Source organism: Pelophylax lessonae (assembly GCF_965119305.1).
Source record: "Pelophylax lessonae genome assembly, chromosome: 10".
Classification (NCBI taxonomy): domain Eukaryota; kingdom Metazoa; phylum Chordata; class Amphibia; order Anura; family Ranidae; genus Pelophylax; species Pelophylax lessonae.
In genome coordinates this window covers 175155399-175299577 of record NC_138777.1, presented here as the reverse complement: position 1 = coordinate 175299577, position 144179 = coordinate 175155399, and the positions used below count along the sequence as shown (strand labels likewise).

Sequence of the window (144179 nt, the reverse complement as noted above, 5' to 3'; positions counted from 1 at the left end):
GTATTTTAATTCTGACTTCCTCCATATAAATAGAAATTCCCATTTTAATTCTTGCTCGTCTTGTTTGCTTATATTAATATTTAATATCTCAGATTTTGCCGATTTAATTTTAACATTTGATAATTCTCCATATTCTTTCAACACTTTCATTAAATTTGCCAGGGATATCCTTGGATTGGATAAATAGTAGGGTTGAGCGAACACGGACCCGGACACGGACCCGAACATTTTACTTTATGTTCGGGATACAGTCCGTTGTTTGGTAATTTATTTCATGTTTTGGCATAGTTTTAACAGCTGCAGGGCAGCCAATCAACAGGTGTTTAACTAGTGTGCCCTTAGAAGCCTTCTAATGGCATGGCTGTGATTGGGCAGTGCAGCATGTGACCCAGCCTCTATATAACCTGGAGTCACGTAGCGCCGCATGTCACTCTAACTACTGTAGGGTCAGGTTTCTGCTGCTGCTGAGGGAAAGATAGGAGATTATTGTAGGGTCAGGCTGGAGATTGCTTTCAGGGAAAGAATAGGAAGAATCTTCTTTAATCAGACAGCGATCTACATCAATTTTATTGTGTGGGGATGCAGTGCACGATCTTTTTGCCCTCACCTGAGCCCAGTGAGGAGGAGGGAAGAAAAAAATAATTTTTATCAGTCTGTTAGGTGGGCGGCGTGTAGCGGCCATGTAATGCAAGCTCAGTGCATATGTGTCTGCTTACTCAGGATTTAAAAAAAAAAAAAAAAAAATTTCCTTCATATTTTACTGTGACTTACAGCGTTTAGACACTGCTGTTCTAATCTGCTATTCAAAAAGCACCAATTTAAGGGGAAAATTATTTTTCAGTTTTTCATTCATACTTTACTGTGACACTGACACACAGCGTTTAGACACTGCTGTTCTAATCTGTTATTCTAAAAGCACCAATTTAACCACTTTACCACCGGAGGATTTTCCTGCTAAAAGACCAGGGGTTATTTTGCGATTTTTTTACTGCGTGACTTTAACGGACAATCGCGCGGTCGTGCGACGCTGTACCTAAACGAATTTCACGTCCTTTTTTTCCCACAAACAGAGCTTTCTTTTGGTGGTATTTGATCACCTGTGCGATTTTTTGATCACGCGCTATAAACAAAAAAAGAGCGTAATTTTTGCAAAAACAACAATATTTTTCACTTTTTTTTATATGAAATTCCCCCAAAAAAAAATGTAAAAATCAAAATTTTTTAAAATTTTCGGCCAATTTGTTTTACGCTACCTATGTTTGGTAAAAAAAATCGCAAAAAGCGTATTTTGATTGGTTTGCGCAAAAGTTATCGCGTTTACTAACAAAGGGAAAGATTTTTGTCATTTTTGGTGTTTTTTTTTTTAACGAGTAATGGCGGCGATCTGCGATTTTTTTGCGGTACTGCGACATTGCGGCGGACAGATCGGACCCTTGACTGACATTTTTGACACTTTTGGGGGTACCAGTGACATTACTGCAGTAATCAGTGCTATATATATGCACTGTTACTGCAAAAATGACACTGGCAGGGAAGGGGTTAACAGTATTGGACAGGGAGGGGTTAAGTGTGTCCTAGGGGCGTGATTCTAACTGTGTAGGGACAGGTCTACTAGTGTAAAAACAAAGATCAACAGTTCTACATAGTAGAACTGTTTGATCTTCACTTTTACACAGGGAGAACTGACAGGTGGCTTGTTTACACAAGCCGCTCTGTCTTTCTCCCGCTGTAGCGGCGATCGTAGTGTGACCGGCGGACATCGGGTCCGCCAGTCACACTCCCGCACTCCTCCGTGAACGAGCCGAGGCGGGCGCGCGCCCGCCCGCTATTGGCTCTGGAAGGAGTGACAGGCGAGCGACGTAGACCTACGTCACTCTGCCTGGCCGGGGCCGACTGCCGCAGTAAATATACTGTGCGCAGTCGGCAAGCGGTTAAGGGGAAAATTATTTTTCCGTTTTTCATTCATACTTTACTGCGCTTAAGAAGATTTTGCTGCAGTTTGTAGCCCTCTAGCCCTTTCCATGTTTTTTTTTAGAGCAATTTTAGTGCTCAAAAGTTCGGGTCCCCATTGACTTCAATGGGGTTCGGGATCGGGGTTAAGTTTGGGTCACGAACCCGGACTTTTTTTCGAGTTCGGCTGAACCCATTCATCCAGGTGTTCGCTCACCTCTAATAAATAGAATAGGACATCATCCACGTAGGCCGCTATCTCTATGTTCCTCCTCACCAATCCTAATGCCTTTTACATCAACTAAGTTTTAAATTCTTGTTAACAGCGGCTCCAGGGTCAGAACAAATAACAGAGGCAAGAGGGGAAATCCCTGTCTTGTTCCATAAAGCATTTCGAAAGGTGCATATTAAGCTCCATTTCTCTATCGCTCATTGACAGACGTAGTCCTCGGTGATACAGCACCTTCGGGTTATGTTGCCTCCACAGGAGTAGGACTAGACAGGAAATTAAAATGCTCTGGCCACACCCTAGGGGCAGTCCCAGAGGGTATATCCTCTCTCTCTCTGCCTCAGCAAATCAGTTATTTTCTGTCTAGTTAGGAGTAAGGACCTAGATACCTTGCTGGGATCTTCGGTCCTGGCAAGATTTTTTTCTTAAAAGATTTTTTAGACAGCTTTTTTTCTCCAGTGTTCCTGTGAGATCTTCAAGCAAGAAAGCTGAACTGGGCGACGGGCTGGATGTCGAGATCCGGTGGTCACCCCAGTTCAGCCTACGAGCGCGTGCAGGCCATAGCTCCGCGCTGGGTCGGCCGCGACAAAGTCCCATTAAGGGACTGACCCCGCGAGTTAAACGTCTCGCTGAAACGCCAAAGACCATGAGTCACGGCGTCCATATCGGTCGACAGCCCTCCCGCCCCGTGGAGAGGGGTACTGTCAGGAGTTGGTGCCCGCCTGGTTCCGGTATGGTGATTAGTATGTTCCCCCTTTTCCCCTGACGGGTCTTGTGGTGAACGCGGGCCCCTCTCTGTATGGTAAGATAGAGTCCCCCTCTATCCTATAACATGACACAGATCCCCCTACTTTGAGTGTGATTTTATGTGCAAAGAGCCAGGAGGCTTGGTTTGGGAGCTAACAATCTAATTGTATACATGTTTAAAAGATTGTAATCAGTGGCATTCTGTGAATCTTACTGTGATAAGAATAAGGTACCTACCAGTCAGAAGCCACGGACATGTAGACTGCCTTCCTAAATCAGATCTCCAGCTATAAGCAGGCCTTCCGAACGGCCATGCGGTCCGCCAGGGCCGGTACCGCCAACCATGCCAAATCCCCATGCAGAGAGAGTGTTGTGTGCCCTGCAGCACACCGCTATTCAGTACAGGCCGCCGCCATTTTTTTTGCTGGATTGCACGAGCCGCCATTTTGGCGTAGCCTCGTGTCTCCAGCATGGGGGCGGCCATGTTTGAGGTGATCCAAACACCTCGTGGAGCTAGGGGAGGCGCCGGAAGGCGTGCAGAGGGGCGGAGCCGCCTCCTTTCTTCCTGGGCAGCCAGCCAAAAGACTTCCTGTTTGTCAAGACAGCGCTGTAACCTGTTGCAGTTAAACTCTGACCATCAAGTGGTGAGCCTGGGGGTCTATCTCTCTCTCTCTCGATCGATAGGGATCCCTAGCAGGTAACACTAAGGGGCTTTTGTGGCGCTGGGGGTCTGAAAAAAAAAAAAGTTTTTTATTTTTGAATTATATTATCCAGGAAGTGACTGGAATCATCATGGACCCGGCCACACATATTCCCCCACCTGTTTCCCTCGAGGGGGCCACGGGACCCGCCGGTGCACAGAGTGTAGAGGCATTTACAGCAATTTTGGAGTCTATGGTGGCTCGGGTGGAGGCAGCCTGTCAGGGACGGGGGTCAAGGAAGCGACCCCCGCCTACCCCTATACTATCTGACACCTCTGACTCAGATTCAGAGATGGTCACTGCAGTTGCAGGTCCCTCTGCAAGGGCTGTTACCTCAGGTAAAGCTCCCTCAGACAGTGAGGAGGATGTTTCTTCTCCTGCTATAATTCAGGAAGAAGCATTGGTGGACGCACTAGTTGTGGCAGTGCAGGAAACCTTAAAACTTGAGGTTTTACCGGCAGAGGCAACTGAAACAGAGATTCCTTTTGGTACTAACAAGCCCATCAAAACGGTGAAGGTTTTTCCTGTACCCAAGTGTTTTGGTAATAAGATTAAAGGAGAATGGGAGCATTCTAAACGTACCTATTTCCAAGCGTATTGCTAGACGCTATCCGTTTGAGGAATCCATCATTAAGAAATGGACGGTACCACCAGTGGTGGATCCACCTATTTCCAGGCTGAATAAAGCCACGGTTATCCCAGTGGAGGACACTTCGTCCTTTAAGGATCCGGTGGATCGAAAGATGGAAGCAGAGTCCGGCACCATCTTCTCTCTAATAGGGTCAGCATTTAGACCAGTAATTGTTATTGGTCTAGTTTCCCAGACACTTACGGAATGGGCGAGAATGGTACGCCAAGACCTTAGGGGAAAAGATATTCCCCAGGAGACATCTGATTTGATGAACAGATTATACAAGGGCTACAGTTTATCTGTGACGCAGCCTTGGACACTACTCCCCTATTAGGGCATGCATCTATGTCAGCGGTTATCCTCAGACGTGTGCTGTGGTTAAAATGCTGGTCAGCTGACCTAGGTTCCAAAAAGACCTTGACAAATCTCCCCTTTCAGGGGAATCTATTTGGGGCCACCCTAGATGAAATCATTAAGGATGCCACTGGGGGCAAGAGCACTTTTTTGCCACAGGCTGCTAAAGCTAAGGGACCTCGCAACAAGTGAGGACCTTTCTTTACCGCCCATAAAGGGCGCCCGGCTGGAACAAGCGGGAAAGGCAAGACTCCTCCAGGAGGGTTCAAGAAGGGCTGGTCGGACAAACAGAGGACCAACTCAGCCAAACCCGAAGCAAAGGAGTACACAGCCTGAAGGTGCGCCCCCACCCGGTTTCAGGGTGGGGGGACGTTTTCACCGGTATTCAGGACATTAGATCGAGCATCAACTACTACTACCGAGCGATTCTTCCCTTCCAACATTTAAGCACTACAGGAAGCGGTAGTTACCGTTCCCTGAATAGATCTTTTCCTTTACCTTTTCCTAAGATTAGTCCCAATGCCTCACAGGAATCGGATCTGGTTGACCAGACAGGCCAAGAAGCCTCTAGTCGGGTGACTTCAGTCCCTGAGGTTCAACCAGAAAAGATCACCCTTCCTGATAACAATCAGGTATCTGATAAATGTGTGGGAACAGAAAACGACCAGACTTTCTCGGATGGTCGGGGCCAGATACCTCTAGGGACGCCTGGTTCAGATCCAATCAGCGCCAGTGGTCCTAGAAATTCTAGGCTGGCCTCGTCAAGCCGGCCTGGCCAACTTGGACATGCTAGTCGCAGACGTTCCGTGGGAACTTCGTCTCAGGGAGTGTCTGTGGTCTCAAGGACCAATTTACCATCGTGCTTTACAGTCGCTGGTTTTAATGGCCTGGCCATTGAGACCCAAGTACTGAAGGACAGAGGTTTGTCTGCTTCAGTCATTCCTACCCTTATTAAAGCAAGGAAAGCGACTTCCAGCAAGGTCTATTATCACACATGGAAGACTTATATTGCGTGGTGCGAATCTTTAGGATTTCCTCCACGTACCTATTCGGTGACTCGAATATTGGCTTTTTTGCAACAAGGGGTTGAGCAGAAGCTAGCCTTGAGCACCATCAAGGGTCAAGTTTCAGCATTAGCAATTTTCTTTCAGAAACCTTTAGCTACCAAGTCCTTGGTGCGGAATTTCATCCAGGGGGTGCGGCACCTGGCTCCACCAGTCCGCGCGCCCTTACCGCCCTGGGATCTTAATTTAGTTTTGTCGGTTCTACAGAAACCTCCCTTTGAAAACATCAGGGAGATTCCCTTGCTTACTTTATCCCAGAAGGTGGCCTTCTTGGTGGCTATCACTTCTGCTCGCAGGGTGTCAGAACTGGCTGCATTATCATGCCAGTCCCCATACCTAGTGATTCATAGGGATAAGGTAGTACTTCATCCTAAGCCATCCTTTCTTCCTAAGGTGGTTTCAGATTTTCATCTGAATGAAGATATTGTACTACCTTCCTTGTGTCCTCAGCCCAAGCATCATCGGGAACATGCGTTGCATTCCTTAGATGTGGTTCGGGCAATCAGGGTATACCTGAAAGCTACGGAATCATTCCGTAAGACGGATTCACTTTTTGTGATCACGGATGGCCCCAGAAAGGGTTTGCCTGCATCTGCCGCGACCATTGCCAAATGGATTAGACAGACGGTGGTACAGGCTTATTCTATTAAGGGTCAGAGTCCTCTGTTCCCTGTTAGGGCGCACTCCACTCGAGCGCTCAGTACTTCCTGGGCCTTTCGCCATCAGGCGTCAGTGGTCCAGGTATGTAAGGCGGCCACCTGGTCGTCGGTACATACCTTTACAAAATTCTATAAAATTGATGTGATGGCATCGGCGGATGCCTCATTTGGCCGCAAGGTTTTGCAGGCCGCAATTTGAGGAGACCGGTGGTCTACCTCGAGGGTTTTTTTCTGTTTGAAAAAAAAAAAAAAAAAAATTTTTCTTTTTTGTTGAGTCTCATCATTAAGGATGAGCATTGTAAACTTCTAGTTGGCACCGGTTGGGCCTTCTAGATTGGGATTTGATTTTCATTTTCCCACCCCTCATTTGTGATTCTGCTCTGGGACGTCCCGAAGGAGCTGTATCACCGAGGACTACGTCTGTCAATGAGCGATAGAGAAAAATGGATTTTTGTAAAATCTTACCGTAAAATCCTTTTCTCTTAGCTCATTGACAGACGTAGTCCCCGCCCCTCTGTTTTTGAGTTGGGTTGGGTTAAAATCTCTAAAGACTGCTTTTTGACATAACTGATTTGCTGAGGCAGAGAGAGAGAGGATATACCCTCTGGGACTGCCCCTAGGGTGTGGCCAGAGCATTTTAATTTCCTGTCTAGTCCTACTCCTGTGGAGGCAACATAACCCGAAGGTGCTGTATCACCGAGGACTACGTCTGTCAATGAGCTAAGAGAAAAGGATTTTACGGTAAGATTTTACAAAAATCCATTTTTATCTTAACTGTCGCCGTTTGGTGTTTCTACAAGGATTGAATCCATTTGAGCATCCTGGGGCCAATTGCTGTTGTTTCTAGTGTATTCATCATGAACCCCCAATCTACCCTGTCAAATGCTTTTTCAGCATTTATAGACCGGAGTAGCGTTGGGAGTCCATTTGTGCTGTTCTTATTTAGTAGAAGAAGGGTTCTTACTCCTTTATCCCTCCCCTCTCTTACCGGGATAAACCCCACTTGGTCCGCATGCACCCCATTCTACCATTGTTTTCATCCTTGTTGCCAGAATTTTTGCAAATATTTTAGTGTCTGCATTTAATAATGCTATTGGTCTGTAGCTTGAGCAGAGGGTTGTGTCTTTCTGCTCTTTCGGTATATTCGTAATAGATGCTAATAGTGCTTCCTTTCTCATGTCAAAATTTAGTCCCAACCCATTCATATCTGCACCCATTTTTGTTGTTAACTGCTCTTTGAATTCGCTGTGTGTGAATCCTAAACATCCTAAGGAGTTTGCCTTGCATTCCTTGGATGTGGTCTGGGTGATCAGGGTGTACCTGTCGTCTACTGAATCCTTCAGAAAGTCGGATTCACTTTTTGTCCTTTCCGAGGGCCCTCGGAAGGGTATGGCTGCGTCTGCGGCAACCATTCCGAATTGGATCAGACAGACGATAGTACAGGCCTATTCAATTAGGGAACGGGTGCCGCCCTTCCCTGTCAAGGCGCACTCTACCAGAGCGGTGAATGCGTCCTGGGCCTTCCGACATCAAGCATCGGTGGCCCAGGTGTGCAAGGCAGCGGCTTGGTCGTCCGTGCACACTTTTTCCAAATTTTACAAACTTGATGTTTTGGCATCGGTAGATGCTTCCTTTGGCTGCAAAGTTTTGTGTGTGGCAGTGCCTTGAGGGGGACATGGCGTTAGCCTGTCCCCCGCCTGTTGGGGTTTGTTTCCCCTTTGTTGATTTGCTTTCCTGGGTTTGTTCGCTCCTGTTGAGCTTTCCTGTTACCCAGCCTTTTTTTTACCTTTCTGGTTCAGATAAGGTTCCTTTCTCTGACCTGGGAGCTGCGTTGCCTTTGTGACGGTTGCGCTTCCCACCCCTCATGTCTACACTGCTGTAATGAGTATGAGTGGGCGGCGACTGTCAGAGGACGTAATCGAAAACGGAATTTTTGTAAGAACTTGCCGTAAATTTCCTTTCTGTGAGTCCTCTGACAGTCGCCGCCCCCGCCCCTCTTTTTTGGGGTTCTTGGACTATTTACTGCTTGCTACCAAACTGATTTGGGAATGCTGCTAGCAGGGGGGTATTGGATCAGAGGGACAGCCCCCTATAGGTGTGTCTATGCAAAGTGTTTTGTGTTTTAACAAATCTTTTGCCTAGCTTGCTCATGTGGATAAGAGGGCAATACCCATAAGTGAAGACCTATATGAGTGGGTGGCGACTGTCAGAGGACTCAGAGAAAGGAATTTTACAGTAAGTTCTTACAAAAATTCAGTTTTCACTCAGCCTTGCTTTTCCCACTCCACCCCTCCCCTTCCTCCACATTAACACTCTTTCTTCCCAGCGGGCCTCTAGACCGGGAGATTTTCGGATGACGATGTTGAGATCAATCAATAACGTTTGAGGGGACTGTGAGGATGATTCTAACAGGGCGCCAGAGGTGGGTGAGTGATGCCTCGGCCCTGGAGCAGAAAAAGAGTGAGAAGAGGAGGAGACTAGCGCTGCGTTGACGGGCAGCTCACCTGGCTGAGCGTGGAGAGCTGGTGGTCACAGTCTGGTGGACGAGCCAGCGCTTAGAGGACTGCCGTGAGAGCCCATGATGTGGCTAGAGGAGAGTAGACACCACAGAGAAGCAGAGCTGCCCTATCTCCACCAGAGTCCACTTTTTTATTTATTTTTCCTTTATTTTCTTTTGCTTTTTCCATTTTGGGTCTGTTACTGACATAAAGAAAGTGGGACATATCGCAGGGGGAGGTCGACCCTTGAGTAATTGTCTACTGGACTAAAGTATGGATAAAGTGACAAACCTAACATATGAATTGTTAGAGGCTTAGGCACCACTGAGTAAAGGAGGGGAAGGACTAGGAATAAGGGAGTGCGGAAGTCTAAATGTACTTAAAACTGAGGCCGTGGATAATCAGTTGGACCAAGGGTCTTTAGCTATTAAATAGAAGATCTTGCTGAAACCACAAGGCTTATTCAATCAACAACCCCCCTAAAACCCCTATAATTACCCACTTCTGGACCGGAAGGACTTGTCCCCTTATGACCAGGCCATATTTTGCAATTCGGCACTGTGTTACTTTAACGGACAGTTGTGCGGTCCTGCGACACTGTACCTAAATAAAATTGATGTAATTTTTTCCCACAAATAGAGCTTTCTTTTGGTGGTATTTGATCACCTATGCAATGTTTATTTTTTGCGCTATATAAAAAAAGAGCGACACTTCTGGAAAAAAAAAAACAATATTTTTCACATTCTGCTATAGGTCATTCCCAAAAAAAAATTTAAAAATCCAAATTTTTTAACATTTTAGGCCAATTTGTTTTCTGCTACATTTTTTTTCACAATAGGCGTATTTTGATTGGTTTGCACCAAAAGTTATCGCGTCTACTAACTACGGGAAAGATTTGTCATTTTTATTTTTTTACTAGTAATGGCGGGGATCTGCGATTTTTTGCGAGATTGTGACATTGCAGCGAACAGATCGGACCCCTGACTGACATTTTTGACACTTTTTGGGGGACCAGTGACATTACTACAGTAATCCATTGCTAAAAATATGCACTGTTACTGTAATAATGACACTGGCAGGGAAGGGGGTTAACACAGCAAGTGATCAAGGGGTTAAATGTGTACTTAGGGGCGTGTTTCTAAGTGCGGGGGGCGTGGCTTGTGAAATGATCACAGAGACCTGTGATCCTATATAGCAGCATCACAGGGGCTCTGTGATCATTCCAGAGAGAAGAACAGTGAGCTGTGTTTACAACAGCTGACCGTTTTTCTCTCTCAGCGGGGAATGATCGCGGGTGTCAGGCGTCAATGAGCTGTCTGCCCTGTGCATTGGGATCACCACTGACGAGCGGGGGTGGGAGCGCGCCGATGTCTATGGTGGTTCTCGCAGGAGCGGCTGCCTGCCGCAGTATAACTACGGCGGGCGGTCATTAAGCGGTTAAAAGGACACACCATGGAGTAAAAGTGTTAAAGGGGTCTTAGAAAGTAATGATTTAAAGAGGTTGTAAACCCTTTTTTTTTTTTTCCTTTTTACCCTGAAAGACAAACACATAATGAGCTAGTATGCATCGCATACTACTAGCTCATTATGAAATACTTACCTTAGAACGAGCCCCCCCCCGTGCCGCCCGCTTACCTGTATGACGGGCGACATGTCCAGTCGCCCGTCTTCCGGGATCGCGGCATCCGGCCATCTGATTGGTTGGAGCCGCGGTGACGTCACTCCCGCGCACGCGCGCCGGAGCCGACGGTCACGGCACGGAGTTCTGAAGGAACGGCACGAGTGGCCGTTCCTTCAGAGCGCATGCGCCAGTGACGTCACTGGATGCATCGAAGGTAAATATCTCCTAAACGGTACATGTTTAGGAGATATTTACAGTACCTATAGGTAAGCTTTTATCATAGGCTTACCTATAGGTACAACTTGCCGAGGAGGGTTTACTTCCTCTTTAATTCTATAATGAGAGGCAAAGCATTAAAAGTAGCGGTGGCAGCCCAGGTACAATAAAAAAGATATATGACTATGGAAGGAAAATTAGCCCGTCACCAGAAAAACAAATGGGAACTCGTGGAAAACAACTGGCTGGAACCAATAAAAATGGACAGGAGAGGCTCTCAATGGGAGCTAACATTTTACATCTACCAAAGCGAGGAGGAACAAGGGGAAGGGGGGTGAGAGGGGTGAGATCCTCCTAACAAGTAACGTTGATTGATGAAATCCACTAACAAGCACCAACACTTAGCATCACTATGCTAAGTGTTGGTGCTTGTGGTTGATTTCATCAATCAATGTTATTTATACAATTTTTTTTACTTTATGTACACTGTTGTTTAATATTGAAAACTACTTTTTCTTTGAAAGGACTTTATGTTCACCTAACACTGGATTTTACACTTACTTTATTATATTACTTTCATATAATAGATTTTTTTTTTAACTATATATTTTGCTCATAATTTATTCACTGCATATTTAGTTGTTTTCATGCCACATTATTTACCATATGATTATTCATGATTACACTATTAGTATTTAGCGCTGCTTCTTGTTTTTATTGTATATATAAAATAGTATGTTTTTATTAAAGACGATTAAAACAGTGAAAACATTTTTCTCTTTCGTATATTGATGGACACAGCTCCTGTCATTCTTGACCATTGGGTAATACTGCCCCTACGAGAGTAGGACACTAGGCAGAAAAAAACTTCTGGCTACACCCATGGGCAGTCCCTTGGGGTATACTCCCTCTTCCTGCTATAGTAACACAGTTTTTTTCTACCTAGTCAGGAGTAAGGACCTAGTTCCTTGCTGGGATCTTTGGTCTTGGCAAAATTTTTTAGATAGAAAATGTTTTCTTCCTGGATTTTTCCTGTGACATATACTATCAACTGCCAGACTGGGCGACGGGCTGGATAATCTAGTTCCAGTTGTCACCCCAGTCTGGCCGGCTAGCGCGCGCAGACCTAAGCTCCACACTAGGTCGGCCGAAACATAGCCCCACTGGACAGGGGCTGGCCCTGCGAGTTAAATGTCTCGCAAGATCACATACGACAGCGTTCCTCCTGGCCTACAGCCCCCCATTTTGGTGGAAAGGAGGATCTGTTTGGAGCAGTGCCCACCTGGTTTCTGGTATGGTGAGTAGCTGCCCCCCCCCTCTGCCCCTGGAGGATTTTGGAGTGGACATTGGCCCCCCGGGTTCCCGTCCTTCCCTCAGGCACCCCCCCTGCTTTTGCCAAGTCCCTCAGCCTGCTCCCCCTCTACATACTGGCGATGGGGGCTGGGGGGGTCCGCCACTGGCGACCGGACAATCGACTGTGCGGGGTGGGGGGGTTTGTATCTGGTGGGGCTCCTGCTAGGGCCCCCGTCCTGCCTGTATCTGACCTTGAGGCCTGGCTCCCATTTCTAGGTCCCTGTATACCTCATGGCGCTGCCATTTTGTTGTAGCCTGTATATTTCTATACAATGCGGCCATGTTTGTGTAGTCCGTTGGCCATTTTCTTGTGGTTTGCATTGCAAATAGCAGTGGCCATGACAGCGGAGCCCTGTGGGTGACGTTTTCGGCGGTGGGAGCCCCTCCTTATCCCCTGGTGTTGAGTCCTGCATCGTTTCGCTTCCTGATTGCCGCACGTGTAGTGCAGACTCTCCTGGTGGTGGCAGGTTCCTGTGTCAGCAGGTGGTGAGTCTAGTGAGATCCTCTTCCTCTCTGCTGAGGATCGCTCTATGCCTTGTGCTTGGCGACCGGATGTTGCTGCAAGCACAGTGGGGGTCTTTCCTTAGCAGTGTGCAACAATTTTTTTTGTGGGGTCCCCCTGGTGCCTTATGGAGTCTTTGGAGGACATTTATCCACCTGATCACCTCTCTGAGGTTGCGGGACCCTCTGGGTCCCAACCAACCATCCATGCACTGACTGCAGTCCTGGAGTCCCTTGTGTCCCGAGTGGAGGCAGCTTGTGGTCGATGGACTAGCAAAAAGGTCCCCCCCGCTTTCCCTGCTTCATCTGTCTCATCATATCCTGAATCTGATTCTGCCACTGCGGACATGGGTCACCCTTCTGGGTCTGCGGCCACGCTCCTGGAATCCTCTGATAGTGAGGATGATTCCTCCACGTCTGTGACCGCGCATGATTGTATCTGTGTGTTAGACCCTGAAGATGGAGGATGCAGCTGAAGCTAGGACAGAGGCGCAGGTACCCTTTGGCACTCACAAGCCATCCAGAGCGGCAAAGGTGTTTCCTTTCCCTGCTTATTTTGACAGAATTGTCGCAAAGAGTGGGGATGACCAAAGCGTCCCGTGGGGTTCCTAAGCACTTTACTAGGTGTTATCCCTATGACGAGTCTCTTCTTAAGAAGGGGACTGTCCCACTGGTGGTGGACCCTCCAGTTTCCAGATTAAACAAGGCAACCATGATTCTGGTTGAGGAGTCCCTGGCCTTTAAAGACCCTGCTGACCGCAACGCGAAGGCTGTGGCCTGCACTATGTACACCTTAGCTGGTTCGGCACTGAGGCCGGTATTTACCATTGCCCTTGTGTCGCAAACACTGACTGAGTGGGCTAAGCTCCTACGCCATGACCTGGAGGGAGAACTGCTTCCCCCTGCCTTTGCTGAGCTGGCGGACCAGCTGGTCCAGGGACTGCAGTTTATCTGTGATGCCTCTTTGGATGGGGCTCCTTTGATGGCTTGCCTCTCTGTTTTAGCAGTGGTCGTTCAACGTGTCATTTGGCTTAAATGCTAATCTGCGGATCAGACTTCTAAAAAGGCCTTGACTGATCTTTCCTTTCAAGAGATTGCCTGTTTGGAGCTACCCTGGATGACATCACAGGTCTCACAGATGGGAAGAATACCTTTCTCCTGCAGGCTACTAAGGGCAAGGAACCTCGTCGTAGACATGAACCTTCCTTCTCGGCTCATAAGAAGTCTCTCAAGGGTGACTAACAAGGGCTCGAAGCCTTTCAGGACCTCCTCTGGCAGATCCAAACGAGCCTGGTCTGGCAAGCCAAGAGCGGGCTTCTCCAGATCCGTGGACAAGGCTCCTTCTGCATGAAGGTGCACGCTCACCCGTATCGTGGGTGGGGGGACGTCTTCACTAGTTTCTGGACCCGTGGACTTCCCTGGTACAATACAAGTGGGCCTACAAAGTCAATCGGTCCGGCTACAAGATCGAGTTTCGCTCTTGTCCCCCAGCAAGGTTTTTTCTTTCCAACCTGCCCCTATCCCCAGTCCAGTTACAGGATCTGTTTGGGGCGGTACAAGACCTGTTCCTTCAAGGGGTGATTGCTCCAGGTTCCGACTTCTGAACATTTTCAGGCTTTTTACTCAAACGTGTTCACAGTCCGCAAGAAGGAAGGCAAAATGTGTCCAATCCTGGACCTTAAGCCACTGAACTGCTTTGTGCTAGTACAGAAGTTCAGATTGGAGTACATTCGAATGGCGGTGGCATACCTGCATCAGGGGGATTTCCTCATCTCTATAGATATCAAGGATGCCTATATTCACATTCCAATATGTGCCAGTCACCAGCATTTTCTTTGCTTTGCTGTTGGAGAGGAGCATTATTAGGTTGTGGCGTTACCCTTTGGTCTCGCCTCCGCTCCTCGGGTCTTCACAAAAGTGTTTGCTCCGGTGATAGCCTTGCTACGCCAACGGGGGGATCACAGTACTGGGCTACTTTGATGATCTCCTTCTGTGAGCAGAGTCTTCTTCTGCTCTGGTGAAGAACCTGGAGATCACAATACGAACTCTGCGGTAATTTGGCTGGATTCTGCATTTTCAGAAGTCTGCCCTGGTTCCCTCCACAAAGCTGTACTATTTTGGCCTGCCTCTGGACTTGGCCATAGCCAGAGTGCTCCTTTCTCTGGACAAACTCAAAAAATTGCAGGCTGCTATTCGTCTCCTGCTGTCCAACAGATGGTCACCCCCCTGGACTTGCTTGCGGGTACTGGGCCTGATGGTATCTACCTTTTGAGGCGGTTCTGTTTGCACAGTTCCAGACAAGGTTCCTGCAAAGGGAGATTCTGACCAAGTGAGACAAGACTCCACAGTCTCTGGACAATGCGATCCGGCTGAGCAGGGGAACAAAGGAGTCCCTGATATGGTGGCTTTGCTCTGGCGCTTCGGCTGGGAAAATTCTTCCTCCCCTTGTTATGGACAATGGTCATCACGGATGCTAGCCTTTCCTGGCTGGAGAGGCGTCTTTGGCAAGCATTCTGTTCAGGGGATCTGGACGCTGGAGTCCAGACTGCCGATCAATGTCCTAGAACTCCGAGTGATCAGACTGTGTCTGGATCATTGGACGGTTTGTCTTCAGGGATGCCCAGTGCACATTCAATCGGACAATGGCTTATGTCAAGCACCAAGGGGGCACAAGAAGTGCCCTGGCGGCTCCGGAGGTAGCCGGCATTCTAAGATGGGTAGAACGGTTCATTTCCTGCCCTCTCCGCCATACACATTATCAAGGTGGCAAATTGGCTGGCGGACTACCTCAGTTGGCAGGCGTTGGACCACAGGGAGTGGTCCCTTCATTCAAAGGTGTTTTATCAGCTGTGTCTCCAGTGGGGCACTCCTGAGGTGGATCTGTTGGTGTTTCGGCTCAACAGAAAGGTGCAAAGATTTGTGGCTCAGTCAAGGGATCCACTGGCAAATGCCACAGATGCTCTGGTGGCCCCGTGGGGTCAGTATCGTCTGATATACGCCTTTCCTCCTCTCAAGCTTCTGCCCAGACTCCTACGCTGGATCGAGGCAGAAGGGATTCCAGTCATCTTAGTGGCCCCCAGAATGGGCTTGGTACGCCGATCTGGAGCGGCTGGTCGCCAAAGTTCCTTGGAAGCTTCCTCTCAGGGAGAATCTGCTGTCCCAAGGACCAATCTTCCATCCTGCTATACAGTCGCTGGCTTCGAAAACTTTAAATGACTGAAAAATAAAAGAAAGCATAAAGTCAGTAATGTATATAGTAGTACCTGACTAGTATGGGTAAATATATAGTTAATCAAAGGTGTACCAGAGCTATGTCAAAAATATGTCTCGCCATCAAAGCGTGGTAGGCTGAAAATATAAGTCCCTCTTGGGTCAAGGCTAAGGCAGCTGTATCGCTGATTTATTGACAAGTGCACTGTGTTTAATATGCTCTTCTGAAACCTTGTTTGGCTAGTGTACATATTCAGTTGTACCTATACTGTGTATGAATATTCACTAATTCAATGTCTTTTTTTAATCTCTAGTAATTTCTATGCAGTAAAATCCCCTGAAGAAGTCATAGTCTGCCAAAACATGTAGAGATCAAGTCACTGCATCATCACTGTATAAGCTGTATGGATATTTCATGTTGGTTCTATGAAAATATTTTTTCACTGTTTTATTTGTCTTTATTAAAAATATAATATTTTATATATACAGTTGTGTTTTTGGCACCTTTAAAATCCCATCTTCTACTCCTTCTATACAGTTCCAGCTTCAAGGATGTGGTGCCTGAGACTCTTAGACACCAGATAACTCTATTTTTTCAATGAACTTCTTTTATTTGCCTTCTTTTGGTTGTTAAATATGCTGCTAAAAGCTTTTTGTTATATCCATTCAATAACTGCGAACAAATATGCTTATTGATTCTAGCAGAAATTATCTTGTGAGCTGTTATCAATTGGCATTGTTCCCAGTACTCCAGCCCCCCCCAATGTTATGGAGATAAGGAAAGTAGGAGGTGTTCTGTAGTTCTAACATTTACTGGCCTGGAGTGACAACACTGCTCCTGCATAAATGAAATACAGGGAATGATCATTGTCACCGTAGGACAAAAAGAAAGTTACTGGCAGGATCATCAGGTGAAAATAATGGGGGGAAAAGCCTGAAGAAGGAAAACTAATGTAACCACAACATCTGGGGAGTAATGCCCCATACACACCTGCAGATTATCTGCAGACTTTTGTCTGCAGACTTACCTTTTCTATGTAGTGCAAGGGCCTGCCGGATTGCATACAAATTGAAAGTGTTTAGGTTTGACCTCATATTATATGGTTTTGGTAAGTCTGCAGACAAAAGTCTGCAGATAATCTGCACGTGTGTATGGGGCATAACAAGCTGCAAAATATTACATTCTTGTTGGATTTAAATACCCTTAAAAAGGGATTGTAAAGCCCCAAGGTTTTTCACCTTAATGCATTATATGCATTAAGGTAAAAAACCTTCTGTGCTGCAGCTTCCCCGAGAGCCCCCCCCCACCTTTTCTTACCTGAGCCCATGCGTTTTAGCGATGTGCACGAGCCCAGTGGCTCCCACCACTGTCCTTGTCCTCATTGGATAGATTGATAGCAGCACAAGCCATTGGCTCCTGCTACAGTCAATCAAATCCAGTGACACCAGAGCGGGGAGTCCGAGTCCCACTGTCTGTGTCAATGAGCGCAGCAGCAGGACTCGGGAGCGCACCGGTGCACCCCATGGAAAGCAGCTCTCTGTTGGGGCACCTGATGAAGGGGAGGAGCTAGGAGCGCTGGCGGGGCACCCCAGAAGAAGAGGATCGGGGGTGCTCTGTGCAAAATCCTTGCATTGAGCAAGTAAGTATAACATGTTTGTTATTTTTATTCAAATAAATTCGAACCTTTACAATCACTTTAAGCTTTAGATGTAAATCACTTTAAGCTTTAGATATCCAATTATAAAATAACTATTGCTAAATGCCACAATTTAGAGGAGGCGCATATCACTGTTGCCACACAGCCAGGATAAACAGAAGAGAAGTTTAAGCGACAATTAACATTTCTTGAGTCATAAATGTCCCCTCTGCTGTTTGGTAGAAGCACTGTGTGGATATAAATAACCCCTAACTTATGAATGCATCTGTTTTTACTTTAAAAAAAAAAATTATAACTACAATGATAGATTTAGCACAGATGTTTGCAAACTTGTCACATTAGGGTGTCCGAGATCACAGCTGCAGAGGTCACAAATGCACACAAACCATAGGAAATCCCTGGATAAATGTTTGGAACACTCCAAGGCAGACTTCTTGGTCATTCTTCCATAGAAAGCACGGCTGAGAGCCAACTAGCATTAAACGGCTCTATAGAAATTGGAATCAATGGATGTGTATATCTGCTATGGTCCTGACGATACAATTAGCTTTTTAGATTTATTTATTTATTTATTTTTTAAGTTTTACATTTGCACTGATTTACGTGTGAATACCTTCGGTACCAAAACTATGCTTTGCAGTACTTGGGTAGAAGAGACACCAACTTTGTACACTATGGCTATAAGTATTGTTAACCACTTTAAGACCGGAAGGATTTGCCCCTTTAATGACCAGGCCCTATTTTGCGACTCGGCACTGCGTTACTTTAACAGACAATTGCGCGGTTGTGCGACGCTGTACCCAAATAAAATGTAGGTCTTTTTTTCCCCACAAATAGAGCTTTCTTTTGATGGTATTTGATAACCTGTGCGGTTTTTATTTTTTGTCTATAAACAAAAAAAGTGGGACAATTTTGAAAAAAAAAAAAACAATATTTTTCACATTCTGCTATATGACATTCTGAAAACAAAAAATTTTAAAAAATCTAAATTTTTTAACATTTTAGGCCAATTTGTTTTCTGCTACATATTTTTGTTAAAAATTGCAATAAGCGTATTTTAATTGGTTTGTGCAAAAGTTATCGCGTCTACTAACTACGAGAAAGATTTATGTCATTTTTTTTTTTTTTTTTTACTAGTAATGGCGGCGATCTGCGATTTTTGTGCGGGACTGCGACATTGCTGCGGACAGATCGGACCCCTAACTGACATTTTTGACACTTTTGGGGGTACCAGTGAAACTACTACTGTACCAATGACACTGGCAGGGAAGGGGTTAACCCTATGAGTGATCTATGGGTGATCAATGGGGTTAAATGTGAGCCTAGGGAAGTGATTCTAACTGTGGGGGGCGTGGCTTGTGAAATGACCATAGAGACATGTGATCATATATAGAAGGATCACATGAGCTCTGTGATCATTTCAGGGAGAAGAACGGTCGGCTGTGTTTACAACAGCTGTCTGTCCTCCTCTCTCAGCGGGGAGCGATCGCGGGTGTCAGGCGGCAATCGGAGCTGCCTGACCCGTGCATCTGCTTCACCGTTGCCGAGTGGGGGCTGCAGCGCCCCGGCGGCGGCACGTGCTCGCCCCCTAGCTTCCTGTACATGACCAACGTAGACCTACGTCGGTTTGCGCAGGAGAGCCACCCTGCCGCAGTAAATAGGCGGCGGGTGGTCGGGAAGTGGTTAAAGCTGAGCTCCAGTGTAGATATAAAATGCACCAATATTGCAGCTCTGTATTTCTGTATTCATTTATACATTAATAATGCATTTGTTGTAGATGCAAGCAGTGTAAGGACTGTAATTTTACTTGGCGTCGGCCTTTGCGGACTATTGTACAGCAAAGCTCAGATATGGGAAAGGAGAAGCAAAACACAGTCACAGTGGGCAGAGTGATCGAAAAAAGAGCCTCTGTTTGATTTCCTTTAGATTTACATTCAACTATGTAGTACATACACATTGAACGTGTTTAGGTTTGACCTCATATTATATGGTTTTGGTAAATCTAAAGTAAAAAAGAGCATTGTATAGTGTGTATCCAGCTTTAGTCTTCTGTTTCTCTTTTCACGGTGGTGTGCTTCACAAGGTGTGGAGGAGACCTGTAAGTGAAAGGGAGATATTTCTACCCTTTGATACACTGATACTGGTTTCTATAGAATGTTGCAAATGGTTAAATTTTAGGTTGCAGTGTACTGTAAAGCAAAATTCTGGTTTTATCATCTTAGTTTGATAAATTAGGTTATTTTGAGTTGTGCTAGATAGGCTCCAGGCTTTTCAAACTGCATAATACCCCCCCCCCCTCCCAGAGTGTTCAGACACTTGACCCATTTGGGCTGTTGTAGATGGCAAGCCACTGTATATCATTATATATTATGGGGATCTGCATCAATGACTCATGCCAATGTGTATTTTAGGGCTTCCAGACCTCTTTTTTTCATCAAAGAAACCAAATAACAGATTTCTCCTGCAGGCGAGTATTTTACCTCAGTACAACAATACTAGGCAGTGATGATCCCAACCCTTCTGGCATTTTTACCACACCAAATGATCTGCTCTGAGCCTGTATACACCACCACAATGGATTTGGAATTAAATGAACAAGATGTGCTTTAACTGCAGACTTTCAGCTTTAATTTGAGGGAATTTACAACAGTTTGTATATGTGCCTCCCACTTTTTAAGGGACCAAAAGTAATGGGACAATTGGCTGCTCAGCTGTTCCATGGCCAGGTGTGTGTTATTCCCTCATCCCATTTACAAGGAGCAGATAAAAGGGCCAGAGTTTATTTCAAGTATGCTATTTGCATTTGGAATATGTTGCTGTCAACTCTCAATATGAGATCCAAAGAGCTGTCACTATCAGTGAAGCAAGCCATCATTAGGCTGAAAAAAACAAAACAAACCCATCAGAGAGAGAGCAAAAACATTAGGTGTGGCCAAATCAACTGTTTGGAACATCCTTAAAAAGAAAGAACGCACCAGTGAGTTCAGCAACACCAAAAGACCCGGAAGACCACGGAAAACAACTGTGGTGGAGGACCGAAGAATTCTTTCCCACAACAGTTGGCCAGATCAAGAACACTCTCCAGGAGGTAGGTGTATGTGTGTCAAAGTCAACAATCAAGAGAAGACTTCACCACAGTGAATACAGAGGGTTCACCACAAGATGTAAACCATTGGTGAGCCTCAAAAACAGGAAGGCCAGATTAGAGTTTGCCAAACAACATCTGAAAAAACCTTCACAGTTCTGGAACAACATCCTATGGACAGATGAGACCAAGATCAACTTGTACCAGAGTGATGGGAAGAGAAGAGTATGGAGAAGGAAAGGAACTGCTCATGATCCAAAGCATACCACCTTATCAGTGAAGCATGGTGGTGGCAGTGTCATGGCGTGGGCATGTATGGCTGCCAATGGAACTGGTTCTCTTGTATTTATTGATGATGTGACTGCTGACAAAAGCAGCAGGATGAATTCTGAAGTGTTTTTGGTAATATTATCTGCTCATATTCAGCCAAATGCTTCAGAACTCACTGTACGGCGCTTCACAGTGCAGATGGACAATGACCCAAAGCATACTGCGAAAGCAACCAAAGCGTTTTTTAAGGGAAAGAAGTGGAATGTTAGGCAATGGCCAAGTCAATCACCTGACCTGATTCGATTGAGCATGCATTTCACTTGCTGAAGACAAAACCGAAGGGAAAAATGCCCCAAGAACAAGCAAGAACTGAAGACAATTGCAGTAGAGGCCTGGCAGAGCATCACCAGGGATGAAACCCAGCATCTGGTGATGTCTATGCGTTTCAGACTTCAGGCTGTAATTGACTGCAAAGGATTTGCAACCAAGTATTAAAAAGTGAATGTTTGATTTATGATTGTTAATCTAGCCCATTACTTTTGGTCCCTTAAAAAGTGGGAGGCAAATATACAAACTGTTGTAATTCCTATACCGTTCACTGATTTGGATGTAAATACCCTTAAATTAAAGCTGAAAGTCTGCAGTTAAAGCACATCTTGTTAGTTTCTTTTTAAATCCATTGTGGTGGTTATAGAGCCAAAAAGATTAGAATTGTGTAGATGTCCCAATATTTATGGACCTGACTGTACATAAGCGTGGGTTAAGTGTGTTTTTAATATGTAAAAAACACCTTCGTGATTTTGCCTACACCCCCTTTTAATCTATGGGTTGCCTGTTGGCCGCAGACTTGTGGTTGAAAATAACTGAGGAAGAAAGAATAAGATATTCTATCAATATTAAAGCCATAACCCTTCAGACAGGATTTCTACCTTGACTGCTATGTCTTTTGTGAAAAAAAAACCCCATAAAATACAAATAAAATTATGAAAGTGTTTTTAGACCAAATCCTTATTTAAGGTTATAGAAGCTATATAAAGCCGATATATAACTATTTCATTTCCTGTTCATTGAACATATGGATGGAGGTTTAACTATATGCTATGCTTTGCCATGTGTATGAAAGATTTATGAACAGTAGAGGGTATGTGTATTTTTACAGCTGTGGTAAAGTACAAGCTTAAACTAGAAAGAAAAAGTTTTGTTCATTTCCAGAAAGGCAGTTATAATGTAGCAGAATACATTTACAGGTCACCAGACTTTGTTTCCGCAAATAAAGGATTTATGAGTTGAGGTTTTCCAGGCCCTGGTAATGAAGGTTGGAGGGGGCTACTTGGTCATCAAGCGCTTTCTCAGAACCAGAGATTAACTACTCAGGAAATACGTTCCCTAAAAGAAATCAACATAATTCTCTGACAGAACGTGTCTTGATTAGGCCATACTCTGCTGGGTCTCTCTAGTCTGGGTAATAATAGCATATGGCTGTGTTCCTAATGCATGATAAGACAAAAGATTTTGTATAGGTTTGTGAAAAATTCCTAATTACAGCCAACAGAAATATAAGATATTGAACATATATAACCGAGGCTACAAAGTACAGGCAACTTAAAAAAAAATATATAATAATTTTCAAAGTAACTCTGTGGAGTAGATACTGGGTTGCATATTATGCAAGTTCCCCTCTGTTGGATAGTATGAGGGAGGGTAGATCCCCCTTCTTTGATGGCAAAAAGAATGTATTTATTACAATAAACAGTCTTGTGGAATCAGCCATATTTTTAAAAGCAGGATTCCAGGAACAAAATACAAAGTTGAAATAAAAAATCCAAACTGATTTACCTGCCAAAGTATATGTAATTGTGTTCAGAGGTAACCTGTGAGCCATGGTGCCCTGTGGTGTTATTATTTTTAACAGATCTGTGCTTTAGCGACAGAACATAAGTCGAGGAAGCACCTTCCATCCAATCTTGGGCAATATTTAATCACAGATCTGAGCATTATATAAGCAACATGTGACAACTTGGGAGTAGAAAGAAAAAGTATTTGAACCTCTTTGAATGAACTGTTTTTCTGTAATAATTTGCCATAAAATCTGATTGTCTTCATCAAGTCACTACAATAGACAAACACAATGTACTTAAAGCGGAGTTCCGGCCTCAAATACCTTTTTTAACTAAAAATACCCCTATTATACTAATCCGTCGCCCTTTACAGAACTGCTATTCTCATACTTACAAGGTGTACAGTATTGGATTTTAGTCAAAATCTTACTTTTAAAAACGCTGTCTGGGGGTGGCCATCTTAGACGTGGGCATCTGAAGCCACAGTGTAATCTGCTGTGTCCTTCTTCCTGATTTCAGGGAGTGTTCTGGGAGTTCTTCCTGATTCCAGCCTCCTGGGAGTGATGACAAACAGCTCCCAGGATGCAATGCAATAGCGGAAGTGATGTTGGTGGCCGTGGCCACAGAGGGGGGGGAGAAGGAGGAAGTACAATCAAAAATGCCCTAAAAATAAGGTAAGGGACCCCTGAAAAAATTTAAAATGCCCAATTGTTGATTAGCATAGCGAGCACTCCAGGAATCACTAAAGTTGCAAAATAGGCCGGAACTCCACTTTAAGCTGATATCACACAACCAGTTATCATTTCTTGTGTCTTTATTGAACACATCTATTAAAAATTCACAGTGCTAGAGGAAAACATAAGGCTGGCCATACACGGGGCAAACGTGTTGCAGGAAATACATTTGCTCAATTCCCCCATCAACACAGACAGTGGTAATGCGGGAATCCCTCCTTTCGGGCCATTGTCTTCTCCCTGCAGGGGAAGCCATCCCCGCCTTGAGAAGACAGTGATTATCACTAGCCATTGGCTCCTGCTGCTTTCAATCAAAAGCTGTGACATGGGAGCAGGGGGTGGGGCCCGAGTCCTGTTGTCTGTGTCAATGGACGCAACAGCAGGACTTGGGAGCGAGCTAGCATATTTTCCCCCATGGAAAGCAGCTTTCTGGGGGGGCACCCACCGAAGAGGAAGGGCCTGGAGCTCCAGCGGGGGACCCCAGAAGAAGAGGATCGGGGCTGCTCTGTGCAAAACCATTGCACAGAGCAGGTAAGTATAGACATCTTTGTTTTCATTTTTAAAAAAATTAGGTCTTAGTAAAACTTTAAGTTCATTTACCATATACTTAGAATTAACAGAGTAAAGAGTCTTCTCTCATTCTTTTTAAGGTCTAAAATACAGCTTGTCTGGTAAACCACATGTGTCAACCTATACAATATCTATATTATATATATATATATATATATAAATATATATATATATTTTATATACAGTATGTCTGACAGAATATCCTACAGTAGGCTGTTCCCTTTCTGTACCATAGTGCTGAGTATTCTTCCAGAACAATTCAGCTTTTGTTTCGTCAGTCCACAAAACATTATGGTTTGAGTGTTGTGGTTTGCCCACGTGTTCTTTGGCAAACTTCAAGCATGCAGCAGTGCTTTTTTTGGAGAGCAGCGGATTCCTCCATGGAGTTCTGACAGGGACGTCCTGCTTGTTCAAAGACTTATGTATGGTAGACTTGTGAACAGGAATGTTTGCCAGTTCCAGTGATGTCTTCAAGCCTTTAGCTGTTACTCATGGATTCTTCTTTATTGAGGCTTCTACGTTGTGCCTTGGGAGTCATCTTGGCTGGCCCCCACTTCTAGGAAGAGTAGTCACAGTACTAAACTGTCTCCATTTATAGACAATTTGTATAACTGTAGACTGATGAACGCCCAAACACTTTAATATTGTTTTGTATTCCTTTACGGCCTTATGCAGATCAACTACTCTTGATCATATGTCTTCAGAGAGCTCTTTTTTGCGAGGCATGGTTCACATCAGCTAATGCTTCTTACAAACAGCAATCCTAAAATGTTTAGGTGTCTTTTATTAATCAAAGTAGCTCTAAACCACAACTCTAAACTAATTTCATTAATTAGACTCCAGGTGTGCTAATGCTAACTACAGACTCTAACTAGCTTTTGTTGAAGGTAATTAGTGTATGGGTTCACTTAATTTTTTTCTCCAGCACTGTGAATACTTAATGGGCATGTTTAATAATGAGAAATTAGAATTTTTTGTGTGTTATCAGATAAAGAATATTATGTTTGTCTATTGTTGTGACTTAAAGTGCATCCAGAAAGTATTCATAGCGCTTAATATTTTCCACATTTTGGTATGTTACAGCCTTATTCCAAAATGGAATAAATTCATTATTTCTCAAAATTCTACAAACAATACCCCATAATGACAATGTGAAAGAAATTTGTTTAAAAGCTTTGCAAATGTATTAAAAAAAAAAAATCACATGTACATAAGTATTCACAGCCTTTGCCATGACACTCAAAATTGAGCTCAGGTGCATCCTGTTTCCACTGATCATCCTTGAGATGTTTCTACAGCTGGATTGGAGTCCACCTGTGCTAAATTCAATAGATTGGACATGATTTGGAAACGCACAAACTTGTCTATATATATAGTCCCACAGTTAACAGGTAACAAAGAGCACACACCAAGCCATGAAGTCCAAGGAATTGTAGAAATGTAGACCTCCGAGACAGGATTGTATTGAGGCATAGATTTGGGGAAGGATGTAGAAAAAATCTGCAGCATTTAAGGTCCTAATGAGCACAGTGGCCTCCATCATCCGTAAATGGAAGAAGTTTGGAACCATCAGGACTCTTCCAAGAGCCGGCCGCCTGGCCAAACTTAAGGACCTTAGTCACGGAGGTGACCAAAAAAGTGAAGAAAGAGTCCACCTGGCTGGGGAAAGTTTTTTTTTTTTTCTTTAATTGCTACAGCCTGCCGATCGTGTCGCCTGGTCTCCTTTCTACCTTCCGCCTACCCCCTGCCTTCCCTGCTGAATTGGTTGGGCCCAACCTAGAAAGTAGCCCCGGTGTAGTAATCTCCTGTGCCGCTGGCAACAAAACACCACCATGGCACTCTCTTGTTTTCTTTGTTTTTCAGGCTCATCACTTTTAAATAAGGGCTAACTTAAAAAAAAAAAAAAAAAAAAAAGGAAAAACCCAGCAGATTGTCTCAGATTTGCAATGGACACATTTTAAAATCAGTGGATCAAATTAGTCATCTCTATCCTACCAATGAATCCAGTTGATCACGCTTAAAACATCAGTTCTACTCATAGCCAGTCCGTTTTGGTTGTTGGAATCATGAAATTAAACACACAGACACTTCATATTTTATACGTTTTTATCACAAGGTTTAATGTGGTTTTATGTAAAAATAAAAACTTTTTATTTTCTAAAAACTGAACAAGAATTTGAAAGGAGAAAGCACTTTTTATGCCTTAGAAAAATAATTTTTTTTTTTTTTAAAGCGCAATAATTGTAACATAACTAAATCATCATACATTTCATACAAGTATTATTCTAAAATTCATATTTAGCTAGATATTTGATGCAGCAGTCTTGATTTTGAGGTTAAAAACAAAAATTATTGATAGGAATTTCATAACACGATTGATTTTATACGTGGACAAATATTGGTTTATATTGGAAATGGTCAAATGTGCTCTGTCTGTCTCAAGGCAATGTGTAATAAGTCATAACTAAGAAAACACCAAATACACATGGTGTATATGAAGATACTCTACAGTAGAAATCAGGACAGTCTAAAACCTCTTAGGTATCAAGCTGTTTTCCATTTACAATATGCAAAAGTATACAAGTCTAGCTTAGTAGTACTAGATTTATGTCCCCGTATTCATTAGTGAAAATCCCATTAGAGACCTGAAGAACTTTTTCTTTCAGGGTAGATGGAGACCTACAGTACTGTAGATTGCTTTTAGGAACCTATTCAGGTGCAAAGATCTCTTTATTGGCTCCATTGCTATGTAAGGTTTTATACAGAGATCAGAACCTTTCTTTTTAAAGGTACCATTGCCCCATAGCAAGTATGAATGTCATTTTTTACTTGAAGAATATCAAGAATATTTACTCGCAGCTGGACAAATATGAACAACATGCATACATTTTCACTGTTTTACCTGCAAAGAGATTTGTAATTTAGTTCATTTTATGATTTGCATTAATCCGCCACCCTTCACATCCAGGCATATAACACATATATGGATAGGCAATTCAGCTTTTTACAAGGGATTGTATATGTTGAGCAGGTGGAGAGTGGAGATACTCTCCCAATCAGTCTTTAATCAGAGCAAGACCTACAGTCATTGATAGTTACTGGATGTTTTATACCCATCTGCTCCCTGTTCAGACTAGAGATCGACCCATTATCGGCAAAGCCGATATATCGAGGGCCGATCTGTACTTTTCCCAATATATCGGAATCGGCCCCTGAGGTTACCGATATTTTGCCGATATTTCGGGAAAGTGCATTTACCGGAGTGATGCCTGCAGCTAGAGGCATCCCCCGGTACCGATGGTCGGCTGTCTAGTAATGACAACCAATGCGGCTGAGAAGCCGTTCGGCTGTCATTACAAGGAGCGGGAGGGGACGCCCCCCCTCCCGCCGCCTTCCGTGGCTCGACTGGGTCTCCCGTCCCACCGGGAGACCCCGGAAACCATCCTGCACGGCTACCAAAGAGAAAACTCGATCAAAGCCGCATTTGGCTCTAATCGGGTCTCCGTGTAAAAACCCGGAAGTGATGTCATGACGTCACTTCCGGGTACTCGGCGCCAAATTCAAAAAAATGACAGCATTCAAAACAGCCAAACTTGGCATTTTGAATGCTTTAAAGTGCAGAGGAGGGGTTTTGGGGTACAAGAGTACCTGTAAAAAAAATAAAAATTTTTAATGTACGAAAATATCGGCCGATACCGATATGCGATGACCAAAATATCGGTTTCGGCAATAAAAAAAACGATATCGTTCGATCACTAGTTCAGACCTACAATCACACAGCCTGGGAGAGGAAAGACTTCCAACATCAACTTTGGGGCTCTGAGATGTTTTGTGACCAAATGCAAAGAGCTGCAATGAAAGTCAATGCTAGGAAATCTATCTTGGTAAAGAAATCTGAATGATAAGGATTATTTTTAAAGTGATTGTAAAGTCAAAAATTTGGGCCTGATTTGTCCCTAAAATGGTAACAGGGACGCAGCAGACGACTGCTGTGAGCCGGGGCGGAATTAGGAGGAAACCCAGCCTTACTTTGTTACTGGATATCAGGTTAGCAGGGGTAGCCCAAAAAGCAATATAAATCAAGTTCCCATTAACAAAGTCAAACTAAATCATAGTATACACAGACAATAATTTTTTTTTTTTTTAGTAAGTAAAAAAACAGGGGTTCAGCTGCCTGCTTTACTTTTACTCTTAAAACCTTAAATGGCTGATTATTTCACTCAAAATAAACTGTTGGTGGCTTTTTAAGTTCAGCTAGACTTGCTTTTAAAATACCATAATGTGTGTTAACATTTTATTAATGTGTATGCTTAATTTAATTTAGGATGCAGTGGGGAAGGATTTGAAGCCCTGTCAGATTTTGCTTCTATCCAGGGCTGCGTTGGAGAGTTTTCTGCTCACTTTTTATTGGTTGAACTAGATGGACTTGTGTCTTTTTTCAACCAGACTAACTCTGTAACTTTCCATCCTGGTGATTACTGTTTCAGATAGGCAGTGAGAAAATCTCTAACAAGAACGCGAAATTTTTTTTTTTTTTTTTTGGTAGAGTAGGGGAAGGGTAGAACCTCTAACAACTTATTTCTAGCTGTGTCCTTGAAGCAAACTTTACTTTCCTTCCTGTCTGGTAAGTGAGGGGAAATCTCCCCCCGGATAGCAGTAAAATCTGATATGGGTTCTAATCCTTTCCCCACTCCATACAAATCTAATATAAAAAAAAAAAAGCTTTGGGTGGACTTACACTTTAAATGATGTCTTGTCAATTCATGTTAAATAACCTATGAACCATTAATAACAAATCAGATTTCACCTGTGGGTAGTTTTATGAAATCAGACTGATGAAACAATGAACCTGATTGATCTACCATACACCATTGCTCTTAGCATCATAAATAAACCTCTGTGTGATGTGCTTTTAATTGATATGCATATATGTAAAGATCTTCAAAGACAACTATGATCAGAGTTTCAATGATTAAAAAAAAAAAAATCCCATTCATGGGGAATTTAACATAGATTTTCCAAAGCGTGTTTTGGGTCAGACTTCTTCTAAGCCAAAGAAACCCAACTTGGTCCTAGCGCTCTGGGGTTGCATGTTTTAAGGATCTGAGGGACTGTATCCTTTCCAATTGATAATAAAAAGTGGAATATCTCTTCAATGGAGATAAACAAATGATATGTCAAAGGCAAAGTGCATAACTTTCCTGTATCCTGCTTAGCATAGGTATTGGATCGTTATTCATATAAGATAACTGGGTAAGAGTTTTCTAGGTTAATTGCAGCTTCTAATTTCCCAGTATGAGTCCCTTTAAAGTGACGAAGATTTTCCTTATTTTTAGAAGGCACTTTTACCATTACACAATAGAAAGAAAATTGACAGTGCATTTGTATGGGTATGTCATTGTACAGCTGTTTCCCAAGTGGTGGCTCAGATTAGATCGTTCATCTAACGTAAAGCAGAACTAAACCCATAGTTTTAACTGTTTCCCAAAACAGTTATATTCAAAGTACACCTCTGGTGATAACTCTCACAGTTGCTTGTATTCTTCCCTCAAATGGCCGGTGTCCTAGCTGATCACATGTGCAGCACCGTGACAACTAGAGGCTAAGATGATGTCCTCTTGAGCTGTAAAGGAAAGGAGGATTTAGCTCCACTTTAATATGACGCAGATGTTATCTCCATTGGTTGGGGTTCTAGCCAGTGTTTTTTTAATATTAGTTTGCTTTGTTTGAAATGCAGCCAAAGTGGCTCCCAGAGAAAGAAAACTTTGTCATGGTTCAACATACGAACTGCATAGCTTGATGAGATAAGTCCTACTCATTGTTCTTCTGTTTTCCCAGAGCTCTGGGCCTGACTTTGCCCTTCAGAAAAAGGCTCTTGAAGAAGCTGTCGCTGAGGTTATGAGGTAAATATATTCCAATAAAATAAAGGATCCATAGCTGCTTGCCAGCATAATATTTCACTTTAGGGTTCTCCGATAAGATGGCATCAGTTATGCTGTCTATCACAGGACTGAAGTCAGTGGATGCTGTCTTCCCGTATTCGAGAAAGAGATTTTGGGTTTCACAGATATATTCCTCACCATACTCTTGGAGAAGTTCATTGGGTAAATTGGAGAGCAATTTCTTGTGCTGATTCTCCCAATGGCTTTTGTCATCATGTGCACCTGGTGCCAAAGAAAAAAAAAAGTAGTCACACATTTATGTAAAACGATTTGAAATAAATGCATTAACCACTTCACCCCCGCAAGGTTTATACCCCTTCATGACCAAGCCATTTTTAGCGATACGGCACTGCATCACTTTAACTGACAATTGCGCGGACGTGTGCCACTGTACCCAAAAACAATGTGGGTCCTTTTTTCCCCACAAATAGAGCCCCTTTTTTTTTGGTGAAATTTGATCACCTCTGGCTTTTTTTTTATTTAATTTTTTTGCGCTATAAACAGAAAAATACTAACAAGTTTGAAAAAAAAAAAATATATTTTTACTTTGTTCTAAAACCTACCCCAAAAAAAAATAAAAAAATAAAATTTCTTCAAAAAAATGTAGGCCAATATGTATTCTGCTACATATTTTTGGTATAAGTGTATATTGATTGGTTTGCACAAAAGTTATAGTGTCTACAAACTTTTGGGATATTTTTATGGAATTTGTATTTATTTTTTTTACTAGTAATGGCAGCGATCAGTGATTTTTAGCGGGACTGCAACATTGCGGCAGACCAATTGGACACCTAACTGACACTTTTGACTCTTTTTTGAGGACCAGTGACACTAATACAGCAATCAGTGCTAAAAAAAAAGCACTGTCACTGTACTGATGACATTGGCAGGGAAGGGGTTAACATCAGGGGCAATCAAAGCGTGAAGTGTGCTCATAGGGAGTGCTTTTTAACTGTGTAGGGGATGGTTTACCTGGAGAAAGACAGAGATCTGTGTTTTTGCTTAGCAGAAACACAAGATCCCCATTTTCCGCTCTATCAGCATAGTGATCTGCCTTGTACATAGGATAACTGCTGTTCTGCGCCTCCTGCGAATGATCGGCAGGTCCCAGCGGATATCCAGTTTGCTGGACCCGCTAATTGGCTCCCACTGTGTCAAACCACAGCAGGAGCGGGTCTCTGGCAGCACGTACATGCTCCCTAGACCCTTGGCACGTACGTGATTTCATGCAGGAAAGCCGCCCTGACGCAGTATATCTGCATGGGGTGGTCCATATAAATTAACTGGCTACCATAATCGCTGAAATTATTTGCAAACAAAAAGCAGTAGCTATATCCTAGGTAAAATACAGACACACACAAAGTAATTATTACAATTAATGCGTTCTCTTGAAAAGCTCTCCCTTATTCATTTGCAAGTTTAAAGGGTTAGTTCACCTTTACCAAAAACTGCCTATGCAGATAAGGAGCATCTGTAGATAAAAACAAACTGTGCAGCTTTGAATAAATCTGAATATTGCTCTTGCTGTAGGTGTAGGCCATTTATGTCCCCTATGAAATCTTACCTGGAAGCTCTCCAGATGGCGCTATAAAGTTGCCAAGGGAGGCCCAGCTATCACTGTTCATGTTCACCATCACAGAAATGAGCTCTCAAACTCAGAGCTACTGCATCAGGGGAGATAAAGCGCTTGTGAGGGGGTTTGAATTAGAGACAGAGCTCACCCTTATGATGAAGATGAACAGTAATAGCTGAGCCTCTCTAAGCAAAGTCCTTGCAACATCCTGGGCTTTTTCAGGTGAGGCTTCATGAGGTACACAAATGGTCTACACCTATATCAAGAGCATTAGTTAACTTTAGTCAAAACAGTTTGTTTCCATCTACAGACATCCCTTATCTGCATAGGCAGTTTTTTTGGCAAAAGTGAACTATGATTTAAACGCTTTCAAGCTTACCTTTGTTATAGGACTTGTTTACACTACCTGCAGAGGAAAACAAGATATTTTCCTGTGAAGTCTGGTGTCCAAGCTGTAGGACTTGAGGGGACAATGCCTTGCGTTTTTATAACACAAGGCACAATTTTCCTTTTTTTTTTTTTTTGTAACACAAAATTACATTTCATTTATTTCTTTACACCACAGCTCATCAGTCACTGGAACAGTAAAGAGGAAGGCTGGGTTCACACTTATGCAAATTGGATGTGGTTTTCCAAGCATCAAATTCGCATGACAGGAGAGTGTGGCCGTCTCTTAATGTTGCCAGTTCACATACCTCCCAGGCGGCTGTGGAGCGCACTGAAGAAGGGACATGTGTGTCTTTGGCTCCATTTCAGGTCTGAATTCAGGCAAAAATTCAGACCTGATGCACCCCTGAAATGGTGAACATGAACAAACCGGACCCCCCGCTGCAAGCCGCTCCACAACTAGTGTGAACCCGGCCGAAAAGTCTTCCAGTGGGCACACTTATTTTGGTTAGAGAGAATTTTCCTCACTTTTCTACTAGAAAAAGTTTTGGCCTTAGATATCATACTTTTGACGTTTGCCTCATAGTCTGCTCAGAGCACATGGATCCTGCACTAAATGTTGGTGGATCCCCAGTTTGGATGAGCTGTCTTTCCAGCTGACAGACATCATAAATAGTTTTATTTTCCTGGTGCCATAGCTTTTATTATTTTATATTGACAGTGACAGAAATTTTCTTTGTACATAAAATTCTTGAAATCCCCGTTGAGTCTACTGGATACACATGCTTTGTTCATACTGAAATCTAATTGAGTAAATTTAAATACAACAAACATTACAGTATTTCAAAATAAGTAGAAAAATTTATGGAAATTTTGTTAAGCTTAAATGATGCCCTCATATACATGTCTGAATTCAAATAGAAATGTTTTAGAAAAATAAGCTCTTACTACTAACAGATGAACAGTAATAATAACTAGGGAAAGCCAAATGACAAAAAATGGTATATCAGATGGTTTTACTGATAAAAGAAAATAGCTTAAGGACAGGAAATTGTCTGCTGGATAGTAACACACATTAAATGTCAATTGTGTTGCTCATGATAAAAAACATTGGTCAGAACAAACTCAGTTTTTAATAACCAGGTCTAATGAATGAAAGCCAAATGGAAAATGGACATTTCACCTTGCTCTATGTCTAGATCACATCGATCCCTTGTGTTCTACCAGACCAATTATGTTGTCTGGACAGTTTGTCAGTTGCTTGTTTTGGATGTTAAGGTTATCCAAGTACAGTAATGACTCTTGTATGCAGAATCAAAACTGCCGAGGATCTCAAATAGATAAAAACTCCAAATGATGGTCATATTACACTGCATTACATATGTTTCTTTGGTCAACCAACAAATTGGAAGATCGGTGTTTGAGTGGATGCAACTAACTCTAGAGCTGTGACAAGTAATCTTCATAGTGTAAAAAAATAGATATTCTATCCAAAGCTATAGAAAAACAAAATAAGGAAGGGTTATTAAAAAAGGATCATGGAGTTGGGAAAAAAAACATTTATATTCACCTAGGTTGATGCAGCATCGACCTAATGCTGCATCTCTACACCCACCCCCCCCCCCCCAAACCCCAACCCCCAGCTCTGCACTGAATACTGAGCAAACACTGCTGATCGCTCAGTTCTCCCTTCCACTCTGATTAGAGAGCAGTGACTGTCAGTGACCACCTCTCTGCTCTGCCCCTCCAGTGCTCACTGAAGCACTGGGCTGGGGAGGGGGTGGGAGCGGCTGGCTCAGTCTCCCCTCGGCTTGCTGAGAGGCTGTATTTAGGAGTAATCAGACCCCCCCCCCCCCCAGGAGACTATACAATAGACTTGTTTTTTTTCTGCAGTTAAATATCAATTGCAATAATTTGTAGGATATATAGTTTGGCATTATATTATCAAAATGCAAAAATTCTTTATATCACACAGTTGGAACAGAGACCTATGTAGATCAGACAGGTTTTCAAATAAAAATTCAGTAATCTATGAAGCTAACAGTTTACTAATTTTGGAAATAAAATAATGTTCTTACTTAGAGGAAAGTTATACTGAGAAAATATGAAGTCTGTCTTTGACTTCCTATTGGAGATGCCTGCTGCCTGGTTATCATGCTTCCTGACGTCACTCCAACTTTCAAATCTGATGCTTGTTCCAAGTCAGTGACAACAATGACTCAATCCAGAGGTAACGGGCAACCAGTATTCTGTAGAAGTAGTTCATTTTGGCAGCCTTCATATTTCTTTCATCACTTTACATAAGGTCTGACTGAATATGTGCGTTGTGTGTGTATCTGTGTAATATGTGTGTTTATGTCATTCATGGAGCCAGTAAAGAACAGAGATGCCACTCCTGTGCTGGGCCCAGGGGAAAAGAACCACCAGCTTCTGGCATACTGATTTGTAGTGCAGTATGTGGAAGAAGTTATGATGCTCTGTCATAACAATTATGTGTAACAGTCATGTGTCATTGAGAAATTAGACTATTTGTCATGCAATTTTTCCTTTTCGCTACAAGGTGGAGATGGGGAGATGCTGACTTGTTTATCCAGAAAACTCCCGGGACACAGAAAAAAAGGGGGGTTTCAGGAAGTGAAGAGTTGGCTGGGGTGATTTTTCAGAGAAAGAGAGAGCCTGAGTCAGCATAAACCCACAGCTATTTGGGGGATCTCCTGGGTCTGCAGCGAGTTACCGGGGCCATTGTGGTGAAAGGACGAGTCGTGGGGTGTCATCTCCAGAGTCCAGAGACGGAGGGAGGCCACATAATTGGAAGCTACTACAGTGTGGGAAAGCAGTTCTGGGACCTGGAAAATTCTGATAGACAGAGCCACTGCCGGGACGCTGTCTTTGCCATGCTGCCTGCCAGAGTCACCCTAAGGAATCTAGACTGATCGGAGGGTCATCTAACAAAGTGTTACTGGGACTGGTGGAGTGCGGCCACTACTTGCTACCACTAGGGATTAAAGCCACTAGGAGTCACTTAACCAATGACCCCAGTAGGCCAATACAAGAAATCCATCCCCCCGCATCTTTAAAATGCAGCGAAATCGCTGATACCTAGATTCTGGAAACAAACTAATATCCCTACTCTATGACAATGGCTGCAAACAGTAGACCATATATACCATATGGAAGATCTTACATACGAATTTAGAGATCAAGAGAGATTTAGAGATCAAGCCCCCATTTCGCAAAAGATATGGGCCTGTTGGTTTGCCTTTACGTTTTCCTATGCTTACGTGGAGATTATGTCTCGGCCTAAGTGATAATCTTTGAACACAAATACTATTACCTCTATCCTAATTTAATCCCATGAGGCATGCTTTCAAATCCTCTCCCCCCCCCCTTTCTTTTCTGAACTTTTTTCTTTTTCTGTTTTTTCTTCCCCTCCACAACCTCTTTTGGGACTTAGGCTCTATGCCTTTTATTAAACATGCCTAAGGGATGTTTTCAGATCTACGCCAAAGCTAATGCTAGAGTATATTTGTCCTGAACAGCCACAGATGATTTCGACATTCTAAACTAGTGAGCTGTATTTGGTTCATAATGTTGTTCATACTGTAATGACATCTTTTTGCATTGCCTATATTCTTTTATCTAAAAAAACACTTATTGAACAAAAAAAAAACAATGACTCCATAGCTCTAATACTACCTGCAGGCCTTACTGACGGCTGCAACGCACGCCAATGAGCTCCAATGAAATTTAGGACTAAGGACTGCCCCTAGTTGTAACAGCCTTGAAGCTCTATCTGCTGACCAGTTAAGGTGGTATCCTGCCCGTCTATTAATTTCAGTGCACTCAGAACCAGTATATAGCTTCTATCATTCTGAACGCATTTAGAGTTATTCTACATTGTGTAGTGGAATGGACACTGAGAAAATGGTTTGGATTTCTTCAGATGGGACAGTAATATTTGTTCACAATAACACAGGAAGACTGCTTCACACAGTCAGAATCATAGCAGATGCTAATGTCATCAACTCAACTACCTGTCTTCCACACAATGTTAAATATGCTGATTTACTCACCTATTGTTGATTGAATCACTGTCATCTATTAGTCACTGGTGGAAAAGTTGAATACTGTTTGTGTTGGTTGTTCTTTAGAAATGTTAATTATATTTCTGTACACAATTTCATCTGCATATGATAATGTAATCAGGCACCTGACTTGGTGTGGTAATTCGATCAGGAGGGGGGTGCTTCCCTGTGCTGTATATATTGTGTGTGAGACTGTTTAATAAAGTTTAGGATAAAAAAGAATCTTAGAATCTGGTTGACCCTAGTAAGTAGCTGAACTTTGTGTATACATTTATCCTTTGGAGCAAGACGTCATATTCCCTATATATAATTAATATGTGTATGTTTTAATGTTGGTTTATAGATCATAATTTTATTCGGCTCCTGATGAGCGGCCGTGAGCCACGAAACGTGTAGAGCCTAGAAGATATGAAGCCAGATCAATTGAAGACTGATTACATGTTGTTTATATATATATAATGTGCTGACCCAAATATTATTCATTTATTGAATTTATGGAAAATGCCTTTATATGAATTTATGTATTGCATGTACAGTTCTTGATCTGTGTATGTCTTTTTTATATTATTGTACCCTCTATGAAATACTCATTAAATAATATATACCAATATTTTTGATATTCTATATCGTTTTCGATATTCACTAACATGACTGACCTCACTTAAAGTTCCAACGCCCCCTATTGCTCCCCCTAATTCCTCCTTATTTTCATATGTTTAATAAAGTTGTTGACTCCTAGAACTGTGTGCCGTCCAGTTACTGGGGTGATTTTGCCTTGGATATGTTAGTACTTCCTCAGCTTCAAGGATTATACAGTGGAGATACCTAGGCTGGGTATTGGAGCTCCGCTACACATTTATTTTAGCTAATGATATAGAAGTGTACTATTCTTTTTTTTTTTTTTTTTGTTCTTTCCCCTTTTCTACTTGGTTATAGTCCTTTACCCTGTTTAGCAGTCTGTGTCTGCATTTGCCTGATCTGTTGTTTAATTTTGTTGAAATCGCCATTTATGCTAATCTGCATTAATAGATTAAGCAAGTTATATCTAACCTGATGTGTGTTGTTTTTTTTTTCTACTGGCAATACCTCACAGCTAGGTGAAGGGTATTTTACATTTGTGGTATTACTTGAGCTTGCAGAAGGTGTGTCAGAGGGGCTGGAACAAGGAACTCAAAGTTACCAAGCGGCTCCTTCGGGGGTGGCGCTACATACGTATCTGTTTTTAGTATTAGGTTATTGATGCTCTGATGTATACTGATGTCATAGTGCTGTGCCAGTACAACTTATTTATTATGTGATACTTTCCCTTTCATTTCTCTCTTGTTTTATGCTACTTAGTACAGTTCTAGTTGACCTTCCCTGCTTTTCTCAGTTTTAGTTCATTGCAAAGACAGGGCTTAGAAAGTCATTTTTACACTTCAGAAGTCTAGATAAAACATCCGCTGTACTGCAGTGAAGTAAAATGATTTAGTTTCTGTCTTCTTTTACAGTTACTCTACCTATGAATTATGCAAAGTCAGCAAGTGGCCATGCTGTCCAGCCAGACTGGATCTAAGAAGGTATATGCATGTATCGGCATTTGAAACCGAATAGGTTATAAAATCCTAGTGGATACAAACCAGTTTTGTAGGATCCTGGCTGTATCACGCTGACTTTAACTCCCCAAGGCATCAACTCATGGCGGAATGTGTCCATTACTCGGCTTAGAGCAGCTTTGGAGGAACCATACGCAGCCAAGAACGGGAATGAATGCTCACCTGTCAAAAAGAAGATTATGTTTTATTTAACAAATGGTTACTAAAGGTATAAACATTGGATTAAATAAAAGTAGGTTTGGCATAGATTATCCAAACAGATCCTAGCTATCATTTTTGCGGGTTGCTCTGGACAAAACACTTTCTTTTCCTTTTATACACAAGACCCACTGCAGATTCAAATGAACACCATAAATCTGCTTCACTAAGTTAAAAAAAATCATTAAAACCAATATATTTTTCCATCATGCTAAAATAGTTAAAAAAACAATACCTCCTTCTTTCATACAAGTGTTTGTCTTATAGGAGCATAATGAAACCAAGTAATGCTTATCAATGATGTTGGGTATCTCTGGCCATTTATGGGTACTCGTTATTTTTTTGTAATAAACCACATATATTTATCACTCGCCACAAATTCATGAGACCAGCTGCACAGCCTAGAAACCACAACACTGTTGGTGAACAGACACAATGATTGCTCTTTTAACAAACATTTTCATAGCTTGTAATATTCACTCAGCGGGTACCGTGACAGCTGTAATGAAAAGCTTTAAATGGTGTGATGACAAAAATGGACTCTGTGGTTTAATTATATACTTGGGAGAAAACATTTAAGAACTCTTTTTCCACATGAATGGCTCATAAAATGTGATGAGTTCTGCATCCATGTCATGATAGTCAAAATAGTCTTATCGAACCAACGTGTTTAATTGCTTTATATTTATTTTAAAAAAATCTTTTAAATGTCAATGTTGCTAATAAAATTGTTTTTTAAACATCTGAGATAACACCTTGAATGGAGGATAAGCGGGTTTTCAAGTTATTAAAGTAGGTGTTACAGTTAGTTCAAATGTGGGTCTGATTTGTACTGATATATATATATATATATATATATATATATATATATATATATGGCTTTCCAACTGGCGAGTAATTTAGCTTTATAACCTAAAGTCTTTATAGCTGTTATAACGCTTAATAACCATTGATCTCTTTCCAGTGTTCATTTATGAGTAACATGTACATATCCAGGCAGTCCCCAAGTTACAAACAAGATAGGGTCTGTAGTTTTTTTTTTTTGTCTGAAGTTGAATTTGTACGTAAGTTGAAACAGGCACATTTCTTAAAGCGGAGTTCCACCCTCAGAATCATTTTTTAAACAAAAATAGCCCATTAATATTAATACATCTCGCTTGACAAAACCGCCATTTGCATATTTATGAGTTGAATAGTGTATTTGTTAAGTGAAAATCTTATTTTTAAAATTGCTGCCTGTGCGTTGTCATCTTTACTAAGGGCATCTAAAGCCACAGTGTAAGACTTAGTGACCTTCTTCCTGCTTGCTGTTCATTCTGGCTACCCAGAATGCAGCAGGCAATCTCGCACATGGGCAGTACTATGCTTTAGGCATAGTACAGGTTGCTATAGAGACATCGGCTGAGGAGGAAGTCGCTACCCTCTATATCCCTTCCCCGCCTCCCGGAAGACACAAGTGCAGGAGACAGAGAGAGAGAAAGAGTCAGACATAGAGACACACTTTAATATTCTAGTCAGAGTTCCCCTTTAATATTCCAGTCAGAGTTCCCCTTTAATGTTCCAGCCAGAGTTCCCCTTTAATGTTCCAGTCAGAGTTCCCCTTTAATATTCATATGTTACATCCGTGTCCCCATGAGAGCTCTCTTTTACATCGGTGTCCCCGTGCGGTGAGAGTTCCCCTTTAATGTGCCCCGAGCTATGTGACTGTTCTGTAATCAGATAATATTCCCGCCATTTGTCACTATGAATCTCACATAAGACTCAGCCGTACAGCGATAGTGCAGATAGTACAGAGCGAGGCAGAATCTGGCATTAGATTCTTTCCCCTCTGCTCTCTGTCTATCGTCGGATAATGCATCCGACAAACTGCCCCGCCCCGCCTCCTCTCAGCGAGCTCTACGGGATGTAATGCTTTCAGTCACTGAGAGGAGGCGGGGCGGAGCACGGACTGAATGCAATACATCCCTGAGAACTGGAAATCACACGAGATTTCGTCACTATTGGCAAAAATAGCAGTGCTACCCTTCTTAAAGATGGCGCCAGACGCGATTGACTCCGCCTCTCATGCGTCATTTCCGGTTTGGAAATAACTCGATGTGAGGAGAGGCCGGCCACCCACGTCACTGCCCAATGCCCATTGCCTCCTGGGAGTGATTACAAACAGCTCCCATGAAGCAATGCAGAACAGGAAGTGACGACGGCAGCCACGGCTGAGGAGGGGCGAGGAAGGAGGAAGTGCACATTAAAATGCCCTAAAAAGAAGGTAAGGAACACCCAAAAAAAATGCCCAATTGTTTAAGTGAAACTCCAGGCCAAAATTTTTTTTTTTTTTACGTTTTTTTGGATAGCATAGGGAGGATTAACACCCCTGTAAGGTTTGTTTTGCTGTCTGTGCCCCTGTTCAGAAGATTTCATCTCACTTACTGTCCCTGTGACAATTGGATTTTGAACATTGTGGGTTGTTGTGGAAACAAGGATTGGTGATAAAGCTTCAGTGGAGATACCTTTTTCCAATGAGAACTCTCCTAGGAGCTGTTTATTAATCTGAAAGGAATTATGATGGAATGGTACCTACCAGCTGGGCTACCAATGGTCACAATTCGTCCTTTAGAACTACGTAACATGGGTAACAAAGCTTTGGTGATCTCCAGGGTCCCAAAGAAATTCACTTCCATGCAGCCTCTGTATGTGGACATGAGTGACAGCTCAGCATCTCCAAAGTGAACACAATATCCAGCATTGTTAACCAGCGCCCACAGCCCTAAACCGAAAGGTAAAAAAAATGCATGTTAAAACATATCAACCATAGAGAACAAAACAGCTTGAGGAGTGATTGTCCAGCTCCATCACTTCTCATGTCTTCTGTTGGTAGCAATTTAGGAATAAATAGATGCTGAAAGAGTACCATACAAAGTAATAATGCTGGGACTTGTCAATCAGATTTTTTTTTTAATGGGGAAAAAAATGCTGAAAAATAGGTTTACAATCTACTTCACATATATATTTCATCTTAAAAATGCTTAGTTGCCTGGGCCTTATGATGAATACTTGGCTTCATTAATTTCTAGGTCAACGACAAGTAAGCAGAGCAATAGCAATAGTAATTCTGAGTCATTCTAAAGTGAACCTATTGCAAAATTTTAAAAAGTGGAAAAATATTTCCCTGTAAAGAAGAGATGTTATACCTACTCCTCCCACCACCCACACCACGAATCTTCACTTTCTTCAAGAGATATGGTGCAACTCACCCGACACACTTCCAGTGTTGAATTCCTTGTCCCTCGATGTGGTTTTTTCCACCTGGCCCCTATGTCACTAGAAGGCACAGTAGTGACAAGGTGTAATGTTCTGGTACCTTTGGGTACCCTAATTACTCTTTCATAAGTGTATGCGCCCCACCATTCTCTTTTGGTAAGGTGCGCATACACCTTTAAGACTGATGCTGTCATCACTGAGCGCCGGACTGGATGGCTATTTAGATCGCCGGCTCTCACTCACATGTGTTCGTTCAAACTGCTTTGTGCCTTGATGCTAACCTGTCTTGAAGCTCTCATGCTTGCAAGCATACCTCGCTGTCGGAACCACGCTGCGCTGATCCCTGTATCCCGCTACCGGATCATCCGCTCTTGCCGAACCTCTCCTCTGCTACATTGCTATTAGTGATAAGTACCCCACAGGGGAAACCTCTATAACCTTTATACTAAAGCTTACACTATCTAGTTCTGCATACTAAGGACTATTACTACATCTGCATTATCTAAGATTGCTAGCTCTTGAGCCTACTACCACCTGTTCTTGCACTGGGTTGATCTCTCTTGTATGTCCACCTGCTACTCTGTCATCTGCTACCATACATGATTGCTAAACCTATCTGCATCCCATCTGCTACTATCTTACTTTCAAGAACATTTCCTTTCAAGTGTCTGTCATCTACCATCTCTACCCAACCTGTCTCTTCAGCCTATCATCACTGTGTTACTATATACATAAGTCACTCTAGGAAACATCTTATTGAGTGTGTGTATTTACTTGCTGAATTGAGATCATCCACACATGATGAGTCATTGAGAGTTGGGAATGGTGTCTCAGCGTTTCTCTACATGACTACTGAAGTGGAATATTTCTGCAGCTGAAAATCCACATCATACGTAAAACGCAGGAGCGTTACACAAGGGCCCCTGGTTGGTGAGGGACCAGAAATGTAATACATCTGCAAGTGTGTCACATGAAAAGGATCCTCTAGGTGTCATAGCTTATGAAGGAGCCAGGATCTGTGGCCTTGACAAGTAAGTATAGTATATGACAGGGTCACTTTAATAGCTGGGCAATAAGCAGGTCTTTTTTCTCAGAGAATAGGCGCGGGAACTCCCTCTTCTGAGTCACCCCTTGTTTCCGCCCCCTACCCACCTACAAGCGCTGTCCCTTAATTCCACCCCCTACCCACCTCCAAGTCCCATCCTTTTTATGGAATGCAGAAGTATCATTTTGTGGTGCTAGGTAATTTGTATGGAATTTGCTAATGATAAAAAGAAAAGCAGTAAAATTCCCTGCAGCAAGGAAGAATATTCCCCCCCAGTAATGGTAGCCACCATCTTTCTCCTAAATATGGTTTCCTTTAAGCAAGTCATTTATTGCTATATTTAGGTCAGACAAATTTGAAATGGTAAATTCTAAAATACTTTAAATCCCAGCTTCAGGAAACCTTAGAATCTTCTCTTGCACCCACACTGCAAAAGTTTACCCTTAGGGAACAGAAAAATATTGTCAAATTTCCTAGGCATAAACGGGTGGTTAACCAGTGCAGGTGCAACTCTACTGCAAGCAAGCATTTTAAGGTTTCCCGAAGTTCAGTTTTAAACAATAAAAAGATTTGTGAAACATCATGAAGCTATACATTTTCGCATAAAAAAAAAAAAAAAGATAAAAGATCTATTTCTATTTTTAAGTTTTATTAAATTTTCCAATATACCAAATGAAGTTTATTCAAACAGGCTCTTGCTTGTAAAATATACAATACCCCAATTAAACCTCCCACCGCCCCCCTTGCTCCCGGACACTCCTCTCCTCAAACTTGTGTTTATTCTCTATCTTTCTTTTTCCAAACTATCCTGTTTTAGATACTCCTTAACTCGGTATATTTCTTTAATTGCTTAAACTCTATCCATCCTCCCCAGATTTTTAGAAATTTTTCGATTTAATTTTCCCCATAATGGTAAAGTTCTTCCATATTATACCTTTTTTTCTTTCGTGTAGGTGACACGTCTTTATTTTGAAAAAATAAGCACAGATGCAATCAATCATCGTCTCCGACCATACACTAACCTAACTCACTTTTTATGCACCTCTACCCTAAGAAGGATAGTGGATGTGAAAGTTCATTATGGCTTGCTAGGCTGTGGAAGAGGCTCAGAAAAAAAGCACAAGAAGGTCCCCATTTCCACCAGTCTTTGAGTTTCTGAGAGCATCATTGCTGTGCTAGATGGTGATAACAAGCACTTCTGACTTACTAGGAAATCTTAATCCATCTACAATAGTCATGGCAAGTCATGGTGTTCAGTGGAACACATTCTAGGTGTCTCTTGGCTTTAAAGGAATTTAAAGTAGATGGCAAATACACAAATTCAAAAATAGGGAACAGTGCAATAAGAACAGCCCTTGCAACCAATCGTTAAAAAACAAAACAAAAAAAAAAAACATTGTTTTAATTGTTTTTTTGTCATGTCAAATGTTTAGGTATACCTTGATCTGTTGTCTTCCTATCTGGGCTGTGTCTACTGACATTCCTATATCACCACTATTCGGTGTAAGATGTAACTGTGTCGGCTGGATTTACGATCTGATAACAAATTTGGGGTGATTGCCAGTGTGTTGACATCAAAATCGACAGGACTAAGGAGATGAGGATCAGAGGGGTGACAATGCTGCTGCGAATTCAGCATCATCATAATATCATTGATGGCTCACCACAACCACAGGAAATAAAGAATTTACACAAGCACTCGCAGGATCAACAGATATAAATTCTTAACAAAAAGATAACTAAAACAAAACATTACAATGGTTTGTATACTAATTGAGGCACGTATATTTGGGAAGATTTTTGTTTTTTGGTGAAGTTCCAATGTTGAATGTTTCAGCAGATCGTCTGAAACAAGTGCCAGACTGGAGTTTTCGTCTTGAAAAGCAGTTCGTGCCCATGATTGTTTTACCTTACCCCCTTGCTTATTACTTCCGTACAGGGGCCAAATTTAAACAGTGTGTATAAAAACAGAAGTGTATGTAAGTAAATGTATACAGATGCCATGTTAAGACTTTCTTTCCAGCCTGTTTGCCATCCAAAAAAACATTGGTCATTACTTTAAAGTAGTCACAAAGCAATGACTGGTAAATGCATAATGTACAGTAGTATAGACTGCCCATAAAAATTCTGAATTATAAAAAAATTCTTTTAAATAGAGTTAGGTGGGGGGTAGCTGTCTTGAATATGAAATAAATATATTTTAGAAGGTAGATTTTAGAGGAAAATCAGAATGGTCAAATTGTCATACCAATAGTTCACCTACTGGTATGTACTGTAGTATAGTATGCAAACATTTGTATCAGAGGTAATGGACAATCAGAGCATGAACAAATGTTGATCACCAAGCCAATTTTTTTTGTACATTTTTCTTGAAACATCATTTGTACACCAGACCATTACATAAGAAATATACATAAGAAATATTACATAAGAAACAATCCTCTGCAAACAGTAAATGTATTAAAATGTAACAACTCCCTTACCCCTATCCTAATTGAATGGATTTTTATATGGCTTTCCAACTGGCGTGTGACTTAGCTTTATTACCTAAGGTCGACATAAGTCACTATACCTGTTAAAACGCTTAATAACAAGGAGGCATGAAACCCTTTTATTATACTTCACTCTAAGATCAATTGAAATAGTGGTTGTCAATGCCAAAAGACAAACTGTGGGTCAATATAGAAATTGAGATCACAAAGGAACATAACCTTTTTGCATTAGTAAGGGCATATATTCTTCAACCAAAGATTAATATCTCGTAATTTTATTCTATTATAAGCTCACTATCTGCCAGGAGATATTTATTAAGACAAAGGCTTTTCAAAGTGTTAAAATTGTTGATATTCCTCTGCAGGAGTACGCACATTGTATTCCCGATGTTTTAGTGATAATTGGATTCAACAAGGGTATCATCAAATTTGCCACCCCCAGTTCTAATGTAGAGAAATGCATAATAACCCAGATATCTAAATTTAATAAAACACATATAACCAGCAGATTTAAAATCCCTCAAAAAATTTAGGAATTTCTCACAAGCTTTAAGAGAACCACAGAAAGAGGTATTTCCTACTTTTACACATGGTTAACCGAACATAATATGAATGAGAAAAACTCTTATACTGTGTATTCAAATGGGAAGCAGAACTTGATTGTTTCTCCTGGTCACAATAGCAACATGCTATACATTGTAATAATAAATCATCTGCATAAATAGATGGTATTTACCACCCTATAGATTATCTAAGATCTTCCTTTCGTGTGATTCCACGTGTTAGAGATGTGAATGCCAAATAGGAACCCTACATCATATTTTTTGGAGTTGTAAAAATATTCAGAGTTTCTGGAATTCCATATCATCATTTACTGTATATTGTCCCTCATGTGTATTTTAACTAGTGATCGACCGATATTGTTTTTTTTATTACCGATACCGATATTTTGGTCATCGCATATTGGTATCTGCCGATATTTTCGGACATTTAAATTTTTTTTTTATACAGGTACTCTTGTACAGCGATCTGGGGGTCCCCAAACCCCTCCTCTGCACTTAAAAGCATTCAAAACGGCAAGTTTAGCTGTTTTGAATGCTGTTATTTTTTTTAATTTGGCGCGGAGTACCCGGAAGTGATGTCAAGACATCACTTCCAGGTTTTTACATGTAGACTGGATCAGAGCCGAATGCGGCTTTGATCGGGTTTTTGGCGGCCGTGCAGGTAGGATGCCTGGGTCTCCCGGTGGGAAGGGCGACCCGGGCGAGCCGCGAAAGGCGGCAGGAGGGGTGGATGTCCCCTCCTGGTCCTTGTAATGACAGCCGAGCGGCTTCTCAGCCGCATCGGTTGTGATTACAAGACAGCCGACCGTCGGCTATGGACGCCGGTACTGGGATGATGCCTCTAGCTGCAGGCATCACTCCGGAACAGCACTTTCACGAAATATCCGCAATATCGGTAACCTCAGGGGCTGATTCCAATATATATCTGGGAAAGTGCAGATCGGCCCTCGATAATTGGTCAATCCCTAATTTTAACCCCCCTTACACCAGCAATGGCACTCTTGATTTAAAATATTGACTTATACCCAATGCAACTTAGAACTATTGTTATAAAAGTACCTATTGCTGCTAGACTTACTGTACAATCTTAACTCTGGAAATCTAACTTTACACTCAATCTATCCAAGGTTATAGATAGATTGAATACTCAGGGTAACTTTGAACTCATACTTGTATATATGAATTATAATCTTAATATATTTAAAGAGAAAAATTAATATGGCAAGTATGGACCCCAAAGCTTGTAAACAACTTGGAGAGCTTGGCAAAACATGATACAATTTATTTTTTCATCTTTCTGTTATTTGTGATGAGGAATCTTCTACCAATTAGGAATTTTTCCTGAATAGGTGTGACATTACTTGTTAATCGAATGAACAGTATATTTCTTAACAATGGATTTACCTGTTACAGTGTGAGCCCTGTTGGGGTAATGGGTATTTACCTTGACATTATTGCTCTTTATTGAAACTAACATGACACTTACAACTATTATTGTCTTGGAATGTGCCTAATAACCATTGATCCCCTTCCATTGTTGATTTTTGGGTAACATGTACATATATGATAGTTTGTCCCTTAGGCCTATTTTCCTTGTCTTTCCATTTTGGGGGGCCCTAATGTATCCCGCTTCTCAGTGATTCTTCGGTACAAGAATTGTTTCCTTTTTGGCCCATTAAGTGATGGCATCTATGAAGTTTTTTAATTGTTACGGCTTTATACTGGATTTTTTGCTGTGTTTTTCCCACAAATGTCAGCGAATAAGCTCTATATGGATGTAGCACCTTGCATTGCTATTATACTGTGTGATTTGCATATAATTATTGATATGTACTTTATTTCAGATATTTTTTTCTCCACACTACACCCCTGAAGAAAGAGTCTGAAGCATGTCGGGTGTTCCTCTACCTACTAGGCCCTCAAGAGGCCATATGCATGCAAAGAGAGAATGTGGAATAACTATAACACATAAATGCATAATCAGGGCATACACCAATGGTTTCACTCATCTCCATATAGTTAAAGCCATAAGATTTTTATTATTGTAATTTTGAGTGTTATAAATAAAGTTATAAATAAAGTTTTGCAAAACAGGACATCATACTGTGTTTACCAATGAAGTCCCATAGGGATTGCTGTTTGTTTGTGTAGACTATAGTTAGGGATGGTGGTGAACTCTATTCTCTGATGAAAATCTGGAAACTGGTAGGGGAACAGAAGATTTATTCTATATGTAGGTACAGTATGATCTTAAAAAAACTGCAGAAAATCAATATTATAACATATATAGACTTTTTTAATGAATTATTTTAACAGCCAAAATGTTTCCCCTCCACTTCAATCAGCTTTCTATATTTGTCTTTTGTGTTGCTGTATATGCTAAGAATCTTGGATACACGCTTGCAAAGTCTGGTTTAGTTATCTTAAGCAAGTTAGTGTAGCATGCAAAAAAATAATGCATAAAGACCTAAAAATATAATCGGGTTGCATGATTAAAGATAATGTGTCCTCAGAGAGGTTGTATTTCCCAGATTGGAGATCCAGGGTATTCTCTGGATAAAAATCTGTGCCACTATGTTTTGCATTTAAACATTAAACGAAATAAAGTAAATCATTAGGGAAGATGATATGAAAGATTACTAGTCCTCAGTAGAAGCCTGCCAAGCAGAAGTAATCTGTAACTTCTATCATGTGCTATGGTAACTGGCAATGGTCCATATTTATTGAAGTGTCTGAAATGACCAATGTGTAATGACTAACAAAATGAGAATGATAACAGAAGGTTATCCGAAGCTCTATAGAAAGCTCCCACCCACCCCCAGAATTAGATCATTTACAAAAATTATCACCTTTATTCACTATCTTTTCATTTGATGTCTCTGGGCCCTGGGGGCTATTTGGTTTGCTTCTTGTTTTGTCTTTTCATTTAATTTTAATCGCACATCATTGATACTTTTTTTGCTTTATTGCTCACTTTAACATACTCTGAGCATCAGATACATACTTTTTGAACTCAGGCTCACTTCTAGTTGATACCCTTACCCCCTGCACAGTATTATACTCCATTTACTGATTGCTGATATTACTATTCGTTTACACTTTAGAAATTAGTCTGATGCATAGATATGTCTCTTATAGCTATCACCGTAGATGCCACACTATGTTGGTTTGTGCTTGAATATGGCCCTGTTTGTCCTGCCGGACCCTCTTGGATCCCAGGCCCACAGCTCCCGGGATAGACATTCCCAGCGGCAGCCAATGGAACATAAGCATGCAATTTCTTTTTACCAGATTTGTATAGGCTCATTGGTGGCGCCTTAGTGTAGAAATTATATACCGCAAACCCCTAAGAAAGTGAACGGTTCACAAAATGCGTCAGGCTACCAGGATGCATTTTTATACCTACCATGGATTGTTTTATGGAATACTGAACTTGACCATGAATATATATCTGTTTGATAATATGGTACTTGTCTAACGTGTTTACTTGCTGACATTGTATGTTCCAATAAACTTGCATTTTATATTTCATCATTGGGAGTGTCGCACCTCATTTAAAGTTCCAAGGACAAACCTTTGAATCTTTCTATGTTATTTAGGGATGGAGATGCGTCATGGGGTGCATCAGGCCATATTTTATTGTTGTATCATTTGCAAAAAGTGTTGGCCTCTGGAAGATTTAAACCCCTTCAAAAGAAGGCCATTTTTTGAGATACGGCACTGTTACTTTATCTGACAATTGTTTGATTATGCAATGCTGTACCCAGATGAAATTTGTCATTTTTTCCCACAAATAGAGATTTCTTTTGGTGGTATTTGATCACCACTGGGTTTTTTAATTTGTTGCGCTATAAAAAATTTTGAAGAAAAAAAAAATGTTTCTCTTTCGTTAATTGACAGACACAGCTCCTGATTTTCATAACCATTGGGTTATACTGCCCCCTAGGAGTAGGACACTAGGCAGAAAAATATTTTTTTTGCTGTTCCCACCCCTCATGTTTCACACTGCTTTGGGAAGTCTCAATAGTTTTAAAGATCAGGAGCTGTGTCCGTCAACGAACGAAAAAGAAAATGGGATTTTTGACTTACCATAAAATACATTTCTCTGATGTACATTGACGGACACAGCACCCACCCCTCTGTAGAGTTGTAATTCTCCTGACACTGCTTGTAACAAAACTGAGTACCTATAGCAGGAGAGGGAGTATACCCCCTGGGACTTCCCAAAGGCATAGCCAGATTCTATTTCTGCCTAGTGTCCTACTCCTTCAGGGGGCAGTATAACCCAGTGGTTATGAAGATCAGGAGTTGTGTCCGTCAATGAACATCAGAGAAATGGATTTTACGGTAAGTCAAAAATCAAATTTTTTACTTTCTGCTGTATAATATATCCTATAAAAAAAAATCCTTTTTGGAAAAAAATAAAAAAAAAATAGATTTTTTTCATAAATTTAGGCTAATATGTATTCTGCTACATATTTTTGGTATAAAAAAAAATCCAATAAGCATATCTTAATTGGTTTGTGCAAAAGTTATAGCGTCTACAAACTATGGTATACATACTGGCATTTTTATTTATTTTATTTTTATACTATTAATAGCAGTGATCAGCGACTTATAGCAGGACTGCGATATTGTGGCAGACAATCTGACACTTTTGACACTTTGTGGGGACCAGTGACACTAATACAGTGATCAGTGCTAAAAATATGCACTGCCACTGTACTTATGACACTGGCTGGGTAGTGGTTAAACATCTAGTGCGATCAAAGGGTTAAATGTGTGGCTAACCAGTGTTTTTGTGTACAGTGTGTGCTATTTTCACTAAGGGATGTGAGGGATTTTAGAAAATACATCACATCCCCGCTGTCAGGACGGAGATCTGTATTGTATACATATGTATGCAGGGCTCCATCCATCCTCTCTCCTCGACAATCAGCGAGGGCTGGTGGGCATACATTGGTCAGCACCCGCTGATCGGGTTCTGCTGTGACTAATCACAGCGAAACTGGTATGCCAGCAGCACACGTGTGCGTTCCCTACCCGGAGGTGCAGAATCACGTGTATATACGTGATTCTGCACATATTTACTGCTACAGGTGGTCAGCAAGCGGTTAAAAAGTTGTTGAGAAAAAAAAATTACGTATCTTGGTCTCAGCTCCCAATGCTTCCAAGTAGACATCTACACGCCTCACCGCTGCCTCTGGGAAAGCTGAAAAATCCTGTTAGACTACACCCCTGCAATGGAGGAATTCCCATGGGGTGAAGCTTTGGCGCTGAGGTAAGTATTTTTTCTCTTTACCAGCTTTGTTTTTAAATGCCTTTGTAGGCAATCTGATTTGGGGGGGCTGGAGGATTTAGATGGAAAGTCTTTAAAGAAGATGCTCTGATGAGTCTTTTAGAGTGAATCTTCCATAAAATTCCTGCAGTCACTCTCATTCCCGTCTGCTAGAGCCAAATGACTACCACTCATGCAAAGTTTTGGGATTTCTGGGAAATTTGAAATGTTGCCTGCTTTTCCACATCCAATCTGGAACTGTAAACACATATTATATTGAGAGTGATGGATGTTGCTTTAAAGAAGCCATTACCATACTCCAGGATTTGGGTTTTTTATTTTTTTTTTATAAGCACTGATTGAAATGGTTGAAAGATTCCAGCCAGCTATTCCATTGACACATTTAATACTAGCAGAACTAAACCAGTGCTTTCAGAGCTTCAAAGTACCTGATGAAAGCTTGTAAAAGCTTTTTCAATACCTGCTATACACATTGCTCTTCAGAGTAGCACGTACAAACTGAAGGTAGGTCAACACGTATGAATCTAATGGTTAAAGTATTTTTCCTCAATCTTTTGATTAGTATTCGTGCATCAAGTGGGCTTCTGGTGCAATGTTTAATGCTAGAGCAAATTCACATACCAGTTTCATGTGTCTGCTCCTTTGCCACTTGCTGGGCTCTCTTGATGTCCTCGGGTTTTGTCAGATCCATTTGAATGATTGTCAGGCGATCTGAACACCTCTTCTGGAGATCTTTGGCCCCTGGGCTCTTAAGATCCAACACGGTTGCAATCACCTTGAAGCCCATCTCATCCATTCTCTGAGCAGCTGCCTTTCCAAATCCAGAATCGCATCCTGAATGAAAAGTAAATGCGTCTGTTAGAAAATTTGTGGCATTATATGCTTTCTATAAACATGATGCCATGTAGAGGTTGTCTGCCTTTTATGTTTCAATCAAAGCGACCCTGCCATTACTTTTTTATTTTTGTTCTGCTGTGGCAAGAATCAAACTCATCATAGGCCCAATTAATCAACATTTTGAGCACTTTACATATTGCACACTCCTCAATGAGCTTGCAATCTAAGGTTTCTATCTCACATGCATACAGTACATACACATTTTAGTGCCAGTTTACCTGCCATCCTGTCTTTGGAATGTGGAAGGAAATGGGGGCACCCTGAGGAAACCCAAACAAGCACCGGGAGAACATACAAATTTATTCCCATAGTGTCCTGATTGAGATTCAAACTGAGAACCGTAGGGCTGCAAGGCATAAAGTGATCAACACTAATCCACTGCGCTGCCCATATTAATTGTTTGACTTGCCACTCACCAGACAGGTAACTATTCAACTTTTTTCTTTGACAAGGCGTTTAAGTTTTTTATGGCATCCATAGCAATATGGTAATCTTAACTTAGCTTTAGTTTATGTTCCTTATCCTAAACATAAACAGACAGTGCAGTGCTAATCTTAGATAATAAGACCAGTAAGTTAGATATGCATAATCAATAATGTATGACAAAACATGTAAATCATACAAAAAAGTCCATAAATAATTGAAAAAAGTAATTCCCAAAGTGCAATCCAGCAGAAAGAAGGTAGATAACACCAGCATTTCCAGAAGAACCATATACAGAAAAAAGGGTGACTGGAAGACAAGAAACTTCACACCCTTCGTGGTATAAGGTAATCTCCTTACCAGATAACAATGACCACTAAATTATAGGAGGTCTAAATGGGCAATCAAACGATTAAGCCAATCAATCGTCCAAAAGACATGGGTGCATTAGGGACTAGCCATCAGCCAACTCATTAAACATGGAAAGCAAAAGACAAAAAGTGCTCCCATAGTGTAATAAAGATATACCATTTAATCAGGCTAAAAAGTAATGCACTTACAGCAAATCATAAAGGTACAGGCATAAAATCATATGCTGCGGCGTTCCTGTAGAATTCATTCCAAAATCCCGGCTTCTGAGAGGGATCGTTAATTCACAAATTAGAAACGAGGAACTTGATGTCCTCGCCACCATAGGCCACGCCCTATATGTTTCGTCATACGTGACGTCGTCGTTGGTCTAAAAGTGCATTACTTTTTAGCCTGATTAAATGGTATAGCTTTATTACACTATGGGAGCGCTTTTTGTCTTTTGCTTTCCATGTCTCAAGAGTTGGCTGATGGCTGGCCCCTAATGCATCCATGTCTTTTGGACGGTTGATTGGCTTTTTTTTTTAAGGTCCTTATGTTGTTATTTGTGAATGTAGTGTTATTTCTGTGAAGTCTTTAATAAAAGTGATTGTTATACTACAATCCATTGTCTGTCTTTGCATTATCATCATCATCATCACTAACAGTTAAGGCTTGTGCTCCATTTTTTTTTGGGGGGGGGTGGCAAACCAACCCCCCCCCCCCCACCGGGTCTGCACTTACCTCATCCAGGTCGCAGGTGGCTTCCCTCAATTCTCCTCCCAGCCAATCCGGTCTTAATACCGCTTCCCCTCCTGATTGGTCGGGAGGAGAAGTAGGAAGACAATAGCAAATGTTGTTTCACTAATGTCACAAGTGGGTTGGCTGGGGTCGCAGTGCTCTGCGCCCCAAACCCAACCTTTTTGAAGCCATATAGAGCCTCAGGCTTTAAACATGTACTTTAAAAAAAAAAAAAAGCTTGTAGAAATCTATGCATCTGGCGCCCCACATGGAGATTAGGGGGACGGCCGTCGCTGTAAACATACTGAAAAACCTTAAATAATCTGAAGTACAGCATATTGCATGGGTAACCAATACCCTGACTGGGTGTCAGAATTTACCATTACACTACTGCTTTCTACGCCTTGGAGAATAATTGTACTGAGGCAACCTGCATGAACTTCTTTCACAAAAGAAATCAAAAGCAAAATTTGGCAGAGATTAAAACTTTTTTTAAATTTTATTAGAAAACAAAGAAAAATCTTGGGCTGTGTCCTATTATATGTGGGAATCTCAGCTGGGCTCAGTGAATGATTACATGCGAGCAGCCGGGAGCTGTCAGCCTCCCATTCGCAAGTGTGAATGGGGTCCTATAAATCACTATATTGTGCCTGTAAGCAGTGTAAATGCAACACCAAAACACTCAGTAAGATTAGAAAGACAGGGTTGGCAATTTATAGAAGAGTTTAACAAGAACTGCCCTGTCAACACTCAAGATAGATTTGAGTTTGGCAGTAATACAACCCTCTTGCCCTGAGACATTTTTTTATTATTACGGCAATTGTTTTTTATTTGGGGGAGGGGTTATACTATATAATCTAATAAATGTTTATTGAATTTACCAATATCAGTGTTCCATGAGAGATAGTAAAGTATTAGATACTCTTTGGGATCCAGGATTCTACAGTTAAAATAATGATTCATCAAACAGTAAAGTCCTCCAGTACTGACGCTTTCTCATCCTAGCAGTATTTAACTATAAGTAGACACTTCTCTATAAAAATCACAGTATGACAGAAGAAGAAACACAAAAGAAACATTACGACAAATTTTATTGGGATTGTTAAAGCTACAGTTTCATCTGCTAAAAGTAAAATTTACTAGCAAGTTTGGAGGCACAATGTAAGTCAATAAAAAAAAAACTTTTTTTTTCGAATGTCCAGCATTGCAGTACATTGATCATAGCAGGTCGCTCATTTGACACCTCCTCAATTCAGGAAAGGCATTTTCAGTGAATGCAAGGCTTTCTTTGATTGGAGAAAGGGAGATCATGACATCCATTGACCTGCTGCAGTCAGAACTACAAGCCTCTGTGCTGGACGCTCAGAAATTACAGTATTGCAGGGGCTGAATGATAGTAAAAGGTTTACCAAATGGAACAGCAACAAACAGGTAAAGAAAGTCTCCCTACATCAGTGATGGCAAACCTTGGCACCCCAGATGTTTTGGAACTACATTTCCCATGATGCTCATACACTATGCAGTGTAGTTAAGCTTCATGGGAAATGTAGTTCCAAAACATCTGGGGTGCCAAGGTTCGCCATCACTGCCCTACATCCACACATCCGTGTTGTCCTTGGAATGAGTGTATAAGTGTATGAGCGGCAACCTCAGCCTGGACTCCCAGCAAATAAAGCCCCAACCCAACTCCTTTTTTTTTGTCCACTCCTCTGAGCTTAGTCATGGGTATGAAGATCCCAGGCATGTGGGGGATTATTTATGCATCATAGGCCATCACTCAAATATGCAGAGTTCAGATTTAAAACTTTAACTAGGATGTTGATGAGAGGAGGAACCAGGAAAAGCAAAATATTTTGGGAAGAGTAAATTCCCTAGCTCAACCCCCTCCCTCCATTCACGTCAGTGCCCACTGCTGTTCTGAGCATGTCTAGTTACTTTCTAACCTCCTATATAGCTGTGCTGTAGCTGGGGAGGAGAAAAAGAGGAGAGAAGGAGAATACTATAGAAAAGTAGTCTCCAAATTGCTGCCCTTATCCAGCCCTTGAGGCATCATTCCTGCCACTGACACTAATAATGGAGCATAATTCCTGCCACTGACAACATAAAATGGGGCACTATTCCTTCCATTGACACCAAAGATTGGGTATAATTCCTTCCACTGACAACAAAAATGGGGCACTATTCCTCCCACTGACACCAATTATTTCTTCCCCTAATACCAAAGATCGGCATTGTTTACTCTCACTAGCCACAGTCCACCCCCTAAAGCCTGAAGGACAGTAAACTGGCCCTTTCTTTAGAAAGATTGGAGACCCCTGCTATAGAGCATGAGTGCTCAACGTGTTGCCCTCCAGCTGTTGCCGAAACTACAATTCCTATCATGCCTCTGCCTTTGGGAGTCATGCTTGTATCTATCAGCTTTTGCAATGCCTTATTGCAGCTGGAGGGCCACAGGTTGAGCGACCATGCTGTATAGTTTGACTTGAGTGACAGCTCTGATGGGGCTGCTGACATCACATCCAAGATGGCAGCGCCCAGCAGCAGTCTCATGGTTTATAAATGTAAATAACATGCCTAAAATACATTAAATGCACATATAATCACATGGGAAGATTGATGTTGAAATGAATGGTCAGGCATCAGGGTCTTATCAAGTGAACACATTTTAAGTAAGACAAAGTGCTGTCCATAGTGCTAATGGCATTCAACTTGCTAACAATAAAAAAAAATATATGTTATTTAGCAAGAGACTTGCAATATTATTTTTACATTTTCTCATCCTTGCTTCTATATTTCTGAAAACCTATCAGTGGAAGGTTCGCATTAGTAAAATCGTTTGCATTTGAGATATTTAGATTATAAAACCATAACTTTAAAAAAAAATATATTTTTATTTTTGAAGCATTTCAGCAATCCATGTGGGTACATTAAAGAGAGGAAAAGGGAGCCATGAACAGGTTACAGTTTACAAGGAAAACAATGGAACAGCAGAATATCTGCCAAACGGGTGTAAGAGGAAAACAGCCTACATGCCCATCTAAACTATATGCAATAGCTACAACTTGCTTGGGGCTGAATGCAAGTCAAGAATTATTGCTAGTAGTTGTGAAGTGTATTCAATGCCAAAATAGAAAATGTATCATATTTGTCCTGACAGGGGTATATCCACTTCTCAGCCTCCAACAATTCACTCTAGCAATGTAATTATTGACTAAAATTAGAACTAAAGGCAACATTTTTTTTTAGTTTTGAATAGAGGAGAGGTATTAGAACACCTGTCAGGTTTTTATTGCTGCTGAGGAGTTCAAATATTTTAATATAAAAATTATACTGCATTTATCTACAGCTTGAGCCAGAGGTGTAACTAGAACCTTCAGGGCCCCGGTGCAAGAAACCATGAAGGGCCCCCCAGACCCCTGGCCGGGGCCCTTCGCTTTAGGCCTGGGGCTCTACCCACTGATCCTGGAGCCCTTTACTCTCGTTGCGGGGCCCTTTATTGCGGTCCTGCAGCAGGACCCTTTCACAAGTTCTGCAGTGGGCCCCCTTCCTGCCATCTTGGGGCCTCCCCACGGTGGTGGAATGCCAGGGCCGGGTCGCAAGTGTGACCTTAGCGATCCTGGAAGTTCACCTATCCAGGTGTACAGGGGAGCCGCACAGGCCCCTTGGAGCATGGGGCCCGGTTGCAATTGCAACCCCTGCAACTCCTGTAGTTACGCCCCTGGCTTGAGCCCCTAAACAGCCATTCTCTTTAAGGGGTTGTAAAGTCATAAGGTTTTTATCTTGTAATATATTGTATGCATTAGGATAAAAAGCCTTATATATGCAGCAGCCCTCTCAGCCCCTCTAATACTTACCTGAGCCCCCTCTCTTTCCAGTAATGTCCACGAGTGCCATCTGGGACTTGCCTAAGACACAGCAGCGGCGCCATTGGCTCCCGCTTCTGTCAATCACACTTGGTTAGCCAATCAGGAGAGAGAGGGTGGGGCCAAATGGCAGCTCCATGTCTAAATGGATACACGGAGCTGCAGCTCTGCTCGAGTACCCCCATTGCAAGCTGCTTTCTGTGGGGGCACTCAACAGAAGGGAGGGGCCAGGAGAGCTGAAGAGGGATCCGAGGAGAGGAGGATCTGGGCTGCCCTGTGCAAACTTACTGCACAGAGGAGGTAAGTATAACATGTTTGGTATTTTAATAGAAAAAAAAAAGAGACTTTACAATCACTTTAAGCCTTGATTGAGTGAGGCCCCTGAACCAAGTTAGCTATTGAATTTGCTACATGTTTGAGATAAAACCTCCTGTTTGGATTTCAACGTTTTGGTTTGGCACTCCAATCCTTTGATCCAACCAATATTCATATTTCTAGAGGCTTTCCACATAGGTCCCTTGGTGTATGGAAGCAGCTCACATTTCGACCAGGTTCCCCATTGGGATAACATTAGTAGAGTTTTTCGACAATACCAATCATAGGTACTGAGTAACATCCACCTAGGGTCCCTTCCCCAATCAATCCAAACTAAAAAATACATGTTTTGGCTATAGAGGCATTTTAAAGAGTACCTGTCACAAAGCAAAGAATTCCCGAGTGTGAAGTCCTTAATTCATGTATTGTTTATCCAATGAAACTGAAGTTATCCCTTCCTACTGGAACTACTGTATAATGCATTCATAAGAGGGTATTCTTAACAGGTGTGTCATTTTATTTTAGCTTCCTCTCTTACAATGCTAATATTTTCCTGCGTGTATAGAATAGGGAAGAGATATAAACTATGGGGTTAATTTACTAAAGGCAAATTAACTGTGAAAACAAAAAAACACAGAGATGGGGGGATAATAATAAGTCAACATCATAAATATACAGTGTCTCCTGTAAGATACTTGTCTAGTAACCAAAAAACTACATACAAAAAAGAGAGGTAGTTTTATTCACCTGGAGGGTAAAGCTCCCCCAGTGGTACAAAAGAAGTGGTTAGTATAAGGCAAGTTAGACTGGTGGGGACGGCTTAATGCATACATTTATTGAGATATAGTAGTTAAAATTGAGCCAATCCAAATACAACAATTGCTCTAATAAAAAACATAGTATATCAAGAAGACAGTGTCCCAAACCAGATGCTGTGTAAGCATGGTGATGAGACCACTCAGCTTTTTGCTCTGAAGTTTGTGGGGCTTCATTTCAGCATGTGGGTGTATCCAGAATCTAAAAAGGTCATTTTTTGATGTGATGCTTTGAGCACAGGACACATATTTCATGGTGCTAAATTAATTGTATATACTGTAAATCTATCTGTTATACAATTCCAGGGTCCTCTCTGGGTAATAGTTCTAGGAGCTTACACTTACCTGTTACAAAGGAGCTTCTCTTTCTATTTGGATAAAATCCACAAAATATTCGCATTGCCTTGGAATCTGATTAAATGGATGGCCACACGCGAGAGTTGCTATATAGTAAGTGCCCTTTTTTGTCAATAGGACTACATATCCATATGTTAAATTACATAACAAATAGATAATTACTCTATAATATTATAGTATGGTTGTCCCCTATCTGAGGTCTCTTTTTGTGGTCCCCGCGCCCACCCAGGGAGAGTATGTGCATGTGTATTTGTCATCAGAGGTGGGTTGAGTCTGTGTCTGACATCAGTCTTAGTATATGATCTGCATGAAAAAAAATAAGAATATCATTACCTGTGTATGATTGTAAATTATGTTGTCTCTCCCCATAGTTGAGTACTATGTGGTATTTACAGCCCTGATGAAGCAACTGGCGAAACCCATCGGTACTGGAAGACCCAATACTCATAGTGCCCAACAACTGGTGACAATCCTGCATGCTATTATTTTATGTTTTTTTTTTTAGATATATAGATGCTTTAGCAGCTATTCAATCAGTTTTCTTTTAAACATGATACAAATAAAACTTTTATATTTTATCAAATTTTGTACGCTCCTCTCTCTGGCCTGCGCAGTCCGATATTCCTTTGTTTTTTCCTTTTTACTTGTATAAAACAAAATATTGTGCCCTAGAAGTGCACTGCAAGTGTAGTTGCTCTAGATCTGAGGGAAGCGCTGCTGATTTCCATCATCCAATCATGTGCATTTAAAAAAATGGATTTTTGTAAAATCTTACCGTAAAATCCTTTTCTCTTAGCTCATTGACAGACGTAGTCCTCGGTGATACAGCACCTTCGGGTTATGTTGCCTCCACAGGAGCAGGACTAGACAGGAAATAAAAATGCTCTGGCCACACCCCAGGGGCAGTCCCCGAGGGTATATCCTCTCTCTCTCCGCCACAGCAAATCAGTTATGTCACAAAAGCAGTGCTTAGAGAATTTAACCCAACCCAACTCAAAAACAGAGGGGCGGGGACTACGTCTGTCAATGAGCTAAGAGAAAAGGATTTTATGGTAAGATTTTACAAAAATCCATTTTTCTCTATCGCTCATTGACAGACGTAGTCCTCGGTGATACAGCACCTTCGGGAAGTCCCAGAGCAGTATCACAAATGAGGGGTGGGAAAATGGAAATCAAATCCCAATCTAGAAGGCCCAACCGGTGCCAACTAGAAGTTTACAATGCTCATCCTTAATGATGAGACTCAACAAAAATAAATTTTTCAAACAGAAAAAAAACCCTCGAGGTAGACCACCGGTCTCCTCAAATTGCGGCCTGCAAAACCTTGCGGCCAAATGAGGCATCCGCCGATGCCATCACATCAATTTTATAGAATTTTGTAAAGGTATGTACCGACGACCAGGTGGCCGCCTTACATACCTGGACCACTGACGCCTGATGGCGAAAGGCCCAGGAAGTACTGAGCGCTCGAGTGGAGTGCGCCCTAACAGGGAACGGAGGACTCTGACCCTTAATAGAATAAGCCTGTACCACCGTCTGTCTAATCCATTTGGCAATGGTCGCGGCAGATGCAGGCAACCCCTTTCTGGGGCCATCCGTGATCACAAAAAGTGAATCCGTCTTACGGAATGATTCCGTAGCTTTCAGGTATACCCTGATTGCCCGAACCACATCCAAGGAATGCAACGCATGTTCCCGATGATGATTGGGCTGAGGACACAAGGAAGGTAGTACAATATCTTCATTCAGATGAAAATCTGAAACCACCTTAGGAAGAAAGGATGGCTTAGGATGAAGTACTACCTTATCCCTATGAATCACTAGGTATGGGGACTGGCATGATAATGCAGCCAGTTCTGACACCCTGCGAGCAGAAGTGATAGCCACCAAGAAGGCCACCTTCTGGGATAAAGTAAGCAAGGGAATCTCCCTGATGTTTTCAAAGGGAGGTTTCTGTAGAACCGACAAAACTAAATTAAGATCCCAGGGCGGTAAGGGCGCGCGGACTGGTGGAGCCAGGTGCCGCACCCCCTGGATGAAATTCTGCACCAAGGACTTGGTAGCTAAAGGTTTCTGAAAGAAGATTGCTAATGCTGAAACTTGACCCTTGATGGTGCTCAAGGCTAGTTTCTGCTCAACCCCTTTTTGCAAAAAAGCCAATATTCGAGTCACCGAATAGGTACGTGGAGGAAATCCTAAAGATTCGCACCACGCAATATAAGTCTTCCATGTGTGATAATAGACCTTGCTGGAAGTCGCTTTCCTTGCTTTAATAAGGGTAGGAATGACTGAAGCTGACAACCCTCTGTCCTTCAGTACTTGGGTCTCAATGGCCAGGCCATTAAAACCAGCGACTGTAAAGCACGATGGTAAATTGGTCCTTGAGACCACAGACATTCCCTGAGACGAAGTTCCCACGGAACGTCTGCGACTAGCATGTCCAAGTCGGCCAGGCCGGCTTGACGAGGCCAGCCTAGAATTTCTAGGACCACTGGTGCTGACTGGATCTGAACCAGGCATCCCTAGAGCTATCTGGCCCCGACCATCCGAGAAAGTCTGGTCGTTTTCTGTTCCCACACATTTATCAGATACCTGATTCCTATCAGGAAGGGTGATCTTTTCTGGTTGAACCTCAGGGACCGAAGTCACCCGGCTAGAGGCTTCTTGGTCTGTCTGGTCAACCAGATCCGATTCCTGTGGGGAATAGAGACTAATCTTAGGAAAAGGTAAAGGAAAAGATCTATTCAGGGAACGGTGACTACCGCTCCCTGTAGTACTTAAATGTTGGAAGGGAAGAATCGCACCGGTAGTAGTAGTCGATGCTCGATCTAATGTCCTGAATACCGGTGAAAACGTCCCCCCACCCTCAACCCGGGTGGGGGCGCACCTTCAGGCTGTGTATTCCTTTGCTTCGGGTTTGGCTGAGTCGGTCCTCTGTTTGTCCGACCAGCCTTTCTTGAACCCTCCTGGAGGAGTCTTGCCTTTCCCGCTTGTTCCAGCCGGGCGTACGAACCCTTTATGGGCGGTAAAGAAAGGTCCTCGTTTGTTGCGAGGTCCCTTAGCTTTAGCAGCCTGTGGCAAGAAAGTGCTCTTGCCCCCAGTGGCATCCTTAATAATTTCATCTAGGGTGGCCCCAAATAGACGATTCCCCTGAAAGGGGAGATACGTCAAGGTCTTTTTGGAACCTAGGTCAGCTGACCAGCATTTTAACCACAGCACACGTCTGAGGATTACCGCTGACATAGATGCATGCCCTAATAGGGGAGTAGTGTCCAAGGCTGCGTCACAGATAAACTGTAGCCCTTGTATAATCTGTTCCATCAAATCAGATGTTTCCTGGGGAATATCTTTTCCCCTAAGGTCTTGGCGTACCAATCTCGCCCATTCCGTAAGTGTCTGGGAAACTAGACCAATAACAATTACTGGTCTAAATGCTGACCCTATCAGAGAGAAGATAGTGCGGGACTCTGCTTCCATCTTCCGATCCACCGGATCCTTAAAGGACGAAGTGTCCTCCACTGGGATAACCGTGGCTTTATTCAGCCTGGAAATAGGTGGATCCACCACTGGTGGTACCGTCCATTTCTTAATGAAGGATTCCTCAAATGGATAGCGTCTAGCAATACGCTTGGAAATCGTAAAGGTACGCTTAGAATGCTCCCATTCTCCTTTAATTTTATTACCAAAACACTTGGGTACAGGAAAAACCTTCACCGTTTTGATGGGCTTGTTAGTACCAAAGGGAATCTCTGTTTCAGTTGCCTCTGCCGGTAAAACCTCAAGTCTTAAGGTTTCCCGCACTGCCACAACTAGTGCGTCCACCAATGCTTCTTCCTGAATTATAGCGGGAGAAGGAACGTCCTCCTCACTGTCTGAGGGAGCTTTACCTGAGGTAACAGCCCTTGCAGAGGGACCTGCAGCTGCAGTGACCATCTCTGAATCTGAGTCAGAGGTGTCAGATAATATAGGGGTAGGCGGGGGTCGCTTCCTTGACCCCCGTCCCTGACAGGCTGCCTCCACCCGAGCCACCAAAGACTCCAAAACTGCTGTAAATGCATCCATACTCTGTGCACCGGCGGGTCCCGTGGCCCCCTCGAGGGAAACAGGTGGGGGAATTTGTGTGGCAGGGTCCATGATTATTCCAGTAACTTCCCGGATAATACAATTCAATTAAATAAAAAAACTTTTTTTTTTTTTTTTTCAGACCCCCAGCGCCACAAAAGCCCCTTAGTGTTACCTGCTAGGGATCCCTATCGATCGAGAGAGAGAGAGATAGACCCCCAGGCTCACCACTTGATGCTCAGAGTTTAACTGCAACAGGTTACAGCGCTGTCTTCACAAACAGGAAGTCTTTTGGCTGGCCGCCCCTCTGCACGCCTTCCGGCGCCTCCCCTAGCTCCACGAGGTGTTTGGATCACCTCAAACATGGCCGCCCCCATGCTGGAGACACGAGGCTACGCCAAAATGGCGGCTCGTGCGATCCAGCAAAAAAAATGGCGGCGGCCTGTACCGAATAGCGGTGTGCTGCAGAGCACACAACACCTTCTCTGCATGGGGATTTGGCGTGGTTGGCGGTACCAGCCCTGGCGGACCGCATGGCCGTTCGGAAGGCCTGCTATAGCTGGAGATTTGACTAGGAAGGCAGTCTACATGTCCGTGGCTTCTGACTGGTAGGTACTTTATTATTATCACAGTAAGATTCCCAGACTGCCACTGATTACAATCTTTTTAACATGTATACAATTAGATTGTTAGCTCCCAAACCAAGCCTCCTGGCTTTTTGCACATAAAATCACACTCAAAGTAGGGGGATCTGTGCCATGTTATAGGATAGAGGGGGACTCTATCTTACCATACAGAGAGGGGCCCGCGTTCACCCCAAGACCCGTCAGGGGAAAAGGGGGAACATACTACTCACCATACCGGAACCAGGCGGGCACCAACTCCTGACAGTACCCCTCTCCACCGGGGCGGGAGGGCTGTCGACCAATACGGACGCCGTGACTCATGGTCCTTGGCGTTTCAGCGAGACATTTAACTCGCGGGGTCAGTCCCCCAGTGGGACTATGTCGCGGCCGACCCAGCGCGGAGCTATGGCCTGCACGCGCTCGTAGGCTGAACTGGAGTGACCACTGGATCTCAACATCCAGCCCGTCGCCCAGTTCAGCTTTCTTGCTTGAAGATCTCACAGGAACACTGGAGAAAAAAGCTGTCTAAAAATCTTTTTAAGAAAAAAAATCTTGCCAGGACCGAAGATCCCAGCAAGGTATCTAGGTCCTTACTCCTGACTAGACAGAAAAAAACTGATTTGCTGTGGCGGAGAGAGAGAGAGGATATACCATCGGGGACTGCCCCTGGGGTGTGGCCAGAGCATTTTTATTTCCTGTCTAGTCCTGCTCCTGTGGAGGCAACATAACCCGAAGGTGCTGTATCACCGAGGACTACGTCTGTCAATGAGCGATAGAGAAATGCAGTTTTTTATTATCCTTGCATGTTTCCCTCAGATCTAGAGCAACTGCACGGCACAGACTATTTACCTTTAGTAAATCAACTTCAGAGTCAGGTTTTTAATGCTCTCTGTAATTCTATTGGGCAGATTTCTCCTCACATTTTTAGTATAGTGGGGAAAGGGTAGAACCAACATGATGTCAATAGTTCTATATGTGCTTTCATGTCCCAACCACCCCTATTTTCCTCATTATATATATATATAAAATCTTAGCATTTTATTGAACATACAACAAATATTAAAAAGTTGTTAAAATCCTGTACACAAGTTAGCCATCCAAGGTTATTGTTAAAATTGCCTTGAGATCCTTTTACCAGGTTGATGCATTTTGCGGGAAACCCCGCTTTATCAGGACCTCGGATCTTAGTACTGGGATAGTTAAATTTTACCTATTGAGAACTTAGAGGTATGTGGCTGCCAGGCCCGTGGGGAGAAACCAAATCCCAGAAAACTATCCACATCAAATAAGGGGATTCTCTATATGTCTAAAACGTTAAGAGTGATTCTAATCTCATATGTCAAAATGGACTTGCAAATAGAAAGTGGTGATAAATGTTGTATGTTCAATAAAATACCAAGATTTGCTATATTAATACTTTGTCTGCATTTCACCTAAGGAGGTATATACAAAGTCACGTTCTTCCTGTAATATTTGCATATATCAAGGAAAGAAATACTTCTCCATTGGTCACAGACAACAGCAAAAACCTGAAAAAAGTTATCACCCTACTGCGCACTATTTAAAATTGAAAAGAATACATGTGGGCTAGAGTTGGGCTTTAAAAATAGACTCCTTATATATGTAAAATAATGCCATTCCACGAATAAGCCATGTGACTACTTACTTCTGCTAGTCCTTTAGATCAGTGCTCGAACATAGGACTTTTGAGAAAAAGAATTCAATACAAAGCACAACTGTGGTGGTTAAAATGTAGTAACACAGAAAAACCTGAATTTCAATGAACCGCTATGATTTAATGCACTTAGCATATTGCTCTTTGCCTTACCAAATAGGGTCTATATGTATTACCAGGAACATTCAATGTGGCATGGTTCAATAAACTAGCGCAAAAGTGCCATCCAAAATGCAATAACCCGCAACCAATCTGACTTTATTTGTTGGTGTTATTTTATTTAAAGATAATTTGGGGATTTTAATATGGGTGGCTGTTTGTTGAATAGTGCCCTTTGTCTTACTTAACAAGACCACTAGAGCAGAACATGTTATGGTTATGTTTTTTCTACCCAGGAGCTAAGTAAAGAAGAAATTACAGGTGTCGTGATTAAATTCATGTTGATACATGAACTAAACTTTTAGGTACACCATGTTCTAAACCCTACTTCAGTTTAATTACAAGGTTATGCTATAGAACTGTAAGCTTCATAGCATGATTAGGGCTGGGTTTACACTGTAGACAGCAGGGGTCCGGTGCGTCCCTGTTCTTTGTTTCAGGGATGAATCAGGCCTGAATTTTTGGCTAGATTCAGACCTGCAACGGAGCCAAAGACGCACAGGTCTCCTGTGCAATCCCCTCCACAGCCGCTCCCGAAATGTGTAAACCAGCTCCATTGTCACAATCTCCTGTCATGCGAATTGGATAGGGGGAATCCCACATTCAATTCGCACTAGTTTAAACCCAGCCTTAAAGATTTTTGTTGTTTTCAATTCTGTGTGATCAAAGCTGGCCATATGGAATGGTAGAACATGCAACTAATTCAGACCTAAAGTCTAGGGATTTTCCTATAGCAACATAGCAACTACTGCAGAGTCTAACAGAGGGAGTGGCATAAGAAATTAAGTTTAGGTAGCATACAATACCCAATGCTGCTTTAGGGCTCCTCACACCATGTATGAGTACCCTTTCTAGTAAAAAGTTCATAGTGGAAATACAGTAAATATTATACATTGCCTAATAGTAATTTGGCACTCTCCATCACAGCACACTCTACTTTCCCCAGTGAATGATCTTTAAATTTAAAAATTCAACCCACCCAACTTGTCCTTAACTTGCCTTGAACTCAGTCTACCATAGCTGATGCGTTATCAATGATTCATGTATTACTTATGTTTAGTAATGAGCCAAATGTTATCTTTTGTGCATATGACAACCCAAGAATAATATCAATAATGTTTCTTTCACCACAGTTTCTGTCCAACCCCCCCACAAATAAGGGCTAATTTTATAACAATAGTTTTCTATAGTCTAGAACAGATTTTTTTTGCCACTAATTTATCAGTTAGCACAATGGAATAGAATTGCAGATAGGTTGTTATGCCTCAACAAACCTTACACATATTCTTTAGAGTTTTCTGAATAGGTTTTAACAGTAAAACCCAAATATACCATCAAATGCTTAACATAACCCTCACCCAAAGGGAATCCACAAGCTACAGAGTCTAATAGGAATCAATGGCTGCCATTTCCAGCATGCTGGACCAAACATCCAGCAAACGGCTTATGGTATTTTTTTATTCCTAGACAACTTGATTACCAGCATGGTTGCAAATGTCTAGCTTTAAAAAAAGCCATACTCAATTTCTGTGGTTTGCAAAAGAGACAAAAGATGAATACATTCATGACCAGCTAAGCCACAAAAGCTATTTTATAGGACCTCTAGGATTTGATATCCCAATACAAATAATGCACAATCATTGCCGGAACTCGATGGATTTAGTGTAGAACTATGGCTTCCAATTGAAAAAATATGCTGCAACACTTTTTTTTAAGTGCACTTACACCTACTGTTTTCTTTCATTCCTCCAATCTCCAATAATTTTCGCAAATACCTGTTGATCCTGCCAGATAAGTTAATCTAATGCAGCTTCCTGTGATGGTATAGCAATAATGCTGCACTGCTCCTGAGTTCAGAGTAGCATTGTCGTATACTTGTAAGCTGTGCCTGCTTACACCACAATAGAATGAAGATGTTGCAGGGGGCTGTGGCTATCAGCATTTTCCCTGTTACAATCTTGTAGCTTGTTAATCAGCACCTAGCCTCACCTAGTCCTGCCCACTAATTTCTGGATTGACTGCACTGCCTCTGTTGCTGAAACCCTTCCACTGTAGGCTTAAGTGCCTGGGAGGGTGAGCGTGTGAGTCACAAATAAAGGAGGATATGGCTCACTTAGATGTGGTAAAGAAAGTTTTTTGTTAAATCTATGAGGTTTATGCATTGCATAGTAATAGGATTTGGGACTTGTTTAGACTGTCATACAAGAGCCTTTAGATGTACCCTAAAACCCAACTCTGGGAAACTTAAAAAATTAGCCCTTGCAGTGGTGCTTCCCCGGCAGATGCTACTGTCGTTACCGCAGGGCAAACCGGGGCAACTGCCCAGGGCCCAATCTTTATTGAGGGGCCCAAAGCAGCTGCCACTTGAACCCACACATTGGAGGATGCAGAGCGCACGGAGGCTGCATTCCCGAGCAAGCCAGCAGAGAGGGGGTGGGACTGGGAGCTCCACTGATGCTCTGATCCCCGCCCCATGCATCCTGTATGTTCGGATTAGAGCAGCTGTAGGGAGAGCAGTGATCGGAGCTCCAAGTCCCACTCCCTATGTTTCGATGGTGGGCTGTCCCTCAGCATTATTACATCCAATGCAGGACTATGGAGCATTGGGAAGAAGATGTTGTGGGGACTGGTCTAGATGCAGAGAGGATCTGGAAAGTAGTTCTTCTTTTCTATGTGCCCTGAACCTAAACAAGCAAATAACCCTAAGGGTGCAGGCACAGCACCATTACAAGAGATAATTTTATATTTTTGCAGTGTAGGGCTTTAGGGAACCCTGGACCATCACACAAAACTACTGCAGGAAGGAAAATTACTTGTGCTGGAAATAATATTTTCAGTCAGATTACAGTGCAGTCTTAGACGCATTCACATTGACTTGCCCTGATGAATAAAAGGAAAGTGAAAACTTATCTCAGAATGAAAGGCCGTCCCAAAGTCCATACAGCTACCAAAGCTGACATTCCTCTGGTTAGAAGAATAATTGAATCTGCATTATTATACTGGGTAACCTAGATACTCTCCTTCCCTCTTGACTTCATACATTAGACAAAATATTTCATTCAATAAAGCACTGTAGAGGCAAGTATTATTAGAGCAGGTTTAATAGTGGAAACACATTTGCAATGGATCATCTTATTTCTAGTTTATGCCACATACTGTACATGTAAATGTGGCATCTTAGTTCAAAATCAGAAAAAATCTTATCCTTAAAGTGGTTCTAAAGGCTCAACATTGTTTACCTTCATGCATACTATGCATCCCATACAATGCATGAAGGTAAAAAAACCTCCTCTGTGCAGCAGTCCCCCAGCTACCCTAAAAACATACCTGAGCCCCATATCAATCCAACGATGTGCAGTTCTCAGGGAACTCTCCCTCATTGGCTAAGACAGCAGAAGGAGCCACTGGCATCTGTCAGTCACAGCCAGTGAGCCAATGAGGATAGAGAGAGGGGGCAGGGCCGAGACGCATGAATGGACATGCTGAGCTGCGGCTCAGGAGCAAGCCTGCTTACATGCTCCCATTGCAAACTGCTTGCTCTGGGGGCACTGGGTAGAAAGGAGGGGCCAGGAGCGCCAGTGGGGGATCCAAGAAGAGGACTGGAGATGCTCTGTGCAAAACCGCTGCACAGAGAAGGTAGGTATAACATGTTCGTTATTTGAAAAAAAAAAATAAAATGTCTTTAATATCACTTTAATTTGATATGAGTTAATCTCATATGATGGCTCAATAATTGTACTTTCTGCGGAAGGTTTAGATTGGCAGAGTGCTTTGTGCCCCAAGCAAACTACAGTGCTTAGTCAATTATAGAGTACATACAGTTTCTCTGGGATAACAATTATAAATGGAACATCACTCCCTGCCTGGGAAGAATAGGAATGTGGACACCGTTGCAAACACGTAGTTATTAGTATATTGCAATTATTCAGATACTGTGATTCATCTTATAGGAAAAAAGATTTTCAAGCCACTTGTATTTTATGTGTGCAGCAAAATATTTAGTACTTGTCTATCTAAGGACATAATTACTAGGAGCTATGTTTTTTTTTTTTTTTTTTTTTTTTTTTTTACATGGTGTGATTAAAAAGTACTGTTTATGCATTAAGACAAGCACCCTAAAGTTTAACAAAAGACAAAACTTTTTTTAGGTTTGAATAGAGTGCACAGGAAACAGAACACTTGTCCATTCTTGTTGATATCTGTGCCTCTGTTAAGTAGATTCACCCTATAGATTTGTTCTGTTTACCATTATCATTGAAAGTTAAGGTAAAAGAAAACCCCAAATTTTAAGCTGTCCCCAGAAAAGTAATAGAGGGGAAATCTTCCAATAGGGACACTAGTTCTGGTGACCTGGGGGTCCCCAAGGAGATCCCTTAATTTCCTGTTTGGCTATGGTACAGGAAGTGAAGCGAAATCTCCACAATGGGACACAGATTGGGAAAAGAAATCTCATAGGGGTTATGACCCTCCCTTGCTCTATCCAATAACACACACCCACTTTTAATAAACCATTTACAGGTCACATTTATTAACAGGAGGAGGAATAGGACAAAGTAAGAATGGTCATAATGGTCTGATCCTACCCTCAACTGGATGAACCATTGTGATGCTCAGGCTAGCCTGGACATTCAGATCATATGCACTTCTGATAAATGGACGCTTTTATTGCTGTATACTGAGATTTTCTATCTTGATGAGAAGAGGGAAAATGTGCAAAGTAAACTACTACATTTAAAATCCGGGGTGCTATATTTGGGAGAAAACAGTAAGAACTCTCCAGGCTTCTATGTAGTCCATCCCTTCTTGCTATTCACCCCCTATTGGTACCAATGTGTGATTGGTCTTTTCACTAGCCAATAGGAAAGCAAGAAAGACAGGAAGGGTTGCAATACACAGCACCCATGAGAGATCTGGGAGACTTTTCCTCTATTACAGCAACCCACATTTTAAGGACTTTTTAAGACAATTTTTTTTTTTTTTGTAAATCAACACGTGCTGTGTGAAACCTTTAGAAAACGTTTCTAAACAATTTACCCTTGAATTACATACATGTCCAAGAGCACAATGGTTTTTTTATTGGTTCCACTACTAATTTGATTCTCTTTGTACCTCTAATTATTTTTCTTCTATAGCAAATACTCTTTAGATTATGCCAAGTGGCACCTAAATCTCTGTAGTGTGTAGATTGTATTCATAGACAGAAGCAATCGATAAAGAAATGTATTGCAGATCCCATTGGCAGTAACGGTTACAGGCAGCTGTAAAATAGAACTAAATTCCTGGATTCTGTATGCAGCAGTAATTAGATTCTCACAGCTAGTTCCTAGACAGAATACCCCTTGGAGAGGAGCCAAAACTATCAGCAAACAGAGCAGTTTGGAAGCATGCCATCTTACCATTCCCAGCTGAATCACATTTTACACACGGCGCTTTCAGTCATTCTACAATCTTGTTACAGCACGTTGGCTAAACTTATCCTAGGTTGTCATTTTTAGCGATAGAATGAAATCTTTGTCAATTATTCATCAAGGGGCTGAAATGTATCTCCAGTTAGAGTTTAAACTCATATCAATAAGGCATTAATGCAAAGAAAAGGATCTTTATAAAATGTATCCCAAATTATAGTTTAAACTCTTTTTAAAAAGGTTTTTAATGCAAAAAAAGGTAGGTAACTTTCTTACTGGTTTGTAATCCCTAAAAATCTGAATGATATTGCATTAATTTATGTAAGCATATAAACACATATATACATACACAAACACAGCTGCAAGAAAAAAGTATATGAACCCCTTGGAATTAACTGGTTCTCTGCCATAAAATGTCTCCTGATCCTGTGATCTGATCTAAGTGATAGCAATAGACAAACACGATGTGCTTAAACTTAAAACACAAACAATTAAAATTTCTCATGTCATCATTGAACACACCAATTAGGCATTCATAATGCTGGAGGAAAAAGAAAAATAACCCATAGACTTAATTATATCAACAAAAGCCAACTGGAGTCAGTAGCATGGACCCCTGGAGTCCAATTAATGGAATAGGTTTGGAGGTATGGTTTAGAGCTACTTTAATTGATAAAAGACAATCAAACATTTTAAGATTGCTTTTCTCAAGAAGCATCAGCTGATGTGAACCCTCTTTGCAAAAAGGAACTCTCTAAAGATAAAAGATAGACATTCAAGATTAGTTAATCTGCAGAAGATTGGATAGGGATACAAAGCAATCTCAAAGTGTTTAGGCATCCATCAGTAGACAAATTTGTTAATAAAAAGAGACAGTTTAGTACTGTGGCTACTCTTCCTAGAAGTGGGCGCACAGCCAAGATGAGTCCCAAGGCACAACGCAGAATTCTCAGTGAGGTAAGAGTGTCTTTGCAAATCGCATTGCTACTGGGAAAATGTTTTGTGGACTGTTGAATTGTTTGGGAAGAATATTAAGCACTATATATGGTGCAAAAAGGCCAAAGCTTGCCAAAATTAAATTACAGCCAGGACCTTAACCCCATAGAAATGCTGTGAAATGACCTCAAAAAAGCTGTTTACACCAGATATGCTACAAATGTGTCTGAGCTGAAGCAGTTTTGTGTAGAGGAATGGTGAAAAAAAATTCCAATTGGATGCTGGTTTTCCAATGGCCAGCTTCTGTTGGACAGGCTGATGTATACAAGGGCCAAATGTCAGCCGGTTTCTGTTGAACCAGCTGATATCGGGGCAATATTCAGCCCATATGTACCAGGCTTTAAGCACATTGTGTTAGATGAGGATCAGATCACATTTTATTGCAAATTATTACAGAAAACCAGTTAATTCCAAGGTGTTCACATACTTGTTTATGCCACTGTATATGTTTAATTGTTTTACACTTTTTTAACATTTTTTTCCTCATGAGATCTGCTCAGTGAAGACCTGATCCAGACCTCCCCATGAAGCTCAGCAGCATCAGATTACTTCTGATATTGATCTATTGCTGGCTGCAATCAGGAAACAATAGATCACAATAGCATTGATCTGCTGCTGCAAGTAGAGGTTGCACAGAGTTGCAGCAGCTTATCCTAAGCCTCTGTACTAGGACGAACTGCTGTGACATCATTTTTTACATCACTACCCTTCCAGTGTAAACACAATGTGAAAGCTGTGTCTGTGCTGATTTAAACCGATGCCCAGGACTTAGGTGGTTAAATGTGTACGTCGAGAGGCGTTCCATCACTTCCTTTTCTGACAAGTACTGAGGATAAATCTACCCAACTGGCAAATAGATGGTAATAAAAACGGAACCCCAAACCCTTTAACCAAAAAAAAAAAAAATATAGCATTTTGGCTTCAGTTGGGCTTTAACTATTGCAGTAGTGTGGAGAGAAAATTCACTATAGGCAAAAAAACTGCTTAGCAATGCAAGGAAAGATCAAAGAACTGCAAGGACGTGTCAGAAGGGCCTTGTGTTATACCTGCAATAAAACAAGTTTACAGTCAGTAATCAAATGTCACTGAACTTGTGGTAATTCATCTGAAAGCGCATATAAAGAGAGTAAAGGAGAATGTATTATACATTGGCCTCTGGAAGGCCATGGAAGTTGTTTTGATAAGAACTAGCAATAAAGTGAAATCTTGCCTACCAGAATGAAGCCATGCTCTATCAATGGTGAGTAGTATCGTGGCATCTATCTTTGACACACTATGTGAGTCATTATATGTGGTACTACCATGGATGGCAATAAGGATTAATCTTTGTTTTCATCTCTGCCTGGCACCCTCAATGTGGACTACAGTGGGCACTGTACTTATCACTGCTCGAGCAGTGCTGGATTTAGACTTTAGGGGGCCAAGGGCACTTCAAATTTGAAGGCCACTCAACATAGAAAATAAATTATATGACAAATAAAAAGTGAACTGAATGAATGATAAACCACATTCTTGTTCTAAAAATAGATTCAGAAGAGGACATTTGTCTAATTTTTTATTTTATTTTATTGGCTGTAGGAATACACATTGCACAGGTAATTGGAAATGGAACTGGCAACCTATACATCAAAGTTATGCATCACAGTACAATATTTACAAAAAGTCTTTCTTCCTGCACTTAGCATCTGCAAAATTTTTCACTAACTCATCAAACTCTTTCATCTTGAGGACACTGCTCTATACAGCTAGTAGGTACAGAGCACTTAGTCTTTTTTGTTTCTCAGATAATTCTTTATCAGTGTCAATTTGCTGAACGGCCTTTCTCCTGAATAACTGGTGGCCGTCATGCTCAAATATATTTTAAGAGTTACATTAACACCTGCAAAGGTATCAGCAAGCCCTTCATCGTGTAAAAATGCTTGTTGAGATGGAGTAAGACATTACCGGAGTTTGGCAAAGGATGCAAACCTGCTCTCATGTGGGACCGCTATCCTCATATTTTGGGTAATCCTGATCCCAGGTCTTACCCATTCCAGTGTGATCCTGATCTCCTTTCCCCCGGTCTTACTTTTTTCAGTGTTATCCAGTGTGGTTCCTGCTCTGTAGATCCTGTACCCAGCTCTAACCTACTTCATGGTGAAGTTGCCTACTAAAAGACCGACTGTTAGCCTAAACTTCCCAGGTACATGAACTGCCTTTCCTTGGCTATCCCTTACAGTGTGGCTGGAGTGTCCCTATTAGCACTGTCACCATCCTGACACGAGGGCCTCAACGAAATTGCCTATAAGTAGATCTGGGAGAATTTTCTGACCTTTGCCATAGCAAAAAAATATTCTTTACCCTCTGTTTTGGTAAATACAATTATGGACTTCCTGCAGCAGTGTCTGGACATGGGCCCCATTTATAATACCTTGAGTGTCTTGGCTCTGTCTGCATTGACTAGCTCAAAATTGGCAATCCACCTATTAGCTGTGCAGTTCATAAAGGTGCCAGCAAAAATTCAACCTCCAAGAAGACTTCTCTTTTTGCAGTGAGATTTAACTTTGGCTCTAAAGCATGCATGCCCTTGCCATCACACTGCCTCCACCATGTTTTACAAATGACGTTGTGTGCTTTGGATCGTGAGCTGTTCCAAGCCTTCTCCACACTTTTTTCTTCCCGTTAATCTTAGTTTCATCGGAGGTTACCGATATTGCCGATATTGCCGATATTTCAGGAACCCTGGAAGAAGCTGCGTGATGACGCAGCGTAACGCGTAGGATAGCTAAACCGGAAGTGACGTATCGGCAAAGGATCGTATGTTATGCTTGAAACAAGACGAAAAGCAATGTGAGTGTTACTCTATCTTTTTTAAATAAAATTTATGGGACGTACTTCACTATGTTGGCCCCAATTTGATTTTTTTGGAGATACAAAGAACCGCTTATATCCCCTGGAAGATAGCTGCATTTACAAGGGAGATATAACCAAGGATTTATAATGGCACAATAAGGAGGAAGGAACAGCATACTGGGGAATACAACCTAAGGCTCTTTTAAAGGAGCAGTGAGGTGAGCGCTTAGGACACCTAGTGGGCACCGCACGAAGCACCTGCATGTGAAATTTGGATTAAGAAGATTGCGTTCATCACATTATATATTTATAAAAATAATTTTAAAAGGACACTTCAGCACTTTATTGGTTATCACTTATTTAGAGCACTTTTTATATTTAAATAAGTCACCGATTTTAATTTTATATAAATTTTTCACTGTATAATGGATTGATATAGTTGGTTTCAATAAGATTTATATTTTTTTAATGAATATTTCATCACCTATTATATTTATTGTATAAAGCATATCGGATTGTATTATTGTATACATTAAGACACATCAATTTTAATATTATTTAAGAAGCACTTTGGCACTTTTTCACGTATTTACATATTTATATATTTTATTTATGTTATTTAAGCACTTTTAAAGCGCGGTACTCCCCCCAACTTTATTTCAGGAAAGTGCATGTACCGGAGTGATACCTGCAGCTAGAGGCATCACCTCGGTACCAGCGTCCGACGGTTGGCTGTCTTGTAATGACAACCGATGCGGCTGAGAAGCCGCTCGGCTGTCTTTACAAGGAGCGGGAGGGGACGTCCCCCCCTCCTGCCGCATTCCACGGCTCGGTCAACCAGGCAACCCGCCTGCACAGCCGCCGAAGACCCGATCAAAACGGTCTTCATGCAAAAACCCGGAAGTGTTGTCATGAGTGACATCACTTCCGGTTACTGTCTGGCGCCAGATTTAAAAAAATGACAGCATTCAAAACTTGGTATTTTAAATGCTTTTAAATGCAGAGGAGGGATTTGGGGTATTTTAGACTCCCAGATCCTTCCACAAAAGTAAAAAATAAATAAATAAATAAAAAAAAAATGTTTTTTTAAATGTATAAAGATATCGGCCAATACCGATATGCATTGGCCAAAATATTGGTATCGGCAACGAAAAACCGATATTGGTCGATCACTAGTTTGCACCTTGTGGTGAAACCTCTGTATTTGTTTTCATGAAGTATTTTCTTGATTGTAGACTTTGACAATGCCCACCTCCTGGAGAGTGTCCTTCAATTGTCTGGATGTTGTGAATGGGTTTTTATTTACCATGGCCAAGACCATACAGCGGTTTAACAGGACAGGTTCCACTCAGAACAGGCCTCGCCATGGTCAACCAAAGAAGTTGAGTGCACGTGTTCATCGTCATATTCAGAGGTTGTCTTTGGGAAATAGACATTTGAATGCTTAATGGACCGTAGCTCCCCAGTGCTGGCAGCATTCATGCAGCCCCAGACCATGACGCTCCCACCACAATGCTCTACTGTAGGCAAGGCACACTTGTCTTTGTACTCCTCACCTGGTTGCTGCCACTCAGGCTTGACACCATCTGAACCAAATAAGTTTATCTTGGTCGCATCAGACCACAGGACATGGTTCCAATAATCCATGTCCTTAGTCTGCTTGTCTTCAGCAAACTGTTTGCAGGCTTTCTTGTGCATCATCTTTAGAAGAGGCTTCCTTCTGTGACGACAGCCATGAAAGACAACCTCTGGATATGATGCTGAGCATGTGCACTCAACTTCTTTGGTCGACCATGGCGAGCCCTGTTCTGAGTGGAACCTGTCCTGTTAGGCCGCTGTATGGTCTTGGCCACTGTGCTGCTGCTCAGTTTCAGGATCTTAGCAATCTTCTTATAGCCTAGGTCATCTTTATGTAGAGCGACAATTCTTTATTTCAGATCCTCAGAGAGTTCTTTGCCATGAGGTGCCATGTTGAACTTCCAGTGACCAGTATGAGAGAGTGAGAGCGATAACACCAAATTTAACACACCTGCTCCCCATTCACACCTGAGACCTTGTAACACTAACGAGTCACATGACACCAGGGGGGGGGGGGGTTGAGTAAATGGCTAATTGGGCCCCATTTTGGACATTTTCACCTTACATTTTAGCAAAGTGTAATTTCTGCAGTGTTGTCACATGAAAAGATATAATAAAATATTTTTAAAAATGTTATGGAGTGTACTCATTTTTGTGAGATACTGTGCTTGATAATTATAAATGTACAAAGACATGGCCATATCTTGCTTGTGACATAGGGTCTACTTCCTGGCTGGGGCTTGTTGACTGAAGACAAGTTTTCTGTAGTCTCTAATGACTTAAAACACTCTCGATTCGCCTGAAAGCCAGAGGTCAGAGTGCCTAGAATGTGTACTGCTTTCAGAAACAATTACACATTCTGGTAATGCTGACATACCCTGTAAATGTATGTGAGGTGTGGATTGTAGTCATAAATATGTTTTAAACTAGGGTAGCGCTTGTTTTTCTTATTGGAAATGGGGATTCCAAAAAAAAGATGGAATTTAACATTTTATTCTAGTGTCATACTGTCCTTTTTCTATCTCTGATGCACCTGCTATTGTAAATTCACCCTGCTCATTCTTCTACCATAATGCTCCCACATCTGAACAATATTTTAAATCTAGGAAACCTAAACTGTAATGTTCAATTCCAGCACTCCACCTGTTCTATACCATGAAACCCTCCTTAGCTACACTGTTGTGCACCCAGGTACACTAGGCTCCCTTCGGGCAATATTTCAAGTAGGGCAACAAACTCTGAAGCTGCTATAAAACAGGCAATAGTATAATATACAGTATATTGTGCAGTTTCAATAAATGTGTCAAATATCATTGACTTTAAGGCCATCCACCTGTAATTGCTTTCAAAGAAATTATATATAATACTGCCGATTTCCAGTTTACGCTGACAGAAAGACCAATGAACTCAAGAACATGGTTGTTATTGCATTCCATAAACAAATGATGATGTTGCTTTACAACAGTCTACGTGTGAGATCACCATAAACAAAACGCTGTAACTCAGAAAGCAATTTCACCTAGTTTCCAATTAAATTACATAGGAGGTTACAATGGCCATATATTCAGTGCCTTCAAAAAGTATTCATACCCCTTGAAATTTTCCACATTTTGTCATGTTACAACCAAAAATGTAAATGTGTTTTATTGGGATTTTATGTGATAGACCAACACAAAGTGGCACATAATTGTGAAGTGGAAGGATAATGATAAATGGTTTTCAAAATGTTTTACAAATAAATATCTGAAAAGTGTGGCGTGCATTTGTATTCAGCCCCCTTTACTCTGATACCCCTAACTAAAATATAGTGGAACATATTGCCTTCAGAAGTCACCTAATTAGTAAAAAGGGTCCACCTGTGTGTAATTTAATCTCAGTATAAATACAGCTGTTCTGTGAAGCCCTCTGAGGTTTGTAAGAGAACATTAGTGAACAAACAGCATCATGAAGAAAAAAGAACACACCAGACACCTCAGGGATAAAGTTGTGGAGAAGTTTAAAGCAGGGTTAGGTAATAAAAAAAATCCCAAGATTTGAACATCTCACCAAGCACTGTTCAACGTAGCATCCAAAAATGGAAAGAGTATGGCATAACTGTGTAGCACTGCCCCTTAGAGGACTGCTCGATTGTTCACTTTTCGGATCCCCCCCCCGAGTTACCTTTAGCAACTGCATGCAAAACTTAACACTTTACTTTTCCGGCTCAGTCAATGAACAGTCTAGGGGTTTTGGTTGTTTTTGTTGTTTTATTATAATTAGGGATGGGAGAAGGGAAGAGTGGGATACACAGGAACTTGAACTATTCACAATTCTGAGGACTTCTATCTGAAGATGCAGCCAGGCTGCGAATTTCACCTTGCCACTATATGAATTGTAGATACTGAGTCTCTGAACAAAAGACTTGGTTGCACACTATCTTCAGGGTACTCGCCTAGCACCCCCTTTCACTCCCTCAACTGACACCCATCCTCTGACTACTCTACTCCGGGGTGGCCCCCTTCCTGGTCAGGCCCTTAGACACGATCCCCTGTACTCATGATACTGTTTTTCCAAGTTCTTCAGTGTCTCAACCCCTCTAGCCAGCTCTGCTGGACCTCTAGGTTCAGCTCCTTCCTTCTGGCTCATCAGGCCGACTGCCTGTGACCATACACCAACTGCTGCAGAAGAGGAGGCAGGCGCCACCCTCCTTCCGGGGCTCACCAGCCAAAGATCCCGAGCACATGTGCTCCTGGCTTTTATACCACACCCCAGAATGCACTGAGACAGCCAGTCTTTGCCAATCACTGAGGCTTTATCAAAGCCTGTGTACCCATTAGGCAGGTTTTCTCCACTGTCCAATATGCCTCCACATTGGACCAGTGTGAAACACTCCCCTAGACCAGATGAATCACATACTAAACACCATGAGCAGACCTAACTCACAGATCTTGCTCTCTGTTAAGCAGAAAGTAATATAGAATTTGCTTGCTGCTCCTCTGATAGGCCGACAGAGCCAAAAGTATTCTCACTCTCTAGCACCTACCTAGGAGGGTGCTACAACTGCAAACCTACCAACTATTAGTCGTCAAATCTGGCCTTAATGGAAGAGTCGTATAAAGAAAACCATTGTTGAAAGAAAGCCATAAGAAGTCCAGTTTATAGTTTGTGAGAAGCCATGTGGGGGACACAGCAAACATGTGGAAGAAGGTGCTCTGGTCAGATGAGACCAAAATTTAACTTTTGGCCTAAAAGCTGGTTATATCCTTTGAAAAAGTCCTATTGGAAGAAATGCATCAGGATCGTACCTTTACAGCCAGACTTGCATACCTCTCTGCTTTTACCATTGGAATGTTTGTGAGTGTTTTTTTCCCTTTTTAAATAAACTATTTATTGGGGTTTTACACTATGTCTGTCTCCTTTGGTTTACCTCCACATGGGTCTGGTTATCTGTGAGTGATCCTGTCCATCTTCCCTGTTGGATACACACTGAGGAGACATCCGTGGTTGCAGATTGTTCAAGGAATCCCATCTCATCCTAACAGCTCTTTTTGACCCTCATGCCATAAGGTATTTAGGGTCAACAACATCTGGTGAGCGCAATTTATTTGGTGTTGGTGACGGGACATCATTATCACGACTCACTTTCGTATTGTGGAATATCCTGCCTGCACTTATTGTTTGGAATTTGAATATGGACTCCTTGTCATATATTTTCTAATTTTCCTTCACTGTGAATTGTTGGAGTATTTTGTTATCACAGCGCTGCACTTTATTTTCACTAGTAATATAGAATTTGCTTGCTGCTCCTCTGATAGGCCGACAGAGCCAAAAGTATTCTCACTCTCTAGCACCTACCTAGGAGGGTGCTACAACTGCAAACCTACCAACTATTAGTCATCAAATCTGGCCTTAATGGAAGAGTGGTATAAAGAAAACCATTGTTGAAAGAAAGCCATAAGAATTCCAGTTTATAGTTTGTGAGAAGCCATGTGGGGGACACAGCAAACATGTGGAAGAAGGTGCTCTGATCAGATGAGACCAAAATTTAACTTTTGGCCTAAAAGCAAAACGCTATGTGTGGTGGAAAACTAACACTGCCCATCACCCTGAACACACCAAAGATGGATGGAGCCAAATACAAGGCAATCTTAGATGAAAATCTGTTAGAGTCTGCAAAAGACTTGTGACTGGGGCGGCGGTTCACATTCCAGCAGGACAACAACCCTTTACATACAGCTACAGCTACAATGGAATGGTTTAAAGCAGGGGTCTCTAAACTATGGCCCTCCAGTTGTTCAGGACCTACAATTCCCATCATGCCTAGTTATTCCCATTCATGTGTTAGAATGGCCCAGTCAAAGTCCAGACCTAAATCTATTTGAGAATCTGTGGCAAGACTTGAAAATTGTTGTTCATATGTGCTCTACATCCAATGTGACAGAGCTTGAGCTACAGTATTTTGCGAAGAAGAGTGTGCACAAATTTCACTCTCTAGATGTGCAAAGCTGATAGAGACATACCCAAAAAAGACTTGCAGCTGTAATTTCAGTGAAAGGTGATTCTACAAAGTATTGACTCGGGGGGCTGAATACAAATGCATGCCACACTTTTCAGATATTTATTTGTAAAAAAAACGTTAAAAACTATTTATCATTTGCCCTCCACTTCACAATTATGTGCCACTTTGTGTTGGTCTATTACATAAAATTCCAATAAAATACATGTACATTTTTGGTTGTAACATGACAAGATGTGGAAAATTTCAAAGGGTATGAATACTATTTCAAGGCACTGTTGGTTTCCTATATCGAATTTGAAGCATTATCTTGTGTCTGCCCAACAAATCAAATAGGATGGTGATAATTTATTACCTGTCCTTTTGTCGGGTTTGGGATATTTTCCTTGACAGTTTCATGTCAGCAGACACATAGGTAGGCCCTGCCCACCCCCTGCACTAAAATAATCCTCATTCATAAATCTGAGTCCAATCTAAGCCTGGTGTTGTAAAACTTAGGCCTCCAAAAGGCATTCTTTTTCCAAAATGGGACCATCCGCTTTTTCTGAATTTTCTAGCTTCAGGCAATTTTGAGAAAAGCATGTCTCTCTGGCACCTCACCTTGAAAATGTCCTTTTTAATGGCAGTCACTTTGGCCAGAAGAGTCTCTGAGATTGCAGTGCTTGGGTTTAAAGAGCACTTCACTGGAGCTTCTCCCAGTCCGCATTACAGTTGAATATGTACAGCTACCGATGCCTTATAGCTTGTGATGTTATTTGCAGTATTACCTCTGCTCTATTCGGTGAATCTATTTACAGTTTTACTTGCCTCTCTAACTTCACTGTTGTTGAATTCTTTTCATAAAAGTTTTGTAAAATAAAGAACACTTCACAACTCTCCTGGATTACAGGATGGTGCTGGAAATAGTTTTGCCTATGTTCCTAATTGGAGACATTTAGAAAATTAGCCATTGAGATTTTGACAGAACTCTGAATTCAATGCTACGGCTAACATCAGTTTTTCAGGTCATCTCTTCATCATCCCAGCAGGGACGAATAACGGCTCTGGAGGATCAAGCAGAGTCATAGCCTTTTGCATTGCGAAGATCACAGTGTTAGTCTACAATTTTTAGGGGTTGGCAGTGCTGGAGGGAGTAACAATGCACTCCACCAGGAGTTTCTCAGCATTTTGTTCAGTAGCATGCCCAGTCTCACCTGAAACAATCTTCAAGCAGCTACATGGTCTTCTATCCATACTTTCATTTCACACTATTGTGTGGAACCAGCAGCATTAACTACTGTTGATTTTATCAAAAGATTATTGCTTCTGCCTCTAGCCGTGAATAAAACTTTTCAGCATCACCTCCCTGTGCGCTGACATGGACCAGTAAGGGAAAACTGAAAAGTGTTCTTCATACTTATGGCAATTATTCTTTCCCAATGAGCTGCATGGCAGCACAAATTTCCCACCCAGTCATATGGAACTAGTTATATAAGACCAGGTTTAGGATAGACTCAAATGTATGAGTGAGCCCTGGTTCACACTGGTGCAGATTTGAAATCGCTTCAGCTTGATTTCAAAGCCGCAGGTCAGGGTTATTTACCTCTGATTTCATTGCGGCTTGAAACTCTGTTTAACAGAAGATTATACAAGTCGCAATGAATTCAGGAAAAAAGTAGTGCAGGAACCCTATTCAAAGTCACTGCGACATGAGTCACGGCAATTTTGAACGGTTCCATTGCCGGAAATAGGGTGCTACTTGTAATGCGATTTGGAACTGTCAAATGGCCTGACAAATAGCACAGGTGTGAACAACAGCTAAGGATCGTATTAGTGGGGCGTGGCCGGAACTCGGATGTGAAAGCAGCGCGGCTCCGGAGCTCTGTCCTGTCTGCCCTGATCCTTCCGTGATCCTGCTGGAACCCGACATCCTACTCACCTGATTCCGACGTCTCCTGTCTCCTGATATCCCGGTGCACCCGCGGCGATGGTCAAAATCGGTCCTCCCGGTCCAGAAGCACTCGGTATCCGCCCGCCGGACCTCACGCTGCCACGATCCCAAGATGGCGCCGGCCCGGCGCGTGCTGCGGGCCCTTCCTCCCAGATCGCTCGCTCCTCGGCTGTGCGGATGGCATCGGCCTCTGTGGAGGGGGAAGCGATCTCTCCTGGATCGTCTCGGCTGGCGGTGACTGTAAGTGATGCCCTCTCTCCTCCCCTGGGCTCCCCCGTACCCTCGGAGCCTGCTCTGTCTGTGGATAGGCCCGAACCTACCCTGTCTGCCATAATGGACGCTATCCAGCACTGTCAGACCTCGCTTGCCTCACAGATTGAGTCTGTACAGATGGACATGTCGTTTCTCAAACAGGATGTGCACAACCTTCGCCACAGGGTGGGCAACGCGGAGCAGCGTATTAGTGACATGGAAGATGCCCACCGCCCCATGCAGTCCACTGTGTCAGAGTTGCAGAGGGGCCATGTCGCTACTACAGACAAGCTAACGGACATGGAGGACCGCCTCAGGCGCAATAATTTGCGTTTTTTGGGCTTTCCGGAGGGATCGGAGGGTAAAAATCCTGAATCATTCATGGAACATTGGCTTATCGATACTTTTGGGAAGGAAGTTTTCTCCCCCTTGTTTGCCATTGAAAGGGCGCACAGAGTGCCATTGCGCCCCTTGCCGCCCGGGGCCCCACCCCGTCCTCTTCTCATCAAGCTCCTGCACTTCCGTGATAGGGAGGCTGTGCTCCGGGCCTCTAGGGACAAGGGCCGAATCCTGTATAATAACCACGCTGTATCTATCTTCCCGGACTTCTCTGCTGCGACCCAGAAACAGCGGGCCTCCTTCATGGCAGTTAAGAGGAGACTGCGGGATTTACAATTGCCGTATAGTATCCTGTACCCGGCTCGTTTGAGGGTCATCTATCAAGGTAAAGCCCACTTTTTTCAGGATCCTCAGGACGCTGCGCAGTGGGTGGATTCCCTGGGACGCCGCTCCCCTCCCTCCCAGGATCATAGGTCTCCTCGTCGGTGATCGCTGGCCTGTGTCTTGCAACTGCTGCTAGGTTTCCCTTTCTTCCTCCTGGATGTCGTTGGGATGCACCTTTATATTCTATGATCCTTCTTACAACTCTTTTTTGTGATTGTCGGGTGTCCTCCTGAATGGGGGGACCCCCCCTTGTTCCTCTGGAAGGGCATTTTTGGGGATGGTTGCTCCCCTTCACCCCCCTTTTTTCCTTTTTTTGCTACCATTCCTGTCTGCTTCAGGACGAGCAGATCCACGTTTCCCTGAACTACACTGTTTTCTGGTTATGGGATTTCAAGCTCTCAACTGTTGGGGACTGAGGGCCGGGTGGGTTAGGGTGGGATGGGTGTTGGGTTACTACTGTTTTTGTGTTTGTCTGGGATTGTGGGGGTCTCTCCCCCCTTTTTTTGATTTGCGTTTACTCCGTCATGTCTTCTTGGACTCTTATCAGGGATTTTTTTTACGCCTAGGTGATACGATTTTTATTTCTGCCTTGCTGTACTTGATAATGTTTTGGTTCTTGTCTGTGCCTTCTCCTCCTATGCATATTGCCTGCCAGTGGTTTTGCCTGCCATATTGTGAGGTCTTGGTGCTCGGGGGGGGGGCCTCCCCCTTTTTTGGGACCCCCCCGGTCACCAACGCTGATTTTTAACATATCACTATGTCTACTCTCCGTTTAGTCTCTTGGAACGTCAGGGGGCTAAATTCTAAAGTCAAGCGTTCCCTGGTTTTCGAATATTTAAAACGTCATAACCCACACATTGTTTTATTGCAGGAAACCCATCTCCAGGGGTCCAGGGTGATGGCCCTAAAGAGGGCGCATGTGGCGTACGCGCTACACTCTACGTATTCCTCGTATGCTCGCGGTACTTCGATTCTAATTGCAAAATCGGCCCCTGTCACCATCAAGCATTTGAAGACTGACCCTTCGGGGTGTTTTATTATTCTTGTCTTCGAATTTCTGGGTAAGCCCTATACCCTGGTTAACGTTTATGTCCCTCCGCCGTTTACTAGACAGTTTTTTGACCGTATGCTGGGTCTGGTCTTGGAAATGGCTGAGGGTCCCCTTATTATGGCGGGTGACTTTAATACGGTCCTCGATGCTGCTCTGGACAGGTCTGGAGCTGTCTCCTCCGCACCAACTCCTTTATGCTCCTACTTGGACAAATTGGATCTCCTGGACGCCTGGAGATGGAAACATGGGGGGATTACTGAGTATTCCTGTTATTCCAGCTCCCATAATACATTGTCCCGCATTGATCTCTGCCTGCTCCCTCGGGAACTGCTAAGTCTTCTTTCGGGTGCCAGGTATCTGCCCCGCGCAGTATCGGATCACTCCCCTTTACTGGTGGATCTCGCCTTGGGGTCCCCCCCTAATTATAAACTCTGGAGGCTCAGCCCCCTGTGGCTGGCGGACCAGGCAGTGACTGACCAGGGGTCGGCGGAGATGAACTCATATTGGGCACTCAATAAACAAGCTGGATCTGAATTGTTGACCTGGGAGGCCTTTAAGGCGACCATGAGAGGTACCTTTTCGTCTGCCGTGGGCGGTGCCAGGAAGGCTCGCCAGACTAAGTTGGTTGACGCCGAACTGGCGCTGCATGCGGCTGAACGACAATATACTGATGACCCTACTCCCCAGCACCATGCCTCTTGGCGGGCCAGGGCTCGGGACTTGGATCTGGTGGTTGTGGAGCGTACACAGAAGAAACTCCTTTATCAAAATCAGCGCATTTTTGAACTGGGCGATAAGAACAGTCGCCTCTTGGCTTATTTGGCTAGGCCGGAATACCAGCCCTGTGTCATCCCTCGGATTACCAGCCACGCCGGTGTCATTGTGGAACAAACCCCCGATGTTCTGGCCAGTTTTGTTGCTTTTTATTCCTCCTTGTACCAATCTAGAGCTCATTATACCATTGTTGAACTTGATGATTTCTTATATGATATTACTTTGCCTAAGTTGTCGGCCGGCCAATCTAGTTTTCTGGATTCGCCCCTGACTGCGGATGAGATAAACAAGGCCCTAGCCACTTTCGCACACAATAAGACACCTGGCCTGGATGGTTTTCCTATCGAATGGTACTTGCACTATAGAGAATTGCTGGTCCCCCACTTACTGACTGTGTTCAATTGTGCTCTGAAGGAGGGACGTCTGCCACCCTCTATGACAGAAGCTCTCATTGTGCTCATCCCCAAGCCACGTAAAGACCCCCTTCTCTGTGAGTCATACCGCCCGATCTCGCTTATTAATACTGATGTCAAGATTCTCGCCAAAGTCCTCGCGAGGCGTCTGAATACGGTTGTCACGGACCTGGTGGGTGCGGATCAGTCGGGATTTATTCCTGGCCGTTCTACATCGATCAACCTGCGTAGACTTTTTACTAACCTTCAGACGACTCATGCCTCTGTGGGGTCCAGGGTCGTTGTGACCCTGGACACTCATAAGGCTTTCGACTCCGTGGAATGGCCTTATTTATTGGAAGTGTTGGCGAAATTTGGCTTTGGGCCCGGATTTATAAATTGGGTCCGCCTTCTGTATTATCTACCTCGTGCTCGTCTTCGGGTGAACGGTTTTGTGTCGGACCCCTTTCCCATTTTTCGGGGCACCAGGCAGGGGTGTCCGCTATCTCCGCTGTTGTTTGCCCTGGCCATTGAGCCCTTGGCTGCGCAGATCCGCCTTTGTGAGGGTATTGCGGGCTTTGTGATCAATGGCTTGGAAGAAAAGGTCTCCCTGTACGCGGACGATATGTTGATATATCTGGCGGATCCCTATCAATCCCTCCCTATTCTGTTGAATGTTATCGAACGCTTTGGTCACTTCTCTGGTTTCAGGGTGAATTGGAGTAAGTCCACGCTGTTCCCCCTGGATCCCCAGGCTCTGCCCCCTTCCCTTGCCTCTTGTCCCCTCCAGGTTGTGGATCGGTTTCGATATTTGGGGATTGAGATTCAGCTCCCCTTGTCTCGATTCCTTTCCAACAACCTGGATCCCCTGGTTGCCCGTCTTAGGTCCTCGCTGCGGCTTTGGTCTACGCTTCCCCTCACGGTGCTAGGCCGGATTAATATTTTTAAAATGATCTTTCTCCCCCGTTTTTTGTATGTGCTCAGCCATTCCCCGGTATATGTCCCTAAGCGCCGCTTTCAGGCCATTGACTCGCTCCTGACTTCCTTTATTTGGGGGGGTCGGGCGGCGCGTGTGGCCAGGGATGCTCTGCAGCTGCCGGTTCTCGCGGGCGGGCTGGCTGCGCCTAACTTGCGTCTATACTACTTCGCGTCTCAATTGGCCCATGCTCATTGGTGGTTCCACCCGGAGGATGCTAATGCTGCGGCTTCATTGGAAGCGGCTATTTTCACCTCCTATGAATCACTGCAAAACTTGGTACATCGAAGGTCCGTTATGGGCAGACCGAACACTGCTCTTGTTTCTGTCACCCTGCGGATTTTCGCGGCTGCGGCCTTGGATGGTTCCGACCCTCCAGAGCTGCATTCCCCCAATGCCCCCCTTTGGAGCAATCCGCGGCTGAAGGAGTTCTTTAGTCGGGATGATGGCCTTTTCTGGTCCCGCCTAGGGGTGAAATCTATTTCTCATTTGTATGTCCGGGGAACCTTCAGGTCCTTTGCGGACATGCAATCTACCTTTGGTCTGCCCCCCACGGCTTACTACCGATACTTGCAATTGAGACACACGGCGGCCGCACAGTTTGGCCTCCGTGATGTCTCGCTTGAACCGACCCCCTTGGAAAACCTTCTTTCTGACTCTTCACATGAGAAGCTGGTCTCTACATATTATACTCGACTTTTACATTCTCACTCCAAACGGCTCGCGGTGGTTGAGTCTCAGTGGCGGGAGGATATTCCGGAATTGTCGGATGAGGTGTGGCAAGACGTCCTTCCGGAACAAATACCTGTTGTTATCTCCTCTAGGGATAGGGTTATCCAATTGAAGCTTCTTTACAGGGCGTACTATACCCCAGTACTCCTGCACAAAATGGGTACATTGCCTTCTCCGCTATGCTCCAAGTGTAATGCTGCTGATGGTTCATTTTTTCATATGTTCTGGGACTGTCCACCTGTCCGGGCCTTTTGGTCGGAAGTTACAGCTTTTATTGCAGATATCTCTCAGTTATCCAATATTTGTAGCCCCCTTCGTTGTCTGCTGGGTTATGTGGATGACGAGGACGTCCCTGCCCGTACTAAATTGTTTCTCCGCTTGACATTCTTTTATGCTAGGAAGACTATAGCTACTAGATGGAAGTCTACTGCTCCCCCTGACGTTCCATTATGGATTGCTCTCATTAATCAGGCATTGCCTCTGTATAAAATGACGTATGAGGCCAGAGGCTGCCCCAAGAAGTTCCGGAAAATTTGGTCTTTTTGGGTGGACTCTGACCGGACTGCTTCTTCAGTTTCTGACTAGGGTTCTATACTAATGGTACGGCTGACAGCTATGTATGTTATTTTTGTCATGGCTTTTGTTGTGAAATGGAGTCTTGTGTGTGTCTTTTTTGGCTCCTCAATTGACATGGTTCTGATTATTTCTCTGTTCTGTATTGTTTTGTTTGTTCAATAAAATACCTTTAAAAAAAAAGGATCGTATTAGTTCTGGGGGTGGGCAGGGCCAACTCATATGTGTGTTGCCATGGAGCTTCTCAGGAAAGGAAAACTGGAGTATGTGTGAAGATCAATTTTCTGTTGTTAATTTGGAAAAGTCCATGTGGATAAAAAAACTGATCTGGTGTTGGAAACATCCCATCTTACGTTTATTTACTTTAAATAAAACCCAAGAGAACACAGATTGGATAAGTGTGTTTAGTAAGCAGCAGGGCAGGCGCTCGGTACGGGACGCAGAAGCTAGCAACAATACCTGGTGCGGTGGTGCCTACTATCATGATTTCCAGCTACCAAGTAGATCCCACAGGTATGGCACGTACGTACTTACGTCAGTCCAAGCTGGACCAATGTAACTATGCCATACCAAAACATCAGCTTTAAATGTAAAACTCCAAATAGCATCTAAGATTTACAAACCCCTACTCAAATTAGAAGTTAGTGGTAAGTATTTTACATTTTGATAAACACATTCACATACATAGAAGTACCTTTAAAAAGACCTTTAATAGCACACTGCCTTCTCTAATGAAACACAGAAAGTCTCACAGCAGGCATCAAGCATAAATTTCTAGAGGTTTGATTTAACAGCCAACCCTCCTGCTCTCTATAGATTTCCAGTGGGGCATATAAAAGTTCTTGGCCAGCTAAGCAAGATTGTACAAACCCGAATCTACTGAGCCTTCTGTTTTTTTAGCATGGTTTATTTCTATTTTATTTCTATTTTCCTTTTCAGCATGTGTTACAAAAAAAAAGTTCTTAATTCTCTTGAGAGATAACAGTTATGTAAGAGTTATGAAGCTGATTTTGGATCATTGCCCCTTACTATTCAAAGCCAGGCAGCTAAAGATTTCATCTGTTGTGGTGGCTAAACATAGCTCACCAGGGTCTCATAAAGTTACAGAGAGCTGTGATTGAACACAGGAATAGTGAAAGAGTTAAGTCATTTTAGAATTTATTTTTACAGCGTCATTGTAAAAAATATTGGCCAAAGTGTTGGGGATCAGTATGTAATTGAAGAAGCACTTTTGGAAGAACACATTTTACCAGGGCCAAAGAGCAAATTGCTTAGTGACTTTCTGAGACCATCTAAGGTCAGGTTCAAGGCATTTACCATGTTTGCAGCAAGTCATATTCAGTTTTGACAGTGTGTAGCTATACCTCTTTTTCCATTTCTCATTGCTAACGAAACAATTAAATTCCCATGATTTTATTGTATAAAAAAAAAAACAACACTAAGAATAGCAACTGATCATGTATTATAACTACTCTGTAGTTACTTCCTTCAAATATCTTTGAATTGATGGCTGTGTAGGGTATCCTACTATGAAATATTTTTAATTGGCAAATGCAAGGTTTTTCAAGCCACTCCATCATAAGAAAATCAAGTGGACTGCCATTGCTGACCTTTCTTTTAAGTATTTTTAAGTTCCCTGGCTGTTGTGCTGAAGCTTTGGCTTTAATGCTTTTTGAGACACCACCCTGAAACAGATATAGAGAAAAGGACTTTTGACACTTATTTACAGCATGCTTGTTCGGGTCAAATCCATGTAACTAGCCATTATTCTCTTACGGTGGAGTCACTTTTAACAAATAAAGTGCAAATTGAAGCAATGATGCCCAAGGGACAGCCACTCGCAGCAACTTGCCAGGTTTCAGTTTTCACATAAGTGTTTGCCATATCTTCCTGCACTTTGTACAAAATCATTGTACTGCCTAATTAAATAAGCCTGAGTCGCTGATGGCAGCTCTTACGAACTAAGATAATTTACTGACAAACGTGTGTGACAGCGCAAAGCAATAGGTTCATCCCATGATCTACTCCTGCACATATTCACTTTCCATTCACTCCCGTAGCCAATTCATTGGCTGCAAAGAGCGAAGACAAATATCCTGTACTTCCAGGTAGGACGATCACATGACTCACTCCCCTCTCTCTCATGTGACAGTGCTGGTGCATGAGACATGGAGCTTTCACAACACTTTCTTCCCTAGCTTCTTACATTGAATGGAGCACCAGATGAGCAAAGGAAAAGTGAGCTTTAGATGCTGGAGTGGTCAGTTTTAAAGAAAACTTTGGAGTCCCTAAGAGGGGTGGGGATGCTTTCCGGTTGTTGTGCCCAGTGTTCTAGATATTCCATCTCCAGACCCGCATCCCCAGTGAGCTCAACTTTCAATGGGATATTAGTCACTTTGTTGGGACACCTCCCCCTGGTATTTACTGGATGCTTGATCCATCCCTATGGGGATGTGGTGTGTGTTTGCATACTCTTTTGGGGTCTATCGAGATGGTGCATATTGGTTTTTATTACATTAAATAAGGAAGTGATAATGATTTCCATGCTATGCCATTATTCTTTGTAGGGCTATACATTTATATTATTGCTGTGTTTGTTTCCTTATTTATTATTTTCTTCATCATTTTTGTTTTCATTAAATCTAGTATAGAAATGTTTTTTCTTTTTCTTTTCAAAATTTTCTTTCTTGATTTTTTATTGCCCCTCACTTTGTTAATTCAATTTACTTTCCTTAATATATTTGTTCTTAATTTTTTTTCAAAATATTCTAATTTTTCCCATTTCTGTCTGAAGATATGGGGTTCAGAGTTCTACTATATAACTTTAGGCCAACATTATCCAATGGTTCCCATATGTTCACTTCAATCAACAGTAATATAGCCATACTGAACCTAAGATTGACCTTAATTTCCTTACTTGTGGGCATGCACAATGGCCTTTTTATGATACTATTGGCCTGATGAAAAATATGAACAAAGGATACTGTGTTAAACCTACCATATCACAAGCCTGTGAGCATAAACACTTTTGTTGGCCTAATAAAATACATTATCACAGGTCTGCACAATGGCTAAGTGGTTTGTACACTTGCTATCTGCATGAAGTTTACATTTACAACATAGTAGTAATTGGTCTCCTTCCAAACTGACGCTAGTAGGGATATTAGGTTGTGAGCTCCCCTAGAGCACAAGAGCTGAGTAAATGAGAGTGTTACTCTGTGAAGCTGTGTAATATGATGGTTCTATATAAATACAACAAATAAATACATATGATATATGGGCTTCCATCTAGGACAGGCTTTCTCAACCTTTTTAACACAGTGGAACCCTTGAAATAACTTTTCAGGTCCTAGGGAACCGCTGCTGATAATAAAAATATCTAGAGCGCACCGAACATTATCATGAATTGTAAGTTGTGAATATAGAACTAAATAAAAGAATAAAGAATGTGGTGTACTTAAATGTATTGAAATAAATCATAATAATGCTATGGAGCAGATATTGGCTATGACTAATGAACATTTCACTATGTTTAAGGACTTGTAGTTTCCATGGATAGAGTTTTCTGATTCCCCCAAATAATTGCAATTTCTAAGCTGCTAGGCATTTTAAACACACTCATTTGAGACCACGTTAGACAATCCCTTTTCTGTCTCTCCCCCGTTTCTTCTCCTCATTCCCTCTACTTTACCTTGGAAAGCATGACACTTACTGTGACACTAAACCAGACTACAAAATGAGCTTTACTTCCAGGGAATAAAGCATTTTTTCTAGTTCCCATCAAGTCTGCATTGGTACCCAGCTGGATTCCTTCCTCTCCCCCTGTATTGATCTCATTTGAGAAGCTGCCCCAGTGGATACCTGAGCCCGTGAATGCTGCAAGTTCGTACTGTTTTGTTGTTCAAGTTTTACTCGTGCTAATTGTTACTCTCTCTGTGGATTGTACTCCATGTCATTAAGTCTACCATTATACCTGCAGTATTATATTTAAATGTTCTCCTTGGCTATTGTCATTGTGACATATCCTTCAGTAAAAATGTTATTCCTAAAAATAAAAAAAAGAGAGAATCGGTCAGAAAAGAAATGCAGAGCATGAAAATGGTACTGCTCCCTCGCATTGATGGTTAGTGGAAAAGTGCCCCCTTATATTGGTGGGTGATGTGTCCCCTTATATTGGTGGTCAGTGAAGTTCTATGTTAAATTGGTGGTCCAAAGAGTATAACCCCCTTAGACTGGTAGTAAGTGGAAAAGGTCCCCATTACACTGATGGTCAGTACAACGAATGCCCATTACATTGGTAATTCGTGAGAAGTGAGAATGCCACACTTTACAGAGAGCTGAACAGATCATTGGTGTCAGTTGTAACTTAGCTGAGAGGTAGAAATTGCTCAAAGAACCCCTAGCAAACCTCTAGAACCATAGTTGAGAAAGGCTGGTCCAGGGCAACAGCTGGTCCGCCTTGGATTGCCACCATAGTTATTGCACATGCTTTATGTACCCACCAGCTATTTGTGACTTGAATTATAAACCTAAAAAAAACCTTGCAAATGTGATGTTAGGCCAACAGAAAGTAGTAGGTTTGCAGGATTTATATTGGTCACGCTGGTGTCTATTGTATTATAGTGTGTTTCAAAGGCTTGGCATTAAATAGTTTTTTAATTGCTAGAAATAAGATATATATATTTTGTTCTTCATGAGGCCAAGAGAGTAAAGAATAAAAAAAAAAAAAAAAGAGTATAAATTAGGATAACGTCACCCAGAACATTATCCATGACAGATCAGCTTTCATTAAACTTTAAATAATGGCTAGTTGGTACCTAATTGTTATGCTTTTAAATTTCCAATATTTCTACCTAATGACTTCGCATTACGGATTACTTCGGGGTCTGTCCTAACTAGAAGAATGTGATCCTAACCACATGACTCACTTGGTCAAGCTTTTTCATGTGACAAGGGTGGACCGCGTATACAGTCATACAGTCAAAAGTCAGGCAACATGGAGGTTAAAGCAGATATAGAAAACTTGCAGCCACTAACAAAAAAAAAAGACTGAAGAATGACTCGGAGCTACATATGCTTTATCTGTGGCATTGGGATTCCAGCACTAACCTATTATAGTTAGGGCTGTAAACCAGGGATGAGATGTAAATTGACATTGCTCCATTCTGTAGTGTCTGTAGTTGAAACTGAAGCCCCGTAAAGGCAAGTATGGACCGGCTTTGAGTTTGTGGTGATGGCACCAGTTTGGCATCAGTTTGAGATGCTTTTTTATTTTTTATTTCAGGTACTTATATAGCGCTGTCAATTTACGCAGTGCTTTACATATACATTACACATTCACATCAGAGATCATTCAGAATTCACTGACAGGTGAATTTGACCTTCTACTTACCTGTATTTGAAGTTCTGTAAGCTAGAACTGTAAGGGAAATCTGCTTCATGTGAACAAAATCCTATTGATTCAGGCCCCAAAGCTGGTCACACATAAAGCAAATTCATGAGGGGATGGACAAAATTCTAGCCCTGGGTGCCCCTGTTGGCCACTAGGAGAAGCTAGGTGAAAAATTGGCAGTCAAATAGCAGCTGCATTCAATGAGAGGCAGCCATTGTACGGGTATTCTGACAGCCGCGGGTCAGAATACAATAGCTGTCAGGAGAGATCATTCCAATATTGGATCAATAGGTTTGTTTCATTAAGCCCCCAGTGAAGAATGAGAGAACTCTTACAATGTATGGCCAGCTTTAAAGAGTAATTCCACTTTTGTTGAGAAAAAAACATTCCACTCTGGGTGATCTATGTACATTGCAAGGATTTTAACAAACTTTGTTGCAGATTCCTAACTTTTGTTATTCTGAATAAATCATTGTGTATTTGCCTGTGTCCATGTGGAAAGTGGATTTAATGGGAGTAATTCATAATCATCAATCAGCTGCTGCACCTGCAGGGCTCTAATAAGGAAAATGTCAGGGTCTGCATGCCTTTAGACGTGATTTCATATTGAGAGTATCTGACCAAAAATTACATTTTTGTTGCAGGGGATGCCTGAAATCTTATTGGTAACTTAGTGAAGACTTCTGGGAAAATCAGTCACACGAGCAGGAAATTAAATATCCGAGGGATGTTCTGTACACCATCTATGTACAGAACACCTGCAGGTAGCCACATTGCATTGCATTTTATGGAAAATTACAGCTCTGCAGATTTAAAAGGAAAGGTCATTTTTAATAAAATTCAATTACAATATGACTTGTGTCCTAATTGTATATGCTATATTATTGGTATTTTTTTATTTGCTATTTTTTCTCCCCACGAAAGTGGAGTTATCCTTTAAGCCTGATGAACCGGTTGAAATTCACTTACTGGGTGGTCCTGTCCGCCCCTTTGAAAAATTCGAAAGAGTCAGATATAAAATTGTCAGGTAGACAATGGCTGCATTCAAATAGATACAGCTGATGTTCAGGTATTCTCACAGCCAGCAAACAAGGATCAGTCGCCCATTCTATTTGAACATCATCAATATACATAATATTGGCTAAAAACAGTAAAAATAGTATTCTTCTTTATACCAGTATATTTGTAGCTGACAGGTACTCACAGTAGAATCACATGCACTTTCATCTCCATCTGTGCCAGCAATATGCACTGAATAACCTGTTGCCTCAATGCATGTTACATAAGCTGCTACAAGTTGACCAAGCTGCCTAAAGCCATTTAGAAGCAAAAGCTAACCACCCTCTGGTACCTGTGTTTTGGCTAGGTCTCTAAACACAAACTGTGTGGTGGATTATATGGTAAAAATAATTATCAGGCAGGTTTTTTCCAGTGGCGTTTACAGGTAGCTCAGACAGATTCCTGTCTGGTCCAGCAGAAATTGGCCAGTCCTGAAGTTGTCCATGGTCTGGTGGCACCCTTATCCTATAGGCCACAGCTTAGCTCATGGCAACTGATCAGAACTCGTTTTCACTAATTTCTTTACAAGAAAGTTTGGTTGCTGTGGGTAGTAGTTTAAACATAATTGCTAAGTGGACTTGGAAAACTTGTATGTGGTACATCATTGGAGGTAGATATCAATGGACTCTGATCGAATGGGGGTCTGTAAGGGGGGGGGTACTGATATAAGATCTCTGATAAAATGGAGGGTCTCTAAGGAGGGATGCTGATTGCTGATCTAATAGTTAGATGGGCATCCAGCAATCCCCCTTAGAGACTCCCCCACCATTAGTTTAGAATCCCCTGATGTCAGTGCCTTCCTTAGAGACCTCCATTAGATTAGTGAGTCCTCCTTATATCAGATCCCTCTGTCTTAAAGACCCCCACTAGATTGACTTACCGGCAGGAGCTGCTTCAAGCCAGGTGGTGTGGGAGCCGGAGTTTTGAGGCAGAGCTGGGAAGTGCAGCGATTCCACTCCAGTGCTCTTTTCCTCCCACTGTGCGGTGGGAGAGGCAGGGGATTTAGGGAGAACATAGGCAGGTGATGGGCTGGTCCGACACAGAAATCCTAATTGGTGCACTGCAAGCAGAGCACCAAGATCTTGCCTCGGCGCTAGCTGGCTCTATCCCTGGCACAAAATTTGATTTTTTTGGATTTGTCCCAGGATGGTTGGACTGCATTGGAGGGATGTGTGTTTGGGTTTCAGGCGGACTGAAGCCTGGGTCAAACTCGGACAGGTGGCAACCCTAGATACAGTTTGTACAATCTTCTTCAGCTCGTTTACACCAGATTTAGTCGAACATGTTTTTAAATGCAGCACAAATGCATATGCAAGCAAAATGAATGTATTTCAAAGAGCCTAGTTTACACTATTGCAGGGCTTTCTGTGTGTTATACACAGTGGTGTATTTTGGTTTTGTGCTGCCCTAGGCAAGACTAAAATTGGACACCCCCTTTCCCCCTCCTATATAAATTTGCCCCACTCCTTCCTTTTTAACGGATGTGACTCCCTCCAAAATTGAAGGACTCCAAGTGCCAGCATGAACCCCTGAGATCTCACGAGAGGGGGGGTGAGAGGGGGGGTGGGTGAGGGAGAGAGAGACGGGGGAATGAGAGAGAGAGAGGGGGTGGTTGAGGAAGGGAGGGAGGGAGAGAGGGGGGGTGAGAAAGAGAGGGGGATGAGAGAGAGAGAAGGAGAGGGGGATGAAAGAGAGAGAGAGGGGGGGCGGTGAGAGAGAGAGAGAGGATGAGAGGGGGGATGAGAGAAGAGGGGGGTGAGAGAGAAAGAGAGAGGGAGAGAGAGAGGGGAGGGGAGAGAGAGAGAGAGAGAGAGAGAGAGGGGTGAGTGAGTGAGAGAGAGGGGGGTGAGAGAGAGAGAGGGGTGAGAGAGAGAGAGGGGGGGTGAGAGAGAGGAGGGGAGAGAGAGAGAGAGGGGTGAGTGAGTGAGAGAGAGGGGGGGTGAGAGAGAGAGGGGTGAGTGAGTGAGAGAGGGGGGGCGGTGAGAGAGAGAGAGGATGAGAGGGGGGATGAGAGAAGAGGGGGGTGAGAGAGAAAGAGAGAGGGAGAGAGAGAGAGAGGGGAGGGGAGAGAGAGAGGGGTGAGTGAGTGAGAGAGAGGGGGGGTGAGAGAGAGAGAGAGGGGTGAGTGAGTGAGAGAGAAGGGGGGTGAGAGAGAGGAGGGGAGAGAGAGAGGGGTGAGTGAGTGAGAGAGAGGGGGGTGAGAGAGAGAGGGGTGAGTGAGTGAGAGAGGGGGGGTGAGAGAGAGAGAGAGGTGGAAGAGGCGGCTCTAGCAACCAGTGGCCAAAAGTCTCAGGTGGAGGGGGGGGCGGCTTTTTTGCTGCCCCCCTGCAAAGTGCCGCCCTAGGCCTGGGCCTTGTCGGCTTAGGCCAAAATACAGCACTGGTTATACAGTATGTGTAAAAAGTACAGTATGCTGCATTTTTTCACACGTGAATGCATCAAGACACACATAAACTTACTGCAAATGTGTAGGCAGGTGCCTACAATGGAAATGTTATGTGAAGCAAGCCAGATTAGTCTGGTTAGGGAAGGGTTAAACCTATCTCTGGTTTCCTGGGCTTTTCTGGGCTCTGCCTCCTACCTGTGCTGTAAATAAAAAGGGGGGAGGCTCTGCTTACGGTGCTGCTGACTGCACATGGGAAGTTGAAAGAGGGCTGCTGCGCCATGTAGTCCCTTGGAATACCGAAACGTTGGAAGAATCTGGTAGCTTTGGAGGACACCAGTTAAGGACTACACCTATTAAGGTGCCTCTGCAGCCTCAACTTAGTCAGTTAGGGATGGAACTGTATTTCATTTGTATGGATATTGCCACAAGAGGAAGTTCTCAATAAAGTCTTTTGAAACATTCTAAGCCTGGTCTGACATTTTTAAAGGGCTGCATGGTAGAATATGGCGTATCAGAATAACAGCGTCTGTAAGGCACACACGGAGTACAGGAGTAAGGTCACTATCAAGGGTTGACTCGGTAGAAGAGTCAGAGCAGGAGAGTAGTTGCCCCTAGTAACCAGGAACTTGTGGGAAGTGTATAGCAGCTGGTCATAAATGGTATCATGGTAAAGGTGACAAGTTCTCCAGTAGTGAGTGGGTTTGTGACCTGGCTCCCTCCCTGGCAGTCACCTTTCCCAAAAGTATATGGGACCAAACCCATGTTACGCACACTACATATACCTAGACGCATGGTACGGAAGAGTGATGGAGTTAAGTAGGAGTACACATGAAGTCCACGCTAGGTGCATGCAGGGCCACTGAAAAGGCAGAACAACCAGTCCTGTTGTACTGGGCCCTGGCCTCATCAGCCTAACAGGGGGGCCCGGGACAGCTTTATTGTACATTTCTGCCTAAATAATACAATGATTTTACTAGACCACATGACTCTCATAGGCAGAGGCACGATGGCCTACATCCTCCTCATCCCCCTGGTCCCTGTTGTACTGGAGCTGACCAATCAGAATTGCTCTGATCCATCCTGAAAGCCCTGAAGAAAGAAGGGGAAGAAGAGCTGGGATTTTAAATCCCCAGACTACTACATTGGCTGCATGGGCACTGACAGCTCATCACCCATGGTAAGTATATATCAGTATCTGTGTTAGATAAACTCACATAATTATAAAATACAAATAGGCTTATTTACCAATACAATGTTAATAGCCAATCAGAGCAGCCCTATATCATTGTTGTGTCCACTATAAATTGCTGAAAGCCAATTCCTGATAGGCTTGCATAGGCTACTACACACTTCTACTTTGTGCATTTTTTTAAATCCCTACCTACATAACTAAAACAGAACATGCTAATAAGATGTTTTCATCAAACTAGTTAATTGGTCCTAAAATGAAGCATATGCAATGCATAACAAGTTAATGATAAGTCACCATTAGAATGCAATACATATTGTACTCTAATTGGAATGTTTCAAAACTAGAAAAGCCAGAATCCGAAGCAGCTAAACATGGCAACCAATCAGCTTCTATACTTCATTTTAAAGCTTAACTGATAAACCTGAAGATAGAAGCCGACTGGTTGCCATGCACAGCTGCCCCAGGTTCTGTTGGATCCGGTTCTGATAAATTCCCCTCATATTCAAAGGCACAGAACATGGTACAACTAATCATCAATAATTTCCCATCATTATTAAGGCTCCTAAACTGAGAAAAGCTGAATTCTAATTGGTGCTATAGGTTTCTACACTTCACCGCACTTTGTACTACCTCAATTAATATATAAATCTTAAAGTATAGTATATCTAAATGCAAGAACAAATGTAATATATTGCAGCTTGCCAGCCCTTAGATATGGTGTCTGCATTAGTTTTTTTCTTCAGTCTAAAAACATTTTCAGCAATTACAGAAATATACCTGTTGGTCCTGTCAGAAATCCAGTGTCATTGCATAGGACTGATATCTCAATGTTATCAGCCATCCCAGCTATTTTTTGTAAATGATAGAACGCCTTCCCCTATGTAACTGAGTTAAGGGGAAGTGATCTATAGTCCTGTGTTAGGGTGACAACACTGTTTCTCCATAGATACAGTACAGTGAGTGTCACCTTAGCAGAGAAAATGTGTTGCTGGCCGTATCACCAGGTGAAAATACATTTAAAAACCCAGAAAAAAGAAAACAAATGCAGCCCTCGTATACAATTGTAATCTGTGATGTGTTACATATTACATAATACTACAAATTTTTGCTCTTAGGTTTAGATTCAATGGAGGGTCTAGAAAGACTTCTGAAAACAGGTGGTCGAGCTGCGGTTTTACCTCTCCCCTCCTGACCACCCACCTAAAAGACTACATGCAACTGGCTACTACACACTTCTACAAATATAAACATCCGTCATAGTGATGCTTTGATTCATGGCTGCAAAAAAAATGATACCCCCTGTCACATTTAGTGGGTGGTACCGCTGTCAAACACGACCCGTTCAATTCCCCCTATTAGTCGTCTATCAAGCATAACACTGGAATCACTTGGCTGTCACACCCCCAGCAGTACTCTCTTTTGATTGGCTGAAGCATATATACAAAGCCATGTGCAGCGTGCTGTTCAATTACAAATCTAATTACAAACATTCTAAATCTACAGAAATTGGATTTGATGGAAACGACAGTGACATTACATTTTGAAACGACAGGTTTCAGGTATAAATGCTACAAGCACCCAGGATATGGGCTATATGGATGCTGATAACTGAAATAGTCAACCTATGATCAGGATAGAGAATATCAATTTAGTACAGTTAAGTTAGGTTGGCCATACATTATACAATTTTCTATTCAATTTCCTTTAGATTTACCTTCATCGATGTAGTGCAAGGGCCTGCCTGATGGCATACAATTTTAAAGTGTTTAGGTTTGCCTTCATATTATATGGTTTTGGTAAATCTAAAGGAAAATTGTATAATGTATTGGCAGTTTTTCATGTGTAAAAGCATCCGTGCAGTCTCTTCTTCTGCCTGAAGCACATCACACAAATAAAAATCTGATTGTACAATCACTTTTAGATCTACCAACAATATCTAGCTTGAAAATAGGAATAAGAAATAAAGGACAAGCAAATCGTTGCCAACATCCCCTCAATGTGCCAAATGTATACTTTGGGACTTTTTAGGCAACTAATCGTGACAGGATATCATAAAACATAATATATAACATAAAAGATACAAAAGATATAATGTTTTATGATATAATCCCAAAATTGGTTGCCTAAAAAGTCCCATGGAATAACAAAATATACAAATCTTCAAAACAAAAACGTAGTGTAGGGGCCTGCCTGGTTGGATACAAATTGATAGGATAGTACAGGTAGGTGCCCCCTTTATTACCTATCTAATATTTGGTAGATCTAAAGTTGATTGTACAGAGATTGTAATTTGTATGGTGAGCCTAACAAGTGAAGTGTGTGCAGAGCACTTACCTGTGATCAGCACGGCTTTTCCGGCCACGGGCAGCATTTTCCTGGGGGATGCAATACTCAGAACATACCAGCATGCCGAACTGAGCAGAATCATTCCTAGTAGGATGGGGAGGTACAGGTGGCAGAACCACTCAAACAGCACCAGCAGGAAGAAGTATACTAGCAGAGCCGGGGTCAGGACCATGTCAGAATGGGAAAATTTGAAAAAGACTAGGAGGGAGAAGAAGACCCAGACAGAGCCATAAGCCACCAGGGAGGGTGATGTGGACAGCTCCATAGCAGGCAGGCAGAGGGCACTGAGCAGAGATGGGCAGAGCAATGAGTATAGGGAACAGAAGTTGTGCACAAAGTCCAAGGAGTGTACAGTACACACACACAGTCACACACACACACACAAAATCACACACACAACACTAGCAGGCTATTTATAAAAGAGCAGACAGTACAGAAGGGAGGGAGTGGCCACTTGTAATCTGTACTCCAATGATTTCATGTTAATAGGAGTTCTCCAGGCTCTTTCTTTCCTCTATTGCACACACAAACTTCTCGGAACGGGGTTGTCAGAGGCGGGCTGGATTATTGGAGCTCCTGTCCAGGAGATCTCTGTTCATTCCTGCCAGCAGGCTGACAACCAGAATGCAGGAGTGCAGCTGCTGCTGATAACAACCTCTCTGATTCCAAGGACAGCAAGAAAGATTTGGTTACCTATATGATGATCCTAGGAGATCCTGCCTGGTGCTCTCTCCTCCTCCCTTCACAAACGATAAACTCTGGAAAAAAAAATGAGTCGATGACATGAGTGTCTTTTGCTTATTTAAAGGGGTTGATTTACTAAAGGCAAATAAACTGTGCACTTTGCAAAATGCAGTTGCACTCTGCAAGTGCAGTTGCTCCAGAGCTTAGTATATAAGCAGAAGCTCTGCTGACTTCCATCATCTAATCATGTGCAAGATTGGTATAGCCAGGGGTTGCCCCCACTAGACCCCCAGCATGAGGAGAATGGACTATCTCTGTACCAAGAAAATAATGCAGATTTATGTAATAAAAAAAAAGTTTTTTTCATTTTATTTCTACAAAAATTGGTTAACCACTTAAGCCCCGGAAGATTTTACCCCCTTCATGACCAGGGCCTATTTTGCGATTCGGCACTGCGTGACTTTAATGGACAATTGCGCAGTCGTGCGACGCTGTACCTAAACGAATTTGACGTCCTTTTTTTCCCACAAACAGAGCTTTCTTTTGGTGGTATTTGATCACCTGTGCGATTTTTTGATCATGCGCTATAAACAAAAAAAAGCGACAATTTTGCAAAAATAACAATATTTTTCAAATTTTTTTATATGAATTTCCCCCAAAAAAAATGTAAAAATCAAAATTTTTTAACATTTTAGGCCAATTTTTTTATATGAAATTCCCCAAAAAAAAAATGTAAAAATCAAAATTTTTTAACATTTAAGGCCATTTTTTTTTTTTTTTACCATATGTTTGGTAAAAAAAAAAAATCGCAAAAAGCGTATTTTGATTGGTTTGCGCAAAAGTTATTGCGTTTACTAACAAAGGAAAAGATTTTTGTCATTTTTGTTGTTTTTTTTTAACGCGTAATGGCGGCGATCTGCGATTTTTTTTGCGGGACTGCGACATTGGGGCGGACAGATCGGACCCTTGACTGACATTTTTGACACTTTTGGGATTACCAGTGACATTACTGCAGTAATCAGTGCTATACATATGCACTGTTACTGTAAAAATGACACTGGCAGTGAAGGGGTTAACTTTTTTTGAGAGGGAGGGGTTAAGTGTGTCCCTAGGGGCGTGTTTCTAACTGTGATAGGCTGTGGCTTGATGTGTAAGAACAGAGATCAACGGTCCTACATAGTAAAACCGTATGATCTCCATTCTTACACAAGGGAAATGACAGGCGGCTTTGTTTACATTAGCCGCCTGCCTTTCTCTCGGTGTAACGGACGATCGCGAGTGCCCGGCGCACATCAGGTCCGCCGGGCACACGCGCGGGAGAGTCCGTGACCGCGCGGGAGCGTGCCTCCGGCGGCGCGCGCTCGCTCCCTAGAGCCTCACAGGCTAGCGACGTAGCCCTACGTCGCTTTGCCTGTGAGGGGCTGACCGCCGCCGTAAATAGTCGTGCGGCAGTCGGCAAGTGGTTAAAAAAAAAGGACACATATCCATACATATAAAACAAACAATGCTTGCAACAACATTTGTATTACATAGGTATTGCTGGTGGGATGGAATCCCCAGATAAATCCAGAGGAAGTGTAAGGTATAGGGTGTAATTCATTCTTGATGTACAACCAATCTGGGGGTCTCAAACTGGTGGCCCTCCAGCTGTTGCAGAAATACAATTCCCATGAAGCATTGCAAGGCTGACAGGTAAAAGCATGACTCCCAGAGGCATGATGGGACTTGTAGTTCCGCAACAGCTGGAGTGCTGCCAGTTTGAGACCTCTGCTCTACATGTTTTGCACTTCTTCAGGAGTAACTAATTAATTACTTAATTTATTAATTAATTAATGAATCTGTAGTAAAAACAATACAACAGGTAATGAATTAACAAATACATAGTAATAGACATTGGTGGTGGGGAAAAAGAGATAACTGTCATTTTGTTGCTTACCTAGAGCGAACCAGCAGCCAAATGTAGTAGCAACAGCAGGGGAACCCAAAGGTACTCTCCTACGGCGGACACGGGGGATAACCGCAAGCACGCAAATCTATAAATTATTCAGAATAAAAGGTGGTTATATTACATGTGCCTGTTGGAATGCACCATCTCACTCTATAGTGAACCCGGAAAAGGAGATATCAAAATGCATGCCAAGCAATCATGTGCAAGCAAAATGCAGTTTATTTTCCGATTGGGTTATTCTTTGCAAAGTTAAACATTACCTCATTTACTAAGCTCTGGAGCAACTGCACTTGCAAATTGCACAGTCTATTTGCCTTAAGGTCCCATTCACACCTGAGTGGTATTCTGCTTGAAGCTTGTAGCTCTAAAACGCTCAACAAGCCAAAGCCTATTCATTTCAATGGCCTCTTTTCACATCTGAGCGTTCTGTGGCCTAAAGCAAAAGGCCTGTCACTCAGAAAAGGACATGAGCTTCTCTTTGGCAGATGACAAGTGTTTTTGGCCCCATAGACTTCAATAGAAACACCCAACTTGAGCGTTTATTGAGCGTATTGTTGCTCGTTTTCTGCTCAAACAGCAGTTCTCTACCCCTAATTTTCTTTCCCTTTCCTCCTCCTAGTGCAGGGGTGTCAAACTCAATTTCATCACGGGCCGCATCAGCAATATGGTTGCCCTCAATGGGCCGGTTATATCTGTAGGATTAGATGTCCAGAGCACCCCACGCCCCCTTAAACTCTTACATGAGATGTCAAGAAACCCCCACCATCAGAAGTCAAGAGTCACCCACTCTTCCTTACATCACAATGCTCCCCCTTACCTTGTAAGGGAAGTAGATGCGGGTGGATCTGGGAAGAAGTGCAGGGTCTGAAGGAGAACCAGAGTCTGCTGAATGCTGGGACCAGGGGAGGCAAAGGTAAGGTGGTGTTGCAGCCTGCACAGAGGTGCAGGATCTGTAGGAGGAGTTCTGCCCTCCTATCTGCTGCGGACTGCTGAGAAGGGGGGTGGGCAAAGACGAGCCTTTCTGCAGCTGCACAGAGAAGTGCAGGATCTGGCAAAGGAGTTCTGTCCTCTCTGCTGCTGACTACAGATACAAGATGGGGGCAGAAACAAGGGGGGTGCCGCAGGTGCAGGAGAGGTACGAGGGCCACATGAAATGGCCTGGGGGGCCGCATTCGGCCCACGGGCCTTGTGTTTGACACATGTGTCCTAGTGCTTTCTATTGGCTAAACAAAAATTCCTGAAGTTGTAAAACACGAGTAATACACTTCAAAAATGCTTTAAAAACGATTGTAAAAAGCTGCAAAAACACTATAAAAAATGCTCGAAAAAACATCTGTAAATTGCTACGCACAGGTGTGAATAGAGCCTTAGTAAATCAATCCTAAAGTGTTACTAAACTAAAAAAAAAAAAAAAAAAAAGATTCAAGTATGTATTCTTAAAAGAATAGTTTACCTTTTCACATACAATAAAAAGATGGACTAATGCCATACTTTGATCAAAATTCAGCTGGTTGAGCAGGGACTGGCTGAATTTCGTATGGGTAGGCTGGTTATATTCAAGTCAATCAATCAATTGACTTGTATATAACCAGCCTGTTGGAAATCTTTCTCTCGATCAGAGCTGCCAGCTATAGCCCGTGGTGTTGATCGGTGTATTCTGACACCGGGAAGTCTCCCTCTGTCAGAAGACAATAGCTCAGCGGGAGCGATTTCACCATCCTGATCAACTGCGTTGATGAGGGGAATTGAGACATTTTCTTTCATTTAGAGCCGGTTCACATTATTGCGGCTGCGGAGATCGCATGTAATTCGGAGCGCACTGCTCCTTCATTACATGCAATCTCATGTGCGAATGCGAATTCAGCCATACACTTTGTATGGCTGAATTTGCACTGTATCCGCACCAAAGATGCACAGGACCCTTTTTTTCAGCCGCATCAGGATCGGATCGCACAGTGGTTCACACTTGTGCAATCCGATCATGTGCGAACTGTCAGATCGCACTGCAATATGTGGTCAAACTGGGGGTGTCGTTAACATTTAATTGACACCCCCTGCGTATCGCATATGGCAGTGTGAACTGCCAGATGTGCGGATGCGATACGGGAACAGGCTGCGAATTCGCAGCCTTCCCGCATCGCACAAGTGTGAACCGAGCCTCAACCTGCTGGTTGAATGAAAAAAAAAAAACAACGCTCAGGTATAGCCAGCCTAAGAGCGCCATAGATGGAGCAATTTTCTTTCCTGCAAAGGAGAAAAAAATCACTTGATTCCCCTATCAACACAGTCAGTGTTGATGGGGGAATCCCTACCGCAGAGTCATTGGGTTCTCCCGTCAATTGCTAGCAGCTATATCAGTGGCTGACAATAATCACATAAAAAATCTGACAGGCTGGTTGTACCCAAGTTAATCGATGGATCAACTTGGGTATATTTAGCTTGCCCATACATCGAATCTTCGCCGGTTCCTGCTGATGAGCTGTCAAAACTAGAACGTGAGTGATAGCTAGGGACCATGTGTATGCAGGTTCCAGTGAGAACCAGTCCCTTAGCACCTTGGATGATAAGCTTTCACTGCCCATGCTTGATGATGTAGGGGTCCTGACATTTGGAAACTGCACCCTTCTGTGCCCTTCTCTCTTCCAGGCTGCATCCTTGAAAAAAGTGGGCTCTGAGATATTCCCATTGGTCAGCGCACATAACCACTGCTTCCTCACCACTGCAAGCATTATGATGCTTCACAGCCTCCTGGTTCTACTGCGTATTTCAAATGTCCAGACCTCTACACCAGCTGGCATGGGTGACAGGAGGTAATCATTGACAGAGATAAAGCTAGGTTCACAGGAATGCACGCAAAATTGTGCTCGCACAAAAAAATGAGCATCCTATTTGCAGGTGCATAACAATGCCAATAATTGTTAATGGCACCCTAATTGCAAGACAAAGTACCATGTCCTTTGGTGTGGTGTGTTTTTTTTTCTTTTTTTAAAGAGGGTTATGCACTTTACAAGGTAAAAAGGAGAAGAGCGCACAGCCGCCCTAGCATAATACTGTTTTTACTGAGAAAATACAGGCAGCGTGATAAAATAAAACTCACATTTGGAAGAACAAACATGGGCGTATAAAGAATGTGGCATGTACAGTATCTCACAAAAGTGAGTACACCCCTCACATTTTTGTAAATATTTTATTATATCTTTTCATGTGACAACACTTACGAAATGACACTTTGCTACAATGTAAATGTGAGTGTACAGCTTGTATAAGAGCCGGTTCACATTAGTGCGACTTGTCAGGCGACTTGTCAGCCTGACAAGTCGCGCTCCCTCGCGGTCCATTGAACACTACAGGACCCATTCTAATAGGAGCGACACAAGTCGCTCCAACTTAGAAAAAGGGTCCTGTACTATTTCGGGGCGACCTCGGAGCGACTTGCATAGACTTCCATTATGTGAAGTCCCTGCAAGTCACTCCGAAGTTGTGGGGCAATGTAATGCACAAGTCACCCCCGAAGTAGTAAGGAGTCGTGTCGCCTCAGTGTGAACAGTCCAAAGTGAAAATGTCCAAATTGGGCCCAATTAGCCATTTTTCCTCTCTGGTATCATCTGAATCATTAGTGTTTCAAGGTCTCAAGTGCTTGCCTTTAACCACTTGCCGACCGGCCACAGTACATATACAGTATCTCACAAAAGTGAGTACACCCCTCACATTTTTGTGAGTATTTTATTATATCTTTTCATGTGACAACACTGAAGACATAACACTTTGCTACAATGTAAAGTAGTGAGTGTACAGCTCACTATATACTTATATAACAGTGTAAATTTGCTGTCCCCTCAAAATAACTCAACACACAGCCATTAATGTCTAAACTGCTGGCAACAAAAGTGAGTACACCCCTAAGTGAATATGTCCAAATTGGCCTCAATAGCCATTTTCCAACCCCGGTGTCAAGTGACTCATTAGTGTTACAAGGTCTCAGGTGTGAATGGGGAGCAGGTGTGTTCACTTTTGGGAGATACTGTAGGTGTACACCCCTCTCCTGGATCGCCGCTGCAAGAAATTTGACGCTGACAACCTCCACCTCCAACCCAAACGGTGACTTCTGGATCCTCCTCTGCTGGGCTCAAGCGTGTTCACTGGAGTGCGCATGTCCCCAGACCAGCTGGCGCTGCGCATGAGCGTGGTGAACTCCTGGAAGACACGGGGAAGGGGAGAGAGAGAGTGATGGATAGGTCGATGTACGACCAAGTTGGTTGCTTTGAAAACGCATTTAGGAGGCATGGCCACAGTGACCTAAGGAAGGAGGCCACGCCTCCAAAACGCATTGTCAAAGCAACCAACTTGGTCGTGCATCGACCTATCCATCTCTCTTTCTCCCCTTCCCTGTGTCTTCCGGGAGTTCACCATGCTCATGCGCAGCAGCGGCTGGTCTGGGTGCAGGCACACTCCAGTAAACACGCTAGAGCCCAGCACAGGAGGACCCGAAAGCCACCGTTTGGGTTGGAGGTGGAGGTGGAGGTTGTCAGCGTCAAGCTTCTTGCAACGGCCATTCAGGAGAGGGGTGTACACCTATATAGAACATTCTTTATGCGCCCATGTTTGTTCTCCCAAATGTGAGTTTTTTTTTATCAAGCTTCCTGTATCTTCTCAATAAAAACAGTATTATGCTAGGGCTGCCACGCACTCTTCTACTTTTTACCTTGTACAGATTCTCTTTTCCAGCGCCCAGTGGATATTTAGGAGAGCTGCAATGACCTGGCATTGGAAGCCTCTCCCAAAAGAACTATCAGCCAGCCTTGATGTGAATTATTGATCAGTGCTTAAACTGGTGACTTTTATTGGTTTTGGTCATGCACTTTAGAATCAGATGCAGTAGGCACACAGCAACACACGTTCGCTGCAGCTTTAGACAAATGTAAACCTAGCCTGAGTGGGGTTTGGGGGTGGCATTTTTTTGTGAAAAGATGAACTATTTAAGGATAGGTTTACACTAGCCTGCATAGTAAAACACAGCGTTTTACTGCGCAGTTCATCATCAGGGTCAGCTTCTGCAGGGAGCAGTGCGATGCATAGGGGTGCGCAGCCTATTGCATTAGGGTGTGCACCCCAAATGTCTTAACCACTTAAGCCCCGGAAGATTTTACCCCCTTCCTGACCAGGTTTTTTTTTGCGATTTGTTACTGCGTGACTTTAACGGACAATTGCGCGGTCGTGCGACGATGTACCTAAACGAATTTGACGTCCTTTTTTTCCCACAAACAGAGCTTTCTGGTGGTATTTGATCACCTAATAACAAAATAACAATATTTTTGACATTTTTTTATATGAAATTCCCCCCCAAAAAAAGGTGAAAATCAAAATTTTTTAAAATTTTTGGCCAATTTGTTTTCTGCTACATATGTTTGGTTAAAAAAAATTGCAAAAAGCGTATTTTGATTGGTTTGCGCAAAAGTTATTGCGTTTACTAACTAAGGGAAAGATTTCTGTCATTTTTGGTGTTTTTTTTTTTAACGCGTAATGGCGGCGATCTGCGATTTTTTTTTGCGGTACTGCGACATTGCGGTGCACAGATCGGACCCTTGACTGACGTTTTTGAAACTTTTGCGGTTACCAGTAACATTACTGCAGTAATCAGTGCTATACATATGCACTGTTACTGCAAAATGACACTGGCAGGGAAGGGGTTAACTTTATTGGGGAGGGAGGGGTTAAGTGTGTCCCTAGGGGCGTGCTTTTTACTGTGATTGGCTGTGGCTACTAGTGTAAGAACAGTGATAAACGGTCCTACATAGTAGAACCGTATGATCACTGTTTCCACACAGAGGAGAATGACAGGCGGCTTGTTTACATCAGCCGCCTGAATTTCTCCCTCTGCACCGACGATCGGCGAGTGACCGGCGGACATCGGGTCCGCCGGTCACACGCACTGACTTCCCTGTGAACGAGCCGCGGGGGGGGGGGGCGCTATTGGCTCACAAGGAAGTGACAGGCAAGTGACGTAGATCTACGTCACTTTGCCTGGCCGGGGCTGACCGCCGCAGTAAATAGTTGTGCGGCGGTCGGCAACCGGTTAAAACATGGATGGTGTTAGTTAGGTCAGTGGATGGTGTCAGTAGAGCAGTGGAGTTGTCAGTAGAGCAGAGGTTGGTGTCAGTAGAGCAGTGGACTTGTCAGTAGAGCAGAGGTTGGTGTCAGTAGAGCAGTGGACTTTTCAGTAGAGCAGAGGTTGGTGTCAGTAGAGCAGTGGACTTGTCAGTAGAGCAGAGGTTGGTGTCAGTAGGGCAGTGGACTTGTCAGTAGAGCAGAGGTTGGTGTCAGTAAGGCAGTGGACTTGTCAGTATAGCAGAGGTTGGTGTCAGTAGAGCAGTGGACTTGTCAGTAGAGCAGAGGTTGGTGTCAGTAGGGCAGTGGACTTGTCAGTAGAGCAGAGGTTGGTGTCAGTAGGGCAGTGGACTTGTCAGTAGAGCAGAGGTTGGTGTCAGTAGGGCAGTGGACTTGTCAGTAGAGCAGAGGTTGGTGTCAGTAGAGCAGTGGACTTGTCAGTAGAGCAGAGGTTGGTGTCAGTAGAGCAGTGGACTTGTCAGTATAGCATAGGTTTGTGTCAGTAGGGCAGTGGACTTGTCAGTAGAGCAGAGGTTGGTGTCAGTAGGGCAGTGGACTTGTCAGTAGAGCAGAGGTTGGTGTCAGTAGAGCAGTGGACTTGTCAGTAGAGCAGAGGTTGGTGTCATTATGGCAGTAGACTTGTCAGTAGAGCAGAGGTTGGTGTAGGTAGATCAGTGGACTTGTCAGTATAGCAGAGGTTGGTGTCATTATGGCAGTAGACTTGTCAGTAGAGCAGAGGTTGGTGTAAGTAGATCAGTGGACTTGTCAGTATAGCAGAGGTTGGTGTCAGTAGAGCAGTGGACTTGTCAGTAGAGCAGAGGTTGGTGTCAGTAGAGCAGTGGACTTGTCAGTAGAGCAGAGGTTGGTGTCAGTAGAGCAGTGGACTTGTCAGTAGAGCAGAGGTTGGTGTCAGTAGAGCAGTGGACTTGTCAGTATAGCAGAAGTTGGTGTCAGTAGGGAAGTGGACTTGTCAGTAGAGTAGAGGTTGGTGTCAGTAGAGCAGTGGACTTGTCAGTATAGCAGAGGTTGGTGTCAGTAGAGCAGTGGACTTGTCAGTATAGCAGAGGTTGGTGTCAGTAGAGCAGTGGACTTGTCAGTAGAGCAGAGGTTGGTGTCAGTAGAGCAGTGGACTTGTCAGTAGAGCAGAGGTTGGTGTCAGTAGAGCAGTGGACTTGTCAGTATAGCAGAGGTTGGTGTCAGTAGGGCAGTGAACTTGTCAGTAGAGCAGAGGTTGGTGTCAGTAGAGCAGTGGACTTGTCAGTAGAGCAGAGGTTGGTGTCAGTAGAGCAGTGGACTTGTCAGTAGAGCAGAGGTTGGTGTCAGAAGAGCAGTGGACTTGTCAGTAGAGCAGAGGTTGGTGTCAGTAGGGCAGTGAACTTGTCAGTAGAGCAGAGGTTGATGTCAGTAGAGCAGTGGACTTGTCAGTAGAGCAGAGGTTGGTGTCAGTAGGGCAGTGCACTTGTCAGTAGAGCAGAGGTTGGTGTCAGTAGAGCAGTGGACTTGTCAGTAGAGCAGAGGTTGGTGTCAGTAGGGCAGTGAACTTGTCAGTAGAGCAGAGGTTGGTGTCAGTAGAGCAGTGGACTTGTCAGTAGAGCAGAGGTTGGTGTCAGTAGGGCAGTGAACTTGTCAGTATAGCAGAGGTTGGTGTCAGTAGAGCAGTGGACTTGTCAGTAGAGCAGAGGTTGGTGTCAGTAGGGCAGTGAACAGTGTCGGTAGTTTTTTATTTTTATCATTTTATTTATTTTTTTAATATGTTTTATAATTTTGTTTAGGAGAACCGTTGGGGGCCCTTGGTGAAATAAAAGCAGAAGGAATTTGCACCGCACAGGATGATTAGGGTGTGCCCAGGCGCAACCGACACACCCCCTGTGTACCCCTATGATGCGATGCATGTTTCAGCATATTGCACTACTTACTTCTAGTGTTGAGCGAACACGGACTGTATTATTCGTGTTCGTACCGAATAATTGGATTTTTTGTACCCGAACACGGACACGGACACTTTACTGTATGTTCGGGTAAAAATCCGTGTTCGGTCGTTTTATTTCCGGGTTTTGCATGCTTTGGCGCTCTTTTCATGGCGGGCTTTCAACAGCCAATCAACAATCGTTTAACTGGTGTGCCTTAAGCCATCCCAGCCATGCCTGCAAATGTCTCAGTAGCTGTGATTGGCCGTCTGAAGCATGTGACCAAGTCTTTATAAGTTCCAGGCAGCCGCAGCGTCTTCATTCTGCTGCTTAGATCAGGGACAGAGCACACATCAACGTGCTGCCTGCTGATTAGGGAAAGACAGGCAGGAAAAAACCATTTGTGTCCAGATAGAATTGAGGGACAGGTCGAAGTGTTTAGGCAGGGCGAGTTGTAGGCATTTTAGGGATAGAGTCTGCTGAATTATAGGGTCAGTGTCTTCTACAAAGTACAATCGATATTGCTGTGTGGGGGGTGGGGTCTGCACTCAATCCTGATCTACGATCTCTTCTCAATCCTGTTAGGGAGAGGCTGCTGCTGCTGAATTTTAGGGAAACTGTGTTCTACAAACTACAATCGATATTGCTGTGTGGTGTGGGATAGGAGATAGGCAGGTGTCAGTGATCCACATCCATTTTTCTGTGTGTGAGCTGCAGTGAACACAATCTTTTTGGGCTGCAGTGAACACAATCTTTTTGGGGTGCAGTGAACAACGTCCTTTTTGGGGTGCAGTGAACAAAATCTTTTTGGGGTGCAGTGAACAAAATCCTTTTTGGGGTGCAGTGAACAACATCCTTTTTGGGGTGCAGTGAACACAATCTTTTTGGGGTGCAGTGAACAAAATCCTTTGTGGGGTGCAGTGAACACAATCTTTGTGGGGTGCAGTGAACACAATCTTTTTGGGGTGCAGTGAACAACATCCTTTTTGGGGTGCAGTGAACAAAATCCTTTTTGGGGTGCAGTGAACACAATCTTTTTGGGGTGCAGTGAACAAAATCCTTTGTGGGGTGCAGTGAACACAATCTTTGTGGGGTGCAGTGAACACAATCTTTTTGGGGTGCAGTGAACAAAATCCTTTTTGGGGTGCAGTGAACAACATCCTTTTTGGGGTGCAGTGAACAAAATCCTTTTTGGGGTGCAGTGAACAACATCCTTTTTGGGGTGCAGTGAACAAAATCCTTTTAGGGTGCAGTGAACACAATCTTTGTGGGGTACAGTGAACAGAATCTTTGTGGGGTGCAGTGAACACAATCTTTGGGGGGTACAGTGAACACAATCTTTTTGGGGTGCAGTGAACAAAATCCTTTGTGGGGTGCAGTGAACACAATCTTTGGGGGGTGCAGTGAACTCAATCTTTTTGGGGTGCAGTGAACAAAATCCTTTGTGGGGTGCAGTGAACACAATCTTTGTGGGGTGCAGTGAACACAATCTTTTTGGGGTGCAGTGAACAAAATCCTTTTTGGGGTGCAGTGAACACAATCTTTGTGGGGTGCAGTGAACACAATCTTTTTGGGGTGGAGTGAACAAAATCCATTTTGGGGTGCAGTGAACAACATCCTTTTTGGGGTGCAGTGAACAAAATCGTTTTGGGGTGCAGTGAACACAATCTTTTTGGGGTGCAGTGAACAAAATCCTTTGTGGGGTGCAGTGAACACAATCTTTGTGGGGTGCAGTGAACACAATCTTTTTGGGGTGCAGTGAACAAAATCCTTTTTGGGGTGAAGTGAACAACATCCTTTTTGGGGTGCAGTGAACAAAATCCTTTTTGGGGTGCAGTGAACACAATCTTTTTGGGGTGCAGTGAACAAAATCCTTTGTGGGGTGCAGTGAACACAATCTTTGTGGGGTACAGTGAACAGAATCTTTGTGGGGTGCAGTGAACACAATCTTTGGGGGGTACAGTGAACACAATCTTTTTGGGGTGCAGTGAACAAAATCCTTTGTGGGGTGCAGTGAACACAATCTTTGGGGGGTACAGTGAACACAATCTTTTTGGGGTGCAGTGAACAAAATCCTTTGTGGGGTGCAGTGAACACAATCTTTGTGGGGTGCAGTGAACACAATCTTTTTGGGGTGCAGTGAACAAAATCCTTTTTGGGGTGCAGTGAACAACATCCTTTTTGGGGTGCAGTGAACAATCTTTTTGGGGTGCAGTGAACAAAATCCTTTGTGGGGTGCAGTGAACACAATCTTTGTGGGGTACAGTGAACAGAATCTTTGTGGGGTGCAGTGAACACAATCTTTGGGGGGTACAGTGAACACAATCTTTTTGGGGTGCAGTGAACAAAATCCTTTGTGGGGTGCAGTGAACACAATCTTTGGGGGGTACAGTGAACACAATCTTTTTGGGGTGCAGTGAACAAAATCCTTTGTGGGGTGCAGTGAACACAATCGTTGTGGGGTGCAGTGAACACAATCTTTTTGGGGTGCAGTGAACAAAATCCTTTTTGGGGTGCAGTGAACAACATCCTTTTTGGGGTGCAGTGAACACAATATTTTTGGGGTGCAGTGAGCAAAATCCTTTGTGGGGTGCAGTGAACACAATCTTTGTGGGGTACAGGGAACAGAATCTTTGTGGGGTGCAGTGAACACAATCTTTGGGGGGTACAGTGAACACAATCTTTTTGGGGTGCAGTGAACAAAATCCTTTTAGGGTGCAGTGAACACAATCTTTGTGGGGTGCAGTGAACAAAATCCTTTTTGAGGTGCAGTGAACACAATCTTTGTGGGGTGCAGTGAACACAATCTTTGTGGGGTACAGTGAACACAATCTCATACTTCTGAACATTTGAGGGTGCTGCCTGTTCCATACTCCTCCTCCTACTGCTCAACCATCCTTTTAGGGGTACAAACAATAGTAATTGGGGCCTAGTGTGGTGGTGTACGTGTGAGATACATACACTTTCTTTTTGATCATATTTTCTATTCCGCTATTCAATTAAATCCTTTGGGGATCAATTAAATTGCGTGATAGTCTGTGTCGGTACGTGTGAGATCCACCTTTCCAAGTTTTTGGGGTTCATCTCATACTTCTGAAGATTTGAGGGTGCTGCCTGTTCCATGCTCCTCCTCCTACTGCTCAACCATCCTTTTAGGGGTACAAACAATAGTAATTGGGGCCTAGTGTGGTGGTGTACGTGTGAGATACATACACTTTCTTTTTGATCATATTTTCTATTCCGCTATTCAATTAAATCCTTTGGGGATCAATTAAATTGCGTGATAGTCTGTGTCGGTACGTGTGAGATCCACCTTTCCAAGTTTTTGGGGTTCATCTCATACTTCTGAAGATTTGAGGGTGCTGCCTGTTCCATACTCCTCCTCCTACTGCTCAACCATCCTTTTAGGGGTACAAACAATAGTAATTGGGGCCTAGTGTGGTGGTGTACGTGTGAGATACATACACTTTCTTTTTGATCATATTTTCTATTCCGCTATTCAATTAAAACCTTTGGGGATCAATTAAATTGCGTGATAGTCTGTGTCGGTACGTGTGAGATCCACCTTTCCAAGTTTTTGGGGTTCATCTCATACTTCTGAAGATTTGAGGGTGCTGCCTGTTCCATACTCCTCCTCCTACTGCTCAACCATCCTTTTAGGGGTACAAACAATAGTAATTGGGGCCTAGTGTGGTGGTGTACGTGTGAGATACATACACTTTCTTTTTGATCATATTTTCTATTCCGCTATTCAATTAAAACCTTTGGGGATCAATTAAATTGCGTGATAGTCTGTGTCGGTACGTGTGAGATCCACCTTTCCAAGTTTTTGGGGTTCATCTCATACTTCTGAAGATTTGAGGGTGCTGCCTGTTCCATACTCCTCCTCCTACTGCTCAACCATCCTTTTAGGGGTACAAACAATAGTAATTGGGGCCTAGTGTGGTGGTGTACGTGTGAGATACATACACTTTCTTTTTGATCATATTTTCTATTCCGCTATTCAATTAAATCCTTTGGGGATCAATTAAATTGCGTGATAGTCTGTGTCGGTACGTGTGAGATCCACCTTTCCAAGTTTTTGGGGTTCATCTCATACTTCTGAAGATTTGAGGGTGCTGCCTGTTCCATACTCCTCCTCCTACTGCTCAACCATCCTTTTAGGGGTACAAACAATAGTAATTGGGGCCTAGTGTGGTGGTGTACGTGTGAGATACATACACTTTCTTTTTGATCATATTTTCTATTCCGCTATTCAATTAAAACCTTTGGGGATCAATTAAATTGCGTGATAGTCTGTGTCGGTACGTGTGAGATCCACCTTTCCAAGTTTTTGGGGTTCATCTCATACTTCTGAAGATTTGAGGGTGCTGCCTGTTCCATACTCCTCCTCCTACTGCTCAACCATCCTTTTAGGGGTACAAACAATAGTAATTGGGGCCTAGTGTGGTGGTGTACGTGTGAGATACATACACTTTCTTTTTGATCATATTTTCTATTCCGCTATTCAATTAAAACCTTTGGGGATCAATTAAATTGCGTGATAGTCTGTGTCGGTACGTGTGAGATCCACCTTTCCAAGTTTTTGGGGTTCATCTCATACTTCTGAAGATTTGAGGGTGCTGCCTGTTCCATACTCCTCCTCCTACTGCTCAACCATCCTTTTAGGGGTACAAACAATAGTAATTGGGGCCTAGTGTGGTGGTGTACGTGTGAGATACATACACTTTCTTTTTGATCATATTTTCTATTCCGCTATTCAATTAAAACCTTTGGGGATCAATTAAATTGCGTGATAGTCTGTGTCGGTACGTGTGAGATCCACCTTTCCAAGTTTTTGGGGTTCATCTCATACTTCTGAAGATTTGAGGGTGCTGCCTGTTCCATACTCCTCCTCCTACTGCTCAACCATCCTTTTAGGGGTACAAACAATAGTAATTGGGGCCTAGTGTGGTGGTGTACGTGTGAGATACATACACTTTCTTTTTGATCATATTTTCTATTCCGCTATTCAATTAAATCCTTTGGGGATCAATTAAATTGCGTGATAGTCTGTGTCGGTACGTGTGAGATCCACCTTTCCAAGTTTTTGGGGTTCATCTCATACTTCTGAAGATTTGAGGGTGCTGCCTGTTCCATACTCCTCCTCCTACTGCTCAACCATCCTTTTAGGGGTACAAACAATAGTAATTGGGGCCTAGTGTGGTGGTGTACGTGTGAGATACATACACTTTCTTTTTGATCATATTTTCTATTCCGCTATTCAATTAAATCCTTTGGGGATCAATTAAATTGCGTGATAGTCTGTGTCGGTACGTGTGAGATCCACCTTTCCAAGTTTTTGGGGTTCATCTCATACTTCTGAAGATTTGAGGGTGCTGCCTGTTCCATACTCCTCCTCCTACTGCTCAACCATCCTTTTAGGGGTACAAACAATAGTAATTGGGGCCTAGTGTGGTGGTGTACGTGTGAGATACATACACTTTCTTTTTGATCATATTTTCTATTCCGCTATTCAATTAAAACCTTTGGGGATCAATTAAATTGCGTGATAGTCTGTGTCGGTACGTGTGAGATCCACCTTTCCAAGTTTTTGGGGTTCATCTCATACTTCTGAAGATTTGAGGGTGCTGCCTGTTCCATACTCCTCCTCCTACTGCTCAACCATCCTTTTAGGGGTACAAACAATAGTAATTGGGGCCTAGTGTGGTGGTGTACGTGTGAGATACATACACTTTCTTTTTGATCATATTTTCTATTCCGCTATTCAATTAAATCCTTTGGGGATCAATTAAATTGCGTGATAGTCTGTGTCGGTACGTGTGAGATCCACCTTTCCAAGTTTTTGGGGTTCATCTCATACTTCTGAAGATTTGAGGGTGCTGCCTGTTCCATACTCCTCCTCCTACTGCTCAACCATCCTTTTAGGGGTACAAACAATAGTAATTGGGACCTAGTGTGGTGGTGTACGTGTGAGATACATACACTTTCTTTTTGATCATATTTTCTATTCCGCTATTCAATTAAAACCTTTGGGGATCAATTAAATTGCGTGATAGTCTGTGTCGGTACGTGTGAGATCCACCTTTCCAAGTTTTTGGGGTTCATCTCATACTTCTGAAGATTTGAGGGTGCTGCCTGTTCCATACTCCTCCTCCTACTGCTCAACCATCCTTTTAGGGGTACAAACAATAGTAATTGGGGCCTAGTGTGGTGGTGTACGTGTGAGATACATACACTTTCTTTTTGATCATATTTTCTATTCCGCTATTCAATTAAAACCTTTGGGGATCAATTAAATTGCGTGATAGTCTGTGTCGGTACGTGTGAGATCCACCTTTCCAAGTTTTTGGGGTTCATCTCATACTTCTGAAGATTTGAGGGTGCTGCCTGTTCCATACTCCTCCTCCTACTGCTCAACCATCCTTTTAGGGGTACAAACAATAGTAATTGGGGCCTAGTGTGGTGGTGTACGTGTGAGATACATACACTTTCTTTTTGATCATATTTTCTATTCCGCTATTCAATTAAAACCTTTGGGGATCAATTAAATTGCGTGATAGTCTGTGTCGGTACGTGTGAGATCCACCTTTCCAAGTTTTTGGGGTTCATCTCATACTTCTGAAGATTTGAGGGTGCTGCCTGTTCCATACTCCTCCTCCTACTGCTCAACCATCCTTTTAGGGGTACAAACAATAGTAATTGGGGCCTAGTGTGGTGGTGTACGTGTGAGATACATACACTTTCTTTTTGATCATATTTTCTATTCCGCTATTCAATTAAAACCTTTGGGGATCAATTAAATTGCGTGATAGTCTGTGTCGGTACGTGTGAGATCCACCTTTCCAAGTTTTTGGGGTTCATCTCATACTTCTGAAGATTTGAGGGTGCTGCCTGTTCCATACTCCTCCTCCTACTGCTCAACCATCCTTTTAGGGGTACAAACAATAGTAATTGGGGCCTAGTGTGGTGGTGTACGTGTGAGATACATACACTTTCTTTTTGATCATATTTTCTATTCCGCTATTCAATTAAAACCTTTGGGGATCAATTAAATTGCGTGATAGTCTGTGTCGGTACGTGTGAGATCCACCTTTCCAAGTTTTTGGGGTTCATCTCATACTTCTGAAGATTTGAGGGTGCTGCCTGTTCCATACTCCTCCTCCTACTGCTCAACCATCCTTTTAGGGGTACAAACAATAGTAATTGGGGCCTAGTGTGGTGGTGTACGTGTGAGATACATACACTTTCTTTTTGATCATATTTTCTATTCCGCTATTCAATTAAATCCTTTGGGGATCAATTAAATTGCGTGATAGTCTGTGTCGGTACGTGTGAGATCCACCTTTCCAAGTTTTTGGGGTTCATCTCATACTTCTGAAGATTTGAGGGTGCTGCCTGTTCCATACTCCTCCTCCTACTGCTCAACCATCCTTTTAGGGGTACAAACAATAGTAATTGGGGCCTAGTGTGGTGGTGTACGTGTGAGATACATACACTTTCTTTTTGATCATATTTTCTATTCCGCTATTCAATTAAAACCTTTGGGGATCAATTAAATTGCGTGATAGTCTGTGTCGGTACGTGTGAGATCCACCTTTCCAAGTTTTTGGGGTTCATCTCATACTTCTGAAGATTTGAGGGTGCTGCCTGTTCCATACTCCTCCTCCTACTGCTCAACCATCCTTTTAGGGGTACAAACAATAGTAATTGGGGCCTAGTGTGGTGGTGTACGTGTGAGATACATACACTTTCTTTTTGATCATATTTTCTATTCCGCTATTCAATTAAAACCTTTGGGGATCAATTAAATTGCGTGATAGTCTGTGTCGGTACGTGTGAGATCCACCTTTCCAAGTTTTTGGGGTTCATCTCATACTTCTGAAGATTTGAGGGTGCTGCCTGTTCCATACTCCTCCTCCTACTGCTCAACCATCCTTTTAGGGGTACAAACAATAGTAATTGGGGCCTAGTGTGGTGGTGTACGTGTGAGATACATACACTTTCTTTTTGATCATATTTTCTATTCCGCTATTCAATTAAAACCTTTGGGGATCAATTAAATTGCGTGATAGTCTGTGTCGGTACGTGTGAGATCCACCTTTCCAAGTTTTTGGGGTTCATCTCATACTTCTGAAGATTTGAGGGTGCTGCCTGTTCCATACTCCTCCTCCTACTGCTCAACCATCCTTTTAGGGGTACAAACAATAGTAATTGGGGCCTAGTGTGGTGGTGTACGTGTGAGATACATACACTTTCTTTTTGATCATATTTTCTATTCCGCTATTCAATTAAATCCTTTGGGGATCAATTAAATTGCGTGATAGTCTGTGTCGGTACGTGTGAGATCCACCTTTCCAAGTTTTTGGGGTTCATCTCATACTTCTGAAGATTTGAGGGTGCTGCCTGTTCCATACTCCTCCTCCTACTGCTCAACCATCCTTTTAGGGGTACAAACAATAGTAATTGGGGCCTAGTGTGGTGGTGTACGTGTGAGATACATACACTTTCTTTTTGATCATATTTTCTATTCCGCTATTCAATTAAAACCTTTGGGGATCAATTAAATTGCGTGATAGTCTGTGTCGGTACGTGTGAGATCCACCTTTCCAAGTTTTTGGGGTTCATCTCATACTTCTGAAGATTTGAGGGTGCTGCCTGTTCCATACTCCTCCTCCTACTGCTCAACCATCCTTTTAGGGGTACAAACAATAGTAATTGGGGCCTAGTGTGGTGGTGTACGTGCGAGATACATACACTTTTTTTGATCATATTTCCTATTCCGCTATTCAATAAAAACCTTTGAGGATCAATTGAATTGCGGGTTAGTCTGTGTCGGTACGTGTGAGATCCACTTTTCCAAGTTTTTGAGGTTCATCTCATACTTCTGAAGATTTGAGGGTGCTGTCTGTTCCATACTCCTCCTACTCCTCATCCATCCTTTTAGGGGTAGAAACAATAGTAATTGGGGCCTAGTGTGGTTTTGTACGTGCGAGATACATACACTTTTTTGGATCATATTTCCTATTCCGCTATTCAATAAAAACCTTTCTAGGGCAAGATCTTAAATTACAGAAATATGAGGAGACCGTCAAATAAGGGCCGTGGCCTGGGTCGTGGTGCTGCTGGTAGAGCTCCTGTTGCAAGGAGAGGACGTGGTCGATCTGTGCCAGCTACACGCACAAGTGAAACACCTTCCTCAAGTGTGAGTAGGCGACAGAACCTGCATCAGTATTTGGTAGGGCATCATACGCCCCTAGAAGTGATGAGGCCAGAACAAGTGGAGGCGATAGTAGATTGGTTTGCTGCTGACAGTGCCTCCAGTTCCTTCACATTGTCTCCCACCCAGTCTACTGCAGAAAGGTCACAGTTGGCACCTGCAGCCGATGTCCAACCGTCTTTTACCTCACCCCCTTGCAAATCAGGCAAGCAGTCTGAGCCCCAAGCCATACAGCAGTCTCTTCTTCTTTTTGATGACTCTGTCAGCAGGGTTTCCCAGGGCCATCCACCTAGCCCTGCCCCAGAAGTGGAAGAGATTGAGTGCAGCGATGCCCAACCACTTATTTCTCAAGATGAGTACATGCAAGGATCATCGCAGCACGTCTCCGATGATGACAAAACGCAGGTGCCAACTGCTGCGGCGTTCAGCATTGTGGAGACCGACAAGGAGGGCAGGGGTGAAGACTGGGTGGAAGATGATGTGGAGGACGATGAGGTCCTCGACCCCACATGGAATGAACGTCATGCAGGTGACCTGAGTAGTTTGGAGGAAGAGGCGGTGGTCGCACAGAGCCACCAGCACAGCAGAAGAGGGAGCAGGGTGCAGAAGCGGAGCGGCCATGCCCTAGATACTACGCCCGCTACTGCCCAACGCAGCAAGGGAACGAGCGCACCAAAGTCAGCTCAAAGGAGTTCTCTAGCGTGGAAGTTCTTTAGAAAATGTGCTGATGACAGGACACGAGTGGTTTGCACCCTGTGCAATCAGAGCTTGAAGCGAGGCATAAACCTTCTCAACCTGAGCACAACCTGCATGATCAGGCATCTAAGTGCAAAGCACGAGCTGCAGTGGAGTACACACCTTCAAAACCAAGAAACGTCTCTGGCTCATCCTGCTTCCTCTTCTGCTGCAGTCTCGGCCGCTCCAGCCACATCTGTAGTGATACCGGCACCTGCCACCCCGCAAACAGACGATCTGTCAGCAACACCACCACCTGGGTCACCAACAACCATCTCCACAATGTCCCGTGGAAGCGTTCAGCTTTCCATCTCCCAAACACTTGAGAGGAAGAGGAAGTACCCCCCTACCCACCCGCGATCCCTGGCCCTGAATGCCAGCATTTCAAAATTATTGGCCTTTGAAATGCTGTCATTCCGTCTGGTGGAGACGCACAGTTTTAAAAACCTTATGTCGGTGGCTGTCCCACAGTACGTCGTGCCCAGCCGCCACTACTTTTCCAGGCAAGCCATCCCTTCCCTGCACAACCAAGTGGGGGAAAAAATCAGGTGTGCACTGCGCAACGCCATCTGTGCCAAGGTCCACCTAACTACCGATACGTGGACCAGTAAGCACGGTCAGGGGCGTTATATCTCCCTAACGGCACACTGGGTAAATGCAGTGGCGGATGGGCCTGAGGCGGATAGCAATTTGGCGCATGTCCTTCCACCACCGAGGATTGCAGGGCGCTTCAGTTTGCCTCCTGTTCCTAACTCATCCTACTCCGCTACCTCATCCTCTACCGCCTCCTCATCAGGACAGCGTAATACCTTCACCACCAACTTCAGCACGGCCAGGGCTAAACGACAGCAGGCAGTTTTACAACTTGCCTGTTTGGGGGACAAACCACACACCGCGCAGGAGTTGTGGAGGAGCATGGAACAGCAGACAGATGAGTGGTTGCTGCCAGCGAGCCTCAAGCCCGGCCTGGTGGTGTGCTGAATTTGGTGGTGCAGAGGTTCCTTAAAAACTACCCCGATATGTCAGAGCTGCTGCAGAAAGTGCGGGCCGTCTGTGCGCACTTTCGGCGTTCTCACCCTGCTGCTGCTCGCCTGGCAGCGCTGCAGCGTAACTTCGGCCTTCCCGCTCACCGCCTCATATGTGACGTGCCCACAAGGTGGAACTCCACCTTGCACATGCTGCAAAGACTGTGCGAGCAGCAGCAGGCTGTAAGAATATTTAATAATAAATATCTCGCGCTCGTACTTATGTCAGAATATTTATACTGCTCTGAATATAGCAGTGTATTTATTTATGGTTAATAAGCAAAGATCTGTGAAAAAGGAGAGTCTTCACCTATTGCCATAAATCACTGTCGTGAATTCTTTTTAATTGATTAATTTCTTTTTAAAAGCATATACCAATCTTAGTGAGTACAGTCTACAGCGTGGAATATATATAAAAATATTTATTCTCAAGACATGCAAACACGATATATGATCAAACAAGAAGTGACACAAAAATAACTCTACATAAAAATACTAACTTCAAATAATCAATGCAATGTGATGTTTAGCTCAATAATGAAAGTGAAAGTAAAACAAAGTGAAAGTGAAACCAAAGTAAAACTAAAGCAAGATTACCATTTCTTCCCAGGTATGGTATAAGCCATAAATTAATGTTCTATATAAACAGACTACAATGGTCTGCGTAATGCATAGTTGAAAGTCATTCCACTGCAGATGAAATGAGAATAAGCCATGCAAAACGGAAGACTTAAAATTGCAAATAATGCACTGAATCTGATATTAATAAAAATATATAAAAACAAAAATCAGCTTTTTAGAGAAAAATCTACCATGGCTTATACGGCTGGGATTATAATCTTATTACCCTTAAATATGCAATATAAAACATATAAGGAAAGAATAAACAATTGTTGAATAAAATCAAATAACATAGCAAGGCATAATTACCACACTTATGGCTGCTAGCTTCAAATCGTTACCAGAGTCCTAAGATGGATGCCTTTCTTAAGATGGTGGCTTCCCATTAAGTTTCAGATGAATGATGTGGATCAGGGAGTATGTCTGGATGAGTCTATTGAAAAATGTAATAGCGTGTGTGGTGTAAGTGTGAGGTGTGTTGTCAGTAGTGTAAAGTGTTGTCTCTCATATCTGGGTTGGTCTTTTATATGGTAAGAACAAAGAGCTATAAAAATTACCATAAGTAAAACCCAGAGGGATGAAACATTATCCCAATTGGTTGGGATATTCTATACCTAAACTGGTGAGATCATAGACACACCCCTTTTGATAATTAACCCCATACTGGATAATAAAGTTAAATGATTTCTCTATATGTGAGATTAATCATATAACACAACATAAAACTTTGTCTAGACTCCCAGTACATACATAAATGTCCACCTGTATCTCCATAATTCACCTGGGCAAGTAATGCCATTCCAATAATTATATTATTTAACACAATATCATATTTTTATATTGGAATATCTCAAATTATCTCAAGACTGCACCTGGTATTTTGTCTCCAGAGGGCAGTATTGTATCGTTCATTAGATTTTGTATTTAACACTTTTACCACCATGTCCTTATCTGATGACCTCTCTGACCTCTGGCTAGTGAATAGCCATTACTTATTTGGATTCTGACATAACTGTCAGGCATCCAGACTAGGATAGGAAGATCTATAGTGTCATAAAAACTTACACCAGACCTACACACAAACTTCTCTGAAATGAGGTAATTAGTAACGAGATACACATGTCTTTACACTTATTAGAAAAAGAATTCTAAGTAAGATTATTACTATGAAAATATAAACCCAAAATGTGATATAATGTTCCTAAATATATATATGTATATGCCTTACATAATATAATAACATAATTATGGCTAATATCTTCTCACATATAATAATGTATCTATGAAGACTTATATGGTTCATCTTTAAATGTATGCTGAAAAACACTGAGCCATTGTCTATTGTTAAATACCTCTAGACAGACTGAGATATCCCCCTTTAACATAGCGTCAGACTGACTAAGTTTTATCTGATCGAGATGTCAAAAGGGATCTTATTTACGATTACATAGAAATACAAAGATCTCTGTTGAAACCATAGACCCTTTGTAAGCCTGTGAGAGACATTTTGTTTAACAAGTATATATGAACTTTGTTTCACCTTAAAAACAAGATGGACGCCATCCTGTTCAAAATCTCTTATGCATAATACGAAATATGCATGGCTTTTAAAATCATTTTTCTTTTTACCTATTATTATTTTAATAACCCCCAACAGGCCCGACATATCCCCCCCCCCCTTTCTTCCCAGTAGACAAGTGAGCAACTTAGGCCTATCTGGAAAGAAAGCTTTTTAAGGAGTAGTGGAAAAAAAAAATGTCTTGTTCTCTTTTTGTAAGAGAATAGTTCATATTGGGAATTGTTCATAACTTTTAAGTAAAGCGGTAAAAAAAAAATGAGAAAAGAGAAAAAAAAAATCAGTTCAAAATGTCAGTTCGTAGCGACTTTGCTGGTGTTAGCTATGTCACAAAATGTTCCTTGTTAGTCTCTTTGAATTCTGATCCTGGTAAAGAAACACAAATGTTCCTTGAAATCTGCATCATCAGCTTGTAAAGTCTTGATGTAGACAGAAATTAACTACTGCAATGGCATTGGCAATTACCATTCAAAGCGCAGTAAAACAATGTTTGCAATCAGGAATCAGAGAAATCGGTTTGGACATTCAACCTTGGATATTGGTTGGATAATGAATGGTTTCAGCAAGGCCTAGAGTGTCATACACCTAGACTGAGGTTTTTGCTCACATGTGCAATGCACCATTCTCACATCTCCTTCAACTGAAAATAGGAGGTAGTGCGATTCCTCTCAATGGATTTCCTCAGATCAAATGCACAAAGATCTGTTGAAACAAATCTTCCTCTCCGTCAACAAGAATCTGTGGCGTCTCGCAGCTTGATTCCTGAAGAGGGATCCGATTCAATGAGGGATTCCATCCTAAGCTGTGCTCTAGGGAGAGATGACCCATCCGATCGCTGTGTCTTTGGCAAACATCACCGTCTGTACCAATCAACGACCTGGCATGGAAGGTTAATCTCTTCCTATTGGATGAAACATATAGTATGAATATACATTCTTATCAATTGACATTTCAATGCGATGTTGGTACCCTAAGCTTTCTCAGAGTTCTCCTTTAATCCACTGTATGATCAGTCTTTTATATGACAACAGGGAAGGTGAGACTATATATGCGACCTTTCCTAGGGCGACTGACTTCTGGGGCTTATTAACATGGGAATATTTATCGCCATGGATACTACACATTGGACAATGATACAATGATACAATACTTTGTTTAAAATTTACCTACTACTTGGGAGAAAAAAAATATAATATCTCCCCCTATGGGGCATCAATGCAATTTATTGGAGGCAATAAAACTACCTGGCATTGAGGATTCCTTCTTGGTTACCGTATACAACCTTTAACCTCTTGACTGCATTACGTCATTAGGGTTTGATCCTCCTTGGTATCACCGTCATTGGCGATTTTTCAAAATGTGCCCGCTTTAAGTGACCTGTTTGAGTCAGAGGGATGAAGTGACCACTGAAAAATAGGAGGGTAGTTAGTATCTCACAACCAAGATCCCCCCCCTGACAGGGATTTCAGGATCCTCAATGCTGTGACCTGGGATAAAATGGTGTTAGAACCTCTGTATCCTATACCTCTATTCAGTGTATCCCTACTGATTCCTTATCACTTGGGCATTTAAGGATTTTGTGGCCTTTGGCTGGCCACAGGATTTGTTCCTGAAAAGGAATTATTTTAGTTCTGGGCTGTAGTACCCAGAGTGAACCAAGTGATCAGCTGTTCCAACTTGGCTTCTACTCTGCTGAAAACTTTTACAGAATTGAATTATTGGCTCCGCCTCCTGCGGTGCCTATGTCTCTTGGGTTCAGACATATGGGATAGATCCCCATCAGAACCAGTTACGCGGTTCTGGCGTGAGGTCTGGGCCTTAATGTCACTCTAACTTCCCGAGGATTTTGGGGAACCCTAGGATGGGGCAAATTCCTATTTATTTGTGGGTGTCCCCCCCCCCCTTGTTGATGGGATGTCCGGTGTCCTCCTTAAGGTATCCGGTGTTCCCCTTGGGGCCTAGGTGGCATATCTTGCTCCTTTGCCAAACTTATTATTTTTATGTGCATGGGCAATGCCTCAAAGCACAGGGATATAAATTCCAGGTGGTTGTACTCAGGCTCCTTCCATTGAAGGGTGTTAGGCACTTTTGAGTACAGAAAAAAAAATCAATGGGGCTTTGGTGCTGTGTACATTTTAAATTGTAGATAACAGCTCTAGCAGCAGTGAGGTTTTTATATGGGCCGATTTTTTTTTTAAATTTCATCCTGCAGGCACAACACAGACAGTTGTTTTCATAGGCCTCAAGATGATCAATAATGTCTAAGGACCTTTTCATGACAAAAATCAGGACAGTACTCTTTTTAAAACTTTTTAAAAAAACTGGAGGTGCATGGTGTCTTTTTAGGGGTGCTAGTTTTTTTTTTTTTGCAGTGACCGGATATGACTCATACCTATTTATACATGGCTGCCCAATTTCTGCCCTCCTATATTTAGAAGATGGCTGGGGTAGGACATGGACTCTCTGCCTGACTCCCCCCCCCCTGTCTGGGTCATAACCAACAGACTGGGAATCATATCTGGGTCTATGAATAATTATTTCATATTTAAAATGCAGGACTAATAAAGCATTGCCCTTTTGTATGGACACCATGACCTTATGGAACTCTGCTATTTACTTACTTATGAGTTCCTGTCATGAATTGAACTGTTACATTTTTTTTTTTTTTAATTTTCCACTGCGGATTACTCGGCAACTTTTTGCTAGAAAACATTTTTCCTTGCTCAAAATTTCCTAATTATTGCATTAATCATTTACATTTCACTTTCAAATGGTTACTTTCATTACAGTTTACCTTATGAAACTTCTGCCACAGTTCTACTTTATTCTGCAGTTTCACGCTACATTCTCTTAACTTATGTGTCCCAATAGAGGTTACTTTCACCTGCTCAAGGAGGTTCCTTATCTCATACTCTCATTTATTTGGAGTGGAGATTGAAACTTTACTAAACTCCTTTTTGCTGAGCCTTCTGGTGCAGTTCCTCATAAAGATACAGTAAGATTGGCCATGACTCAAAAAGTATGTGATCACACTTCCTGACGTTTTTTTGGTGTTAGATAAGCTTATTGGTGAGTTCATACATACAGGTTTTCCTCTACCCATGTCAGATGCCCTTTATTGGCCCGACGTTCTGAGGATTTTGATATATGACTCTAACCAGCATTTACATATTCCACCATTTCAGACTCAGAGAGGTGTTTCCACACATTTATGATCTGTGCCAAATCTACTGGAGTTGTGGCATTACCACTAGGGACTGACACCTTGCCAGAGTTGGCAGCGTGAACATTACCTGCTGTAGACATTTTTAAGGCATTTCTATCACATTCATAATTAATAAAAAAAAAAATTCCAAAAAAAAAAATTTTTTTTTTTTCAAAGTTATTGATTATGTCACCTGATCAATATTTATGATTGGCATATGTAAGAAATCAATAATTATCTCGCTGGGGCCTCCATTATATGTAAGAATATTTAATAATAAATATCTCGCGCTCGTACTTATGTCAGAATATTTATACTGCTCTGAATATAGCAGTGTATTTATTTATGGTTAATAAGCAAAGATCTGTGAAAAAGGAGAGTCTTCACCTATTGCCATAAATCACTGTCGTGAATTCTTTTTAATTGATTAATTTCTTTTTAAAAGCATATACCAATCTTAGTGAGTACAGTCTACAGCGTGGAATATATATAAAAATATTTATTCTCAAGACATGCAAACACGATATATGATCAAACAAGAAGTGACACAAAAATAACTCTACATAAAAATACTAACTTCAAATAATCAATGCAATGTGATGTTTAGCTCAATAATGAAAGTGAAAGTAAAACAAAGTGAAAGTGAAACCAAAGTAAAACTAAAGCAAGATTACCATTTCTTCCCAGGTATGGTATAAGCCATAAATTAATGTTCTATATAAACAGACTACAATGGTCTGCGTAATGCATAGTTGAAAGTCATTCCACTGCAGATGAAATGAGAATAAGCCATGCAAAACGGAAGACTTAAAATTGCAAATAATGCACTGAATCTGATATTAATAAAAATATATAAAAACAAAAATCAGCTTTTTAGAGAAAAATCTACCATGGCTTATACGGCTGGGATTATAATCTTATTACCCTTAAATATGCAATATAAAACATATAAGGAAAGAATAAACAATTGTTGAATAAAATCAAATAACATAGCAAGGCATAATTACCACACTTATGGCTGCTAGCTTCAAATCGTTACCAGAGTCCTAAGATGGATGCCTTTCTTAAGATGGTGGCTTCCCATTAAGTTTCAGATGAATGATGTGGATCAGGGAGTATGTCTGGATGAGTCTATTGAAAAATGTAATAGCGTGTGTGGTGTAAGTGTGAGGTGTGTTGTCAGTAGTGTAAAGTGTTGTCTCTCATATCTGGGTTGGTCTTTTATATGGTAAGAACAAAGAGCTATAAAAATTACCATAAGTAAAACCCAGAGGGATGAAACATTATCCCAATTGGTTGGGATATTCTATACCTAAACTGGTGAGATCATAGACACACCCCTTTTGATAATTAACCCCATACTGGATAATAAAGTTAAATGATTTCTCTATATGTGAGATTAATCATATAACACAACATAAAACTTTGTCTAGACTCCCAGTACATACATAAATGTCCACCTGTATCTCCATAATTCACCTGGGCAAGTAATGCCATTCCAATAATTATATTATTTAACACAATATCATATTTTTATATTGGAATATCTCAAATTATCTCAAGACTGCACCTGGTATTTTGTCTCCAGAGGGCAGTATTGTATCGTTCATTAGATTTTGTATTTAACACTTTTACCACCATGTCCTTATCTGATGACCTCTCTGACCTCTGGCTAGTGAATAGCCATTACTTATTTGGATTCTGACATAACTGTCAGGCATCCAGACTAGGATAGGAAGATCTATAGTGTCATAAAAACTTACACCAGACCTACACACAAACTTCTCTGAAATGAGGTAATTAGTAACGAGATACACATGTCTTTACACTTATTAGAAAAAGAATTCTAAGTAAGATTATTACTATGAAAATATAAACCCAAAATGTGATATAATGTTCCTAAATATATATATGTATATGCCTTACATAATATAATAACATAATTATGGCTAATATCTTCTCACATATAATAATGTATCTATGAAGACTTATATGGTTCATCTTTAAATGTATGCTGAAAAACACTGAGCCATTGTCTATTGTTAAATACCTCTAGACAGACTGAGATATCCCCCTTTAACATAGCGTCAGACTGACTAAGTTTTATCTGATCGAGATGTCAAAAGGGATCTTATTTACGATTACATAGAAATACAAAGATCTCTGTTGAAACCATAGACCCTTTGTAAGCCTGTGAGAGACATTTTGTTTAACAAGTATATATGAACTTTGTTTCACCTTAAAAACAAGATGGACGCCATCCTGTTCAAAATCTCTTATGCATAATACGAAATATGCATGGCTTTTAAAATCATTTTTCTTTTTACCTATTATTATTTTAATAACCCCCAACAGGCCCGACAAGGCCATAGTGGAGTTTCAGCTGCAGCACGCACGCGTGAGTCGCTCTGCGGAACAGCACCACTTCACCACCAATAACTGGGCCTCCATGCGAGACCTGTGTGCCTTGTTACGCTGTTTTGAGTACTCCACCAACATGGCCAGTGGCAATGACGCCGTTCTCAGCTTAACTATCCCACTTCTATGCCTCCTTGAAAAAACAATTCGGGCGATGATGGAAGAGGATGTGGCACAGGATGAGGAGGAGGAGGAGGAGGAGGATGAAGAGGTAACATTTCAAAGGCTTTCAGGGCAGTCATTCGCAAGGGGCTCCTAGGGTGGGTTCCTGCACACACAAATGCCAGGGACACAATTGTCCAGCAGGGGCACAGTTATGGAGGATGAGGAGGAGCTGGAGGAGGAGCTGGAGGAGGAGATGGAACCATGTTCACAGCAGGGTGGCACCCAGGCCAGCTCATGGCCATCACTGGTGCGTGGCTGGGGGGATACAGAGGACACGGACGATACACCTCCCACAGAGGACAGCCTTTCGTCGCCTCTGGGCAGCCTGGCACACATGAGCGATTACATGCTGCAGTGTCTCCACAACGACCGCCGAGTTGCCTACATTCTAACTTGTGCTGATTACTGGGTGGCCACGCTGCTGGATCCCCGTTACAAGGACAACGTACCGTCCTTAATTCACTCACTGGAGCGCGATCGCAAGATGCGCAAGTACAAGCGCACGCTGGTAGATGCGATGCTGCTGGCATTCCCATCTGACAGCGGGGCCACAGTGGAAGCACAAGGCAGAGGAGGAGGAGGAGGAGGAGGAGGAGGAGGTCGCCAACGCAACCAGGGCACCGCCAGCACCTCAGAAGGCAGGGTTAGCATGGCCGAAATGTGGAAAAGCTTTGTCAGCACGCCACAACAAACAGCAGCACCAGCAGCTCAGATGGAACGTCTTAGCAGGAGGCAGCATTTTACCAACATGGTGGAGCAGTATGTGTGCACACGCCTACATGTAGTGAATGAGGGGTCTGCCCCCTTCAACTTCTGGGTCTCCAAATTGGGCACATGGCCTGAGCTTGCCCTTTACGCCTTGGAGGTGCTGGCGTGCCCTGCAGCCAGTGTATTATCTGAACGGGTATTTAGCACGGCTGGGGGCGTTATAACAGACAAGCGCAGCCGCCTGTCCAGAGACAATGTGGACAAGCTCACGTTCATTAAAATGAACCAGGCATGGATCCCACGGGACTTTTCCGTATCTGAACGGGTATTTAGCACGGCTGGGGGCGTTATAACAGACAAGCGCAGCCGCCTGTCCAGAGACAATGTGGACAAGCTCACGTTCATTAAAATGAACCAGGCATGGATCCCACGGGACTTTTCCGTACCTTGTGCAGAATAGCAATAGATACCGACTTTACCCACCCATTGTTCCATTTTTGCTCTTTCTCACTCTTTTGGGGTGTACCCTCATTTAAAATTTGTGAAAAGAAGCAGTGTTGGCTACCTCATCCTCCTCCTCAGGGCCAGATTAACGTAGGGGCTATTGGAGCTGCAGCTCCAGGCCCCTACCTTTTATATAGGCCCCGGGTTGGCCATATTCACTGTGACCGCTCTTCTGTCACTTGTAAACACAGAAGTCTGGCTTCTATGCTCGCTTCCCCAGGCAGCACCCTCAGAACCTCCCCACACAGCGCGAAGGCCTGACAAGGAGGGACAGTTGCCGATGCATGGATGTGTTTATGGGCTTCAGAGACAGCATCCCATGTTGAATTAGGCATGCATGGCTGCACCCTTCCTCCTCTGGGTGCATGCCAAGGCACGGCCCTTAAGGCCCTTCAAAATCCTCAGCACCAAGACCATAATGCTTTTAATCCGGCCCTGGTCCTCCTCCACCGCCGCTTCCACCTACACCGCCCATAGGTGTGCGCAGCCTATTGCATTAGGGTGTGCACCCCAAAGTTGAAATACACATGCATGTGTTTGCCTACATGTACATGGCCCCGATACATTACTCTCCCTGCTGGCAAAGAGAAATAGAGCAGAGCAGGTCAGAGGGAGATCTTTCCCATCTCCTCACTGGCAAACAGAGCGATAATGCTATGTGCCCTAGGTGATTAGGGTGTGCCCAGGTACACCCGGCACACCCTGTGCGCACGCCTATGACACCGCCACATCCACCACCACCTCAACCTCCCTCCTACTCCATATGGGCCTCGTCCTTCAGAGATGAAGAACATTGTTTTATTTTTCTGTTTTTTTTTGTTGTTTTAAGTTATTTCCCTATCCACATTTGTTTGCAGAGCACTTGCCATGCTCTTAACTACGTTTTGCTGCCATTTGCAGCACTCTAGCCCTTTCCATTGGTGTTTTAGAGCCATTTTAGTGCCTTAAAGTTCGGGTCCCCATTGACTTCAATGGGGTTCGGTGTCCGGGAAAAGTTCGGTAAAAGTCCGGGACACGGACCCGGACTTTTTTTTAAAGTTCGGCCGAACCCGTCGAACACGGACATCTAGGTGTCCGCTCAACCCTACTTACTTCTTTTTTCTTTACCTTATTTGAAGTTTAATAGCGATACTTCTCTTTCATGTCTCTGCACAGCAATGCAGTGTGCTGCTGCTGGGTGACATGCAGTGCCATCCAGTGTGCTGTGGAAAAATGCATGACTAAGGCATACCAGAGGTAGTGCCAAACATGCTCCTGTAGACCGCTATAGCCCTTTGAACTCCACTTCCAACTTATAACTAAAATGATAAGACTAACATACTTTTTGGAGTAAAAAACTGGGCGTAGCGGCCATTTATTAACCATAAACAACATATCAAGATTCCTTAGAACAGAAATACAGAACAATAACAATAATGGCCCCCAGATCGCAAATCCTCTAGGCTCACATTTAACCCCTTGATCACCAATAATGTTAACCCTTTCCCTGCCAGTGTCATTATTACAGTAACAGTGCATATTTTTAGCACTGATTACTGTAGTAATGTCACTACTCCCCCCCAAAGTGTCAAAAACATCAGTCAGGGGTCCGATCTGTCCGCCGCAATGTCGCAGTCCCGCAAAAAAATGCAGATTGCCGCCATTACTAGTAAAAAAAAAAAAAAACCAATAAAAATAACATAAATCTTTCCTGTAGTTAGTAGACACGATGACTTTTGCGCAAACCAAAATACGCTTATTGCGATTTTTTTTACCAAAAATATGTAGCAGAAAACAAATTGGCTTAAAATGTTAAAAAAAAAATTGATTTTTAAATTTTTTTTTTAGAATGTCCTATAGCAAAATGTGAAAAATATATATATATATTTTTTAAATTGTCGCTATTTTTTTGTTTATAGCGCAAAAAATAAAAATCACTTAGGTGATAAAATACCACCAAAAGAAAGCTCTATTTGTGGGGAAAAAAAGACGTAAATTTCGTTTAGGTACAGCATCGCATGACTGCGCAATTGTCTGTTAAAGTAACACAGTGCCGAATCGCAAAATAGGGCCTGGTCATTAAGGGGGCAAATCCTTCAGGTCTTAAAGTGGTTAATCACTGTCTCTACACGTACCAATCCTGACCATATTATATTTAAAGCGGAGTTCCAGCCTCACACACTCACCTGTCCAACGGTCCAGCGATGCGGCCGCCCGAAGCCTCACTGTTCTCCCTCTTTGCACTGCGGCGCCGGCATCACTGGTGTGGGCACCCGGCTATGACAGTTTGCGGCTTCACAGCCGCACTGCGCATGCGTGAGTTGCGCTACGCGTCATGATTGGCCAGCAATCTTCTGGGACCTCTGACATGTCCCAGAAGATTGCAGGGAGGGGGAGAGGAGAACTTCCGCTCAGGGCGCCGCGGCGCTCCGAGCGGAAGTGGGAGCGGGTACCTGTCAAAACTAGGTACCCGCTCCCCCCCCCAAAAAAAATGACATGCCAAATGTGGCATGTCAGGGGGTTAGAACTACCTAAAGGGGAAGTTCCACTTTTGGGTGGAACTCCACTTTAACCCTCTAACTGCTGAACTATCCTGCTAGCCTAGTCATGCCAGCCCTTCACCTATTTTTTATGTTTTGGGCCTCTCTCTGACATGCTACAGTTTTCCACACAGCACTGCAGCACTCCGCACACCTGCATTGTGGTGCGCACGGGGGTCATACACAGTAAAATTGTTTTGTATGTGCGCTAGGGGCGACTATCCTGTATGGAAAAACGCAGGTCACTATGCATTGTGTAAATAAGCCCTAAAGGAGTTTTATGTTCACAGCATACACTTTCATTTTATAACATCTGCATTGTATTAACAATACAATCAATAGTTATATTTGACAGTCTAAAATATAGTCTTACTTGAAAAATCACCTTTCATGTTGTGAGTTCTGCCTTCTAGGTCATCGCTTTCCACAACTTCCTGGATTCCCTGCATGCTTTGCAGCTTCCCCTCTGCTGTTTTTTTTTTTTTTTTTTAACAAAATAGGTTTAACAAAAATAAAAAACACAAAAAAATTAATTTACACCCAAGCACATAAAATCCCCCCTAAAAAAATGTTGAGGCTCCCCACCTCCACATATAGGCACGTACGGACATTAACGCATGCATCAGGGGTTGTCTACGTGTAAAAAAAGTTGATTGTGATATACAATCGTGATATACGGAGTGAGAGCAATAATTCTAGCATAAGACCTCCTCTTTAACACAAAACGAATACCTATAGGGGGGCTTTAGTATCGTCGCCTATAGAAAATATAGGGTACTGAAGTTTTTTGCCATTTCACAGGCACACACAAATTTAAGGTTTGGCGTGTTGGGTATCTATTTACTCGGCGCAACCTTGTCTTTTATATTTTACCAAAAATTTGCCCTACTTTCTACTTTAGTGTGTTTTTGACTGAAATTTTGCATTTCCTAAACTTTTGTGGTAATAGCGTATGACATAAAAAATTGGAACTAGCGCTATTTTATTCTCTAGGGCAGTGATGGCGAACCTTGGCACCCCAGATTTTTTGGAACTACATTTACCATGATGGTCATGCTCTCTGCAGTGTAGTTGAGCATCATGGGAAATGTAGTTCCAAAACATCTGGGGTGCCAAGGTTCACCGTCACTGCTCTAGGGTGTCCTTTTTTCCCACAAATAGAGCTTTCATTAGGTGGTGTTTGATCACCTCTGCGGTTTTTATTTTTTGCGCTATAAACAAAAAAAGAGCAACAATTTTGAAGAAAAAAAAACTATATTTTTTAATTCTTCCATAAAACACAGCCAATTAAAAAATGTAATTTCTTCATCATTTTAGGCCAATATGTATTCTGCTACATATTATTAGTAAAAAAAATCCCAATAAGGGTGTATTGATTGGTTTGCACAAAAGTTATCACGTTTTCAAACTAGTAATATCGTCGATCAGCAAATTTTAACGGGACTGCAACATTGCGGCAGACATATTGGACACCTAACCTCACTACAGTAATCAGTGCTAAAAATATGCACTGTTACTGTACTAATGACACTGGCAGGGAAGGGGTTAACACCAGGGGCGATCAGAGGGTTAAGTGTGTCCCTAGGGGGTGCTTGCTAACTGTGCTGGGAATCGAAGGACTAGATGAACACAGAGATTCGTGTTCCTAAATAGCAGGAACAAAAGATCCCTGTGTCCATCTCTGACAGAACAGCGGTCTGCCTTGTTTACATTGGCAGACTGCTGTATTGTCTCTCTGGGGAGCGATCGCAGGTGGCCGGCGGACCCGCTGATTGGCTCCCCCTGTGGCTATTGCGCGAAATGACGTACAGGTACGCCGTTTTGCGCAATAGAGCCAACCTGCTGCAGTACGGTATCTCACAAAAGTGAGTACACCCCTCACATTTTTGTAAATATTTTATTATATCTTTTCATGTGAGTGTACAGCTTGTATAACAGTGTAAATTTGCTGTCCCCTCAAAATAACTCAACACACAGCCATTAATGTCTAAACCACTGGCAACAAAAGTGAGTACACCCCTAAGTGAAAATGTCCAAATTGAGCCCAAAGTGTCAATATTTTGTGGCCACCATTATTTTCCAGCACTGCCTTAACCCTTTTGGGCATGGAGTTCACCAGAGCTTCACAGGTTACCACTGGAGTCCTTCTCCACTCCTTCATGATGACATGACGGAGCTGGTGGATGTTAGAGACCTTGCACTTCTCAACCTTCTGTTTGAGGATGCCCCACAGATGCTCAATAGGGTTTAGGTCTGGGAACATGCTTTGCCAGTCCATCACCTTTATCCTCAGGTTCTTTTGCAAGCCAGTGGTCGTTTTGGAGGTGTGTCTGGGGTTGCTATCATGTTGGAATACTGCCCTGTGGCCCAGTCTCCGAAGGGAGGGGATCATGCTCTGCTCACAGTACATGTTGGCATTCATGGTTCCCTCAATGAACTGTAGCTCCCCAGTGCCTGCAGCACTCATGCAGCCCCAGACCATGACACGCCCACCACCATGCTTGACTGTAGGCAAGATACACTTGTCTTTGTACTCCTCACCTGGTTGCCGCCACACATGCTTGACACCATCTGAACCAAATATGTTTATCTTGGTCTCATCGGACCACAGGACATGGATCCAGTAATCCATGTCCTTAGTCTGCTTGTCTTCTGCAAACTGGCTTTCTTGTGTGTCATATTTAGAAGAGGATCTTTCTGGGATGACAGCCATGCAGACCAATTTGATGCAGTGTGCGGCATATGGTCTGAGCACTGACAGGCTGACCCCCACCCCTTTAACCTCTGCAGAAATGCTGGCGGCACTCATATGCCTATTTCCCAAAGACAACCTCTGAATATGACACTGAGCACGTGCACTCAACTTCCTTGGTTGATCATGGCGGGGCAGGTTCTGAGTGGAACCTGTCATGTTAAATAAAACCGCTGTATGGTCTTGGCCACCGTGCTGCAGCTAAGTTTCATGGTCTTGGCAATCTTCTTATACAGTAGTCTAGGCCATCTTAATGTAGAACAACAATTTTTTTTTTCAGGTTCTTTGCCATGAGATGCCATGTTGAACTTCCAGTGACCAGTATGAGAGAGTGAGAGCGATAACATCAAATTTAACACACCTGCTCCCCATTCACACCTGAGACCTTGTAACACTAATGAGTCACATGACAACGGGGTTAGAAAATAGCTATTGAGGCCAATTTGGACATTTTCACTTAGAGGGGTACTCACCTTTGTTGCCAGCAGTTTAGACATTAATGGCTTTGTGTTGAGTTATTTTGAGGGGACAGCAAATTTACACTGTTATACAAGCTGTACACTCACTACTTTACATTATAGCAAAGTGTCATTTCTTCAGTGTTGTCACATGAAAAGATATAATAAAATATTCACAAAAATGTGAGGGTTGTACTCACTTTTGTGAGATACTGTATATGTACCGTGGCCGCTCGGCAAGTGTTTAAAGGCAAGCACTGCTTGTATACTATATGTATTAGGACAGTGGCATTTTTCCCGATACCATACTTGTTATGACTTACATCACAAAATCTTGAGTTACTTGTTATCCCTTGTGATAATTAGGGAGTGTGCAGTGCATTGCATAACACTGGAATAATCAGCCTGGAGAAACCGATGTGTTCCCATTTGATTACATTTATTGTTAATGTCCTTATGCCTATAGATGTTCCACATGCTAGCTATGGACAGGATTACAAGGCTGCTGTCTCTTTTAAGCCTGGTACATACTAAGGGCCAGTTCACACCACATGCAGTCCAGTTTTTTTCTGCATCAAAAACGCATGGATAGAAGATTATATGGTTTTCAATGGCATAGTTCACACCAGCGCTGTCAGTTCCAGTGCGTTCCAGTTCCAGAAAAAAAAGAACATGCTGCATTTTTTCCGCACTGTACTGTACTGGAATGTGGTAAAACGCATCAAATCAAGCCTGGGTTCACACTATTGCAATGCGGGAACCAGTGCGATTCTAGTGCGGGTTCCAACATCACATCCCCCCCCAAGCAGTTCCCACTGCCCTCTGTGAACTGCTGCATGCGGGTGTTAATATAAAGTTAATGACACCCCAAAATCGGTTTGCAGATGGAAGTGCGAACAGTGAATTTGGACAGGAATCGGATCGCATGGGTGTGAACACTCATGCGATTCCGATTCCAGTGCGGGGGAAAAAAAGTTCCTGGAGCATTTCCATGCGGATGGGATGCGAGTTCAGCCATACAAACTGTATGGCTGAATTTGTATCGCACAGACATTGCATGTAATCTGCACAGCAATGCAGTGTGACTCACATGCAATGTCTCGGTTCGCAATTGTGTGAACCCATGCTTGGGCCTTGGTTAAATTGTGGCTCAACTCCCTGTTTTTACTGCCTCAACCACAAGTGTAAACTAAGCCTTAGGCCCCTTTCACACTAGCGGACCGCTCAGATCCGCCTGTCAGTTTTTCAGGCGTATCTGAACGGATGCCCCATGCATCTCTATGGGGCATCAGATGTAAGGAGAGACATGTCCGCTGACATCCGATTCGATCCGGTCCATCAAATCTGGACGGATGGAAACCATATTTTCCATCTGTCTGGCGGATCGGATGAGAAAAGACAGGCGGTCCGTTCTCATCCGATTCCCCCATAGAGAGGAATGGGGACCTGAAACAGCGCGGAGACAGAGCTGCCATCCGCCCTTCTCAGCGGGGGATCGGCGGATCGATCCCCCGCTGAGAAAAATGGAGTCCGCCTGACAGACTCCCTGTGTGAAAGGGGCCTAAGGGTCAAGCTACAAATTTGTGTGCCAACAAGGAACATGCTGATAGAAGGAGACAGACTAATGGGCTGCCTTGGCCTTTCCATTGTCCAATCACAGGCCAAGGGCAGGGATGTGACCAAGCTTCATCCTGAAACAGCAGAATAGAGGAATCAGCTCACCATCTCAGCTGTACAGCCCGGCAGGATTGTGTAAATCTCAGGACTGGCTGGACTGAACTGCAAACTATTTGGCAGGTAAAATAGATGTCATATATTGAACTGTGTATTTAACTGTCTTTAATGCTAATCGATTTATGTAGCTGAGTCATCAGGAAATCCTTTCTAGGAAAAAGCATTCATGACCCCTGCATGCATGGGGGGGCAGGGGGGGGGGTTGTAATGGAGGCATTTGTGTTGTGTGAGAATGGCAGTTTGCACTACATGAACAGGCTGGCGCACACCGACAAGCTTCATTTGCTCTGTTCACTTGATGGCGAAGCAGCTGGCCAGACTTCAGCCAAGTGACATTCCCAGGAGCCCGAGCCAGTTCGAATTTAATTCTGCTTTCTAAGAAGAACCAGAGGAAAAAATACAGATTGGAAATCTGTGCGCTGCACTCAGAATGAACTTTCCATTGTCCCATTTCAGTCCGTCAGCAGAGATGTTCATAAAGTTCAACAACTAATACCGAAGTACGAAGCCCAGAGCTTTTTTTGTGCTTTTTTCCCCCCACAAATTTGAGCTTTCTTTTGGGGGTATTTGATCACCTCTGCAGGTTTTTATTTTTTGCACTATAAAAAAAAAAAGACAGACAATTAAAAAAAAATATATATATATTTTTTTTAATTCCTGCTATATAACCAATAAAAAAATAGAAAAAATCTAATTTCATCAGTTCAGGCCAATATGTATTCTGCTCGGTGGACGACTTAAGCCTCTTACACACTGCAGCTTAAAAAAGCTTAGTATAGCTTTTTTATTTTTTACTGAGCTAAAATACAGCCCATTAATTGTAATGTGCCTGTGCACACAGGCGCGTAAACAAGCGCCGTGCATCCTTTAGTAAACGCAAAATAGAAAAATCTGCATTTTTGGTCAGTAATTCACGCCTCATGCACGCAAATGTGCGCGATTGCGCACAAATGTACGCAAATGGCCATTTACATGATGTGCAGAACAAGAGTGTGAGAATAAGTTTCTGCACATTTGCGTGAAAACATGTGCGCACAATTGCGCGAATGCATATGCGTGAAAATACGCACAAATACATACAAAAAAAACTGATAAAAAAGTAGGTGCTCAAACAGCAGTATCATGTGCAAGAGGCCTAAGAACGCTGCAAATAGAGTATGGGCTGCTGGGTGGCAATCTCTATAGTTATGTAGCACCCTACAGGTAGGTGCTATGTAAATGCATAGTGGGCCTTGTCTGCCTAACAGCAGGGCCATGATTTCTTTTTGGCAGGGTGTCATGGCTTCCAGGTGTATCTGCTGAAAGGGGAGTCTCCCCACTGGCTCTGTGAGAGGCTTCTCATAGGGCAGTGGAGGAAACCCAATCAGGGACACATTCAGGCTTGTACAGTAACTACCCCAGAAGGCAGATTCTGCAGCAAAGGATTCTGGGACTGGGTATAACTTTGAGGGGAGTGCATGACTCAGCGTCTTTGGCGGGAAGCAGAGTTCCAGGAGGGAGAGGACGGCTGTCTCTCCTCCTGTCAGAGGAAGCGGATGTCTCGGGTGCTGCCTGAGAATCCAGAGAGTGCTGAGTTGAGCTGAAGGGGATCCAATGTGCTGAGAACCAGCAGAGAGCGAGAGGGGTTCAGTCCCTGGAAAGCCTACACAGGTCGTGAGTACTGAGGATTGCCCCTGGGGGGGGGGTCTGCCTAGTGTCAGTGGGGACCACTCCGGAGAAGGTTCTAGGATCCAAGTATCAGCTAGCTGTAAAGGGGGTACCTGGTCAGAGGACCCTGAAGTGATAGAATGGGGTACCTAGGTTCAGAACCCTGAAGAGTTAAAGGGGGCGCCTGCAGTTTGGGGCCCTGAAGAGTTAGTGCACAGTGTGAGTGCATCAGTTGAGAGTTGCAGCAGTACAGGAATTCACAACGAGCTAACTCAAGCCAGCATAGGGCTGGATGGAGCCAGTCAGTGACTTTTGAACAAAGCAGTGTCAGAAGTTCAATGTTCTACAGTCCTGGATCTTCTGGACTAAGGTCAAGGTTCCAGCACAGTTTTCAGTGTTACATTACTTTGAAGAGTCAGGAAGCGTTGGCTAGCGTCGGCTGGCGTCAAGACAGCACTGACAAGCACATTTTTGCTAAGGAGTCCCAAAAGTGTACCTAGTTGAGCCAGAGGAGTATCCCACTCATTCCCTTCTCCCATCCCCTAAAATACAATAAAACAACCAAAGATGCCGGAATTGTCATTGTCTCAGTGCTCACACCCAGGGTCACAGCTCACATGGGCTGGAAAGGTAACCGGTAACAATGGCAGACCCACATCAACCCAATGCCTGGAAAACCTGCTACAGTTACACAAGGATTACTCACTTTCTACACCACAAAGCACATACACAAATATCCTTACCTTGGCAAGTTGCACACTTTTTCACCTCTTCTGGTACCAACATAACGGGTATATCATTCTTTTACAATATAATTAACGACAAAAATGTATTCTTTAAGTCAAAACCTATTAGAGCATGGGAACTTGAACTGGGAAGGTCATACCCTATTGAAAAATGGCAAGGGGCACTCTTTCTTAATTACACTGCCACAAAGAACATCAACCTATGGGAAATCACCCAGAAACTATTGCTACGATGGTACCTGACTCCATTCAAAATAGCCAAACTTGCTCCCAAGGCTTCCCCACTGTTTTGAAGGGTTGAGGAGCAACAGGTACACTGTTCCACATTGTATGGTCATGTCCTGAAATTTCCTCTCTATGGGTAAAAGTTTTTCGAATGATAACCCAGATCTTTAAGCTCGTAGTTCCATTATCAGCTGGAACGGCTTTTTTACCTAGATCTCAGCTATATCCCACATAACTTAAGGAAACCAGTGATTCAGGTATTACTGCCTACCCGCCTGGCTTTAGTTAGACACTGGAAAAACCCTAATCCCCCACCTCTGTATAAAATAACCCAAATCACTCAAACCCAAGCTACATATGAAATTATTTTTGCATCCTCCATAGGTAGATATCGAAGTACTAGCTCACTTCGGAAACCATGGTGTGACTGGTTCAACCAAAACAAAGATAATTAGAATGTACATTCCTTAGACTGTATTGGCTCTATGTTTGGACATGTTTGGCTAAGTTATATTCTTTATTTACAAACCCCATTCCAAAAAAGTTGGGACACTGTACAAATTGTGAATAAAAACAGAATGCAATGATGTGGAAGTTTCAAATTTCAATATTTTATTCAGAAAACAACATAGATGACATATCAAATGTTTAAACTGAGAAAATATATAATTTTAAGGGAAAAATAAGTTACATAGTTACATAGTTAGTGAGGTTGAAAAAAGACATCCGTCCATCCAGTTCAACCTATAAGTGTGTTTGCTGTTATCCGTACATTGTATTCCCCTCTATGTTGTGGTCTTTAAGGTGCCCATCTAACAGTTTTTTTAAACTATCGATGCTCCCTGCTGATACGACTGCTTGTGGAAGAGAATTCCACATCCTTACTGCTCTGACAGTGAAGAACCCCTTACGTACTTTAAGGTTAAACCGCCTTTCCTCTAGTTTTAGTGAGTGGCCACGTGTGTTATTATATTCCCTTTCTCTGAATAGTTTGTTCCTTATGCTAGGGTCGCCAGTACAGTATTTGTACATTGATATCATATCCCCCCTCAATCGTCTCTTCTCCAGAGAGAATAAGTTCAGTGCTTGTAGTCTTTCCTCATAGCTGATGTCCTCCATTCCCCTAATTATTTTTGTTGCCCTTCTCTGGACTCTCTCCAGTCCAGGAGGACCGGTGCCCAGAACTGGACAGCATACTCCAGATGTGGCCGGACCAGAGTCTTGTAGAGAGAGAGAATAATCCTTTTATTTCTGGAGTGAATCCCCTTTTTTATGCATCCCAGTATTCTGTTGGCTTTGCTTGCAGCGGCTTGGCATTGCATGCCACTGCCAAGCCTGTTGTCTACCAGTACCCCCAGGTCCTTTTCCATCTTAGACTAAGCCAGAGGTTCCCCCCTAGTGAGTAGCTTGCTTTCTGGTTTCTGGCACTCAAGTACATTACTTTACATTTTTCAACATTAAACCTCATCTGCCATGTAGTTGCCCACCCCATTATTTTGTTCAGGTCCGCTTGTAAGGTTTCCACATCCTGCATAGAAGATATTGGCATGCTTAGTTTAGTATCATCCGCAAATACTGAGATTGTACTAGATATCCCCTCCTCTAGATCATTTATGAATAAATTAAACAGGATTGGTCCCAGGACAGAACCCTGGGGGACCCCACTTTCCACACCCGCCCAATCTGAGTACTCCCCATTAATCACCACCCTCTGAACTCTCCCCTGGAGCCAGTTCTCTATCCAGGTACTCACCTTATGGCCCATACCTACCTTCCTTAGTTTGAACAGTAAGCGTTTGTGGGGAACGGTGTCAAAGGCCTTTGCAAAGTCCAGATACACCACATCCACAGGCTTACCTTTATCTAGGTGGCAGCTCACTTCATCATAGAAGGTTAATAGATTGGTTTGGCAAGAACGATTTTTCATGAATCCATGCTGATTACTACTAATAATACCATTTTCATTACTAAAGTCTTGTATGTGGTCCCTTAACATCCACTCCAAAATCTTGCAGACTACTGATGTTAGGCTGACCGACCTATAGTTACCCGGGATATATCTCGGCCCTTTTTTAAATATTGGTACCACGTTGGCTTTTTTCCAATCAGGTGGCACCATGCCGTCTGTAAACTATCCTTAAAGATCAAGAATAATGGTCTGGCAATCACCTGGATGAGCTCTTTCAGAACCCTCGGGTGCAAGCCATCTGGGCCCAGTGATTTATTTATGTTGAGTTTCTCTACTTTCGTTCTAAGTCTATCTTCTGTTAGCCATGGCGGTACTTCCTACTACATGAACATGGTGTTGTCTCATTTTGGGTTTTGTGGGGGGATTAAGTCCGCCATCATGGCCTTGTATTCCTGCCCGTCTGCCAGAGTGTACACATCTGGCCTACTTTTCTAAATCTTTCCTGATTTCCAATGGCACCCGTCAGGGATGCCCGCTTTCACCTACCATATTTTGACCTTATGATTGAGCCATTGGCTGAGTCCATTCGCCAACATTCTTTGATATCTGGGTTCCAGGTCGGGGATGAGGATCATGTGGTCAGCCTTTTTGCTGACGATGTGATTCTCCTCCTGACCGAACCAGAAAAGTCCCTACCTGCAGTGACCAGTCTGCTAGATTCCTTTAGACTTATATCTTACTACTAGGCATGATCGAACGGTTCAGGTCGACCATCGGTTCGACCCGAACATTGGCTGTTCGAGGTTCGGCCGAATTTAGAACTTTTTGACCAAAAAGTTCGGAATTCGGCAACCAGAACCGACCAAAATGCAATGGGACAGGAAATGGGCTTTAAAAGCCCATGATTGGACCAGAACCATTAGCAAAAGCCAATTGAGGGGGCAGGAGAATGCTAGGAATGATTGGTCCATAGACCAATCATTAGTGAATGCGCCCCCAGTATATAAGATAGCCCCCGCCAAATTCCTAGCATTGTTATACAGGGACATGGAAGAGAGTGAAAGCAGTTCGTGGACTTCTGCTACAAAGTGTCATTTAGCATTTATTAGTGTGAGGAAAGGAATATCTAGTGTAGTTAGGGTGCTCTTTGACACTTTAGTTAGCTTTAATTATTCAGTTTCTGTAGGGAAAGTGTTAAATGCCAGGGTGACCGTAGTGTAGTGCAGGGTGACCAAACCCTTCCATATCAGGGTGACCGCTATAGAGAAAAGCTAGTTTCTCTGAAGTCACTTTCGCTGCAGTAATATGGCTTTGCCCCCGACAGCATTCTTTTTGGCTGCAGGCGTCTATAGGGATTTTTTGAGCACATGTTTGGAGTCAGGCATGACATCTGAACATGTGTATAGGGGGTATACAGTGGGTACGGAAAGTATTCAGACCCCCTTAAATTTTTCACTCTTTGTTATATTGCAGCCATTTGCTAAAATCATTTAGGTTCATTCTTCTTCCTCATGAATGTACACATAGCACCCCATACTGACAGAAAAACACAGAATTGTTGACATTGTTGCAGATTTATTAAAAAAGAAAAACTGAAATATCACATGGTCCTAAGTATTCAGACCCTTTGCTGTGACACTCATATATTTAACTCAGGTGCTTTCCATTTCTTCTGATCAT

General features: G+C 42.8%; 1 protein-coding gene across 1 annotated transcript; it reads right to left on the bottom strand.

Moving 5' to 3' along the window:
• Positions 1 to 29564: 29564 nt before the first annotated feature.
• On the bottom strand, positions 29565 to 100079 carry HSD11B2 (hydroxysteroid 11-beta dehydrogenase 2). Its single transcript, XM_082269657.1, has 5 exons — positions 99677 to 100079; positions 50945 to 51157; positions 40245 to 40430; positions 37496 to 37633; positions 29565 to 30053 (listed from the first exon to the last, which is right to left on the bottom strand). The coding sequence occupies exons 1-5, from the start codon at positions 99951 to 99953 to the stop codon at positions 29701 to 29703; spliced, it is 1167 nt and encodes a 388-aa protein (XP_082125783.1). The 5' UTR covers positions 99954 to 100079; the 3' UTR covers positions 29565 to 29700.
• Positions 100080 to 144179: the final 44100 nt, after the last annotated feature.

What these genes read in the sequence shown, in the direction of transcription:
- HSD11B2 (XM_082269657.1), bottom strand. Translation starts at nt 99,953, where the DNA reads ATGGAGCTGTCCACATCACCCTCCCTGGTGGCTTATGGCTCTGTCTGG. An exon ending in GGAGCAGACACATGAAACTG is followed by an intron (nt 40,431 to 50,944) that starts GTATGTGAATTT and finishes CTTTCGGTTTAG; the next exon opens with GGCTGTGGGCGCTGGTTAAC. An exon ending in GCCAGGATCCTACAAAACTG is followed by an intron (nt 30,054 to 37,495) that starts GTTTGTATCCAC and finishes CTTTGGCACCAG; the next exon opens with GTGCACATGATGACAAAAGC.